The following is a 139,830-nucleotide window of genomic DNA, read 5'->3' as shown; positions in this document are numbered from 1 at the left end:
GATGGAGTCTGGTTAATTGATCTCCCTGTCAGGAACTTGTTCCTTGGTTCTAGGCTGGATCTAGAAGGACCTGGAGTCGGATTCTCAGCTCTGTCTCCGCGTTTAGACAGAGGCACACAAGTTGTGTGAAAACAATAGGAGCTGAGACCATTTGTGAGGCTGTTCTGGGTGAAAACAAAAGCCATCTGAAGGAGGGGAATCTTAGCCAGCTGGCAGGCAGGGCAAGAGAGGCCCGGCACAGCCTCCCAGCCAGGAGGAGCAGGGACCCCCTGACAGCCAAGGAGCAATGGAAGAAGGTGGCTTGTCTGCTCTGCGCTTGGGTGAACACGCTCAGTGCCGCCAAGTGAAGCCGTGCACACGTGCGCCCCGTGTGTGAGCTCAGCCCAGGAGCACATCCATGCAACGTGGAAGCTAGCGTGATCAGCACAAACGTGACAGGCAAACTGGCTGCTGGATCAAACTGTAGTGAAAGAGGAACCCCACAGCAGCTTTTTCACGCAAACCAAGCGGCAGATTTGCGAGGGGCTGAAGTCCCCTTTGACTGATTTCTGGGGAGTCCCCTTTGACTCCCCAGAAATCAACGGAAGAGTGAAAGAGGGCAAGGGGCTTTTCTTTGCCTACTTTGGTAGGGAACCACCTGCTCATCTAACGGGAACTCTGCCCACCATCAAATGTCAGCCGGTGGCCATCTAAGGGACCACTCCCGGAGGTAATTGGGGAAGGGGACACGGGGGCTGCCCACCTTCATCTCCCCAACTTTTCACTACTGCCCTTCCCCCCAGGGAAATAGCATTTCCCCCTCTTGCTCCAACGGCTGCAGCAGGATGAGAAGACGGCACTGAGAGGCAGGAAAATGCAAGTGAGGAGAAGCCAAAAGGGGCATCTTGTACTTGCTGAGAACAGATGTCTGGTGCTTTAAACAAAGGTTCCCAAGTTCAAGCAAGATCTGCCAGTGTGACACCAGGCAACCCAGTGCAGGGCCCGGCCACCCCTTCCTTAAGCAGCCCCAGCAGGTGACACCAGCAGCAGGAAGACTCCTCTGGAGCCACCAAAGCTGCCACCAAAGGTCTTGAGGCCAACTTGGTATGGAAACATCTGGCAGGGGCCACTGCCTGGCATCAGCCATTTCCTCTGCCGGAGAGTCTCTCGTGCACAGCAACCTCCTTGCCAAAACACTCCACACCTTGCCCATCGCCTCAGCCAGCGCAGCCTCCTCTGCTCAAGGCCCCCAGGAACTTCTGGAGGAACGGCTGGGCTGCTCACCCGGACCCCAAAGGCGGCTCTTTCCTGCTGCCAGGCCTCCCATGGAACCAGAGGGCCGCTGATGAGAAGTGAAGCAAAGTGGAGACGTGAAGCACTGCCCACCCCAAGCATCAGCAAGATGCCCCATCCCATCGTCCACTCCCCCATTCAGAAAAGCATTACTAGAGACTCTGGAGTGACCTCTCCCTTCTGGCCAATCTGCCTGAGGAAACGGTGGCAGAAGAGCGAGACACACGCAGCACCCAACACCAAGCTCACCATTGCCAACGAGGCCACCCAGCACCCCGGGCTCTTCTCATCACACACCCCTCCCTCCGGCACCATCCACACGTGGTAGGAAAGCTGGGAGAACAAAGCCACGACTGCGTGCAACCAGAAAGTCCACCGAAACTCTGAATCCTCCTCCAAGAGCTGCAAACAGATCCAGAGCTCCACTGCTTGCTTGGCTTTCAGTCTTTGGAAGAACAACAGGGCAACCTTCCTTCTGTTGCATCTGTCCCTACTGGTCCAGTGGGACTGTCTCTCTGTCTCTGACTGTCTCTCTGTCTCTCTGTGTGTCTCTCTCTCTCTGTGTGAGTGTGTGTCAAGCAGGGGGTTGATCAGAAGATTCAAAGTGGCCAGGAAAAGCTCCACCAGATGTGGCTGCAGTGGCATCAGAAACAGACTCCTGAGGTGGGGCTCAGAAGGAGGCCCCCAAGCCACAGGAGATCAAAATTCAAGCTCTGGAGGTGTCCTGCAGCCTCACCCAACAGTTGCAGTCGGCTACCACAACGCTGATCTCCAACCTCCAAGGTCTACCGGCTGGACTTCAAAAGAAACTGGGTCTCGTCCGCCAGAACGTCGACCAGCTCCGTAACGCCTTCATGACCGCTGGATCTTTCCAGGATCTGCCGGGATCCATCCTAGCTCAGAGTTGGGAAAAAGTCGCCAAGGCCCATCAGTTGACGGATGAGCTGATGGATAACGTGGTCCGAAATGCCCCTCTTACTTGGCTTGTAGGCCCCTTCACGGCCTTGGGCAAACCAGAGGGGGAAGAAATAGAAATGAAATAGCCTTTCAAGGATGTGGGGAGACCGTCCGTAGTACAGCTTCCCTGTCACAGACAGAGGAACTGGAGGGGAAAAGGTAAACCATTGGGAGTCACAGCTTCTGCAAGGCTTTGGGGGGTCCCCTAAGGCCCAGCACAGAAAGCCTAAGAAAGCTCCCCTGACCCAACCAAGTTGGGCTCCATCAGGGTGGCTATAATAGAGCAAGGATGAACACATGCTGCCAACATGGCAGCATGCTTCCTTTCTGAAAGAGACACGTCTTTAAGTCAACTAGACCAGGGCTCTCCAACCTTGCCAACTTTAAGACTTGTGGACTTCAACACCAGAGCTCCTGAGCCAGCGAAGCCGGTGGAGTTGAAGTCCACAAGTCTTAAAGTTGCCAAGGCTGGAGAGCCCTGACTAGACTGAGACTGTCCGGGCCTTCTCTCCCTGTGGTGGCTGGAGAAGAGGCAGTGCCCACCCTGCAGGATGCAAAAAGGTTTTCTAGGGACACAAAGACTGAAAAATCCCCCACCCTCGAGGAAGACGAGCAAAAGAAGGTCAGTCTGCGTCTGCTCCAGGCTCCTGAAGCCCTCCGCCCTGCCCTCCCACAGCAGCCTCCCTTCCGCCCTGAGCTGTCGCATCGGGATAAATAGAAGCCGCCTCCTTGTGAACCAGGCAGCACTTGATTTCCAAAGGAAAAAGCTGTTGACATGCCAGCCTAAACAGGGCAAGAAACTGTTAAAATACCCAGAAGAAGCTCCTCTTAGGTTATGCAAACAAACGCTCTTCTCAAATGCTGAAGAGCTCTTCTTTAGCAAGTCTTGATGAGGGCCATAATGTCTGCCTTTGGCCCAGGGAGGCCTTTCAGCTGGAGAGGAGGGGGGGCGCAGATGAAGGATTAAGAAGGCAGTGTTTCTCAACCTTGGTTACCTGAAGATGCCTGGACTTCAACTCCCAGAATTCTGGGAGTTGCAGTCCAGGCATCTTCAGGTGACCAAGGTTGAGAAACACTAGATTAAGAGGATGGCAGGCCTGGTCTCCCCCAACCTCATCCACTCTCCCCGCTTTCTCCCATGTGGATTTCCCATTTCCAACTGAACCTTCTTCCAAGAGCTCCCAGGGGACCGTCATGGACTCGCTGTGGGAAGAATGGCTAGAAGACCCCAGACCCAAAGCCACAGAAGGGGCATTCTACAAGGCTTTAAAACCAACAAGGCACAGAAGGGGAGGCTAAGAAGAGAGGGGGCCATTCTGCCACTACCCAAAGCCACAGATTTAATAAGCAAAAAGCAATATGCTGCTACTACCTTGAAGAGCAACATCACAGTGCCCCCCCCCCCTGCACTTCAACAGCTATATAAGTAACCTCAGATGTGGGTGTTCGCACTTGGCACACAAACAGTATTGTCAGAACTTAAATGTTCTCAGGCACCCAAGGGATGTCCCACCAGAGCCAGATTGTCCTGACTAGTTCAGAGCATCACAGAATCTAAAAGTTGGGAGGGATTGTAGGAATCATCCATTTCAGCCCACTGCAAGAATCCCCAATCACACATTTTATACGATAGACACATGGGAAGCCAAGTGAGCCCACCACTTCCTTGGGCAGCCCTGGTGGCGCAGTGGTTTGAATGCAAGATTGCAGGGTGACTCTGCTCACTGCAAGCTGTTCGATCCTGACTAGCTTAAAGCCTTCCATCCTTCCCAGGTCAGTAAATTGAGGGCCCAGATTGTTGGGGGGGGGGGGATATGCCGACTCTGTAAACCAATCTGAGAGGGCTATAAAGCACTGCAGAATGATACATACATCTTATTGCTATTGCCACCCTGCAACAGGACATATATTTGGATTCTGGTTTTATGTCGAACCAAATCCACCTCCTTGCAATTTAGCCCCACCATTTCATGCCCCACCTACTAAAGCGCCTCTGAACAACTCTACATCTGTTCGGAAACAGCTATTGTGTCACCCTAAAATATTATCTTCTTCTGACTAAATAGACCCAATCATTCCCCAACTGTTCCTGAGGTGTTTCTCCTTCCAGACCTCTTCCCAGTTTGCTCCAGTTTGTCAGAGTCCTTCTCAGGTTGCACAGCCCAAAGCTGAAATATTTGTGTGAATTCTGATTAATGAAGGACAGAGAGGAACAAAGGCTTCTCTGGATTTTGGCATTAGATGTTTCTGTTGTTGCGGCCTGGGGTTTGGGGTAGGGAGGTTGTTTTCTTTTGGTTTTGGTTGATTTTTGCTTGTTTGTTTTGCAGCTGCCTCACTACCTTGGTTCATGCTCGGTCTGAATTCCTTTCTGAATCTACTGCCACCCACGTTGGGCTCCCCCCTCCCCCAGACTCTTCTTTGATCTCCCCTACCCAAAGGCAAAAGATACCGTCTCTCTTGGAATTCATGTTGTTGCTGCTTTCTGCCCATTGTTCCAGCTTGTCAAGATCCCCCTGAAACGTGACCTCTGAGAGGTTCCTCTTAGCCTCCCCAATCTTTGTATTATTTGCAGATCGAAAAGCTGTATTTTCTAACCCTTCAGCCAAGTCAGTTCCAATATATGCAGAACGGAGCCTGCAATACTTCACATTTCTCTTCAACCTGATGAGGAGCCACCAACCTACCTTTGCTAAGTGCAGCCCAGGCATGGTCATTGTCTCCACCAGAATATCAGGGGAAACAAGTCCCTTGCTGATGCTACTTTCCTTGGTCAACTAAACTGATCCCCCTGTCATAAATGTAGATCAGGTCAGTTTGGCATGGCTTAATTCTGCCAAGCCATGCCTTTAGCATTTAGCACAGCTACATTTATTTATTTATTCATTTACCACATTTCTATACTGCCCATCACACTTCCATACCTCTGGGCACTTTACAGGCAGAACAGTAGAATGACATAAAAGCTATAGTTAAAAACAAAGCTAAAAACCAGATTACAACATTGATGAAAGGAACAACTGCAAAGTAAAAAAGGCCCAGGGGCAGAGAAAAGCTGATGACTTAATTATCTGTTCCAGGCTTCTGACCCACATGGGCATCTGGGATGCTAGTCTGCAATTACCCAGGACAGATGCTCTTCTATGGAGCACTGGAACAGCCTTCTTTCTTTCCTTTCCTTCCTTCCTTCCTTCCTTTCCTCCATCTATCCATCCATCCACCAGTATAGCCAAAAAGGCCTGTTACTTTTGCTTTTCTTTCAAGCCAAGTTTATTTTCTATCTTAGCTTTCCTGACTTCCTTCTTCCACTCTTAAAATATTAGTGTAAATATGTTTTATTTCCATTTCATTTTGTACAGTCACATGTATACTGTGCATAACCGGGGCATATAACATTGAACAATAAACACAGCCCTCCCTCTTGTCAACAATACCCCCCCAAATACAAACCCAATATACCACCTTGACCCACCATACACCCTCTTTCGCCCCCCTCCAACTTTCGTTCTTCCTTCCAACATTCCCCTCTACTTCCCTACTTCCCCTCCCCCTCTATCACTCCTCTCTCCCAATACATTCCCTCCCTTTCTTCTCCTCCTCCCTCCAATCCTCTCTCCCACCCTCTCTACCCCTCTTTCTTCTTTCCCTTTACTCCTCCCTTCAGTGTATTTCTACTGTCTATCAATATATTCAGCTTGTCCTATTTTTACACTAAAATTAAAGAGCCACAGTATACAAGTGCAATCATGTTACTTTAGAATCTAACACATACTATATTTTCCCCCCTCCCCCCTAAGACCCCACCTCCCCCCCCCGACTTCCCAGAGCCCGTACACGGTATAGCTTTTTAACAAATCTACGTTGGACTCAGCTTCTTGCTGTTACCCAAACTTTAAGCAGTTTAACTTATTCCTAATCTTAAGCATAGGCTATCTGGAATTTCTTAGTCCCATATTTGTTTTGTGTATAGTCAATCCATTTTTTCCAGTCTCGTTTATATCTCTCATTTGAGTGGTCTTTAAGATATGCTGATATTTTAGCCATCTCGGCTAAGTTTGTAACTTTCAATGTCCATTCTTGAGTTGTAGGCACGTCTTCCTTCTTCCAGTATTGCGCCACCAACAGTCTTGCTGCCGTTATTAAGTGCAGAACCAGATTGGTCTCTATCGCTGTAAAGTCAGTACATATACCTAGTAAAAATATCTGAGGAGTGAATTTTATCCTTCTTTTGAAGATATTTTGCATGATCCACCACATTTTTATCCAAAATGCCTTAACCTTTCGACATGTCCACCATATATGAAAATATGTAGCATCGAGAGAACCACATCTCCAACATTTAGGCTGTACATTCGGATACATAGAAGCCAGCTTTTTAGGATCTAAATGCCATCTATAAAACATCTTATAAAAATTTTCTCTCAAATTTTGTGCTTGTGTAAATTTCACATTTCTTACCCATATTCTTTCCCACGTGTCCAGCATTATTGGTTCTTCAATATTCTGAGCCCACTTTATCATACAGACTTTAATCAATTCCGTTTCCGAATCCATCTGTATTAGTACATTATATATCCTCTTTATATGCATTAAGCTTTGATCTCTTATTTGTTTAAACAGATTATCCTCAACTTTCCTTCTTCCACTCTTATGCTGATAGGCTTCCTTGCAGATTTTACCCGGTTCATTCCCTATGCGTTTCCAACTCTCAGCTCAGGGAAACGCTTGCTTCTTATGTATTGTAGACCATACCCAAGTTGCCTCCAGGCCAAGCCCTCCATCCCTCCTTACATACTAAGATGCAACACCACAGCCATGGATTTGCAAGGTGGGATGGGGGATGGGGGAGAGCCAGAGACTTACAGTTACTGCTAAATCTTGTGCTGCCAAACACCTTCAGAAAAGAAAATGTCTTGAAATACCTAACACCACCTCCTCCTCCTCCACTCTCTTTTTTACAGTTTCTGAGTGTTGGTTTACATCTTGTGACAGGAGCCCAGACTCCCTGCCCTGCTGCTGAAGAGTGGCAAACTAACAGAAAGTCCTTCCCACTCAAGGACGGGAAGAAAGCGGGTCAACGTAGCTGGCAGATAAGGCCCCGGAGGCCTCCAAGGTCTAGGTTGTGTTACATTTCAATGAATTTTCAGTTTACAACAACTGAGAATATGGACAAAGTGTGCAACAATTGTACATTTCTCCACTTTGTTTCACCCGTGGTAACTTCAAGATGGATTAAATTTCTGAAGTAGAGGCGATTTAGCTAGTGTAATTGGCTTGACTGGACAGAACAACTGTGTTCTTCTCTCAAACACTTCCTTGAGAAGCTCCTTCTGCTTAAGGCCTCTTCCAAAGCCAACAAAGGATCACACAAAGCCCCTTCCTAGAGCATCTGCTCAAACAAGGACATGGTTAGAAGATCAGTATCAGGCACTCTATGAGAGACATTTAACTTCTTCTTCCTAGCGTATTCCCGCAGATGCAGGGTCCGCTTTTCGGATCGTTGAACACCACTTTGCACAGTCAGCTGTGTCTCCAGGACACAGGCCCAAGACTTCCATGTCTTTGTTGATGGTATCTTGCCATCTCTATTTTGGATGCCCATGAGGTCGACGGGCATTGATTTCTAGTTGGTAGGCTATCTTGGCGATGGTGGAAAGGGCGTTGGTACTTACCTGATACGCCTCTTCTCATAGTGGGGGGAGGAGTATCCAGAATGGGTTGACCTTATCCTCTCGTGATTGGATTGAGTCAGATAAGCTCTTTGGGCAATGCCCCCTGGCACCAGGAATCCCCAGTTTTAATGACGAAGAGCTCTATCCGACTCGTTGCATCATTCACTCCAGACTCTTGATTCAGTTTTTAGCTTTTATTGTCTTCAACATCAATATTTATATAACTACATAAACAATGAACGTAACACTTAGTCGTACATAGTCAGGGAGGGACTGGATACTCTTCCCCCCACTATGAGAAGAGGCATATCAGGTAAGTACCAACGCCCTTTCTCCATAGTGAGGGGGGAGGAGTATCCAGAATGGGACGTACCAAAGCATGCATGTCCCTAGGGAGGGAGACCCCTGAGGCCCCGTGTCCCCCGCTCAGGCCTGTTGACACCCTGCGGCCGAATGAGGCTTCTGCCGAGGCAAAGGAGTCCAACTTATAGTTCCTAACAAAGGGAGAGGGGGAAGCCCACGTGGCTGCCCTGCAGATTTCGGCCAGGGATGCTTGTGTGGCCCAGGCCCTGGATGTGGCTGCACTCCGCGTGGAGTGGGCTGTGATATGATTTGGTGTCCAGCCGTAACACCACCCTGTCTTGGTGGAAGACACAGAGATCCTCCCTGGTGGACAGCCTCTCCACCGACAGAGACTGGAGATCTGCAAACCAAGGCCTCCCGGGCCAATGAGGAGCCAACAGAACCACTTCCGCCCCCTCCTGAAGGATGTTCCGTATGACCCTGGGAATGAGGGGCAAGGGAGGAAAGGCATACAAAAGACCCCTGGCCATGAGCTCCGCAGAGCGTCCGTCCCTTCCGCCCCCCCCCCTGTCCGGTACCTGGAGAAGAACCTCGGGAGCTGAGTGTTGAGGGGAGTGGCGAACAGATCGACCTCCGGGTGCCCAAAGCGCTCGGCCACCTCCTCGAATATCGCAGGCTGCAGCCTCCACTCTGAGTTGTCCACCTCAGCCCGGCTGAGCCAGTCGGCCATGGTGTTGTCCACCCCCGCTATGTGTTCTGCCCTCAAAGACCGGAGGTTCCTTTCGGCCCACTGACCCAGACGTTTGGCCTCCTTCATGAGGGCCCTTGATCTGGTCCCCCCCTGCCTGTTTATGTGGGCCTTGGTGGTGATATTGTCTGTGAGGGCTAATATGTGCTGGCCCCTGACCGAGTTCTGGAACCGTAACAGGGCCAGGCGGACCGCCCTGAGCTCCAACCAGTTTATGTTGTGAGTCCCTTCCGCCTGAGTCCACTGTTCTTGCGCCATCTGAGCCAGCAGATGGGCACCCCACCCGCTCAGACTGGCGTCCGTCGTTACCGTCAAGCAGTCTGGTGTCCAGAAGGTTTCGCCCTTCGTGATCGCTGGGGACGTCCACCAAGTCAGGGAGCGGGAGACCTCTACCGGGAGAAGTACCTTGGTCTGTGAACAGCTCATGCACCTTCGCTGGAACGGCAAGAGGAACCTGGGTGTCTATTCTGGCTCCTAGGTGAATCAGACTAGTAGAGGGGTGGAGGTGACTCTTGGCTAGGTTCACCGTAAACCCGTGGTCCCTCAGGACTGTCATGGTGACGTCTAGGTCTCGCAGGGCACCCCTAAAGGAAGATGACTGCAGAAGCAGGTCATCCAGGTAACATTGGATGCGCACCAGGACCTGTCTCAGATGCACTGCCAGCGCTGCCATTACCTTCGTGAATACCCTCGGGGCTGAAGACAGCCCGAAGGGGAGGGCCCGGTACTGATAGTGGTGTCCCATGTAGCAGAACCTGAGATACCTGCGGTGATCCTGGGCAATGGGAATGTGCAGATAGGCCTCAGTGAGGTCTATGGAAGTGAGAAAGTCTCCCTGTCTAACCCCCTCCAAGATAGAGTGCAGGGAGTGCATCTTGAACCTCCTATAACGAATGGAACGGTTCTAACCCCCTCCAAGATAGAGTGCAGGGAGTGCATCTTGAACCTCCTATAACGAATGGAACGGTTCAGGCGTTTCAGGTCAAGGATCGCTCTCCAGCCCCCAGAGGCCTTGGGGATGACAAACAGAATGGAATAGTGCCCCTGACTCTGTTGCTCTGGAGGCACCGGCTGGATCGCCCTGATCTCCAACAGGTGTTGGATGGCTTCCTGCATCAGCAACCTCTGGGTCGGGTTCTTAGAAACCGGACATATCCGGAAGAAGCTCAGGGGACTGGAAAGAAATTCGAGTGAAAGCCCATGCCTGAAGGTCTTCTGCACCCATCTGTCAGAGGAGGTGAGGTCCCAGCGGTCGTCGAAGTGCGCTAAGCACCCCCCCAATGGGGAGAACGCTGGGCCTAGCTTTAATTTTTGCAGAAGGAGCGCCCCCCTCCGCCTCCTCCGCCCCCTTGAAAGGGCCGCTTCTGCTGCCTGCCTCTCTGCTGTCTGTCTGGGTACCTTTGTCTAGCAGGGAATCCCCCCTGGTACTGCCTGCTTCTAGAGAACCCTGCCTCTGACCCCCTAAAGGAATCCTGACCCCGAAAGAAGGAACCAGAGTCCTGACCCCGGGAGTAGAAGCGTCTGGGGTATGGAGTCGTCCTGAAGCTGCCTTTCTTCTGGGCAGTGGCCAGGACCTTCCTCTTGTCCTTGTTTTCAATCAGGAACCAGTCCAGAACCGAGCCAAAGAGGGAGTCCCCTGTGAAGGGGGCCGAAGCCAGGCGCCACTTGTGACGAACCTCTGCCTGCCACTGTCGTAGCCACAGCAGCCTGCGTGATGCCACCGACAATGCGATCGCCCTGGAAGCAAATCTGGCTGCAGCCAAGGTGGCATCCGATGAGAACTGGATGGCCACTGCCAGCTTGTTGATGTCCTGATGTGACCGGGCATCTGCTATGGGGGTGCGTTGCTGTAGCTCCTGCAGCCACAGCAAGGATGATCTGATGATGAAGGAGGCTGTGGTGGATGCTTTCACAGCCCAGGCCGCTGCTTGATGACCCCTCTGCAAGGTGAGGTTCGCCTTCTTGTCCTCCGCCTTCAAGGCATCCTCTGGCTCCCCAGGCATGTTGATGGATGTATGAAGAGCCACGACTGGGGACGAAGAGGACGTGGGTAGGGAGCCTGCTCGCACCTCCCTCCAACTGACATTAACCCTCCAGCCACTTCAAACTTTTGGATCTTGCCCTTTTTGCTGGACTCCGCAGAGGAGAAGATTAAGAACACTAAGACTTCCTCTCTCATATTAGTACAATTTTTTATTCTTTTTATACAAACTTTGTACAAATTCTGCACAGCTGCGCAATTTTTAACTTGTATGGGGAGTGCATGTGTTATGTATGTGCCTGAGTGAATGATCCCACTTTTTATTAACCTTATTATCATTGTACTTTGTGTTTTTTAACTGCTACGTGGGGACTGCTTGGGTGAATGGATGTGTATGTATGAAAGGACTGGGATTACAGCCTGGTGCCTCCTCCACTGAGTGCTATTGCAGAAGTGGTAGGGGGCCCAGGCCTACCTCCAGTCCTAGAATGCTTGATATAAATGGCCTGCCGGAGAGAGCGGAGGCTACAGGAGGGGGAATGGGGTCTACGGGCACGGGGGTGGGCCGGTACATTATGGTCATGACAGGGCGGGGCAGGTACGGCAGGAACTTTAGGGCTAGCCATTACCGGGGAAGGAGGGTCCGCTACGTCACAGCGATCCCTCCTTCCGGCCCTACTAGTTCCACTCCAGAACCAGATGGCAAGAGTTGTCAGGGCCCTGGTCTCAGGCTGTTGTTGCTAAATGCCAGATCCGTGGTTCACAAAGCTCCCCTCGTCCGGAACCTAATATTAGACGAGGGGGCAGACCTGGCATGTATTACTGAAACCTGGCTGGGCCCGGAGGGAGGAGTCCCCCTCACTAAAATGTGCCCAGAAGGGTTTCAGATGCTTCATCAGCCGCGACCCCAAAGAAGGGGTGGGGGAGTGGCTATCATCATCTGAGGGTCATTAGTTCCTCGTAGGATCCCTGCTCCGGAGCTTGTCGGGTGTGAGTCCTTGTTGGTGAAGTTGGACCTTGAGGGTCAAGTGGGTCTGTTGCTAACGTACCTTCCTCCCAACAGCATTGCAACAGCCCTCCCCTCGCTCCTCGAGTCAGTAGCCGAGCTGGTGGTAGAGTTCCCCAGACTTATGGTGCTGGGGGATTTCAACCTGCCTTCGCTTGGTGGACACTCTGATGGGGCGCAGGAGTTCATGGCTTCCATGACAGCCATGGACTTGACCCAAGTAATCCAGGGTCCGACTCACTCAGCGGGGCACACGCTTGACCTCGTATTCCTCTCAGAGCAGCGGAGATGTGATCTAGATTTGAGGGGCATTAAGATCTTGCCCTTGTCATGGTCTGATCACTTCCTACTGAGGCTTGACTTTTGGAGACCAATCCCCCACTATAGGGAGAAGGAACCGATTAGGTGGTACCGCCCCAGGCGCCTGATGGACCCTATGGGATTTCAGACGGCGCTTGGAGAAATACCTGACACTCTTGTCCACAATCCGGTAGAGTCCTTAGTCGCTGCTTGGAATACAGCGGTGGCGGGGGCCCATAACCCAATTGCGCCTTTACGGCCTCTCCGAGGTAGTGGATCCAGAAGAGCTCCTTGGTTCACCGAGGAACTCCAGGAGATGAAGCGCCAAAAGAGACGCCTAGAGCGCCGCTGGAGGGCCAGTAACTCCGAGTCAGACCGAGCACTGATGAGAGCCTTTATCAGGACCTATCTCGTGGCAATACGGGCGGCGAAATGTGCGCATTTTGCCGCTCTTATTGCATCCGGACTCGCGCCAAGCCGCCTTGTTTAGAATAGCCCATTCCCTCTTGAAAGGGAGGGATGCGGATGACCCTTTACAAGGTAGAGCTGAGGAATTTGTTCAGTTTCTAACGGATAAAGTCGCTCAGATTCAGACAGATCTGGACTCCAATTGCACGGTACCAGCCGAGGTACCGGGGAAGGTGTTGAGCGAATTTTATGGAGCGAGTTTCAACTTGTTACGCCTGAGAAAGTGGACAAGGCCATGGGAGCGGTGAGTGCCTCCAGCTGTATACTGGACCCGTGTCCCTCCTGGCTTGTTTCGACCAGCAGGGAGGTGACACGTGGCTGGATCCAGACGATAGTTAACACCTCTCTCCGGGAGGGGTCCTTCCCACACCTCCTAAAGGATGCGGTGGTGAGACCCCTCCTGAAGAAACCTTCTCTGGATCCAGCCATTTTGAGTAACTATCATCCAGTCTCCAACCTCCCCTTTGTTGGAAAGGTTGTCGAGAAAGTGGTGGCCTTACAACTCCGACGGTCCTTGGATGAAACCGATTATCTGGATTCCTTTCAGTCCGGTTTCAGGCCTGGTTACAGCACGGAAACTGCTTTGGTCGCGCTGATCGATGATCTCTGGCGAGCCAGGGATAGGGGTCACTCCTCTATCCTTGTGCTTCTTGACCTCTCAGCTGCCTTCGATACCATCGACCATGGTATCCTTCTGCGACGGTTGTGGGAGGTGGGAGTGGGAGGCACCGTCCTTCGGTGGTTCTCCTCCTACCTCTCGGACAGGTCGCAGTCGGTGTTGGTCAGAGGGCAGAGGTCGACCCCTAGGCCCCTCAATTATGGGATGCCGCAGGGTTCGGTCCTGTCCCCCCTCCTATTTAACATCTACATGAAGCCGCTGGGAGAGATCATACGCTGGCACGGGATTAAATATCATCAATATGCGAACGATACACAATTGTATCTGTCCGCCCCATGCCAACTCAGTGAAGTGGTAAAGTGATGTGCCAGTGCCTGGAGGCTGTTAGGGTCTGGATGGGAACGAACAAGCTTGCGCTCAATCCCGACAAGACCGAGTGGCTATTGATGCTCCCTCCCAAAGATGGTCCAGCTATTCAATCTCTCAGCCTGGGGGGTGAAATTATACGCCCCTCAGAGAGGGTTCGCAATTTGGGAGTCCTCCTGGATCTGCAGCTGACTCTGGAACATCATTTGTCAGCTGTGACCAGGGGGGCCTTTGCCCAGGTTCGCCTGGTGCACCAAATGCGACCCTACCTGGACCGGGAGGCCCTTCGGATAGTCACTCACGCCCTCGTCACCTCAAGACTGGACTACTGTAACGCGCTCTACATGGGGCTGCCCTTGAAGAGTGTTCGAAGACTTCAGCTTGTCCAGAATGCAGCCGCGCGAGCGATTGTGGTTGCACCTCGGTACACCCATGTTACACCTATCCTCCGTGAGCTGCACTGGCTGCCCATTGGTCTCCAGACACGCTTCAAGGTGCTAGTCGTTACTTTTAAAGCCCTACATGGTATCGGACCTGGTTACTTGAGAGACCACCTCCTGCCAATCACCTCCCAAAGACCTATTAGATCCCACAGACTAGGCCTCCTCCGAATTCCATCTGCCGGCCAATGTCGGCTGGCAACTCCCCGGGGGAGGGCCTTCTCTGTGGCTGCTCCGGCCCTCTGGAATGATTCCCCCTGTTGAGATCCGGTCCCTTACCACCCTTCCGGCCTTCCGCAAAGCAACTAAGACCTGGCTGTTCCGGCAGGCCTGGGGCTGTTGAATTTTCCAGCCCCATCCGAGGTTACGACTGTTGCTGTATTTTAAATTGTTTGTCTTTTATTTTTATTTTGTACCCCCTCTCCTTCTGATTGTTAGCCGCTCTGAGTCTTCCGGGAATAGGGCGGCATACAAACCAAATAAAACCTAAACCTAAACCATCTATGGTGGGCTGTGCAAGTAGCTTAGCCAGCTCTTGGTCCACATTGAAGAACACCCTGTCTGAAGAGGAGGGTGAGGGGCCAGTTGTAGGAGATGCCCATTGGCGCCTTACCAGGTCGAGGAAGGTCTTGGGCGTAGGAACGGTGTCTGCCTCGATGGCCTGCTCATCGAAGATGTTCTCTGCTGAGAAGCCCTGGCGTTGAGGTGTGGCCTCCGCTGCTCTGTTGCCTAGCTTGACTGTTGCTTTGGCCTTGAAGAGCAGGGACTTAAACAGTGAGGGCTGGAATAACCCAGTGAATGTAGGTTTAGGAGGAGGCATGCCTTCATCCTCTGACAGCTTGATCTTGAATTTCTTCCTCCTGGGCGTCTGGGAATTCAGGAGCCCTGGGGGGTGGAGGCCTCCTGAGGCTGTGGCTGTTGGAATGCTGCTGCCATGCATTGCTGAAAAGCCTGCATCATTAACTCCTGGAAGTTGGGGGGGCCTGTGGGAGGTGTCTGGCTGGGGCTGATGCCCCCCTGAGCAGGGGGACTGCCCAAGAGGGGAAGTCCAGTAGGCAAGGCTGCGCCCACTGTAGGAATGGTAGGGGATTGCCACCCCTGAGTAGAGCCCCAAAGTCCTGAGGTATCTATAGGGATCCTTGCTGGCAGGACTGGATTCTCCACTGAGCCTCCACTGGGTAAGGAAGTGCCTGGATTTTCTCCCCCTTTGCCTGGGGTGGCCTGATGGCTGGCAGCCTTCTTGCAGAGCCTCTCTAAAGCCTTATGCCTCCTCCGCTCGTACTTAGAGGGCTTGGAGGGCTTGTGACCCCCCCCCTTTCCTCTGGGGGAAAGGTGCTTGGTTTTGCATTTAGCCTTTCCTCTCCCACCCCCCTCCTCGGGCAGTCTCTGGGGAAGCCACTGACCTGGATGCTTGCTCTTCTGCAGTCCAAGCTGCAAGCATGGACTGCAGTGGGACTGCAGTCCATGCTTGCAGCTGTCTGGGATTCTCCTTCCTGGTAGCTGCTGGGCGCCGCCATCTTGGACCACGTGGGTCCTCCCGGCTTCAAAATGGCACTGACCGGCTTGCAAAGGGGCGCGAAATTTAAAAGTGCCTGAAGAGTGGCTTGTGCTCCAGGGAGCTTGCCGCGCGCGCTCTCAGCCGGATTCTCTTCCTCCTGCCTCTTCTCCGATGCCGCTGTGGCCAGGAACGGCTTCTTCGGCTTCCTCACGATCCTCTGGCCACGTGGAGGCAGCACGGGCGCTCCAGGGCGTTTGGAAGCCCCGGTTCATCGCTCAACCCCTGAGGGGAGCAATGGAGCGCTCCAGCGACTTACAAGCCTCAGCGGATAGGGCTGCCTCCTAGAGGCTTGTGCCCGTCCTCCTGCTGCCAGGCCAAGGTCCTCACTGAGTGTCTTCAGATGTGCTCAGTGGCCAGGGCAGCGTGCCACCCCAGGGGGCTAGTGGCAGTCCCAATCCTGCAGGAGGAGGCTGTGCGCGGAGCAGGGAGGCAAAGCTCAATGGGTCCAACTGAATTTCCCTTAGATCCTAGTAAATTGCTGGAGATCCAGAATGAGCAACCTTTCACGATCGATTTGAGTCAGAAAAACTGGGGATTCCTGGTGCCAGGGGGCGTTGCCCAAAGAGCTTATCTGACTCAATCCAATCACGAGAGGATAAGGTCAACCCATTCTGGATACTCCTCCCCCCTGACTATGGAGAAGGTGCAGCTCTCTGGATGTGTCCATCTAGTGGAGCCAGCCTTCCCTCATCTTCTCTGTAATTGGTGCCACACAGATGGACACTTAACAACTTTCTAAAAAAACCCTTCTTCTCTTTTCTACAGTAAGCTCGAAGGCTGCACAATTACACACAATACCACAGAGGCAGTGCAGATGAACTAAATAAAATTAACCAGAACGATGGGCATCATGCATGTTCAACTTGGTAGGGTTCCCGCCAAACAGGTCCTCTCACAGAGACATGTCAAATGCATCCCTGGTGCTGGATGGATGCCCAGAGTCTCTCCTAGGATATTGGTGGTCACTAGACCAACCCACTCTAGTGCCATTTAGGGCACGATGTGTAAATAACCCCAGAAATATCTTCTGGAATCAACTTTTCCAAGAAGGATCAGATCCACTGTCCAAAGCTAAGTTCCACTCCCCTTCCAGTCATTTCACAAAGATACCTACCCTGCCTGTCTGATATCAACAGCTATTGGGAGGCCCAGTTCTCAACTATCAGAAAAACAAACTTGGGAGAAACCCTCATCTTCCCACTATCATGTTTCACCCAGCCAATTGCCAGTTCCATACAACAGTTCAGCATTCCCACAGCATCATCTGACTTAAATGCAAAATATTTGTGCCAGCCAAATGTCTCAGGTGATGGGAGTCAGACTGTTGCAGAGAGGACTGTTTCTCCGTGAGACCTGTCGGTTGAGGATCCTTCCAGATCCAGTTTGGTCAATGCATGCAAAGCCACCTCTGTGCCAGGAAACATTTTTCATCAGATAATGTTGACTTCTTTCTTGTGGCTTCTCCTAGACACAGAAGCTGAGATAACACTAGTTCTTAACGCCCAGAACCTTGTAAACGTTGTAAAGTTGTATATAACTTCTTTAATTGGGCAATATTTTTTATTAGCACCACTTTAAATTGTTAGTCATGTATGGTCAAACCACACGCACCCTAACCCTAACCTTTAATTTATTTATATTCCCTCTTTCTAAACCATCCCTCTCCTTCAGAGAGGAGTTACTGCTCGAATAGTTATGGACAGCTCAAAATGATGCTTTGACCGGCCCTGGTAAATGTATCGTTGTGACTCTTCCTCCTTTCAGTGTTTTTCTCCTTTATTATCCTTTTGTTTTATAGCCACCGCTAAGTAATGACACATGGGGAGGAGACAGGATAGCACATACAGTTGGTTGACATAGGAGCATGATGACAACTAATAAATATTGTTTAAAAGATTCATTTATTTCTATAAATCTCTATATTCCACCAATACTAAACACCCTTAAAATTATTCTAAGCCTATTTCCTCAATAAGGGCAGTTATTCCCAGCCCCATCCTTCCATTTGTGCCCCCAAATCCCTCTTCCCACTGACCTAGAAGGAAGGATCCTTAACTTACAACAGTTTTCTTAGTGACTGTTTAAAGTTACAGCAGCACTGTAAAAATGATCATTTTTCACACTTATGACTGTTGCATCCCCATGGCCACGTGATTTACATTTGGATGCTTGACAATTGACTCAATTTATGATGGTTGCAGTGTCCCGGGGTCATAGGATTACCTTTTGCCACCTTCTGACAAGCAAAGCACTGGGGAAGGCAGATTCACTTAACAACCGTGTTACTATGGTAATTTAACAACTGTGACTCATTTAACAACTGTGGCAAGAGAGGTTGTAAAATGGACTACCTGTATTGCAGGGATGTGCAGTCACTAGAGGCAGGGGAGGCGGGGCCTCACCAGTCTCCTGAGGGAAAGGAAAGGATTTTAAAGAATTTTTTAAAAATAATTAAAGCCAGGATAGTTGCTACCAGATTTCAAGTCACAGTGGCTTGGTGTCTGCTCTCAGTGTTAATTATAGGAGGAGGCCAGAGAACTCGGGGCCTCCTTTGCATAAGGAATTTTTCACCTTTTAAAGTTAGAAGAGTTAAAAAAGCAAAACATTTCATATGCAAAGGAGGCACTGATTCTCCCGCCTCCTGATCTGGAAGCAGCGAATCATGCCTTGCACTTGAGCGACTGTGCAATCTAGCAGCAGGAGCCTTGCTTGTAAAACGCGCCTGTGTTGGAAAAGTTCATGCTCCGAGCAAGTTCAACTCTCCAGTGTGCAAGTAAAGTTTCTTTGGTTTTTCCAACCTTTTACCATTATCTCTACGGAGAGGTTCTCAATCATTCAGATCTGCGCTTTTTCCAAAGGCGAGCGGACTTTCTGCCACCCCCCCTTTCAGACGTTTCTCTTCCCATGCAAGAGGATAGAAGAACCGAAAGCTTCATGGATGAGAAGCTTAACGTGTTCAAGGGTGGGGGGGGCAAATACCCCAAGAAAGTCAACTCGCCTTTTGGAAAAAAAAGGACCTTTGGGACCAGTTCTTCTTGGGTTAATGAGGTAGGGGGGGATGTGATTTTTGTCAGCAATAAATCTGGAGCGTTGCCCTTTTCTGTCCTGGAAACGGGTTTTCTTTCGCTTCGGCAAGATCGCTTTTTTGGCTGCTTTGGTATTTGGGTTTAAATATATGGGGTTGACAAGCGTGTTTTCGATGTTATTGCGAACGAATCCCGGCTTATTTATATTTCTATTATGAAATAAAAGGGGCAAAACACGGTTCCAGATCCCCTGACAGTGATCGGAGGCAGGGAAGACGCTCAAAAGGGCAAAAGAACGGGCGAAAGAAACCGAAAAAGCCGCCGGGGGAGTTTGATTTTCAAGCTGGAGTGATTAAATACTTCCCCGTGAAGTATACCCTGAAAGGGCTCGATGCAACTAAAAAAACCCAAACAAACCTGTCTGCAAAAGCAAATTTACAGAATGACAGGCGTCTCGCGTTTATGTCCGCCATAGCGGCAGCCTTGCAGGGCGGAAGTCACTGCGGGCCTCCTGCTTGCCTGTCTCCCCCGCGAGGTCCGAGACGGGCGGGGGCTTTGGGCCGGGAAGGGCCATGGGGGGAGGGAGGGCTCGGGCGGCTCTTCCCCTGCGGGGACCACGCAGCCCTTCCTGACTGCAGAGGCTCCGCCGCGGGCGGGCAGACAGAGCGTGGGACTCTCAACTCCAAGGCCAGCCGGGCGAAGGCCATCTTGGGGGGTGGAGGCTCCAGGCCTTGCTCCGCCCGCCTGCCCGTCCTCCGCGGCGCCTTCCCTGCTGGGCGGGCGGCGGGCAGCAGTGAGCAGGCGAGGGGAGCCCGGGCAGAGCGCCTCCCGTCTTGCGAGCTGAGCCGCTGGGTCAGGCTGGGCAATGGCGGTGGGGCTGGTGCTGGCCGGGGCACTGGCGGTGGTGGTGGCGGGGCTGGCTGTGCCCCGGGAGAGCCGGCGGGCCCTGGAGAGCCTGCTGCCCACGGCCGGAGCGCGCTTCAGCTGGATGAACCTCAGCTGCCCCACCTGCAGGCTGCTCTTCACCGCCCTGGACGCCAGCATGCAGGTCAGCTCCCCGCTCCTCCCTCCCCGGAGGCCCACAGCATTTCCCCCGGCTGGCCGAAGGGGCTTCCTGGGTGGGCGGTTTCCTGGTGGCAGCGGGGCCCTTGGGCCTGGGCTGGAGAAGGTCCCAGTGGCCTCCTGGAGGAGGAGGAGGAGGGGGCCCTCTGGCCGGTGGGGAAGGCACGGGCATTCCGCCTGTATGGTGGACATAGCGGCGGGGCTTCAGTGGGGCTTTTGGAAAGCCATGCCAGGGCTTTGCCTCACCAGCCATAAAGCTCACCGCACGACACTGCTGTATTGCCACCCTCTGATTGGTCATTACTCAGTTTTCTCAGTTTTTGCCATAATGGCTGCAACTCCTTCTATTATAACTACTGCAAATATAATCCAATATCTTGAGGAGACATCAGGCTGAGGAAGATTGTGTGCTTAGATAATTATCTAACCCCACAAGCCTCACTGAATCTGAAGATTCTGCCCTCACCTCAGCCTATTCAACCTCCACTCAGTCTGTTGCCCTCTAATCCTCCCGTCACCCTCAGCCTTCCCCACATGAAGTTGGGGAGACCCGCGCTACAGTACAACAGTCCTCATTTGGCTCAGGCCTACACGAATATCTATCACCACTTCAGATGTGGAAGCTCTAAAAGGGAGGGGGAGGAGGAGGAGGAGGAGAAGGAGAGGAAGCCTCTGCTTGTGTAGAAAGGGAAGAGTGGCTCAACTCTTGTTTGCTTTGCTCGTCTCCCCACAGAGGAACGATGTTCAAGTGGATCCATGCAGAAGAAGTAAGAAAAGGAAGCCCCAAGAGAAGAGGAAAATTACAATATCTCTGGCTACCACAAATGGAATGGAGAGAAATGGGGAGAGTTAACAGAGGGCAGAAATGAGTGAAGTTCAGTTGGACATCAGTTGTTCATGGGAACTGCCTGCCTCAGTTTCTCTGCTGGAGGCGTGACGTTTCTCCGGGAGGGGGCAATGGCAGATTCCACCCTGCATAGATGAATAGTTGTTGTTGTTCTCAGTGAGTTTTGGGCTTAACGGAACAGCTCAATAAAACCAGGGAATCCCACTTTCCTCAACTGTTCCATGTAATTCTTCTTTTCGGTTCTTAGAATTCTGGGCAAACCTCGGGAAGAAGGCTGCATTCAAACATCAAGGAAGGTTGGTGTGCTGGGGTGAGAAAAGAGGAATAGGGAAGAACGACACCTGTCTGGGTGGAGAGCTGATTTCCCCAACGTCTGCCAAAAGGAAATTGGGATTCTATTCACGGATGGAAGCAAGCAATAAATACAAACAGTGGCAGCAACTGAGACCCTGTGCTGTACAAATGGCACCAAGTTGTGAGCCCATTTAATGCCCAAAACCTCCGTATTCTAATCCACACAAATTTCTTGCGTTCCCAACTGCTGACTCAAAACCTCCATCCAAAGAGTATAGGAAAATACGATCTAAGAGAAATTAAATCTTTTGTAACAGAGATTAAACTCGGCACTTGGGCAATTCAGGTCTGTATCAAGGATTTTCCATCCAGGAACCTTGTGGAAGTTACAAACCAGGACAGAATTTTAAAAATGAAGCATATCCTGTTTCCTAGGTCTTTTCATCCTGAAGAAGCTGCAGAACCTCTTCAGGGAGAGAGGAGGGATCCCTGAAGGGCAGGAACCGGATCTCTTCCATAGCCAAAAGTCTAGCAAGATCAAGGCCACCGAAACAGCCAACAAACAGGGTGAGGTATCCAAAACCCAGCCAGACCCTTTCTTTGGGTTTTGGCAATACCGGAAGAATCCGGTGCCAACTGATGGAAAGGTATTGGTTAACTTTGCAACCCTGCTTTACTAGTGACAAAGAGAACTGTAAACTAGAACTGGAGAATGCATCTGCATTGGGATGAAAGAAATCAGCTGTCCATTAAGACTTCTGCAAGCATTAAAAAGTTAGTCTATAGTGCATATTGTCCTCCACTTACATTGACAATTGAGCCCAGAATTTCTGTACTAAGCAAGGCAAATGGAGTTTTGCCCTATTTTATAAGCTTTCTTGCCAAAGTTGTTAAGTGAATCACTGCAATTGTTAACTTAGTAACATGGTGGTTAAGTAAATCTGGCTTCCCATTGATTTTGCTTGGCAAAAGGTCGCAAAAGGGATCACATGACCCCAGGATGATGCAACCGTCATACATATGAGACAGTTGCCAAGCATCTGAATTTTGATCATGTGACCATGGGGATGTTTCAGGAGTTATAGTAGGAAAAATGATCGTAAGCAGTGGTGGGATTCAGCCACTTCGGGATAACTGGTTGTTAACTGTCTAAGCCGTTTGGTGAACTGGTTGTTGGAAGAAATCATGAGGGCAGAAAACCGGTTGTTAAATTATTTGAATCCCACCACTGGTCGTAAGTCACTTTTTTCAGTGCCATTATAACTTCAAAGGTTCACTAAATGAACTGTTTTAAATCGAGGACCACCTCTACGGGGAGAAAGACTGGACGTAGAGTGAAACTGCTTCCTAGTCACCAGCTTCAGAATTGTATTATTTCTCTCAATGGATGTCTAGGGCTGCCCATAGCAAATAGGTCGGAGGTGTCAAACTCACGGCCTGCAGGGTGGATGCATCACATGCTGGCCACGCCCACCTCCGGTTTAGCAAAGGGGACAAAAGTTGCGATACGTCACATGATGACAATGTGTTGCCGTGACTTTGACACCTCTGAAATAGGAGACTCTTCATAGAGGTCCATCAGCATCTTGCATTTAACCAGGAAGCGCACTGGCAAACAATGCAGCTCCCAAAGCAAATGTGTCACAAGGGGAGCTTGAGAAACAGCCACAACCACCCATGTCATTGCATATTGTACCAGCTGCAGCTCCAGGATGCTCTTCAAATCCAGCCCTATGTAGAACCCATTACAGTAGTCCACCTGGAAGGTGACTATGGTGTGGGTGACCATCAGCAGAGCCTCTTGGTCCAGGGAAGGGCACAATGGGGACACAATATGACGTTCTGCAAAGGTTCTGCTGGTCACAGTGGCTACTGTGCAACCACATCCAGAGCAAGGGATGGGACCAGCAAGCCCTCAACCCAAACCGGCTCATTCTTGGCAGGGGTTTCAGCAGACTCTTCCCCCTCCAGGCCCCACAGACTCCAGACACTCAGACAGAACCTCCATGGCGTCCCTCAGACAGACAGCGACAGAAAGTTGGGAATCATCAGGAAGTTGTTGACAGCTCACCCCGTGTCTTTGGATGGCCCTGCCCAGCACCCACAGGTCGAAGGCAGGTTGGGGTTGAAGACCATAAGCCTGGGAAACTCCAGTGCCCACCAAGCCAATCCAGGAGTCAACCTGGGAGGTTGTTACACAGCATTGAGGCTGGGACTATAAAATCAATTGGGATTGTTCACTCCTAACACCCAGCCTATAATAGTTTCTCACAACCACTCACCCACAATGCAGTGCCTCCAAATGTCCCCCAAGCACAGCTGCACCCCTGCCTGTCTTGGGACGTCGGTGCCACATTCAAAACACTTCTGCCCAGGTCTCCCGAAGGCCCAGTAAGGGATACCAACCAAAACCATCCAAAATCACTCAATCTGAAGGATCCCCAAATTCATTGCCACCTAGTCTACCCACAGACTCTCACAACACCCTAAAAAAACATAGCCCACTCATTCACAGCCAATGAAACAAAAGAAGTGATCAACACTAACTGAACACAATATGAACTGTGCATGAACTGTGTAGCCCACTACTGGCTGACACGTAATCAATTGTCCACTGGGACTCCTAGATCCCTCTCAGAGATGCTATTGTTGAGTCAGGTCTCACCTATTGTATATCCTGGTGCATTTGGCTTTCCTCACCTAAATGTAACCTTTTCTCACCACTGATTTTAATTTGTTGTACAGAGCCCAGTGTTCACGTCTGCCAAGATCCTTCTGGGACTTGGGCCTATCTTCCAAGATGTTAGCAATTCCCCCTTTTGATATGAAAGGCCTCCAGCTGAATGCACAGCATCCCACTACCTTGCTCTCTTCCATGGGCTTAAGGGAAGGAGGGCTATGCCAACCATGCGGACAGATGGCTCCAGGAGACAGAGAGGGTAGCTATCCTTACACCCTCACACAGGAGAAGCTCTGGTGTCATCCCACAGCAAGAGTTTCTCTTTGGGATTATTTTTGAAGATCAGGCAGAAGCTGCAATGGGACCAAGAAAAATCACGACTCACAGGGAGACCCATTATGGTAGATCACTATTTTACCCAAACCCAATTCAGAGTGGCACTGGGAGGTGTCAGAGGCTGCATGACCTCACAGAACTCTCTCCATCCTGTCCAGACCTCTAATATAGGCCAATTGCATAAGGCACCCCAAGCACTGGAAGGCAGCCTCTCCCCATCACGGCCCTTAGCTTTATGCAGACCCCAACATCAGGTCTGTCCCTGCTCCTCTCATTGGCATAAGAACCCATTGTGTGACCTATTGTGTGAAGCCCATTATATGGAGGTCTAGAGACCTGCATTCATGTTCATTCCATCTGCCCAGCCCATAATCCTCCCTCAATGCACAGCGTGGCTCACTCAATGATCTCCCAAAGAGCCAGCCTTCACCCAACACAACTAGAACCACTCAATAGAGCCACAAGTAATCCAGGAACTAAATGACAAGTGGACTAGGGAGCCCAGAACAGCTTAACAGGTTAATAGAGTCAGAAGGGACCTTGTAGGTCATCTAATCCAACCCACACCAAGCAGGAGGACCTACACCATTTCTGACAGATGGCAGTCCAGTCTCTTCTTGAAAGCCTCCAATGATGAAGCTCCACAACTTCCGAAGGCAACTTCTGTTCATGGGTTGATTGTATCACGGTCAGAAAGTTCTGCTTATTACAGTGTTCAGACATGGTTACACCGCTCTGTCCAGCAAGCTGGCCTGTTTCCACTCTCCTCTGTTTGTACAACAGCCAGATGTGTCTTATGTGCTTGTTTTTCACTGGCTGCTGGCTGCTGGCTGCTGGCTGCCAGTTGCCAGCCAGGGAGACACCTGCAATGCCATGCCTTTCCCAAACTTCAACCCTCACAGGACCATCGGGGTCCCTTGGGAGCCTGACTGATACCAGCAGCATCACAATAAACAGAGCCTAATCCTTTTCTACATGTATTGTGACATCTCACCAGTGACACACCATGCTCCAAAGGGGCAGAATTTGTATCACAATATCACGGCACCACTTTTGTCAGTTCAGTACACAAAAGACTGCCAAACCTTGTGAGATTTCAGAATGCATATAGAAATCTCAGGGGGAAAGCCCAAAACCTGATAAAAATTGAAGAAATGAAGATGGCGGAAATTGGCTGAAATCTCTCAAAAATGTACTTATGCAGGAGCTGTCAGGAAGCTTTTTCTTAAAGTTTTCTCAGAATCTGCAGCCTGAACCCCATTTTCTGTATCCTGCACTCAAAAACAGAAAGGTGGGTGACTCCCTCTATTTGGGCTTCCATTATGGATTGTTTGCTTGGGATTCCCACCTCCTTTGACCCAAGGGGTCAAACCCAGGGACCCAGGCAGCCCCTCTTGAAACTAGGATTTTATTAAAGGGCACCCAGAAGAGTCTGCGGTAGCACATCTATCTTCTCCTGCTGTGGCCCAGCTACCTGGCATATCTTTGCAGGACAGCCTTAGAAAAAGTCAGAGCACCAGAACCAAATGGGGGCCCTTTCAGCCAATGGTGGAGTCATTCATCAAACACAAGAAGTGCAAAAAAATCCCATCAAAAGGGAAGCGGATGGGAGGAAGGCCCAGGCCTAGGCGATGCGAATTCAGCCATCAACGGGCACACGAGATAAACAACACTTGGATGCTATTCAGTAGAGACAATACAAAAGTTAAAAAGGCAACACAAAGACCAGGACTCCTCCTTGCCAGCTATCAACACCAGAGAAGCAGGGATTAACCCCAGACAAACCATCAAGCAAAAGACAACAACCCAATGAAGGATCTACTAAGAAGAAGCCCGACTGGGCAAAAGGCTACACGTAAACGGGCAGCAAAGTCCGCATTCCCCGCAACGAGAACGACTCCTAGTCCGGCAACGGGGCGTCTCCAGCAAAGCGCCCGGGCGCTTCTAGGCAGCCGCAATCAGAGGCGGACTTTCCCTCCGCGGCAGCGAGGCGGGCCTGGAGCCGCAGGGAGGCGGCGGCGGAGCCTGGGAGGACGGGAGCCGCTCTCCGCACTGCGGGCCTCGGCGGGGCTCACCTTGAACTCGCGGCTGTGCTGCGGCGTGTACTGGAGAGTCCAGAGGGCGCGCACCAGCTGCGCCAGTTGCTCCGTCACCTCCCCGGAGCGGGGCTCGGGCTCGGGCCAGCGGCGCGGGGGGCCCGCGGAACTGCTCCAGCGCCAGGAAACTCGGCCAGCGGCTCCGTGTTACTCAGGCACTGCAGCACGGCGTTCATGAAGCACGTGTTCCCGTGGTTGCGCAGCCCCGACACGCCGGGCACCAGCGCCGCGCCGGCCGGGGGGCAGCAGGGGCCGTCGGGGCCCGCCGCCGGGGGCCCGCCTGATCTGGCTGCTCCTCCTCTCGCCGCGCCGGGGGTGCGGCGGCGGCTGCTCGGGGACCGGCGGGGCGGGGGCGGCGGAGGGGTTCCCGTGCTCTCCGCCCAGGTGCGAGAGCGTGGAGAGCGTCCGCAGCACGCGGCTCACCAGCCCGCCCAGCGAGGAGCCCCCCGCGCCGCGCCCGCGGAAGAGTAGAGTAGCCGCTTCCACAGCGAGCGCTTCTCTTTCTCCTTGCCCGCCGCCGGCCCGCGCCCGCCGCCCGGACGCCGGCAGCCCGGGGCCGGCGCGCCGCTAACCCGGCCCGCCATGGCGCCTCTCCCGGCGGGCGGAGGGGGAGGGGGGCAGCGCCGCAACCGGGCCGGCGGGTCAGGCGGCGGAGGGCTCCGGCGGCGGCAGGGGCGGGGCGGGGCGCGCACGGCGGGGCGTCACGCACGATGCCGGCCGCGCCATCTCGGGGCCGGGCGCCGCGCTCTTCTGCCGGGGTGTGCGCCGCCATCTTGGAGTCGGGCAGACCTTAAAGGGCCCGCGCGGCACTCGGTTCTCTCCCCCCTCCCCATCCTATGGCCGAGCCTGGCTCCTCCCCGTCGTCCTGGTGGGGGCCCGCGTGCGGCTGTGGGGGCGGGGGGAGGGCGCGAGGGGCTTTGGGGCCCCCGCCAGCCTGAGACCCTCAGTCTGCCGCAGCCAGCAGGAAGGAAGGAAGGCCGGGAACCCGGGGAGCCTCCTTGGGGGAACCCCGATTTGAATCCCCCCTCCCCTCCGGCAGCCTTGGATCCGCCTGGAGCTGCTCCGCCGCTGCCCGCCTGCCTGGAGTTGGGAAAGGTGGGGCGCCAGGCGGCCTGTGTGGACCCCTGGGAGGCAGAGCAACTCAGGCACCGCTGGGCTGCTGGAAATAGGTTCATTGCTGGGAGGGGGAGTTTGTTCACACACACACACACACACACACACACACACAGAGTGGTGGAGGACAAGCGGCCTCGGGGGTCAATGGGCTCCTTGAAGAGGGCTTCACTTCTCAAGGATGAACATTGAAGGTTCCCTCCATCTCCTGTCATCAGAGTTTCTAATCTCTGGTTTTCTTCTTGGCCCTTTCCTGGAACTCTTCAGATGATCTGAAATGCATCCCTCTGGTGCCCAGAGCCTGGCCAGCAGGGCAGCTGTTACCTTCCCTGCTCTGGACATTAAACTTCTGCTATGGCCTTAAAATTCCTTTGGCCTCTTCTGCACAGTTACTTACTTATTTAAATGTATATGCCACCCATCTCATTCTATAAGGCAAAGATGGCTGACTCGCACTCAGTTTGCAAAGGAGAGAGCTCTGATTTAATATCATTTCTTAGAAGGAAGAACACCAGGGAATACCCTACTTTCAAATGATACATACACATCCCTATGCACACAATTTAGGGCAATTTGTCTGCAGCAGGCTGGAACGTGGCATCTTTTTGAAGAAAGGGCAGTCTGCCTCTGCTCTCTGTTTTGGTTATTGTCATTGCGATCAGTATAAAAAGTTATTCTCACATTGTCTTTTCAATTGATCCTATATTGATTTCCATCTGCCAAGACCTTTTGCAAAGATGGAAATAACTTTTGCACCTCCCTGGAAGCTAACAGGCGCATCTACTGAAGGCCTTAGATAGGCACATGAAACAGTCAGCAGGATTGATCATCTGCTATCTACAAGGAAATGAATATTTTGGTCTAGCTTATTCACCAAAACTATGGTAGGAGTAAAGGCCTTGCCACTTTTGTTATATCTTTCACTCCCTCTCTTATAAGCCATTGTTTTGCCACTGGCCTTATCTGGCTGAGATCTGAGGAACGCATCCTTTCTTGTATTAATTATGCCCCTGAACAAATCAACTCTCCCTCCCTTGTTGCTAAAGTATCCAGAAATCATCCCTTGTTGAAACGTGTCTTTGCCTGTCGGAGCTGATTAATTCCTCCTTTTCCTTTTGTTGACATCCTCCATTCAGAACTTCAAAACCTACTCCAAATTAAACTAATATTAAAATAACCACTATTCAGTCTTCAACAAAGAACACATTTCACTTTTCCCATTAGATTTTTTTTTGTGGGTTTAAAGGCAGCTTGCAAGTCAACGCATACATGAATGCAGTATTCAGCCATTTAAAGAATTGCCATGACATGAACTTCAGTTCAAAACTATCATTCCTGAGTTGTTGGGGTTAGGGTTAGGGTTATATTCCTGAAGGCAGTCCAGAATTTATTCAACTAATTTTACTTTTCTTTTAGTTTTATGCATTCTGTATTATACTTACTTTTTTCTCAGATATTTGCTCCTCAAGACTCTTTTACTGAAGAAACTGGTTGCATTATTTTCTTCCACTACAGAGGCGACTGAAATGGGAACAGTTTGGGTGTGTCTCAAGTGGGCATGCCAGCCTCGCTGCCCTTCTCCATTCCGGTTCTTGGGATTCTCAACAATCCACTTTATGTTTCTATCATGGTAGCCTGCAGCCTTCTGGATGAATCACCTGGAGAAGCCACAGTGTTTCCCTAAACTTTGCATACCTTCTTCCATCTAGGTTATAGCAATAGCAATAGCACTTACTGCTTTACAGTGCTTTCCAGCCCTGCCTAAGCGTTTACGGAGTCAGTATTTTCCCCCCAACAATCTGGGTTCTCATTTTACCCCCCTTGAAGGTTGGAAGCCTGAGTCAACCCTGAGCTGGTGAGATTCGAACTGCCAAATTGCAGGCAGCCGGCAGGCAACAGAAGCAACCTGCAATACTGCATTCTAACCACTGTACCACCACGGCCCATTATGAGGAAAACACAAAGGCAAAAAAATACACTGTGTTGCCTCTTAGATTGCAGAGGAGTCTGTGCCATTGGTTGTGCATCTCTAGTTGTGCAATCAATCACTGCTGGAATAGAAAACATTTTCCTCTTTTTCTGGTTATTTTTCAAAAAGGTTCAGTCCAGTCTGCTTATTTGGAAAGGTTGTTTTAATGGTACAGGTGGTCCTCAAGTTACAGCCACAACTGAGTCCAGAATTTCTGTTGCTAAGCGAGATATTTGTTAAATGAATTTTGTCCCATTTTACGACCTTTCTTGCCACAGTTATTAAGTGAAGCACTGCAGTTGTTAGTGACAGTGCAGTTGTTAAGTGAATCTGACTTTCCCATTGTCTTTACTTGTCAGAACTTCACAAAAGGGGATCACATGAGCCCAGGATGCTGCAATGGTCATAAGTATGAATCAGTTGCCAAGTGTCCCAATTTTGATCATGTGACTACAGGGATGTTGCAGTGGTCGTAAGTGGAAAACAGTCATGTCACTTTTCAGTTCCCTTGTAAATTTGAATGATCACCACATGAACTGTTGTTAGATTGAAGATTATCTGTAGTGCTTTTTCATTTTGTTCACTTGGCAAAATCTTGGCATCTTTGGCAATAACTCTTCGAATCTTACACAGAGGCATCTGCAAGTTTTCATGTCACACATGAAAACAGACAAAAATCTTTTGCCAAAACTTGCAAACACCCATGACACCTTAAAAATTATTGGACAAATATTTGCCTTATATGCTTTTGCCTTAATGTCCAATACTATATAATGTATTATTTAATTTACACAACAAGCTGTATATTTTTCAATGTTTATTAAATATGATTCATACTTTCACTGATACTTTTTGTTTTGGGTGTTCATTAGTTAATTAAGTATAATTTTAATGTATTTAATGTATTAATTAATTATACATTAATGTATAATTTTTCCAGGGAAGTTCTCTTGAGATTTCTACTTGCCTCAGACTTTCTTCCTGTTATAAGTTCTCTGATGTTTGCCAAAGAGAAATCCTTTTTTATCCCTCTTTTAAATGCAGATGTTGCATACAGCCTAGGAACTGCCAAAGCATTTCAAATTCAGAGAAGGAATTTTTTTTATCGATACCTCAGGTGAAGCTTATTGATCTCTCTCATTCCCAATTCTATGTTTTTTATGATTCTAAAGTGAATAGAATAGAATCTGAAAGGGACCTTGGAGGTCTTCTAGTCCAGCAGGAGAATGGTATAGGTTCTCCTGTTCAAGCAGGAGAACCTATACCATTTCATATAAGTGACTCTCTAGGACTCTTCTGGACAAGATCCAGTTAAATTTGTCGTGCTCTGCCCACTTCCATGGAGGCTGAAGTAACCGGGTACCAAATATTGACTTTCTTTAATTTGTTTTAAATCTTTCTCTGAAGAAATTCGATCCCCACTTGAAAACAACCTCTTTGAATCTGTCTCAGCAATCAGATCAGTCCTCAGATAGTCATATGGCGTCTCCCTCTGCCAAACAGATGCGTTTCTTGCACCTTCTATCTTGAGCTCCTCCCGTCTCCAGCGTTGCTCTCCCATTTTCTGGATTTATGAGTCACACCTGCCCTTCCCCTCATGTTGTTCTTGTTTTCTCTTCTGCTTGAAGCCTTTCGCCATTTGCATTCTCCAGCCACCTCTGGGCTTCTCCGTGTGGTCTTCCTTCCTCCATGCCTGGCACTTTCTCTTCCGGCTACTGTGGACCTTTTTCAGGACACCTTCTAGCCACGAGGTCTTTCTGGAGCTGCCATCTCATGTCCTGAGGCTCCTTCTGACCTTCAGCCCTCTTGCTCACAGTACAAGCCATATCTGGCCTTTTATTCACTTTTCCTCCTTTTCAAAATGTTTAACATGACCATCGCTGCTCAGAGTCCGTCCTTGAAGGAGATGGGCAGTTTAGAAACATGATAAACAAACAAACAAGTACATACATTATTTTTCAGTTGTAGAAATTTCCCCATTCAATTTTTTACATCAGGTGTATACCATAGATTTTCTCCTTGAATAAGCTGTCTCCTTGAAGCATTCTGATTGCTCTATGATGGTCCAAAATTTTAGTAAATAAAACAAGAATAATAGACTATTTATAAATAACTCTGCTTTTTCTATTACTTTCTACTGTATCTTTAGAGAACTGTCTATTTTTCTTTGCTGTGTCCCACTGAATCAGCAGCTTAACTTTGCCCTTCAAGGTTTCCTACAGCCCCCAACAAGTTGATTGTTTCCTCCCAAGAACAACCTGCGAGGCTCCTGGGTCACAGGGCAGCTGGCATGTAAGCCCACCAGGTGCTGATGGCAAGAAAAGACTCACTGAAGAGAATGCCAGGAAGGGAGGGGAGAAGAAGGGGGAGAACATCAGGCAGGGAAGGGCAGAAGCAGCTTCATTCTCAGGACTCTCCCCACACACTGCTGATGCCCAACCATTGTATCTGCTGGGATGGCCGGTCCCCGCAGAGAACTCTTGAGTCCCATGGATCAGGCGGCCCTTGCCTTGGCTGAGCACACAAGGATTTAAGGTTTCAGTGGATGTAGGGAGGAAGGCCACCGTTGTTATAATGGGGTAATCCATGTTAGTAGCAGGGAAGACCCCTGAAGTGCACAATGGGTGATTGGGACAGAACATCCCTGTCTAGAGTTTGAAGGATTTCATCACTTGTGCATAACATGAGTCGCACACAATGCATTACAGTACTAGTGTCTAACAAGAATGTTTGAATATCAAGATACTACAGTATAATTCACTCTGTATTAAGTGGTGCAATGCTTATTAAGGAAATGACAGGCCTTGAAAACTGGTTTTGCCAACAAGCCTGGGAACCGAGAGTGGGATGGAGCCCATCCAGGGGCTTCTGTGACTGGTTGTTGTTACGGGGGAGGGGGGTTATCAATTTTTATTGCTTTTTATATCTTGTAAGCTGCCCAAAGTCACTGAGAGTGAGTTAGGCATCCATATACATTTTAATTCATTCATTCATTCATACATGCCAATGCAAAACAAAGCGTTTTTCCCTGGGCTGTGAGAAACACCCTTAACGGTGTTTCAAGCTTGATTTAACTTTTGAACAGTGTTCCCTCTAAGGAAGGAAGGCTTCTTGTGGAGTCTTTGGTGGTCCCTGAGCAGGGATGTTTTCTTGCAGACATTTCATTACCTGATTAGGTAACATCTTCAGTACTAGAAAGGAGTGCGGGTTGTTTCTGTTTAGCTTGCCAGTGTTGGTGGGGTGTGGCTTTCTCCTTTGTAATTCCTTGATTAGGCTGTTGTTTATTGTTCAAATTGTTTCTCTGGTGTTAATCCCTGCTTATCTGGGTGTTAGCTGCTGGAGAGGATATATTCTGGTCTTTTAATTCCTTTTTCAGGTTTTTTTTTATTGCCTCTTGAATGGTCTGTAAATATGTTATATCTGGGTGCCTTTTAATGGCTGACTTATCTGAGTATGAACCTTCCAGGAATTCCCTAGCATTTTGGACTGAGCTTAATCTAGAATGCTCACAGTTTCCCTGTAAAAACTAGAGTTTAATCTGCCCATGTGTGATGAAATTCAGTGTCCTGACTGCAACGTAATGTTCATAGATGTGCTCTGCTACTCTTCTGCTAATAGTGGCTGTTACAGTCCTTACACTGCATGTTGTAGATGACTACTGTTTCTTCTTCATGGTGTCGTTTGGTTTATTTAAGAGTTTTGAAGGGCTTCAGTTGGCTTGTATGCTACAGTGACACTGTGTGATGTTGTGCTGGGATGGTTGAGATATTTTTGATGTACGGCAGTATTATCCTTTTCATAGCTTGTGTTGGTTGTACTGTAGGGGGTTGAGTAGTCAGATCTCTTGACCACGTGGTCTGTGGTCTGGCACAGGACATCATTGTGGAAAAAAGGACAGAGCTTCACCCTAGGGCAATCCTGGAGAAACATCCTTCCTTTCCTTGGCACTCTTGATCTCCACAAAATACACATTTCAACCTCCAACACCAGGCAGGAGATTGGCTGGAAGGAAGCAAGCACAGAGCCCTCATTTCTAAGTGGCACCCTCTGCTGTTAGGAGTCTCTGAATAAACTGGAACAGGCCCAAAGGCAGAGGTTTGCTTGGTTTGGTGCATAAATTGGGCTCCTTTGATAGCAGGAAAACTGATTTGGTTCTTGGACACCTGCAGACTGAAGGATGGCAATTAAGTCCACCATACTGTATTCCCCGAAAGCCTTGTCTGTTTAAGAGGAGTGCCAAAAGACCACCCTGGGCTGGTTTTGCAGAAGCACCGAATTGTGGTGTCGGTAAGGGAGCCTATGGGTCTTTCAGTCCAAGCCTCTGTCATGGGCAGGAAAGCCATCCAGGAAAGGCAGCTGCCCGGCATCTTAAATCCTCTAGGGATGGAGAACCCATAATCTCCCATTGTCATCCAGACCTCACCTTCAAGAACTTTTATGTTTAGATGAAAGTTAGGCCGCTGCAATTTATGTGCATTATTATGGCCTGGAAAGGGGCTCTTGGCTAGCTTCCCCTTGTGCACCTGGACACCGAGATGATTTCTCCCCAGGTCCAAGTTCCTTCTTCAGACGGAAATCCCACTCTCTTCTGTCCATCCCAGCCAGCTTTCCTGGCAGCTTCCTGGAGCTCCACTCAACTGGGCTTGCCAGAGTCCCTCGCGGGGCTTCCGAAGTCCCCTTCACCTGGAGGTCATCTTGGGCTTCTCAGCCTAGTCTCCCCAAGCTGTCCTGCCGTCCCTTCGTCTCCGGGTTCGGCAGGGACACAACTCCAATCCAATACGCCTCTCCCGGCGCCCCAAGCCTCGCCGGGCACAGTTCGGGCGCGGGCCAGCGCAGGGCGAGAGGGACCGGCCTTGCCGCGCCACCCGCGCCAACAGGGGCCGCCTCAGGACCGCCGGTGCCCGGCAGGCAGCCTGGCCGGTGGGGCAGTCGCTTGGCAGGGCGGGGGTGCCGCTGGAGTCGGGAGAGGCGGGGCGCGGCGGCGGCACAGCGCGGAGAGCTCCGGCGGTTTCGGGCACGGCGTCTGGCAGGTGAGACACGGGGCCGCCGTCTCCCCCCCCCCCCCCAGTCGCCCTCGACACGCGGGGGTCATGCCGGGTGGGGGGAGAGGCTCGTCCCGGCCGTTCGCCTTGGGCTCCTTCCTCGACGGCCCGCCGGGGCTCCGACACTGCCGCCTCAGAGCGGGCTCGGCCGAGGGACAGGGAACGGCCACTGCCGCCCGCCCCCTCCTACTTGGGGCAACGTGGCGGGCTGAGCTGGGGCTTCGGCAAATCCTCCGTTGCCGCCGCCGCTTCTCCTGCCTGGTCTGCGGCCCCAGCTGCCCCGTCGGAAGAAGCCGGCAACTGGCTCCCTCGGGGCGCCTTCGGCTGCGTAGTCCTGGGCGGCGGGACCGCAACCTTTTTCCGGGCCAGAGCGCGGCCGCTCGCCGGAGGAGACGCCCGCCCAGCGTCGCTCTGGCTCGGCGCCCCGCTCCCTTAGCTGGCCGATCCTTGACGGCAGGCCGGGAGAGCAGCGCGATGGAGCCCCCGCCTGGCTCCGAGGACTGCGTCCGAAGGCCGAATCTCTCCCGGCCCTTCCTCCCCCCCGCCCGTTCCTTCCCCCCCCCCCCCAAGCCTGCGCTGAGTCTTTGGGGCAGGTGGGGCTGAGCCTCCAAGTAGCAACAGGAGGGATCTCCCTGTCCCTGGACCTCCCCTCTCCTGAAGCCGCTGGGGAAGTTCCGAAGAGGACCCGCGAGGGACGGAAGCCGGACCCACAGACCGATCAGAGGGAGAGTCTCCTCAGATAATCTTCCCTCCCTTTCTCCCCCACAGGACAGAGACCCCCCAGGTACCATGGCTCCTACAGAGAAGATCAAGGCCAAGATCAAGAAAACATTGCCCGTGACGGGCCCCCAGGCCCCCACCCTGAAGGAACTGATGCACTGGTACTGCATGAACACCAACACCCATGGCTGCCGGCGCATCGTGGTCTCCCGGGGACGTCTACGCCGCGTCCTCTGGATCATCCTGACCTTGTCGGCAGTGGGGGCTGATCCTGTGGTACTGCGCCCAGTTGGTCATCAACTACTACACAGCCTCTGTCTCTGTCACCGTGCAGTTCCAGAAGCTGCGCTTCCCAGCCGTGACCATCTGCAACATCAACCCTTACAAGTAGGTGCTGACAGTTGGCAGGGATATGCAGCAGGGGACAGAGAAGATGGCAGGGGAGGGGAGGGGGACGGGAGGGGGCCAGGGGGAGGCTCCTGCCTGCCAGCGAACCTTTCCTCCGCTCCTTCTTTTGTGCAGGTACAGTGCCATAAAGAGCACCTCGCAGAACTGGACAAGGAGACCATGTCGGTCCTGGAGTCCTTGTATAACTTCTCGGGAGCAGGAAGCAAGCCCCGGGAACGCCGTGAGGCGGGCAGGCAGCACTCCAAGAGCAGCAAGTTTCTCAGGGAGTTTTCTTCCCCTGATGAAATTGGGCAGCCTTGACGCCAAGCCCACCGTCAATGTCTCCGCTGGATACAAGCGGCGGATGAATGCCAGAATCATCTCAGGCAGCTCCAGCATAGTCAACGTTAGGAGCCCCCGGGATGTTGTGGGCTTCCAGCTGGTGGGTGCTTATTCTGGGAAAGCTGGGGTCTTTCCAGGGCTACCTTTCTGGGATTGGAATTAGTGGCGTGGCTTGTGGCAAGGGGGAGGCCCACCTCTTGGTTCTGGCATGAGCCATGCTCCCACAGAGGGCCGAGAGAGAGAGGGAGGGGGCCTCCCATGCCAAAGTGATGATGCCCACAGCTCAGCTTTGAAAAGTTTTCCCAAGTGGGGCGATCCAGCCTTCCTTCCTTCCCCAGCCTGTTGCATTTCTTGCAGTGTGACACCAGCAACAAGAGCGACTGCACCGTGTATACCTTCAGCTCAGGTGTCAATGCCATCCAGGAGTGGTACAAGCTGCACTACATGAACATCATGGCTCAGATTGATGCGGAGGAGAAGGAGAGGATGAGCTACTCAGCAGAGGAGCTGATGCTGAGCTGCTTGTTTGACGGGGACTCCTGTGATGCCAGGTCGGCTCTGGGCAAAGGGAAGGCAAGAGCAAGCACCGGGGCAGTTCCTGGTGCACCCAAGAGAGAGGGGGAGGGCATGCCGGTCTCTGACCAGCTCAGAGGGAAGAGCCAACTCACACGAGGGCTACATTGGCACTTCCAGCTTAGCCTGCAGACTGAACTCGGTTTCAGGATCTGCACTGAGCAGGCACCAGATTCAGTCCATCAACTAAGTGGCAGAAAAACTCCTGCCAGATTTGGCCCCTGTTTGTCCCTGACTCCATTAAGGTCTCTGCCTTTCAGCCTCAGCCTTATTTTCCATTTGGAAAATAAGGAAGAAGAAGAGCAACCAGTCATAAAGCTGAATTCCTGTTCTTCTCCCTTCAGCAGGCAGTAGAAACACGACGTTTCTCACACCTGTTTGGGGAACTTTTGTGTGCATAATACTCTTAATAAAATGTTTCCTATACGGCACCTCTCAGGAACTTCACTTCCTTCCACCATCCTCTCCACGGGAATTGCTACACCTTCAACAGTGGGAAAGAGGGGAAGATCCTGACCACGTCCACAGGAGGCAGCGAGAACGGTGAGAGTTGCAGGGGCTGCGGAGAAGTTGGTGCTGGGGCAAAGGAGAAGAGAGGAAGCTGGGCTCTTTGCCAGCCACCGGCCTCTTTTCTGACTTGCTTATCTGTGGTTTCATTTCGGTGTGGCTTGTGTCCTGCTGGCTTCTGTCCTTCTGGTGGCCCCTCCGACTTTCAGCCTGGAGTGGCCTTCTGGGAACTCCAAGGCTCCGCCTACTGTTTCTTTTCACCTGGCCTTTTCAGGAGCAGTTGAGGCTCTGCTTTGCAATGGGCCTCCCCTGCCCTGTAAAGCCAACCTCTCTGGCAGGACAGGTCCAGGAAACCATTGGGTTCCTGCTTCCCAGCCTCCTGCCAAAGAAGACACCGCAAGTGGAAGGCTCCAACCCCCCCCCCCCCCCAGCCTCCCTGGGGCAACGGAGAGCTGAATTTGCTCAGAATAAGCAGAGAGGAACTTCCCCAGGAGAAGGGATGATCAGCTTCTCGGAAGCAGGAGGTTGGGTAGCCCCTCTGGTAACAGGACCACTTGGGTCCCTCTTGGAGCCATCACTGGTTGACACTCTACCCACCCCTGATGTTTCGCCAAGCAAAGTTTAGCCTTTAGAGCAACTGTGGCCTATTTATTGCTGGACACCAGCCATCCTAGCAGAAGACCCAATCTCTCCTCCTCCTCCAGAGGCTTTTGAACATCAGGACTGGGACTGCTCTTGTTTGGCTATCCTTTCCACATCCAGCTGTCATCTCCTCGAATGGGTTGCCCAGCTGGCCAAGGCCGCATCCACTCAAGGCCTCCTGGGGACCCTCGTCTGCCTGGCTGATGACCATCTTGGCAGCCTGGTTCTTAGCCATGTTAATCATGTCTCTCTCCTCACCATTATCACAACCACAGCTAACTAATCCCTGATTCTTGATGCCTAGAACTTGTTGTGCGTACAAGCCCCTTTAACAGCCCTTCTTCTGAAGAGGGATGCTGAGAAAGAGAGGCTTGTGTCCAGGATCACCTCGGTTGCTGTCTCGGAGTGGCCCTTGAGGCTTCTTGGGATTTCTGGTCCTTTACGCCCACATCCTGCTCTGCTGCCGCCTCCTGCAGTTACCTGGCCTATTTTTCATCTGGCGTCTTTCATTCTAAGCTGCATCCAGTTCCAACTCTGAGCCATCTGAGGCCCTGTGCAGATGCTCCATTTAGTTTATGAAACTTCCAGGCGCCTCTCCAGTCTCGGATGCCCGGGTGCCCAGCATCCAGCAGTTCTGATGGGCTTTTGTGCCAGGAGCTCTTTCTGCTTCTTCCGTTGGTCTTTTTCTTCAGGAACTGACATTCAGGTTTCCAGTCTTAAGTCCTTCGACTCCTCCTCCCACTCCTCATCTCTTCCTTTTAGCATTGGCAAACAAAGTCCAGGGTCTTCTGCAGAGTTCTGTAAACTGCCTTGCGTTGCCATGAGCTAATAGGCGGCAATATAAATTCAATCAATCAATCAATGGGTTCACTAGCCTGGCCCCCAAATCAATAAGTGGGACTGGAAGTACAAAACCTTGAATGATGTCTTAAGATTTCAGAGTTGATTTACTACAGGGGTTGGCAACCCACAGCTCTGGAGCTGCATGTGGCTCTTTCATCCCTCTGCTGCGGCTCCCTGTCACTCAAAATATGTGTCGCAACTTCCAAGATGCAACACCCACTGGCACATGATTTATGGAGTTTTTCAACCCTGGTAGGTTTTGTGGCTCCCGGTGGCTTTTTTTCTGTGGGAAATGGATCCAAATGGCTTTTTGAGTATTTAAGGTTGCCAATCCCTGATTAGTAGATCCCATGTAAATATGTGAATTAAAATAAACACCAACATCTTTGCTATGCGTTAGCCATGTTTCTGTGACCTCCTACTCCTTTTTGTTGTTGGAAACAAAAGCCTCCTTTTCAACCTGCGATCCAATTCTTTACGCAGAATGGCGGAGCAGAAGTTCTTCCACTGATCTCCTGTCAGTGGAAGGGCTTGTTCAGGGAAGCCCAACTGAAACTATTGGTGGGAGGAAAAGCTTGTGGATACTTGGAGGGGGAAAACAGTCATTGAGTATCAAGGCGGAACTGATCCTTTCCTGGGCTCTCGCTTAGGAATTTTTTTTAGGATTTTTTTTAGGATTTTATTAAACATTTATATGCCGCCCTTTTCCCTGAGGGGACCCAGGGCGGCTTACAACAATGGAGGGAAGGGAGTGCAAGACAAGACTTAAAAAGAAAAGAAACGTGAATAAAAGAAATTAACCATAAAAACACACCATTCACTCAACATTCGGCGGGGTGAGAGTAATCCTATCCCCAGGCCTGACGGGATAGCCAGTTCTTGAGGGCTGTGCGGAAGGCCTGGACGGTGGTGAGGGTACGGATCTCCACGGGAGGTTGTTCCATAGTGTCGGAGCTGCAACTGAGAAGGCTCTCCTCCGCGTAGTCGCCAGTCGGCACTGACTGGCAGATGGAATTCGGAGGAGGCCTACTCTGTGCGATCTGATGGGACGCAGGGAGGTAATTGGCAGGAGGCGGTCTCTCAGATAGCCAGATCCACTACCATGGAGCGCTTTATAGGTGGTAAGTAAAACCTTGAAGTGCACCGACGATCGACAGGTAGCCAGCGCAGCTCACGGAGGATCGGTGTTATATGGGCGAACCGTGGTGCGCCCATGATCACTCGCGCGGCCACGTTCTGAACTAGCTGAAGTCGTCGGATGCTCTTCAAGGGCAGCCCCATGTAGAGCCACATTGCAGTATTCCAGCCAGAGATCACAAGGGCTCGAGGTGACCTGTTGTGAGAGCCTCCCGGTTCAGGTAGGGCCGCAACTGGCGCACCAGGCGAACCTGGGCAAATGCCCCCCTGGTCACAGCTGACAAGTGATGGTCGAAACTCAGCTGTGGGTCCAGGAGGACTCCCAAGTTGCGGACCCTGTCTGAGGGGTATAAATTTTGTCCCCCCAGCCTGATTGGTGGAACGCTAGCCGAATTTTGGGAGGAAAACACAACAGCCACTCGGTCTTTTCCGGGTTGAGCACCAGTTTGTTAGCTCTCATCCAGTCTTTAACAGCCTCAAGGCCTCGGTTCATCACGTCCACCGCTTCATTGAGTTGGCACGGGGCGGACAGATACAACTGCGTATCATCCGCATATTGGTGGTACTTAATCCCGTGCCTCCGAATGATCTCGCCCAGCGGTTTCATGTATATGTTAAATAGCAGGGGGGACAGAACCGAGCCCTGCGGCACCCCATAGGTTAGGGGCCTCGGGGACGATCTCTCCCTCCCACCAACACCGACTGCGACCTGTCCGAGAGGTAGGAGGAGAACCACTGTAAACACAGTGCCGCCCACCCCCACCTCCCGCAGTCGTCGCAGAAGGATACCCATGGTCGATGGTATCGAAAGCCGCTGAGAGGTCAAGGAGAACCAGGATGGACGTGTGGCCTCCATCTCTGGCTCTCCAGAGATCATCGGTCAATGCGACCAAAGCGGTTTCAGTGCTGTAACGGGCCTGAAGCCAGACTGGAAGGGGTCAAGATAGTTAGCTTCCTCCAAGGTACGCTGAAGCTGTAAGGCCACCACCTTCTCACAAACCTTCCCCGCAAAGGGGAGGTTGGAGACTGGACGATAGTTATTAAGAACTGCTGGATCCAAAGACGGTTTCTTCAGGAGGGGCCTCACCACCGCCGCCTTAAGCGCGGTGGGGAGGTGTCCCTCCCGAAGAGAGGCGGTAACAACCGCCTGGATCCAGCCTCGTGTCACCTCTCTGCTGTTGGCAGTCAGCCAAGAGGGACACGGGTCCAGTATGCAGGTGGAGGAACTCACAGCTCGCATAGCCTTGTCCACATCCCCGGAGGCAACATCCTGGAACTCAACCAGAGATGGTCTACATCCTGGAACTCAACATCCTGGAACTCAACCCAGAGAATTCCTCTCAGCATGTGGCAGAATATTGTTTCCGATCAGGAGACACACATTGTGGCCTTGTCTTGTTTTGAGATAAAGCCAGTGTCCCTTTCTCTGGAAAAGGTTTGTTGCTACCCACCCCACCCCTTCTAGAGGAGCTATTTGCAGCACAAGAGCCAGTTTGGTGCGAAAGCTGCATAGAAAGGCACCAGGCTAGAAACTGGGAGTCAGGAATTCTTCCCCTGCCTTTCTGCATCTGGGTCACTTGGGCCAGCCCCAAGTAGGAGGAAATCATTTCTGAAAAACTGGCCAGAAAACTGCAGGGACTTGTCAGGCAGCCCCTGAGAATCAGATTGAACAGAAAGCGGTGGGGGGACTCCCAGCACACATTTACCCAGAAGACTGATATTGCCTCGAAGCCTGTTCCCAACCTGCCTTCCCCCTTTGGTCCTGCTCATTCTACCTGCAGGGCCTCAGGTTGCTCCTGCTTCTCTGCCCAGGGCTGCAGGTGATCCTGTACATAGAAGAAGCCGACTACAACCCCTTCCTGGTGACCTCCACGGGAGCCAAGATTGTGATCCATGACCAGGACGAATACCCCTTCATTGAGGACATCGGCACCGAGATAGAGACGGCCACGGCCACCTCCATCGGGATGCACTTTGTGAGTGACACCGACTCGGGGTCTCTGGCCCAGGAAGCAAGATATGCTCCCCCAGTTGGGAGGCTCTTTGGGAAACAGGGCTTTTGCCCCTTCCTTGCCCTGCCCTGCTCTGCTCAAAGCTGCGTCTCCTGGGCAGGGCAGAAAGAGGCTCCCTTGCAGCAGTGGAGCACTTGGCAGAAGGGTGGTCCCCTGGTGGTCCCAAGATCCCCCTCAGGTTCCCCCAGGCATCTTCCCAACAGAGCTCCCCTTTGTCCTGCTGCAGAACCACATCCCACCGTCTCAGCCGGCCATACAGCAACTGCACGGAGGACGGAGCGGATGTTCCTGTGCAAAACCTCTACAACAAAAGCTACTCACTGCAGGTGAGTCCCTCTTGATGGCCTCTGGCCGTGGCCTTCCCTGCAGCTGCCCTTGGAATGGGACCCTTCAGAGCTAGCCCCATCCAGCAAGGGCCTGGACCATCCCTTCCCAGCTGTTCAGCAAATTGAGGCTGCCTTCCTTGGGCATCAGCCCAGCCACAACTGTGAGCCGCTTCAGCGGCTCCAAGGCCCATTGAGCATCCACACAGCAGAGCAGGCTGTGCCTTGAGCCCCTGTGGGCCCTCCCTCCCTCCCTCCCCCAGCTGCTAGGGATTATGAGGAAGAAGACCATGGTGCACATCTCCCCAGATTTCACCAGTGCTTGATTTCTCCTCTCCCACCCTCCCACCCCCGCCCTCATGCAGATCTGCCTGCATTCCTGCTTCCAGAATTCGATGGTGAAAACCTGTGGATGTGCTCAGTACGCTCAGCCCCTGCCTGCTGGAGCCGAATTCTGCAACTATAAAAAATACCCCAATTGGAGTAAGTCTCCCCAGGAGGTTAGAGGCGGACTGTGGGCATCTGCTCTTGAGCAGAGTTCTCAACCTCGGCCACTTTAAGGCACCTGGACTTCAACTTCCGGAATTCCTCAGCTGAAGCCCCCGTTTCTTAAAGCAGCTGAGGGGCCAAAGTCTGCTTTAGGGTCTCCTTTAAGGTCCCTTGAAAATGGCAGCCAGGCTCTTCCCATTTCCTGCGGCTGCCTCTGGCCTGCCCACCTCCGCTTCTCCTTCCCTGCCCAAGCTTTGAAAAGAAGGCTCTGAGATATCCCCGCCCTCTCTGAGGCGAGTCTCTTCCTGCCTTTTCTCAGGCTCACCCCAAGAGGCCTTCTCCTCCAGGGCCTAGTAGAAACTTTGGCTCCCTCCCTCTCTCCCCCCTCCATCCCGCTCCTTCCTTTTCCCTTACAGTGTACTGTTACTATAAGCTACATGAACAGTTTGTGAAAGAGCAGCTGGGCTGCCAGCAAATCTGCAGAGAAGCTTGCAAGTAAGTCCTTGCTGGAAGCCCCCCATTCAGGTCCAGGGGAGCCCCCAGGGTTATGTCCACCCAGGGCCTGTTCCAGCACTAAAGTTCCCCATCCTGTCACTTCTAGCACTGCTCGGAACCCTTAAACCCCTGGGCTTTAAGCACTGAACTGGGTGGATGAGCTCAGCAGGGAGTGTGTAAAAACTGGGGAGGGGGCTGGGACGCATTGCCCTGCATCTGGAGCCCCCTCACTCCCAGCTCCTCAGCCGCTTCCTCTCTCCGCAGATTGAAAGAGTGGACTCTCACCAACAGTCTGGCCCAGTGGCCATCCAGCGTGTCCGAGGCAAGTTCTGCTTGGCCAAGGGATGCCCACCGGGCACCACCCTTCCACACTCAGCGGCAGCTCAAGAGGCATTTGGCACCCCCAGCCCAGTTGGCTTCTAACCAGGCCAAGTGGGTGCGGGGAAGAGGAGTTTGTGCCAGAAGCACAGAGGGCACCATCATGCCAGCCTCTGGCTTCCTTCTTCAGAGGGGAAGCAACCAGTAGGAATCGGGTTGGGGCCGCTGGACATTCCGCTCCATTGCCCACCCAGGCTGGGAGTGGCCATTCTGAGGAGGCCAACCCAGCACCGCCTCTGGCTGGGAGGGTTGAGGGGGTCTTGAGAGCAGCCAAGTTTGGGGGTTGGAGAACCATTGCAAACACACCCCTCCCCCCACTAACCTTCCTTCTCTCTCTCTTCCTCCTCCTTGGAAGGAATGGATCCTCCGCGTTCTCTCTTGGGACAAAGGCCTAAATGGTCCCCAAGATGTTAAACAAGTAAGTTTCCTGCTGCCTCTCTAACGGTCAGAACCCGTTGGCCCTCATTCCTGTCCCTCTTCCTGCTCCCCAGCCCTCACTTCTTCCCTCCCTCCTCCCTCCCAGGACAGACCTGGCGAATCTAGTGGTGTTCTACAAAGATCTGATGAGAGGTCATCACCGAAAACCCAGCCAACAACGTGAGTTTCCCCTTTTGACTTAGGGGCTTTGTGTGACCCGATTCCCCCCAGAATCTGGGTCCCTTGCTGGCTGGCTGGCCAGAACCCCCCCCTCCCGGCTGGCCCTTCTTGAGAGAGGCAGGGCAGGGCATCCCATCCATCTGCTCTCCCTGCCCTCCAAGCAACAGGCGTCTCCCGGCTGCGGCCCTGGGACCACCGGCATCACCTGGCTGAGGGGAACGTCTGTCCGCCCTTCTCAGCCAGGATCTTGGCGCTCAGCCTCTTGTGAGCACAGGAGTCACCCTCGCCTCCCTCCCTCAGATTGTCCTGCTCCTGTCCAACTTTGGGGGCCAGCTGGGCTGTGGATGAGCTGCTCGGTGGTCTGTGTCATTGAGATTGTGGAGGTCTTCTTCCTGGACGCCTTCTGCATTGTCCCTGCGCCACCAGTGGCAGAAGGCCAAGCGGTGGTGGAGGGGCCACTCAAGCACGCAGGACCAAGAAGAGCCGATGGGGGGCCCCCAACCGGCCCAGAGGAAGGGTATCACAACGCCGCCTGCAGCCAGGATGACGATGACCCCCCCACCTTCAACACGGCCATGCGGCTCTCCCCACCCCAACGCCCCCACCCAACTACAACACTCTGCAGCACATCAGCCCCTTTTCGGAGCAGCTGGAGGACACCCTGGAGGTCAGGGCCCAGTGAGGCCAGCGGTCTCCATGGAAAGTCCCGGGACTTGGGGTGCCACTGGAGGCTTGAAGCCACACGCCAGCAACACAGCAATTCCCTGTGCATGAGGCTCGATCATGTGCATCCTCCCCCTTCATCTTTGCCCTGGGGGGAGGGGCTGCTGTTACCACGTATGAGGATGGCAGACAGGACACTCAGGCAAAGTGGCACCCATTCCGTGGCCTTGAACTCTGGACAGGAGCTGCCTTCTCTCTCAGTTGGGCAGCCCCACTGGTGGCCACACTGCCCCATCCTGGGAGGGGGGGGGGTGTTCCAGGAGAGCCCTGGGGAGCAGCCAAGGTGTGAGTATCTAAGGCTGGCCCATAGGCTGTGGGGAGGGGGGAGGCCAGTTGCTGATCTTAAGGCCTCTGCCTGACTGGCTATATTTTGACTGGTCCTGGAAATCTGCCCTGACCGGGTGCAGTCAGAAGGAGACTCTCCTGCCCCCCCCCCCCCGCAGCAGCCCCCAAGCAGCCCCCAAGCCCTGCGACTGTCGGAAAGATGTGGAGCGCAAGCCAGAGGGGTGTGAGGGGCCGGTCCCTGTGCAGCTGACACCCCTCAAGTGCCTCAACAGCAGCCCCTGCAGGGGTGGGCAGCTAAGGCTGCAGGCTAATAAAATTGTCCTTGACGGAGCAGTGGGTGTGGCTCTCTGATCTTCCTACAGGGAATTGGAGGGAGGGCGGGAGGATTTCACCAGCCCCTCCTGATCCAGCAGGGCCTTCCCTTCTGTCAGAGCTGCTGTAGAGTTCAGCCTTCCCAAAGGGGGGGGGGAGGGAAATGAGCACCTCACTCCAAAGGCCCTCTCCTTCCGCAGAGCAATGGGGGGGGTGTTTCTTTGGGTCCCCTTTATGGCCATGGAGACAAGCAACAATGCCCAGGCTAGGAGGGGAGGGGCCAGGCAAGAGGGAAGGACTGCCCCCTGGCCACAGCAGTTCCCTGGTCAGCTGCTTTACTGGACCACAGGAGCCCCTCATGTGGACCAGCCTTTTCTGCCTGCCCCTCCCCCACGCATCAAAGGCAGGTGCTTCCCTTCCTGTCAAAAGGGCTGAACCTCACATGAGGAATCGCTTCTCCCACGCAGACCCACAGCAGCCCCCTTGGCAAACCACAAAAACCCGGAAGGACAACACTTGCATAACATTGTAATTCCACAGAAACCACAATGATGCATTTACATCAGGACATATGATGTAAGTTCAGAGGTCATGGCCATTGCACCATCTCTCTCTCTCCCCCCCCCTCCCTCTCTTTCTCTCTCTCTCTCTCTCTCACACACACACACAGACAGACAGACAGACAGACAGACAGACCGTGCAGATGCCCCTCCCGCTCTGAAAGATCCACCCACCGGTATCCTCTTCAAGGGTCAGGTTCCACATAAATCCAGTGGATTCAGAATCCAGCTCAATGCCCTCTGGATCAAGTTGGCCAGGTGTGAGGTCCTTCCTCCGGGGTCTCTGGGTTGATCATGGTCTGCTCAATGCACCAGAGCATCGCACAGCCAAGGGAGCTGCTAAGGTGTCCGAAGCAGAAAGGAGCCAAACTTTGATGGCAACAAAGTTGGGTGTTGTGGCCCACTTGATGGCATTGGTCATGGACGGGGGAGGTGGCCTCTTGAATGAGCACCAAAAGCCATGGCTGCCCAGCTTGAAGGAGGTAATTCACCAGTGAAGGTTGTGCCCAAGCCAGGAAGAGTGGCTTCCTCTTCCAAGGCCAGGGTCCCCTTGCCAAGGGCTGAGACGGACGAGGAGGGCCTGGTGGGTCTGGCCACTCCCCAGCTGCCAGCAGCCACTTGTGGCAAAATCCCATGGGGAGCAGCCTCGTGGGCTCCCCCACCCAGGAAAGGGGCTCCCCTCTTTGCTGCCAGCCAAACATGGAGAGACTCTTCCCCACTGCAGAGAGGAAGCCCTGCCTGTGAAGAAAAGCCCAAACACCATGGAGCTTCCATCTCGCCACATTTACCCACCACATCTCTACTTCGAGAAAGGCAGCCCTTCGCACTCACTGATCCCTCCATTGCTGCCCCCCCTTAATCAAGTCTCTTCTGCAAACCAAAAGGAGGCACCCACAGAACAGACACCCCCCCCAGGTGCCACGTCCAGGTGCTGATGGGCTGGGCAAGGCACCAGCCAGCCCATGGGACATCCTTTTGGGAGAGAGAGCTGGCAGCACCAGGTGAGGGTTGGGGGGCCTTCCAGTAAATAGTATTTCAGGTGGCCACGTTTGTTTTGTCCTTCTTGGGTTTCTTGGTGTTTCTGGCTATTTTGTCTTCTTAATTTCCACCACCCCCCCTCCCCAGGGGTTGAAGGGCAGAGCTCTGCACCCAAAGATGAGGGGGAGGTGAGGCCTGAATGCGTGGGGTAGAAGAAAGAAGAAACTGATCAAGCTTTTCTGCACTAGCACTGATGATGTTATCTAATTGAGTGATGAAACATCTGCAAGAAAACAGCCAAGCTCTGAGACCACCAAAGATCCCTCTTTCTATCCCCAGTAGCAGCACATCCCCATTTCCAGCCAGAGGACAGAAAGCTCCTGGAGTGGCCTTCGCTTCCCCCGCCAGGACCTGATTTCAGGGCGGTTTCCTCCTGGACAAAGGCATGACCTGGGCCTGGCTGCCATGGCGGCCCCCGGGAGTTCCTGAGAGACAAAAGGCCCACTCCGCCCAGGACGGGAATGTGCCACAGACTCTTCCTCCTAGGCGCAACCTGCAGCCAAGGTGACCTGATTGCCCATCTCTGCAGGGGCCACCTTGAGAAATCCACAGGACGTGACTCAGTCCTGAGTGTGCTGGTCTTCTCTGCAGGGGTTGCCTTCCAAGGCTGAGAAAGGAACCCGAGTGGTGGGCCTGAGAAGGAAGGCTCTGGCCTTGGGGAGGGTAGAGGGTGCTGAAAGCAGCCCAGAGAATGAACTGGAGGCAGGAGGAGAGAAGCAAGGGCACTTTTGCATGTGACAGGATGAGGCCATCCTAGCTCACCCCAGGCCTGGCAGCAAAATCACACAAGACAATCTGAGGGGGTTTGCCAGACAGAGACCAGGAGGCAGTTCCTGGGATAGGTGATGGCCACTCTTGCCCACAAGGCCCACTTGGGCCAGAGAAAGGACAGTGCACCCTCCTCTTCCAGGGACCCAAATATCCCAACCAAAGAGTTAGGCCCATTGACAAAGCCAGACCCTGGAGGCAGAGACGGACCTTCTGAGTCCATTCAGTTGGTCCTGAAGGACTCTCGGGAAAGGAAGCCAGCTGTGCCCTCCTGGGAGATGCAGCTTCCAGTGACCCACATTTGCTGGATAGCTGGATTCCTTCTCTCCAGCCCCCCCACCCCCAAGAGCCGAGATACACCATCTGACTACCTACTGCAGGTGACATTAGGAGTTGACCCTGGCTGGATCAGTTGGGAGAAGTTCTAAGATGTTTCTCCAAGCCACTAGCATGGCTGCAGCAGGAATTTGGATGGGACAGGCAAATGAACCATCCTGACCTTGGACTGGTCTTACAGGTCATTTCGAGTGTTAAGCATAAATCATTGGTGCAACCTCTGGCTTTGCAAAGTCAACCACTTGTAGCACATCTTCATGGGACAGGAGACAGGGGACAAGAAATGCTTTCCGGGCCCTCTTCTTTTCATTGGGTATGTCTAGTCTAGTGAAAAGAAGGACTGGTGTGACATGATAACAGTGTTCCAATATTTGAGGGACTTTGAGGGAACCTTCCAATATTTGAGGGACTGCCACAAAGAAGAGGGGGGGGGGGTTCAACCTATTTTCCAAAGCACCAGAAGGCAAGACAAGAAGCAACGAGTAGAAAGTGAACAAAGAAAGAAGCAAGCTAGAACTAAGGAGAAAATTCCTGACAATGAGTAGAATCAACCAATGGAATAGAGTGCCTTCAAAATTGTGGGTGTGCCAACACTGGGGGCTTTTAAGAAGGGACTGGACAACTGTAAAAAATGGTATAGACTAGAGTATCCTGCTTCAACTAGGACTAGAACACCTCCAAGGTCCCTTCCAACTCTATTCTATTCTTCTGTTTGATGCTTCTTTCCCATAGATTTTATGCATTCACCCAAACGAAAGAGGCACCACTTCCACCACCTCTGATGTCTGCCATCCATATCAGCAAGGCTGTTTCCCATCAGTTCACTCAGGGCAGTTCAAGGGTGATGCCACATCCCTCCTTCAGCTTCCCAAGCAGCCTAGCCCTACTTCCCTCAGCCCCACAGTGGAAGGGCATCAAGCTGTGCTTGGAAGCAGAGGCTGCTCCTCTAGGCTGCTCTGAAGTTTTGCTGAGCTTTCCCCCACTTTCCCCCAGTCATGGTGAAAACCTGTCCTGGCACCCTTTTTTCTGCCATGTTCGCATGGCATTGCCTTCCCCTCTTTGGCAGCCTAAGAGAGGGGGAGCCAAGAGTAGCTCCAAGGGCAGAGCAGCTCTTCTGCTCTCCATCACCCTTTGCAGAGGTGGCAGACTTGGCCAAGCAGCAGCCAGTCAGTCAGAGAGGCCCTTCTGGATCATGCCCAACTGATGAGGAGCCTCTTCCAGCCCTCAACCATCTAGGCAGCCACCTCCCTAAATGGCGACACTCAGCCAGTAGTTGATAAACTGCTCCCTCCATGATTTGTCACAAGGCTGAAAGAGTGGAGTTACAGGCGTGGCCGCTGCCATCAGCCTTGCCTCCCCAAATAGGGACACCAATGTTTGTTGCCTCCAGAGAGGAGAGAAAAAGAGAGAGAGAGAGAGAGAGGGAGGGAGGGAGGGAGGGAGAGAGAGAGTGGGAAGAAGGAAAGGGGAGCCACGCTGACTACACTTCCTGCTGGTGACTCCACTCGCTTTGTGAGTCCTTTTCAAAGTTAGTTTTGAAATGTTTGTGCAACTCCCTTAGCTTGGGCTGGCTTTGTGGAAGGTGTGCATCAGCCTCCCTGTCCTGGAGAGTCCGCAATGAGCTGGGAAAATGAAGGAGGAGGAGGAGGAAGCTTGTCATGCACTGCCTCCAAACAGTTCAGCCTGAGCTGTAAACACAGCTGCCTGTCACTCCACCATTGTATTTGATGCAATTAAAACTTGTGTTATGGAAACATTCCTATATCGCTCTTGGTTTATTCAGACATTGTTGATCAGATTTACTGATATCATTTAAAAGCAGTTCACACGAGTAATTCTAAAATACAATACAAAATTTTGACCCCTTGTGGGGGGGGAAGAAGGGAGCAATCAGATATACCTCCAAACAAACTGCAGCGTTCCCCCATATTGTCTCAGGGTGGAAATAAAAGCAATTCTGAAAGTAGCAGTGAATTTGACCCCACTGTGGAGCCTGAGGATTAATATTAGATACATTGCAGAGATAAGTAAATAACATGGAATCAGGTGGGGTTGGGGGCCACATGCATCGAAGGGTGTTGCTTGGATACTGGGACCCCAGGCCATGCAGAGGGGGCCATTAAGGGTGCACTAACCTGTTCAGTCTGGCAAGGTTGGCACATTCCAGGTTTCATCAGTGAAAAAATGCTACCTATCAGGACCCTAGAAGTGCCCCTTCTCTGCCATAGCATCTGCCCTCTGAAATGAGGTCCCCCCTGGAAAATTTGAATGCCCCCCCTGCCCCATCATGTGGATATTTTTGTTAAATAAGGACTCTTCAGTCGGGCCTTTGGAGAAGATGACAGATGCCCCTTTCTTCCTTCCCATTCCCCTCTGGGTTTATTCATTGTTGTTCCTTTGTCTTGCTTGAGTGTGAGTGTGTGTGTGTGTGTGTGTGTGTGTGTCCTGAATGCTTGCCAGTGCATCCCCTGAGTTTCCCAGCTGGCAGGAGATGAGCAATGGGGTTGGCTTGAAAGTTGGTCTCTCGATCAGGGCTGCCACTTTGCACAGAAGAGCCTGAGCAAGCCTGGGGAAATGCTGGACTTTGCATCCTGGCATCCAACTGGGCAAGGATTAACCCTGCAGTTCTTGCCATTCATGGGGATGCTACACACTGCATGGCGTAGTGCGGTCTGCATTGTGACCGTATCTCTAAACAATTATCTGAAACCTTGAATGGCCAAGTCCAAAAACGGGTGGTGGCCAGCATCTGTGGGTTCACCTGATGGCAATTATGGTGTGTGAATGTGGAGGGAGACAGTTATAAAGCATGTAAATTGACCGATGGAAGGAAAGGAGAAACATTGTCATGTGCCTCTGAGACTAAGAGAAAGGGAAGGGTGCAATGGAGCCGAGGGTGGCTTCATTTTGTGCACTAGAAGTGATGAATGATGCAGTGAAGGATTCAAATGGCTATCCAAAGAATGACTTGGTGTCATCTAGTTCAGAGGTCTCCAAACTTGGCAACTTCAATAGTAGTGGACGTCAACTCCCATAATTCCTTAGCCAGCTTGACTGGGAGTTTAAGTCCACAAGTCTTAAAGTTGCTAAGGTTGGAGACCCCTCAACTAATTGGTGTAGCAGATGTGCTTGCCAGTGAACAAAGGAAGAATTACTGAGCAGGCCAATGATTTCACTGAGGGAGGAGGCAGAGGAGGTGAATGAAAGCGGGGGAGAATCTGATGACCGATTGCTAAGGCAGTGCTGATGGCTCAGCTGAGTGAGCTGGTGACCTGGCTGAGAGGACATCTGAGGAAGTCAGCAAGCTCCCTGAACTAGCAAGGCCGGCAGATCTGAGCCAGGCAAGGGAGGTCAACGGGAGGGACATTTTAATTGCTGACTTGTACACTTGAGTAATGCAGAGACGGGTTCTCAGATGACTTGAAAAGGATGGGCCATGTTTCCTCCTCAACTGTATCAGCTACAAGCACAAGCTGTGCTCCTGGAACAGCTGAAAGAACCAGAGACAAAACTTTTCAACAATGTCGAGAAGAGCCTGGAGCTTCCTTGATGATGCTCCTGGCCGCCTGAGTGTTTGTTCTTCTCAGGAACCAGGAAGCGAAGAGGCCTGTGTCTTAAAAAGAGGCTTGCCTGAGTGCATAACAACGATGGGAGACGGATTCTGCAGCTGATCCCACTCCTCACGGGCAGGAAAGCCCGGCTGATTCCTGCTTCTTTGGAAAATACTGACCCCATGAAATGCCTGCAGTGGTTTCCATGGCTGCTATTCCTCCAAGATAAGGTGCATGACCTTTCTGAGGGACGATCTCAAGAAACCAGAAGCGGGCAGCGCTGAAACCAGGCTGCTGGATGGGAGAGGCCCAAATCTCAGGCGTCACATGAGCTGGACACCTGGCCAAGAGGCTGCTCAGTGAGGAGGGCATGCTTGACTCAAAGGTTCAAGCGCTGGATATCAGGTGGCAATGCTGCCTCTTAGAGTCTCTCCTGTCTCTTCCAGTCCCGTCAAGGGGGAGCTTCCCCCTACACCACATTGTCCCTGTGGTACCCCCTGCCTATCCCTGCAAGGATCAGCATGTCTCCAGAAGAGCTGAGGGCTCAAAGCCCCCTCCCCAAATCCAATTACCTACACTGTAATTGTAGTGCTGCCATAATTGGACAAATATTTTTCTAGGGGAAAAAGGGGGATCCAGAATGGTTTCCTTTGAAAAAAAGCCGTCAGAGTTACACATTCCCCAGCCTAGTTTTGGAGAAGGAAGAAGGCGCAGGATACAAAGCCTATGACTAAGGAAGGCAGCTTAGCAGAGAACAGATGCTAAGAAGAACCAAGCAGTGATTGGACTCCCCAAATTAACCTAAAAGCTGATGGGCTGGGAAGCTCCCCAAGAGCCTCCTTCCCTTCTGAAGAAACAGCCCCACCTCTCCTCTAAACCTGCTCAACCTGAGACACAGGCAGTCCCAGGAAGGGAGGTGCAGCAATTGGCCAAAAAGGAAGTGAAGCTCAGCTGAAGCCACAGGCAAAGGTGGGGTTTCCTCTGCGGCCTCCCTTGGTGACATCCAAAGCTGAAATGGATCAAAGGTGCTGAGACGTGGGGAAAGGTCAGTGGCAGTGCCAGCCCTTTGCCAGACACCACACGGCTGATCCAGGCTGCACTCCTCCAGCCAGCCAGCCAAGGCTCCTGAGCTGCTGCCAGTTCAGAGAGAGCCTCAAAGCTCATCTTGCCCCGTTGCCTGTAAGGAGAACATCAGGCAGGGAAGCTCAACTACTGCCCCAGATTGACCCCAAAAGCTGAAGGGGCCTTTGGCTTCCCCAGGTGCCACCATCAAATAGCAGGAAGGATGGAAGGGAGAATCACAGAAACGGCATCGTCTTAACAGCAGGTGGAAGCCTGTCAATTTGTCATGAACTGGCAGAAGGGGGGATATGTGGGGGGCTCAGACATGCCATGCCATGCGTGGAAGGGCCGTTGGGTAGGCTGCCCGGAGCCCCGCCGCCCCGATCTCCTCCCTCTGAGAGGGCGCAGCCCAACCCGGGAGAAGCGCCCGCAGCTGCCGGCCGCCCTGCATGGGTCGGCCGGGAGCGCGGCGGAGCCCTCGGAAGGCTCCGGGGCAGGAAGGTCCCCCGCCTCCGGTCCGCTGAGACGGCGCGAAAACCAGGCGGCCCCGGGCCAGCGGGCCGGGAGCCCCTGCAGGGCCGGGCAAAGGAGGCCGGGCAGGGGCGGGAGCGCCCGGACAGCCGCGCCCTCCCGACGAAGGTGGCTGGCGCGCCTCCTCCGCCGGCCGCGCTGGCCAATTCCCGGGACGACACAAGCGCCCGGCCGAGAGCGGCGCAGCGACCGGCAGAGGCAGCAGCAGAGAAGGGCCGCCGCCGCCCGCTTTCCCGGACTAGGAAAGCCGCCGCCGCCGCCGCCCGCCCCATCGAGGAAAGCGAGGCGTCTCGGGAGAGAAGCGCGCGGCGCCGACAGGTGAGAGAGGCGTCTCTCCTCCTCCTCCTCCTCCTCCTCCTCCTCGTCCCCGGTGGGCGCCCCAGCCGCGCTCCTCCTCCGCCTCTGCCCTGCGAGCGCGGCCCGAGTCCGACGGGCGAGAGAGGGAGGAAGGTCCTCAGCCGGGCGGCATGCGGAGCTGGGCGGCTTTGCGGGGCTCCCGAGCAGGTGTCCGCTGAGGCGGCGCTCGCTCGGGCTCTGCTGCGGGGCTCTCGGGAGCGGCCAATTTCCCCCTTTTCCTGACGTCCAAGCGGCCTTTCTGGAACTGAAAGCCCGGGGGTCTTTGGCGGCCGGAGTGAGGCCGAGCAGCCGCCACCTGCCCTTGACTGGCAGCCTCTTTGCCGTCGGCGCCCGTTTCCCAGCAGCTTCGGCCCCGCTTGCTGGGCTCGGCCTCCCCGGGGCAGCTTCTCGGGGCGCCGCTTTGAAGCGGAGAGGCGGAGGCCAAAAGGCCCTTGAAGCGGTCTCCCCCGAAACCCGGTCAATGGGCTCAGGATCTCCCAGCCTCGAGGGTTCTCCTGGCCTCGGGGGGGATGGGTCTCCCCTCTCGGCCCCTCAGTTGCAGCCCTCCGGGAGCCGTTTGGGGCGAGCCCAGCCCCTCCCTGCGCCTGGCCAAACGAGCCGCAGTTCCCCGAAGCCTCTGCGTTCTGAGCAGATGCTGCTGCCGGCGCCTTCTGACTTTGGCTCCAGCCAAATTACCCCGTTTCCCACCCAGGACTCTGAGATGATCCCAGATTAATGTGACAAGTCTTGTTTTTGAGAAATCCGTGCTGATGTCTCCTGATTGCTGCCATTTGAAGGTTCTTGTGGAGAGTTTAGACTGTGATCCGTTGTCAAACTGAACTGTAATTCTCTGCGTCTTCCTTGTCCCCGTTTTGTTATTGGGATGGTTTGCAGTTGAGTTTTTAGTACAGGCCTTTAAAGAACACCCACACACCCAATTCCCGAGTTGATCCCTTTCTCCTTTATTATTGATCTCTCAGCAACATTGTTTCTCCGAATTTATTTAAATGGTTATTTTTTTCAAGTCCAAGGAGCAAACTTGGGGGGACTTACTGTAGCTCCTACAATCCCAATGTGCCGTGTCTGCTACTTGCACTTCTTCCACTCAGTCTTGTACATTGATGAGAGAGTTTTCAAGAGGGAGAAGTTGGAGGTTTCCTGGAGGGATTGCAGGTAGCAGAGTTTGTCTCCCAACAGAGGTTGGGACAATCAAAGTCCTATACTGGGACTATTTCATATCTACTTGAAGGATCATCTATTTCCTTTGGAAAGGTTTCATCCCAGGAGAAAATGTGGACTGAAAGGAATAGAAGTGCTTCGGTTAATTGTTCCTCTTACTTTAATCAAGGACTCTCAACAGCAGGACAAAGGGTGGACTTAGCATACAGTACAATTCCTCCTCCCTCTCTCAACTGCATCTTTTCTTTTGGAATAAATCTGTTATATTCAAATTAGGGGGTCATTAAATCAAGCCCCAATATTATGGATACCATATTAGCATACAAAAATTGGAACCACTACTAGATGGCAGCAAAAATCACAATGACTGCCATCTAATGGTGGTTCTGATTTTTTCATGATGATATGGTAACCATAATACGGTATTGGGGCTTGATGGGATGATGCTAGGTTTTTTGCAGGATAGCCTGGTATAATTATTCTGTCATTTGCTCCTTTCACATATCAATTTGAAAATTTTACTCTAACTTCTTATCTCACAGTCTCACAAGAAGCAGGTTCCAGCTTAAGTTCACTTCCTTTCTTTCACCCCTAAAAGTATCCTCTAACCCAAACTCTGATGTTACTTCCATAGCTGGTCCTTCTCGGTTGCCTGGGAGAAGGGGTGAGCACATTATCTGGGTCACAAATGGCTTAAACCACAAGTGGTTTAATGCCATCATCATATGTGCCCACATATTTCCCCATAGATAAAGGTGCCATCTCTCCTGCTCCAGCATATTTCAACTTTCTGATTGTGTCAACCCTATGAGTTTCCTGGAGGCTTTTCCTCTATCTCATATTCTTGTCAATTTTGTTTGAGCTGACCTCTGCTGTGGTACCACCTGATCTCTATCCAGTAACTTTTTATCTTTGGAAGCATTCAAGCATCAACAAATACAGTTGCTATTGTTTTACCTTTGTTCAAGCACCATTATAAACATGCACTGGCTGCATGCGCACACAATGCTATTTTAAGGCCAGTTCCTAATTGCTGTGTCCCACTGGGCTACATTCTACTCGTTGTGGCCCTACATTATAATTACAAGTGGAACACCTTTGCTTTCTCTTACTTTCTCCTCAGCCTCATGGGTTAAGAAAGTATATCTACCCTATCCACTTGCAATAGAATATATGTGCCAAAAAGAAAATTAGTTTGGAAAATTCTATTTAAACTCACCCACTCTGCTGTGTTTTCAGATACCTGTTTACTTCAGTGACTTCATTTTACTGGAAATTGGATGTCTTACGTACCTTCTAGAGTGTCTAAAATAGCCTCTCCTTAACAGAATAAAAGAGTTGGAAAGAACCTTGGAGGTCTTCTAGTCCAACCCCCTGCTCAGGCAGGAAGCCCTTTAGCATTACAGACAAACAGTTGTCCAATCTGTTAAAAACTTCAAATATTGGAGCACCCACAACTTCTGGAGGCAAGTCATTCCACTGATTAATTGTTCTGTCAGGAAAATCCTCCTTAGTTCTAGGTGGCTTCTCTCCTTGATTAGTTTCCCTCCATTGCTTCTTGTCAGGTGCTTTAGAAAATAGGTTGACCCTGTCTTCTTTGTGGCAGCCCCTTAGATATTGAAACACTGTTATCATGTCACCCCCTAGCCTAGTCCTTCTTTTCATTAAATTAGACATATTCAATTCCAGCAACTGTTCTTTACATGTTTTAGCCTCCAGTCCCCTATTCATCTTTGTTGCTCTTCTCTGCACTCTTTCTAGAGTGATCTTTTTTGCATCATGGGGATCAAAACTGGATGCAGGATTCCAAGTGAGATCTTACCAAGACATTATAAAGTAGCATTAACACTTCACATGATCTTGAATCTATCCCTATATTAATGCAGCCTATGATGGTGCTGGCTCATGTTTTAAGTCAGAGGTCTCCAAACTTGGCAACTTTAAGACTTGTGGACTTCAACTCCCAGAATTCTCCAGCCAGCTGACTGGAGAATTCTGGGAGTTGAAGTCCACAAGTCTTAAAGTTGCCAAGTTTGGAGACCTCTGTTTTAAGTGATCATCCACTCGGATCCTTGCTCATATGAAGCACACCCTTGGCCACAGGATATGTGCAGTCCACCAGAAAGACTCCTTTGGACACAGGGAACTGTAATGGGCAGTGAGAATAAGGTTGGGAGACTGGAGAAAGTGTTGCAGGGTCAGGCAAGAGAGATCTCCTACTTCTGGGGCAAGGAAAGGCAAGGGAGGGGAGAAGGGATTTCAGATGTGCAAGATTAATGTCAGCTACTTCAGCTTCAACCACAACAATACAGAAGCACACAATAGATACAAACTTAAAGTAAATCACTCCAAACTCGATTGCAGAAAATATGACTTCAGCAACAGAGTGGACAATGCCTGGAATGCTCCACCTGACTCTGTGGTTTCTTCCCCAAACCCCCAAAACTTTAACCTTAGACTGTCTACTGTCGACCTCACCCCATTCCTAAGAGGTCTGCAAGGGGCCTGCATAAGCGCACCCACATGCCTACCGTCCCTATCCTAATTGTTTTTTTATTCGTATCCATTTCAGGTATTCAAAATCATGTTTATACTTATATATGTTATCTAATACATGCTTGACGGAATAGATAGATTAGATAGATAGATGATAGATAGATAGATAGATAGATAGATAGATAGATAGATAGAATTAATCTCTCCATCAATCCGACAAGAAAAACCTCTGATCTTAATTGTAGGTTAATCTTTAAGATCCTCAGAATCTGTCTAAATATTTGAATCCAGAATTTTCTAGCTTTTTACACTTACACCAAACATGGTAAAATGTTCCTTTTCACATTTCCAACATGTTTGAAGTGCCTTTATATATTCTAAACAATTTCTCTAATGACATATACCAATTGTATATCCTTTTATGAACATTTTATCTTAAAATAATGTACATTTTAATCCTTTAAACCTCAATTTTCCCACTGTTCCATCTCTATATTATAATTAAAAATTTAAGACACTTTATCATATATTCCTTCACTTGTTCTTCTTTCAAAGTTCAATAAAGTTGTATATATTTTAACAATTACACGCTCATCATTTATAAGTAATTCTATTTCAAATTCGGTCTTACAATATTTAAAACCATAAATTCTGTTGTCTTCTTTAAATGTTTCTAATAATTGGAAATAAGAGACCCACTGAAAATTATATCCCTCTGCTACCAGTTCCTCTTTTGATTTTATTTTACATTTTCCTTGATAAATTCTAGTATCTCGCAATATGTTAGCTACTTGTGTTCTATCTGTTATTTCTCATTTAAAAATGCTTCTTGTGATGACCTTGATTGTATCATACCACAAACATCCCTGCCACCTAAATCTCAGATCCTGCTCTTCTAACTCCGAGTGGCTTTTGTTTCTCAGCAATATTCACTCTTTCATAGACGCCAAAGAGCAAGTTGCAAATACCATTTCCAGTCAGGTAAACCTTGTTCTGCTCTTTCCTTTGCATCTTGTAACCCCTTAGATTTCACTCGTGGTTTTCCCGCTGCCACACAAATTTAGATGTGTCCTCCTGCCACTGGTTTAAATGGTACATCAGCTGTCAAAAGAGTTATTGCCTGAAACAAACAAAAGTAATAATTCTAGGCAGGACGTTCATTTTATCACAGAAATTCTCCCCAGCAATGACAATTGTGGTTTCTCCCATCTTAACATATCTTTTTTAACTTCATTCATTCTTGTCTTAACAGTTACAGTATTTTGGAATAACATGCAATTAGTATTTTTTGTAGCGATACCCAGATCTTCTCAATCAACTCATTTTATTCATCAATTCTGCTTGAGTTCTTACTTTAATATGTTTGCTAATATTTTCATGATCTGTTTATTAATCTTGACACCTGTTTATGACCAAGTTCTTTGCCCATTAATATTTCAATTCCCTTTAAAAGATATTCTACAGACAGCACCAAGTCATTAGCAAAAGCAGTCTCTTTCTTAATCTTTATTCCCACATACCCAGTTCATTATGGAGCCGAGGTGGCGTAGTGGTTAAATGCAGCACTGCAGGCTACTTCAGCTGACTGCAGTTCTGCAGTTCAGCTGTTCAAATCTCACCGGCTCAGGGTTGACTCAGCCTTCCATCCTTCCGAGGTGAGTAAAATGAGGACCCGGATTGTTGTTGGGGGCAATATGCTGACTCTGTAAACCGCTTAGAGAGGGCTGAAAGCCCTATGAAGCGGTATATAAGTCTAACTGCTATTGCTATTTACAAACTCATTTTTGCCTTTACATAATTCAGTATTATTTCCAATTCTATTATTAACATAAATAGTTGCCATTGCATTAAGCTTAGTTTATTGATCCACCCTTATCTTCTTGGGAAATTTCTCTTCTTTCCTCTATTTTATTCAAAATAGTTTGCGTTTTCTCTTGACTCTTCTTTTTAAGTTCACTATTATATTGCATAAAATAATGTCCAATAAAAGTTTGCTCATATCCTAAACTGTTTTTAAATCAGTGCCTTTAGCTATGTTATTTTCAAAAATGTATTTACATTTTTTTTACAATATTCCACTATTGCTTCTTTCTGGGTTGAGATTATCTCTTGCTGACTGCTACCCCAGTTGCAGCGCCTTCTTCCTGTCTCCCAAGGTTGTTCTCAGGGCCCATTACAGGAAGTATAAAACTAATCAAGTATTTATTTCTACAAATATGTATGTACCACCTACTCTGTAGATTCCAGGTGCCTTAAAAACCTAACATATGAAAATGTCAAACAGCTGCCCCCCCCCCAATACTGCCTAAGTACGATTCTTCTGACCTTGCAGAGAGCTCATTTTACTGCCCACCTGAAAATTAACACCTGGTGGGCAAGCAATTCTGGAGTGAGAAGGTCATCCATTTCTCCTCACCTTCTACCTGAACCCTTGAGAATTGCAGGTGAGAACATGCCAGCAGGAAGGTGAAGTTGTGTGCCTGTTGCTCTTTTGACTTCCTCTGGCATTTGGTGGCTCCTCTGGCAGCAGAAGGGCTTCAGCTCTGGCTCCACACAACCCTTTGTGCTCTTAGGGGGTGACTTAGGGGGTGACACAGGAATCAGTTGATGGACTACCTAAGAAAAGTTCCAGACTCTTCAGTGACCCTTTCCTGAGAGATCCGTGTCACCTGACGGTCCTTGGGGCAAAGAGGGGCTCTCTGCACCACAACTATCCTGGATCTCCAGATGGAGCAGGTCAGGAAAACGGCTTCCTTTGGCGTCGTTAAACTGACTGAAGTTGGTGAAACTTACAGGAAAAGCAAAACAGCAAGAAAAAAGACACAGACTGTCTCTCTCTGTGCTTCCTCCCAGGCATTTGTAGCCAGGAGCAGTTTCATATTTGAGAGAATTGTGTTTTTTCACGTTTGCAGATAGAAAAACCTACCACACAGCATTGGCTGAGCCTTTGTGCTCTTCTTACTCACCCGTAACACCAGACCTCGCCAGCACTTCCTTCTTCCCTGAGGTTTGTGCCACCGCTCCCACAGAAAACCAGCATATACCACACCTGGCTGTCGAGAAGGATTTGTGGTTTTTAAAACTGCTGCCCTTTGTTGCGTGTGGCCCAGAAGAGCTCCAGAGTGGATCCTGCTCAGATCCGGTGGTAGAACTTCACTCATCTACACTTTGTGTGTTGTGCTTGTTGCCCAAATGACCACAAGTGGGCAACCAGCTTCTCTCTCTCTCTCTCTCTCTCTCTCTCTCTCTCTCTCTCTTCTCTCTCTCTCTCCTCTCTCTCTCTCTCTCTCAGCGAACCTTTGCTCCAAAGGACCCTCTGAGGGATGGAGGGAATCACCCTGTTTTTTAAGTCTGTCTGTACTGGGGATTAATTTAAGCAGAGTGTGACTGATGTTTATCAGCTGAAAAAAAGGACTGATGGATGGATGGACGTTCCTGGTGACCTTCCCTGCCTTCACTCTGAGAAGCCCCCAGCCAGGGGCCAGGAGCACCCACCGGAACAGCCTATCGTGGATCTCTGGCAAGCACTTGGCCCTTTTCAACGGCAGTTAGACCAGTTTTTACAGCAGGAGTCAAACTTCAAGAAGCTCAGCAGAAATCTCAAGTGGCTCAAACTATTTGCTCTTTCCAAATTGTGGATTTTGGGCATTGCGCCACCAGGCCGGCTGCCAGCCAGCCCAATTGTGCAAGAGAGACAGGATCTTGTGCTCAAGTGTGCCAAGGGGACTGGATTCCCTCACCCAGTTCCTGATTCAAACAAATCTGTTTGCCACCCAGTGAAACCATCTCCTCCCTTCTACTGACGTCCTTGGCGGTCCTTCCCCTCCCTCCCTCCCTCCCTCCCTCCCTCCCTCTCCCTCCTTCTAGTGTACAGAGGTGTTCAGGGCCCATAACGAAAGGGAGAGCTGCACTTTTATTTACTCATGGACCCCATGCCCCTGTTGGTGAATTTTCCTAGACCCCAGGTTTGTTTTCCTGTGCCAAGGGTGTCTCCCTCTTTGTGGTGCTGCTTATGCCTTTGTGGCATCTATGGTGTCCAGGGAGCCTCTCAGGTGATTTCAGGAGAACTTCAGAGCCTGCCAGGGAAAGGAAGGGCAGTCTAAAAAATATTTAAGGGAGTTCCCTGACTTTGTACCAGTTCCTTGTGAAAAGCCACAAATGAGCAGTCCTGGGGCCATTCCCAGCACTTGGAACCCTGCTCGGTGAAGGGGGGCTGGCATAAGAAGGAAGGTATGTCAGCAAAACTTTCCAATGTGGAGCCCCCTTCTTCTCCCCTCATCTCCCCCTGGATTTTCCTGACTTCTAGAGATCCAGGAAGGTGCTTCTTTTTCCATACCTCCCGGCACAGGAAATGGAAGGACACTTGGGGGGCTGCTGGGTGGCCGGGAGGGAGGCTTGCTTTGGTGCCCAGGTACAGCCAGCCAAGAGACTCCTGTGGGCAGGGGCTTTGTGCCAGCAGAGCCTTTGTGGCAACTCTGCAGAGCCTCATTTGATGCAGACAACATGGACCAAGGCTGAGGAACTTTCTCTATTACTAACTACCATTTCTTTGATTTTTTAAATTCAAACCTTTTCTTTGCTTGTATCCACTTTTTCTGCTCAAATGACAGAATCAGACACCAAGCACTTCCATTCCAATGTCAGATCTACAGGTATCTCTTGGATGTGCCTGTTTTTAATCCAGTTGGGCAGTTTTTTAAACCTGTTGGGCAGTTTCGGGGCCAGACAAGTAAACCATCACATTTGCTAAAAAAAAATAAATCCAATTCCTTTGTTCATTTCCAAAAGTTGCACTTTTGCTTCCAGTATATCTTTTAAACATCATCATAGCCCTTCTTTTCTTATTTTTCTTGCAAATTTATATTTGGACAACTTTCTATGTGTTCCAGTGTTTCTATGTGTTCCAGAATTGGATCACATTTTGTGCAAGTTGTATCAGTTCTTCATTCTAACCTAGAGTAATAGTAAAAGAAACATTTTCAAAGATGCTTGATGATAAATATTTGAAAATTCCAACATTCAAAATCTAAAATGTTCTTATCCATTTAGTTCTGGATTTGCAAAATGTTTCTGTCTTCTATCTTTCTTTATGGTTCGGAGACGAGAATCCGTCTTCCATGTTCACAGCATTAAATTATCAGAGAGAAATGTGTGCTTTGCTAGGCTTAGTTTAGGCATGTATTATTATTTTAACAGAGCATTTATAGCCAAGCCTGATGTCAAATTTGGAAATCTGCTTTTGCAACCATTAGAATCTCTGTCCTTTAAGTCTGACTGCCATAAAAGAAGAAGCATCTTTAGTGCAGCCAATGGGAAGTCAATAAAGCACTTTGCATCCATAAAATATTTGGAGCTAATTCACATGTTTGAATTAATTTCCCAGCCAGGGTTCTTTTCTGGGCTGAATCTTGATCTAAGCAAAAGGGCCAGAATTGTACAACCTACCAACTCAAAAAAACTCTGGCTGTATTTGACAGCTCTTTTTCAAATATGTGTCCAGTGTTAATCCATTGCAACTACCAGTTTGCCACATATCCAAATGGGGATTATTCCCTGGTGTGCATAGATTGCAGACCAAATACGGACCCAATATGGATGTGACCAGATGTGCATCTTCTTTGACTTTAGGTTTTGTTTTCCAGTTTTTTCTAAGTTGCAAAAAACTGCAATATCTTCTGTGCGCAATGCAGAGAAACCTTAACTAGATCCCAACAGGATCTACTGTATATACTCGAGTATAAGCCTAGTTTTTCAGCCCACTTTTTGGGCTGAAAAAAGCCGCCTCGGCTTATACTCGAGTCAGTGAAAAATTTGCCCGAAATGGAGGAGAAAAGGGGGCGGGGCCATGCCGCTGGGTGACACTCGTGAATGGCCCAGTGCCCCTGTGAGTTTCCCCTCCCTCTGTGTCAGTTTGCCGCGCAGCGCGCACCGCACCATCCCCCCTCCTCACGTTCTAATGTAATGCAGGGCTGTCTTACGATTCCCCTTCCTCCCCCTCCTGCCGCTCTGCAACGATGTCCCACCTCCTCCTTGTTATGGCAAGCAGCCACATAGCGATGTCCCACCTCCTCTGGTACAGTGATCCAATGATAGGAATCACTGTGCCGTGTGTCATAGGAGGCGGGACATCGCTCCCGCGGCTGCACGGGACATCATCATCACAGCGGGACATCAGCATCATGAGGTGAGTGAAGTATTTCATTGAATACACCGCTAGTTTACTGTTTTTCTTTGAAATAAATATTCAAAAACATTATTGGTATCTATTTTTATTTTTGAAATTTACCGGTAGCTGCTGCATTTCCCACCCTAGGCTTATACTCGAGTCAATAACTTTTCCAGTTTTTTGTGGTAAAATTAGGTGCCTCGGCTTATATTCGGGTCGGCCTATACTCGAGTATATACGGTATTTAAATTTCTACATATTTCACTTGCACCATCCACCCGCTGTTCACTCACATCCAGTGCTGTTTACTCTTCCAAAGTTGTGAAAATGCACAGAGGCCACACTTTTCTTTTTTCCAGATAAAAATTCTATTGTTGAATTGTAGAATTCCTAGCTGATCTTATTCTCAGTCTTTCTGTATTAATATCCCTATGTTTTCTAACCAGGAAAGAAAGTATGATTTGCCAAAAGGATAACAGGATTCATAAAAATGGCTAAAGCAGATTAATCGGTAAAGAAATTGTGCCTAAGGACAAATTGCTCAATAGAAATTTGTTGATAAATTGCAGGATAACAGAGTTGGAAGGGGCCTGGAAGGTCTTCTAATCCACCACCATCCCGCCACCGCTCAATACTTATCTTAGTAGAAATGATAGAAAGGGAGCACTTATTCTGCAGGCTTATTTCCCTTCCGGTCCATCAACCCTGCCTAGCAACATTCAGGAAGAGTTTCTGTAAAGAATGTAGAAGAATGTCCTGTGCATAGATGGGAGGATGAAAGGCCACAGCTCCTAGGCATGGCAATGCAGGAAGGGCTGAATACAGTTTGGCATGCAGAGGGTGGGACAAGGAGCAATTTTTCACTGATGTTCGAGATTGCCCCCTCTCCCAATCCCTGAAGGCAGAGGGAGGAGTCCCTGGGGAGGCGTCAAAAATTTCAACAGGGGGCTGAGATGGTAATTCCACTTGTTTCTTTTTTTTTAATATAAATTTTTATTTTTATTACATAGACAACACATACACATAACAATAAAAAAACAGAACAAAACAAAGAAAACAAAAAAAACATAATCACATACAGCATGTCGTTTGGTTACAGGTGTTTTAACATCCATATTCTCTTTTTTTTTTTTTTTTTTTTTTTTTGGTTTTCTTTTTTTTTTTTTGGCATTTCAACTTTTTTTTTATTTTTATTTTTCTTTAAAAAAAAAAAAAAACACAAATATGTCATCATTTGTCAATCATTAAGACATTAAAGTACAATTTTTTTTTGTTGTGTGTATCCCTCCCTCCCTCCACCCCCCCACCCCCCCTCCTCCTTCCCCCCCCCCCGACTTCCCAGAACCCGTACACGGTATGGATTTTTAACTAACACAGTCTAAAATCTATTGAGAAAAAAGAAATAAAGAAATTAATGACATTCTAGATTGACCTTAGCTTCTTCTTACTGAACTGACTTTTAACAGTTTAAATCATTTCTGATCTTAAGCATAGGCTAACTGGAATTTCTTAGTCCCGTATTTATTTTGTATATAGTCAATCCATTTTTTCCAGTCTCGTTTATATCTCTCATTTGAATGATCTTTGAGATATGCCGATATTTTAGCCATTTCAGCTAAGTTTGTTACTTTCAATGTCCATTCTTGGATTGTAGGCAAGTCTTCCTTCTTCCAATATTGCGCCACCAACAGTCTTGCTGCAGTTATCAGGTGCAGAGTCAAGTTGGTCTCTACCACTGTAAAATCAGTACATATACCTAGTAAAAATAACTGAGGACTAAACTTTATCCTTCTTTTAAAAACATTTTGCATGACCCACCATATTTTTATCCAAAATGCCTTAACCTTTTGGCAGGTCCACCATATATGATAATATGTAGCATCGAGAGAACCACACCTCCAACATTTAGGCTGTACATTCGGATACATAGAAGCCAACTTTTTAGGATCTAAATGCCATCTATAGAACATCTTGTAAAAATTTTCTCTCAGATTTTGAGCTTGTGTAAATTTCACATTTCTTACCCAGATTCTTTCCCATGTATCCAACATTATTGGTTCCTCAATATTTTGAGCCCATTTTATCATACAATCTTTAACTAATTCTGTTTCCGAATCCATCTGTATTAATACATTATATATCCTCTTTATATGCATTAAGCTTTGATCTCTTATTTGTTTAAACAGATTATCCTCAACTTGAATAAAACCAATTTTTTGATCTATTTTCCACCTAGCCTGTAATTGCCCATACTGGAACCATGTTTGAACTACCTTCTCCTCTTTTAATACCTCTAAACATTTTAATTGTAATACCCCCCTTTCCGAGGTAAGAAGCTGTCTGTAAGTAATTCTGTCCTGTCTTTGTGCTGTATTCATATTTTCAATTGCGTGTCTAGGAATTGCCCACATGGGTATCTTGTCATTTAATTTATATTGATATTTCTTCCAGACCCGCAATAAAGCATTTCTTAAAATATGACTTTTAAAGGTCTTATCCAATTTTTTGTTGAATAACAGGTAAGCATGCCAACCAAATACCAGATCGTGTCCCTCAATGTTCAATATTCTATCATTGGTTAAATGAATCCAATCACTAATTGCAGATAATGCCACTGCATCATAATATAGTTTTAAATTAGGTAGTTTCAATCCTCCTCTCTCACGTACATCTTGCATTATTTTCATCTTTACCCTCGGCTTCTTTCCTGCCCACACAAATTTGTTGATACCCTTCTGCCATTCTAAAAGGTTCGCATCTTTTTTAAGTATAGGTAACATTTGGAAGAGAAATAAAAATTTTGGTAAAATGTTCATTTTCACTGCCGCTATCCTACCCAGCAAAGATAAGTGCAATTTCTCCCATTTTTTCATCTCTGTCTGTATGCTATGCCAAAGTGGTTCATAATTATGCTTATATAATTTCCCATTTGAAGTTAAAATGTTAACTCCAAGATATTTGACTTTTTTAACTACCTCACATCCTAGCATCACTCCTAATTCTTCCTTTTGTTTAATATTCATATTTATAGCTAATATTTTGGTTTTTCCTAAGTTTATTTTAAAGCCCGACACTTGACCATATTGATTAATCATATTCATTAAAACCATACTGGATTCCTGCGGTTGTTCCAATATTATGACCAAATCATCCGCAAAAGCGCGGACTCTATATTCTTGCTGCCTAATCTTGATCCCTTTTAAACCATCCAAGCCCCGTATTTTATTCAACAATACTTCCAAAGTTATAATAAACAATAATGGGGACAAAGGACAGCCCTGTCTTGTACCTTTTCCAATTTGAAAAGAGTCTGTTAGACTTCCATTGACTATGATTTGTGCTGTTTGCTGTTGGTATATTGCTTTAATTGACTGTAAAAAATTATCTCCTATCTGCATTTTTTGCAGTATCTTCAACAGAAATTGCCAATTAACTCGATCAAAGGCCTTCTCAGCATCCAAAAATATAAACGCAGCAGGGATCTGGTTGTTCTTTCCCAAATATTCTAATGCATTAATAATTAATCTAACATTACTTTTCATCTGTCTCCCTTGTATAAAACCTGTTTGGTCCGTATGTATCAATTGTTGAATGACCAACATTAACCTATTTGCTAATATTTTAGTAAAAATTTTATAATCTACATTCAGTAATGAAATGGGTCTATAATTTTTGGGTTGAGTAGTATCTTGATCTTCTTTGGGTATCAAAGATATAAACGCTGTCTTCCAAGATGGAGGGACTTTACCTTCCGTTTGAATCATATTAAATAATTCTCTAAGAGGTTCTACCATTTCTAACTGTAAGTTTTTGTAGTAAACCGCTGTCAAGCCATCTGTACCTGGTGCTTTCCCTGGCTTTAATTGCTTAATTACCTGCAGGATTTCCCCCGAGGTTATTGGTTGATTCAATTTTTGCCTGTGTTCTTCTCTAACTGAAGGTATTTTCTCCTTGTCTAAATATTTGTCTATGTCTAAACCATTAATTTTATCCCCTTTATACAGTTCTGTAAAAAATTCCCAGAAAGCCTTTTGAATCTCTTCCTGTTGGAACACCTCCTTCCCTCTGTAAATCAGTTTAGATATATTTCGAGTTTTCCTTTTTTTCCTAATCTGATAAGCTAACCATCTGCCAGGTTTGTTTGCATTACAAAAAGTATTGTGTTTTGCATATAATAAATTAGTAGCTACCTGGTCAGAGATCAACATGTCAAATTGAGATTTTAATATGTTAATAGCTTCCTTAACCTTTGTATCGTCTGGTTTCCTTGTTAACTCCAGCTCTTTTCTCTTAATTTCCTCTTCCAGTTCTGTTCGTTTTAACCCTTGCTTATTTCTATGTGTTTTATTTATATTCATCAAAACTCCTCTCATATACGCTTTGCTTGCATCCCATACAAATTCCATAGATGTACCCTTATTCATATTCAAAACAAAATATTCAGATAGTAATTTTTTACAATCATTAATATAGTTTTCATATCTAAATAAATTTTCATTCAGTCTCCAAAACCTTCTTGCCTGCACTACCCTTCCCAACTCCATCCAAACTGGGTTATGGTCCGAAAGGACTCTAGCTGCAATCTTTGTTTTCTTGACCCTAGAAAGCAAATCATTAGTGATTAGAATAAAATCAATCCTTGAAAGGGATTGATGCCTGTCCGAGAAGAAAGTGAAGTCATATTCCTCTGCATTTCTTTCTCGCCAGATATCTCTCAATTCAAAATCATCCATAATGTCAAAGAAAGATTTGGGTAACTTTGCTCGCATCTTGGTATTTAAGCGAGAAATCTTCTTATCTCTCTTAGTGTCTATCACTCCATTCCAGTCACCCAATAGTATACAGGAACTATAGTCCCACTGTACTAATTTAGCATGAAGATTTCTATAGAATCTATCTTGCTGTTGATTGGGAGCATAAATTCCCAAAAGTAATGTCTTTTTCCCTTCTAAGATTAAGTCTAAAGCAATATATCTTCCGAAGGGATCTGCTTCTATTAATTCAGCTTTCATATCTTTTCTTAAGTATACAACTATACCATTCTTCTTTTCCATAGCAGAAGCTGCAAAATGTTGACCAAGTTTTGAGTTGATCAGATATTTTTGATCAGTTGACTTAATATGAGTTTCTTGCAAACAAATTACATCGTTCTTAAACTGTTTAAGATAATGAAATATTTTCTTCCTCTTCTGTGGAGAGTTCAGTCCGTTGACATTCCATGTTAAGATCTTAGTTGTCATCTTTGGTTGGTTGAAGCATTTTTAGAGCTTCCTGCATGGCCTGTTTGACCTTAGGTCTAGCTCCTCCCACTGCTTCCAGATTTGTTGTTGTAGTTCCTTGATCGATGGCCGGTGATTGTTGACGCTGTTGCTTCTTAGCTTGTTTCTCCATACGTCTAGTAGTCATGCGGCTAGGTCTTGGTTCCATAGCACCTTGCACTTCTAGAGAAGAGAGATGCTCCATCTTGTCTGGTGGTTGTATAGTTTGCTGTCTATCCTGTCCTTCTTGTGGTCTTTCTCTAGGTCCAGATGGTGCAGGGTGTCCGGCCTTCAATATATTATAATAAAAATCTCGGGCTTTCCATACAGAGTTGAGGCGGTACCTTTGCTTATCAAATGTAAATATGATGCCGAATGGTGCATCCCATCTATACTGTATCTGACGATTTCTGAGTTCTTCGACCAAAAAAGCGTAATCTCTTCTGGCTCTTAACATTTGAGGTGGTATCTCTTTCAAAACAGCCAGGTCTTTACCGCCAATTTGAAGCTTAGTGTTATAAGACGCTTGCAGTACCATATTTCTGAACTCTCTTGTAGTAAAATATATAACGATGTCTCGAGGAAGCTGCTTCTGCTTTGCCAGCCAGGAGTTAACGCGGTAAGCTTTGTCAATTTGCCAGCCTTGGTTGGTCCCTGGTCTTCCCATCAGGCGGTCAAAAGCTTCCGATAGGATCTGTTTCAGGTTCTCCTGTTTCTCCTCACGCAGCCCCCTTACTCTTAATGCGAACTCCATTTGTCGGTACTGTATCATAATAATTTCTTTTTCAGCATTTTCCACTTTTTGTTCCACCACCTCTGTTTTCAATGTCAAGTTAGCATTGGCATCATTAAGAACCTCTAGAGTATCTTCCACTCCAGAAATATGTTCTGTTAATACAGTTACAAGACTCAGCATGTCATCTCTAATTTTATCAACCTTAGCCTCAAATTTCTCATACAACTCCTGTTTAAGTCCTTTTATTTCACTTTTAATTTCACTTTTAATTTCTTCTTTCATTTCTTTTATTTCCTCTTTTCTCTCCTCTCTATTATCTCTAAATTTATCTTCCATTTTAATTGTCTGTGCATTAAGAGCCTCGCTTAGATTACTCAGAAAAAATTCTTTCGTTAACACATCCCCAGCAGGGGGCGTAGGAGGCGGAGGCTGCAGCTTTGTGCCAGGCACTGAGGATGTGCCCCTGGAAGTAGAGGGTGACGACTTCAAGTTAATATTTGGTTTTGAGGCCATTTCAAAATTTGTCTGCCTGCAGTTAATAAAACTCTATTGCCAAATATGCAGCTTTAAGTAAGGAGGCTTTTATTTTGAAGTTTAAGGCTTGGCAAAAATTTCAGTGAGTAAACATTGTAACAAGACCGTTCAACAGATTCATCACCATTTAACTTCCAAATAAGCAAAGTTAATGAAGGAGTAAAATTCTTCTATTGTGAAACCAAAACATGTGATAAGCTATCTCTTTTGTTTTGAATTCTTTTCAAGAATTCTTTTCAATTCTTTTGAAGTCTTGTGAGAATTAGCAAAAAGTGTTCGTTATTACCGGAGAAACCAGCCTGCTCGGCGCCATTTTAAAAGCCTCTGAGTAAATAATTTTTCGGAGGAGAAAAAGAGAAGAAGCTAAAATGTTGATAAGCAATTATTGTCCTCGCAGTAAACGGATTCTGCTCGTGATAAGATTAAATCAAACAAAACTTAGAGCAGAGTGGGAGAGACCTACTTTGTCCTGCACAAGGCAGTTTGAAATTCCCAGCACGGACAGCCGTTCTGCCATGGGCTAGCCCCCCTTTCCTTGCAAGCACAAAAGCTGCAAAAATCGAAGAGCATTTGCCAGCAAAACAGTTTCTTCTTTCCCTCTTGCCTGAAGGATAAGAAAACCTGATAAGACGTCAGATGGAAGATCCTCTAAACAGGTACGTAGCCAGGAATTCGGAGGCAGCTGATTTTTTGCTGCCTTCACCAGTAGGCTCCTCCCAGGAAGTCTCCATATTCTCGAATAACATTTACCATCTCAGATTTTTCATCTAGTATAACTAAATACCTCACTTTCATTGTACAATATATGTTCAATTACAATTAGTATTATTTTTTTCCAGTAAATCATAATTCCCTTACATTCTTGATTGTCTATTTGATAACAGTATACCTTTATATAATCCTCATGTGATAGAAAAAAAATTTTTTTTACCAACCATTTATATTTGTATATCACTATTTTCAATTATGCATAATTCCACCAATCAACTATCAGGTATGCTTATGTTCATTATTATCCTTGTACATCATACATTCAAACAGAAATCTTATTCCTTCATTTTTCAACAAAATATTCTAAATAGTCACTACATATATATATCAATTTTCAATTATTTCCTTATTAAAATTATTTATCAACAAGATATCATTGTAAAATGTTCTTAACATTATACATTATATCACCAATCCTCTATCAAGTATACATAAATCATTATTATCCTTATCCTTTTTAAAGCAAAAAATTCTAGAGTATTCAATTCATAGATATGTTTTTCATTGTATCGTTGTTAATTTATTTCACAGCATGATTGTGTTATCATTTAACTCCTTCAGTTAAAGCATGAGTAAAACATTTTTCATTTCCAGGTTTTTCCCCCAGCCACTGATAAAACAAGTCCCATATCTTATAAAATTGCTCGTCCTCTTGTTCTCTAATTTCAAGTGTCAATTTACTCATTTCAGCACAGTCCATTATTTTTCGAATAACTTCTTCCTGTTTTGGTATTGTTTCATTTTTCCATTTTTTTGCAAATACGATTCTGGCTGCTGTTAACACATTTACAATCAGATATTTTAAGTCTTTGTTATAAATTTCTGGTATGATCCCCAATAAAAAGACCTCTGGTTTAAAGTCTATTTGTTTGTGTGTCATTTTCTCCAACCACATGTGGATTTTAGTCCAGTATCTTTTAGCTTCAATGCAAGTCCACCACATAATTCCACTTGTTTCTTATCTGCATTGACAAATACTGAATTTGTTCATTTGTTACTGCCATTTCTGTAGCCCTCAATTTTTAATAGTCCCCATTCCATATCTGTGCCTTTGATGCATTTCCTATGAAAATAACTTTACATTCAAAAAAATAGATAAACTTAATTCTCTTCTTCTTTGGGGGCCCTCTGACTGCCTGTCTGTATTCCCCCCCACAAAAAACCCAGGTCTTTCTTTCCTCCCTTTTTGAAGATAGGGCAGCCTTTGCAACCCTGATACAGATAGTCCTCGACTTACGACCACAATTGAGGTTCAAATTTCTGTTTTTAAGCAAAACAGCTGTTAAGTGAGCTTTGCTGTGTTTTACGACCTTTCTTGCCACATTTGTTAAGTGAATCACTGCAGTTGTTATGTTAGTTACACAGTTGTTAAATGAATCTGTCTTCTCCATGGACTTTGTTTGCTAGAAGGTGGCAAAAGGGAAACGCCTGGCCCCAGCGCCCTGCAAGCTTCCTCCACACATGCCGGTTGCCCAGTGTCTGAGTTTTGATAGGTGACCCGAGCGAGGCTGCAATGGTCGTAAGGGTGAAAAACCAGCATAAGGCGCTTTTTTTCTGTGCAACTTTAACTTCAAACTGTCACTAAATGAATGATTGTAGATGGATGGATGGATGGATGGATGGATGGATGGATAGGAGAAATAGTAGAATAACTTTGAATGTACACTAATCAGCATACATGAAAGTGAAATTTCATTGCACAAAGCTCTCCAAGGGTCACCAGGCTAAAAGGGCCTTTGGCATTAAAGCCCTCCGCCCAGGCTCTCCCCAAAGTCCCATTCTACTCCTCTGATTCCTCTCATGATCCTCCTCTGGACCAGCCCCACTTTCTCCTTTCTTCTCCTTTGTGGGTTGGGGGACCCAGGCCTGGATTCCACGGTGGGGCTGACTAATGCAGAAGATGCCAGGCATCTTGGTGAAGAGGAGACTGAACAGGGAGCTACCTTCATTTACCTGGAAGGGAGTCATTACATGGGAAAGTGCAAGGAATAATGAATTGAAGTTACATGAAGCCAAATTCCTTTGAATGGGTCATAAATAAAGACTTCAGAGAAGAGCAACAAAAAATGAATAGGAGCTTAGAAGCTAAATCATACAAAGAAGAATTGCAGAAACTGGGTGTAGGTATAATCTAGTGAAAAGAAGGATGAGGGGTGACACGATAACAGCCTTCCAATTCTTGAAAGGCTGCCACGAGGAAGAGGGGGGCAATTTATTTACCAAAGCATCTGAAGGCAGGACAGGAAATGTGGAATCTAACCAAGGAGAGAAGCAACCTAGAAATAAGGAGAAACTTCCCAACAGTGAGAACAATTAGCCAGTTGAACCGCTTGCCTTCGGACGTTGTGGGACTCCATCACTGGAGGCTTTCAAGAAGAGACTGGATAGCCACTTGTCTGAAATGGTCTAGGGTCTCCTGCAAGGCCGGGGGGGTGGACTAGATGACCTCCAAGGTCATTTCCAGCTCTGATACTGTTAAATAAATTTAGATGAACCCTCTCCAGGGAGATGGTGGGCATCTCCTCACCCGGGGCAGAAGCCAGACAGACACCTGTCTGGGATGTGCTCACTTGCAGCAGCAGCAACCTAAATGGCTCCTTTCATCAGTGATTTGTAAGCTACACTTTTATTGATGTGGTTTAAAATTACATACACATTTTTAAATTTATTAGATTATTCCACTGTCTACCAAAACCTCCTGGTAATTTATAATAAAAGCATAAGAAGCCATTATGCTAGAACAATTGCAATCTCTCATAGCGAAATTCCTGTTGAAAAAGATAAGCTCTGAAGGTCAACTGCACAGGGGCACATTCCGAAGTGGGGCAGAAAACTCAGCCTGAGTCACCTGCAGGAAGTCCAGGCAAAGTTCAGGAGGACCAGGACGGGAAGGGGTCCTCCTCCTCCAAGCCCTCTGGAGCTCTCAAAAGCATCACCAGCCCTTTGTCTCTTGTCTGAAACAGTTTGAGGGGCCAATGTGGTTTCTGCACAGGCCGACCGACTGAGGCTTCTGGACTAGACACAAACACTCTCAAGTAGAACCAGTTAGAACAATCTCACACAAAGCTTTTAGCAGCAGATTCTCCATTTTAAAGCCACTTTCTTCCAAGAAAGGAGACATATCAACAGAGTCTATTAGGAAGAGTCATGATCTCAAAACTGGAAAAGCAGAGAAAGGCCCACACCTTGAAGGACATCTACAGAGCTGGTTTTTCCAAGAGAAAGACAGATTTCCATGATCCCAATATTTATTAGGAGACACATTTCCCTCTAGGAAATTCCAGGCTTTTCTTGTGGAAATTTTCTCCTTCAGAAGACAGAAAATGTGAGGGAATCCTCAATCTTGGACCTGATTAGGCAACAAAGAGAAGATAGAAGATACTTGGGGAAAAAGGAGTAGCAGGAACCCTGGAGGAAAAGGTCACTTCCTGTAATAGTCCTGATCTGAAGCAAAACTGAACCTCTATCTTGACCCATTCCAGTCCGGCTTCAGGCCTGGCTACAGCACAGAAACCGCTTTGGTCGCATTGACCGATGACCTCTGGAGAGCCAGGGACGGAGGCTTCGCCTCCATCCTGGTTCTCCTTGACCTCTCAGCGGCTTTCGATACCATCGACCATGGTATCCTTCTGCGACGACTGCGGGAGGTGGGGGTGGGAGGCACTGTTTTGCAGTGGTTCTCCTCTTACCTCTCGGACAGGTCGCAGTCGGTGTTAGTTGGAGGGCAGAGATCGACCCCTAGGCCCCTAACATATGGGGTGCCGCAGGGTTCGGTCTTGTCCCCCCTACTTTTCAACATCTACATGAAACCGCTGGACTCAGTTGTATCTGTCCGCCCCGTGCCAACTCAATGAAGCGGTGGATGTGATGAACCAGGGACTTGAAGCTGTTAGGGACTGGATGAGGGCTAACAAACTCGTGCTCAACCCAGATAAGACCGAGTGGCTGTTGTGTTTCCCTCCCACCAATCCGGCAAGTATTCCACCTCTCAGGCTGGGGGGTCAAACATTATAACCCTCAGACAGGGTCCACAACTTGGGAGTCCTCCTGGACCCACAGCTGACTTTCGAACACCATTTGTCAGCTGTGACCAGGGGGGCATTTGCCCAGGTTCGCCTGGTGCACCAGTTGCGCCCCTACCTGACCCGGGAGGCTCTCACAACAGTCACTCGTGCCCTTGTGACCTCTAGGCTGGAGTACTGCAATGTGCTCTACATGGGGCTGCCCTTGAAGAGTATTCGGCGACTTCAGCTAGTCCAGAATGCGGCCGCGCAAGCGATTGTGGGTGCACCTCGCTTCACCCACATAACACCTATCCTCCGCGAGCTGCACTGGCTACCTGTCGATCTCCGGGTGCGCTTCAAGGTGCTACTTGTCACTCATAAAGCCCTACATGGTAGTGGATCTGGGTACTTGAGAGACCGCCTACTGCCAATTACCTCCACGCGACCTATTAGATCTCATCGATTAGGCCTCCTCCGAGTTCCATCTGCCGGTCAATGCCGACTGGCAACTACGCGGAGGAGAGCCTTCTCGGTGGCAGCTCCGACCCTATGGAACGATCTCCCCGTGGAGATTCGTACCCTCACCACTCTCCAGACCTTCCGCACAGCCCTCAGAATCTGGCTATCCCGTCAGGCCTGGGGCTAAGACTGTAACCCGCCCGAATGGTATGAATGTTGTGTTTTTAATTATGTATTGTCTTATATGTTAAAAGTTTGTCTCCCCCTCCCCCTTGGGTTGTGAGCCGCCCTGAGTCCCCCCAGGGAAAAGGGCGGCATATAAATAAACTTCTACAATCTACAATCTACAATCTACAATCTTTCTTGGGCTTCACCCAGGCTGATCTGAACAAACTCTGAGCAGTGAGCAAACACGGACAACAAAAGGAGCCAAGCAGAAGGAGAGTTTCTCCACCAGAATGTATTAATAGCACAATCGCAAATAATTCCAAAGAGAAAACAAGGAAGAATACTAGTCAATGTGGCTGCAGAAGAGATTAACAAACATTTTAAGGCAACAAAGAAATGAATACACCAGCTTTTCCTGGAAGGTGACAAAAGGGTTAGCAGGTAACTAAGCACAGGCTGGAACTCCTATACTGCTGCCTCCACTTCGTTCCTGGGTCTGGGACAACTCACCACCCCCAACTTGCCGTGGAACAAATTGTTGGGGGACAATTCAACACTGTATTAATAATTTCCTTCAGTTACTTTTATAATTGGTGACTACATTTTCATCAAAATTATTATAAATCTTGTATTTCTGGATTGACTTTATTTTATTATCATTGGCCACCATTCTGTCAAAATTAATGTAACTTTTGTATTAGTTGAATTGTCCGGTGGTGAGTTGTCCCCTTGCATTCCTGAAAGCCCAGCCGAATCTTTCTCTATCATTTCTGAGAATAAATGAAGTCCTTGACTTACAGAGACCCCACACGGCTCCACGGTCTGCTTCTGTCACTCCCCTCTGGGAGGCGACTTCGAGGTATCTCTAGCAGGAGAAACAGATTCTGGAAGGGCTTTGTTCCCTCTGCCATCCCTCTCGTTTCTCTCGCCATGTACATGTATCTGTCTGGACTAGGCAATGTTGTTTCTCTGTGTCACATAATATATGTGGGTATATGCATAATTTTTTATTTATTTATTTTGTCATGTTTATGTAGCGTATATTGGAGGTGGTGGGGAGGGGAAACTTTCAGCGGGACAGGCAGCTGGTGGGGTTCCCTTCAACCTCTGGGGCTTTATGTGGAAGCCCTTAATTTTACAGCTCACATGACATGACCTCCTGCATAGGCTGTGGATTTAAAATCTTTTCCTCAGGATGCAAAACAGTCTCTGGGACTCAGCCTGGTTGGTCCTACTAGGGAGGTTTGAGTGCAGATCTCGGGTTCCAGGCCTGCCCTTTCCGCCTTTGAAGAATCCACATCCCCAACAAACGGCCACCAGGGAGCCTCTTCTAGCCTGTCTGCCTCTGGCCACGGTGGGCTTCCTTCTTTCCTCCAAGGCATCCTCTTTGGGGCAGAGTCCTCCTGCTTCTCAGTGGGGAATCTCCCCGCAGGACTGAGGGACTCGGACACACCTGTCCTGGCCTTTCTGACCTGGAGATGAGCAAGGCCGGCCTTTAGGCTCCACCTTAACTTCGCTCAACAGAACGAAAGGTATTTTGAAGACCAAAGAAGTAGAAAAGCACCTGCATCCAATCCTGCTGGACCCTCATCCTTCGGCCCCAGAAATGATCTCCCTTTTCTCCCTCTGACTTGCTTCTTCCAGACATTCCCTGAGTCCGGCCCTTGCAGGGCGTTGCTGCTTTAGGTCAGTGTTAAACCTGGGGAGGGGGTCATGGTGAAGGAGCTGCCTGGGAACCTCCTGGACTACACCTCCCATACGCTTCTGCAGAGATGCATCCTGGCTTCTCCCAGAAGCTGCCACAAACGAGCCTGTGCCCTGCTCTCGTGGCCAGGAGGGCATCTGCTCTGAGGCAGGCGAGAGCAATAAGCTGCTCAAAGGGCCTTTGAGGACCACAGCCAACCCAGAGATCCATCTGAGGGGCCTCTGGTTCTTGGGGGGCCTGAAATTCTCAAAATGCTCATTGTTCTTCACCAGTTCTTTTGGGTGGCTGGGATGCAACCCTGGCATGGCTGGGTCTCTTCAAATGTGCATTTCTCCAGCCTTTCTTAATCTCCACACAGCTTTTCAGCATTGAGGCAGCTTCTGCTGATCTTTGCTGGAATCTTTTGATGTCTTCCATGTACTTTCTGCTGGAGTTGTTTGCGATTGAGGGATTCTAAGAAGACTCCTTGGCAGGATCTCCCAGCCTTTTCTCCTCAACCATCTCAAGTCACTGGAACTGACCTGCTTGGCATCCTAATTTCCTTTTATGCAATCTGCATACAAGCCTGGCTCTCCTCCTCCTCTTCATATCATGAACTCCAGAATACCTTTCTCCCAAAGTATCAGTCACCTTCTTTCCTTTTCCCAGTTCTTCCCTGTTGCTAAAGATTAGACGCAGCAGAACCCTCTGTTCCTTCTTCCGCCTTCTGACAAATGGAGCTGTCATCAAAAGAGGTTAGGAATCCATTGGCAAGAAGCCCTGGAAGGCTACAGCTTACTCAGGAGGAGAGAAACGAGGGGAAACGTTGTAGTGTATGTAAAGGAGAAGATACACTTGTACAGAAATTCACAAATCAGAGCATGATGACGGTTGTGTGTAACAACAAAAGGAAGGAGAAGTGTACTTGACATTGTTGTAGGACCTTATTGTAAACTACCTGGCCAGGTAGAGCATTTGGGCGAGGCTGCTCCATGTCATTTATTTAACATGTGGCAAATACATGCACTTCTAGTGGTTCAAATGTTAATGTCCAGTCCACCCAACCATTCAAGGACAGGGTGGTGTAATCAGACATTGGGCCGGCCTAAGCTCTTGATGGACATTTGGACACAAGGTGGTGGATATTTTGTTGAGGAGCACCACACACACTGAGGGGTAGAGACAAGACCCCACTTAAACAATGAGTCCTGGCAGACACCACACTGGATGCGGATCCTGTTCAGAGTTGACAAAGCTGGCAAGGAAGATCAAAACCTGGCACATTCTGTGTGGGGTCATCTATGTCACTGCCTGTGTCTCAGCATCCAGCAGCCCATTTGGCTTTCCACTGTGTGTTGACTTCAAAATTGTTGGGCAGCTATTGAACGAGTGCCAGGGGGGACTTCCTGGATTTAAGCCTGCCAATTGATAGATGAAGAAGATCAGTGTGCACAGGAAGAAGTGGGTTTCTCATAATTTTATTGTATTCCTTCACTCCTGTCCCATGTCAAATGACCAGACTTTCAAAGAGGCACAAGTAATTATGGGTGGGGGGAGAGGGAGTTCATCCATCTCAATATATGTTGGGAACCTAACTCTGCCAAGTGTGCCGTCAAGTTCCGGTGATGCCCATGATGCCATATTTTTCCTCCAGGGTTAATGTTCCAGGTTCTCCCTGTCTGCTCCCCTATTCAGGGCTCTGATCTAGTAACATCTAAGATTGTGAGAGACACAACCACTGCCGCTGCCACCACTGCCACCCGCCTACCTGCCTCTGGCTCCTCTGGGCTTCTTATTCTTGAGCTGCCGCTTATTCCAACCAATGAGAGATTGGGCATTTTTCCTTATTCCATTTATGTCACAGACTTTTTCTATTGCTTTGCAGAAGCTTCTGCAATGACCCTGAAGAAGTACTTCGTGAAGGCTCTCCATCGCCTCCAGAAGGGCCCTGGATACACCTACCAGGAGCTGCTGGTCTGGTACTGCGACAACACCAACACCCATGGGCCCAAGCGCATCATTTGTGAGGGCCCGAAGAAGAAGCTGATCTGGTTCTTCCTGACTCTGCTGTTCGCTTCACTGGTGTTCTGGCAGTGGGGCATCCTCATCAAAACCTATCTGTCCTACAACGTTACAGCTTCTCTGGCCATTGGCTTCAAGACCATGACCTTCCCCGCTGTTACCATCTGCAATGCAAGTCCTTTCCGGTGGGTTCCCTCTGCGGGGATCCAGACTGGTATCGGTGTGTCTGTGTGTGTGTGTCTGTGTGTGTGTGTGTGTACAACCTGGCATTTATCAACTGTACCTGATATTCCTGTTAAAATTTTATGGGATTCCACCCAGGCTGCCTGTAAGGTTAAGCCAGGGATTTTGACTTGAGGACATGAACACTCACAGCCCACTCTCCCCATTTCCTTCTGTAAAAACCTGGTTCGGCCCAAAGAACCCAAATTGCAGGGCAGTTGGTACCCATGGTAAGAACCAGGCTCTTGATTGACCTTGACCCAGCAGAGAAGGTATTGGGCAGGAGATGCTGACAGGTTAGCTTGCAGATGCTGGGGAAGTGAGGAAGCAAGAAAGATGACATCTTAGGATTTCGACACAGCCCTTGCTTTGGCTTCCTACCTGGCCCAGTGCCGAGTTATTGATTGGTTGCACAGGATCCTGTCTGCCTTTTCCACTTGTGATGACTAAACCTGGTGGGAACTTTCTTTGGCTCATCTCTCAGGTATTCTAAGGTGAAGCCCTTCCTGAAGGATTTGGATGAGCTCATTGAGGCAGCCCTTGAAAGGATCCTGCAGCCTCTTCAGGAAAATGCATCAGCCACCCCTGCAGCAAATCTAAGCGAGAAGCTCAACTTGCAGCTCTGGAACCAGATGCCCCTGGTCTTGATTGATGAGAGTGACGCAGCTCATCCAGTCATCCATGACATCCTTGGGAACGGCTCTCTTGCTCTTGGAGGGCACCACAACTACTCCTCTTTTGGCAACCCGGAAGCCAGGAGGTACAAGCTGGCTCTGAAACTGGTAAGCAGGGGAAGAGGAGGATGCCCCAACCCCAGATGAGGAACTCATCCCCTGCTCCTAGGCATGCCAATGTCTCCCCGGCAGATGGTGCAGCACCTCTGAGCTTCTGACTAGGACTCTTGGACAATTCACCACAACCAACTCAACATTTCTCAATGGCCATCTTGCAATGGCCAACTTACCATGGCCGTCTCACTGTGGACAACTTGCTGTGGGACAGCTCAACTCAGAAAATTCCATGTGGCATAACTCAAAAATGGAAATTATATCAAAGAAACAGTGGCGGGTAACAGTGGCAGATTATTTCCTTGAGTTATACATGTTGAGCTGTCCCATGGCAAATTGGCTGTGTTGAAATGGCCATGGTGAGGTGGGCACGGTGAATTGTCCCACTCCACCCAACTAGACATTTCTCTGGCAGTTCTGCTGGTAACTGGGCCAAATGGTGGGTCCATCAGATCACTTGCTCAGCTGGAAAGAGCTCTTTATTTCTGGGCCAGCCCACCAGCAAGGTGTTATGTACCTGAAAAGGCCAAGGTCTCCTCAGAGCGGCTCGCCTTCCCTTCCAAACACATTCTCCCTTCCCTCCCGGTTGCCTCCTCAGTGCACACACCTCACCCCCCACTGCTTCTACCGGAAGTTCACCAGCGCAGCCCAGGCGATGGCCGAGTGGTACGTCCTGCAGTCTACCAGCATCCTGTCCAAAGTGCCATTGAGCAAAAGGATCGAGATGGGCTACCAGGCAGAGGACATGATCTTGGCCTGTCTGTATGGAGCTGAGCCTTGCAACCACAGGTACGTGCGCAGGGGAATTCACTGAGCATTTGACCTAGTTCCTTCTTTAAGTGCAGAGCCTTCTACGGCTCTTCATGCTCTGTGTGAATCCACCTGCTGCGGCCTGCAGAACAAACCAGGATATAAAAGTCAGCCTTGGGTAAACCAAGGAAAAGGCAGAGATCTACTGCCCGAGCTTCCCATAAAGGACTCCACAAGCGAATTTGTAGCTGCCTATTTGCAGACTCTGAACTGAGGGTTGAGTGAAAGATGCAGCAGGAAGTGAGGGCACTTGGCTACCATATGTGGTGACAACCACAAGCCACAGTGTGTGTGTGTGTGTGTGTGTGTGTGTGTGTGTGGTCTGCAGAGACGCTCCCTTTGGTGACGCAAGCTGTGCTCCCAGTCTGGGTGGGGGGGGGATGTCCAAGGAGGGATGAGGGTGCTGCCTTCTTGGCCTTTGGGCTAAGAGCGCCTTGCCTGCTCTTCCTCCACTTCCTGCTGCCTTAATTCCCTTTCCAGCCCAGTCCGGTCTCGGAGGGTGGATTTTCCTCGGAGAAAGAAGATCCGGGGTACTGAAATAAGACTTTGCAAAAGCTTCAGTCCCAGATCTGGAGAAGCTTAAAGCCAAAACCAACGAGGCAGAGAAGGGGGCGGGGGGCTCCCCCAGGGCAGACAAGGCTTTGGGTGCTCACCCCCATGGATGGTCCCGGCCAAGAGGCTTGTGCTTTGGGTAGCCAGAAATCTTTGGGGTGAGCAGACATCCATCCCTTGGCAGGTTCCCTGTGAAGGTTTGGCTGAGGTGGGCCTGAGGAAGCCCCAGCGAGGCTGAGCCGGACGGGCTTCTCTGGTGCGAAGGCTGCTGGGGGTCCCGCTGCCCCTTCCCTGGCCGCCTCCTGGCCGTCCGCTGCAGAACCTCTCTGGGTCTTGTCTGCAACTCTGTGGCCCTCTTGTCCCCCGACTCGGCTCAGAGGGCAGCTGCCTGTCCTTTTGGCCATGGCCTTGCCAGGAGTGATCAATCAATCAATCAATGGATCCATCAATCATTTTAACTCCTGTTCAAAAAGAGGCAGCAAGCCAAATTCCCTCCACGTCTCACCAGGCAGCCGTTGGCCACAAGCCCCTTGTTTTGCTTTGTCCTCCGTCCATAGTTTGCTGATCCCCAACAGCTGCCATCCTGGACTACATATCCCCATAGGTCACCCCAGGACCCAGGGCAGCGTTGCCTTCTTTGCCTCCCGGAAATGCCAGGAGCCTCGTCAGCTGCTTGAAGGTTTCTGGCCCAAAAGGCTCTTTGGCTTAGACCCGGCTGGCCCCAATTGTTTCTGAAAACAAGCCTTGGGCAATAGGAGAGTATATTCATTTTATCAGGGAATTCATTGGAGTTATATCCTCCTTCCCCTTCTCATCATAGCACCAACCCTGTGAGGTAGGCCGGGCAGTTGCAGGGAAAGAGGACGTGTAAGAGGGGTGCTCCGGATGCCCCCTTTCTTCTGGGTGTCAAACCCAGGCCCTGGTCAATGAGCCCAGAGGCCTCACAGGGACCACTTGCAAGGGTCAGTTAATGTCTGGCTCCTCCGGGGTCTTTCATGGCTCAGGGCCTCCTCCGAAGGCTGGAGGCCTGGGACTCTCAGGGGGTTGGCAGCTTCTTTCAAGAGATTTGCTGGCTGGCTGCTTTTGGGTGAAGCCAGGAGCCCCTTCATGTTCGTACTTTAGGCCTCTTGGGTTGTGTGAACCTGGCCAGTGCATGAATAACCTTCCCTGGGAAATCAAATCAGGAGGAGACACTTGGCTTGATCTGAATTTTCTGACTTCTCAGGGCAGCTCAGGGCTTGGGGGAGGGTTTCCCTGGAAGACCCCAAGGGCAGCGCCAGGGAGAGGATTTACTGCCCCCCCTCAAGTTTGGCAAGGGCCAGTCCAGCCAGTTTGAGGAACCCTCCCCCAACCCTCCCCATAAGAATAATCTCTTTGCTGCTTGGCTTCCGCAGAAACTTTACCCACCTCTACCACCCGGATCACGGCAACTGCTACGTCTTCAACTGGGGGGTGGAGAAGCAGCCCCTCGTCTCCTCCAATCCGGGGGCAGAGTTTGGTGGGTACACATGGGAGGGGGTCTCAAGGCCTGGCTGGACTCCAGCTGGAAGTGGGGGAGGGCTCTGTAGAGCTGGTGGGGACTCCATGCCTCTCCCCCCACTTCAAAGTAGATTTGGTGCCAAGAAAGGGAGAAAGGGCTTTGGGGTCCTGCACTGCAGCTGTGGTGTTTCATCAGTACCGTTTGTGGGTCTAGAGACAGGGGGAAACCATCCTTAGGCTGGCATTGCTGTTCCAGGCTGAATTTGTGTGGGTGTCAATGCCAAGCCCCCTTACCAAGGCTGGGCACGGCTAGCCCAAAGCAAACTGGAGTAGGGAGACCCACAGAAGGACTCTGTTGTGAGCTCAGAGGCCCCGGCCAGGCCCTTCAGCCAAGCTTGTGGCCTGCCCTTCTCCAGGGTGTGGCCGAGTGATAAGACGCTCAGCCCTTTGGGGCAGAGGCACCTGGCTGCCAAGATGACACCCCCAACAAAGAGAGTGAAGACAGGCTGGGCCCCTTTCCTTCCCGGGACCCCCGGCCTCTGGCTGATGCCTGTGGGGCTTCATCTCTGCAGGGCTGAAGCTGATCCTGGATATCAGCCAGAAGGACTACATCCCCTTCCTCACTACCACGGCTGGCGCCCGGCTGATGCTGCACGAGCAGCGCAGCTTCCCTTTCCTGAAGGACCAGGGCATCTACGCCATGTCAGGGACCGAGACCTCCATCGGCGTCCTGGTGGTAGGTGGGCCCCTCTGAGCTGACCCCCTGGAGAGAACTGGGACCCAGCCAGGAGTGGGAAGGGAATCCGGGGGTCTCCTGCATCGGGGGGTTGCTTTCCCCTTTTGCCGGGGGTTCCCAAGAGGACTGCGACCCCTGCGTGCCTTCCACTCCCCTTTCTTCCCAGGATGAACTGGAGCGGATGGGCTCTCCCTACAGTGACTGCACCGTCAACGGATCCGACGTTCCCGTGAGGAACCTCTACGAGGACTACACTGCTTCCCAGGTGATGGGTTCTTCCCTGGTTTTCTGGAAGGGGCCCCCTTTCATGTCACTGGGGGACTCGGCAGTATGGCCAGAGCAGGAGCACTGGGGCATATTGATCTGGCTTGGGGTACGAAGGGAGGGTCCCTGGCTGACAGCCCCCTTGCCTGGTCTTTGTGGCCAGAGTCCTGTGGCCTTGCAAGGGTGGGCACCTGGGCCATTAATGCCCTTTTCCCATCGAGAGAAGGGGCAGCTGGGGGAGGGGCTCTCCTCCTGGACTGGCTGCCTTCAATGACCGGCCCTCTGTCTGGTAGGACTTGAGCTGGGGGTCCTGAAGGGGCAGGAGACTCGCTCCCCTCTGAACCTGGAAACCTGAGCAGCTTCCCCATCTGTGAAGCTGAGTTCTGGGTGTGGTCTCTGCTGCCTCAACTGCTTCTGAAGCCTCCTTGGAAAATGCAGCAATGGGTGGGACTCACGGGGTCCATCTGCTGGACATGGCACAGCGGCATCCCCAGCCCTGAGAAGCAGCTTCGTCCCCTGGCCGCTGCTTGGGCACATGGTCTTTGGGAGGACCTGTCCTGGCTCCTCCTGATGGGTCCTGGGCTTTCAGATGCTGCAGAGGGGGGGGCATGGAGACGTGGCTCGCCCCATGTGCTCCCCAATTCCTGCAAGCCCTGTGTGGTGAGGAGGAGGTGAGCCACCTGGAGACGGATGCTCAGGAGCTGAGCTGGAGGGAGAGGTGCTGGACGAGGCCTCTGCCAGGCCAAGCAAGGCGTGGGGAATCCGGGGTGCCTCTGGGTGTGATTCTGTTGGGGGGAGCTTTGGCTCCCCTTAGAGGGCCAAGGCTTCCCTCCCTGCTCTGCTCGCTTTGCCCCAGACCCATCGTCCTGCTCCGTGGGCAGAAGGGCCGGGTGAGCTTTCTGAGCGAGCCCTTCACCCACCCCGGCCAGGTGCAGAGCAGCTGCAGCCTCTTGAAAGCTGAGCCCTCCTGAGTCTTCTGGGCAAGACAGGGGAGCCCAGGGAGGCTGGGGGCTGCTCAGAAGGAACGGAGCTGCCCTGGTTCTGGAGGGGGGGAGCCCCACCCAAAATGGGGAAGAAGGGGGAAAAAGGGCCTCCGGTTTCAGAATCTGCCGAGGAGGTTTCCAAAGTCCTCAGGGCCGCCTTGTCCTTGAGAGGGAAGGAGGGTGCTTCCTGGTCTCTGGGTGGCCCAGATAAGCCTCTCATTGCACAAACACCTTCGCTTTAGAATCCTTTGTGCTTCTCTTAGAAAGAGCTGCCATGCGGGAACACTTTGCACTGGCATCCTCCCTCCTCCGTGGGTGGGGCCCTTTTCTAGCCTCTTGAAAATGGAGAGGGGGGGGAACCGGCTGGCCACGTGCAGCGGCCCTTGGCCTGATTCCTGCAAGAGGCCAGCTCAGACCTCTGGAAGGAGCCACCCTTTGCAGCTGGGGCACAGTTAGTTAGTTTAGTTTATAGTTTAATAACATTTATATGCCATCCAATCCCGTAGGACTCCGGGCGGCTAACAGTACTAAAATAATCAAAAAAGAAAAAAAAGTAAGATACAAGAAAGAGAGATAGATATAAAATACAACACATCATGCACTCCATTCTGAAAGGGGCTGGACCGTATTTGGGGTCAACAGCCCCAGGCCTGCCGGAACAGCCAGGTTTTAATGGCTTTGTGGAAGGCCGAGAGAGTGGGAAGGGTCCGGATCTCTACGGGTAGATCATTCCACAGGGCCAGGGCAGCTACAGAGAAAGACCTCCCCCGAGTAGTCGCCAACTGGCATTGCCCGGTCGACGGTACCCGGAGGAGGCCCAGCCTGTGGGATCTTATGGGTCGTTGGGAGGTATGTGGCAGGAGGCGGTCCCACAGATATCCAGGTCCCAAGCCATGTAGGGCTTTAAAGGTAACGACCAGCCCCCTGAAGCATGTTCGGAGACCGATGGGAAGCCAGTGCAGCTTGCAGAGGATAGGTGTAACATGGGTGTACCTAGGTACACCCGATATCGCTCGCGCGGCCACATTCTGGACCAACTGTAGTCTCCAAACACTCTTCAGGGGCAGCCCCAAGTAAAGCGCATTGCAGTAATTAAGCCTAGAGGTGACGAGAGCATGAGTGACCATTTGAAGTGCCTCCCGGTCCAGGTAGGGCCGCAACTGGTGCACCAGGTGAACCTGGGCAAAAGCCCCCCTGGTCACAGCCGACAGGTAGTATTCTAATGTCAGCTGAGAATCCAGGTGGACACTCAAGTTGTGGACCCTCTCTGAGGGGTGAAGAGTTTCTCCCTCCAGGCTAAGCGATGGAATATCTGGTCCATTCTTGGGGGGCAACATCAATAGCCACTCGGTCTTGTCGGGATTGGGTGCCAGCTTGTTTACTCCCATTCAGACCCTGACGCCTCCAGGCACTGGCACATCACTTCTACCGCTTCGCTGAGTTGGCACGGAGCGGACAGATACAGCTGGGTATCGTCCGTATATTGGTGGTATTTGATCCCGTGCCGACAAATGATCTCAGCCAGTGGCTTCATGTAGAGGTTAAATAAGAGGGGGGACAGGACCGAGCCCTGAGGCACCCCATACTTTAGGGGCCTAGGGGTCGACCTCTGCCCTCCAACCAACACCGACTGCGACCTATCTGAGAGGTAAGAGGAGAATCACCGTAGAACGGTGCCTCCCATTCCCACCTCTCCCAGTCGTCACAGAAGGATACCATGGTCGATGGTATCAAAGGCCGCTGAGAGGTCAAGAAGCACCAGGATAGAGGGATGACCTCTATCCCTGGCTCGCCAGAGATCATCAGTCAGCGCGACCAAAGCAGTTTCGGTGGAGTAACCAGGCCTGAAACCCGACTGAAAGGGAACCAGATAATCTGCTTCATGCAAGGTCCATTCGCAGCTGAAAGGCCACCACATTCTCAACAATCTTCCCAACAAAAGGGAGGTTGGAGACTGGACGATAATTTTTAAGAATAGCTGGATCCAGAGAAGGCTTCTTAAGGAGGGGTCTTACCACCGCGTCCTTTAGGGGCAGCGGGAAAGATCCCTCCTGAAGAGAGGTATTAACAATCCTCTGGAGCCAGCCTCATGTAACCTCCCTGCTGGTCGAAACCAGCCAGGAGGGACACGGGTCCAGTAGACAGGTGGAGGCACTCACAGCTCCCATGGCCTTGTCCACTTCCTCAGCAAGGAGGGCAAAGGCTTTTGGGGGAAGAGAGGGTCTTTTGTCTCCGGGCTCCCCTCCTCTGCCCTGCCCCATGCGAAGAGCCCTGGGGAGGGTTGGGGGGGAGCCCAGTTCAAAAGGTCTAGGGAGAGCCGCTAAGATGGGTTCTCTGCTGTTTCCTCTTGGTAGGCCAAGGAGATGGGGGCCTGTGCCAACTGCACCCACCCTGGCAGCAAGATGGCCCCCTTCCAAAGCCAGTACAAAACTATGTACTCCATCCAGGTGAGCAAAGCTGCTGCCCCTCCCCCAAGCAATGAGCCCCCCCCTGGGTGCCAGTCGGAGGGGGGGGGCTGAGATGGTCACTTTTCCAAGAGCTGCCTCTGTGGGGGCCTCTTGGTGGAATTTGGCTAAGAACCAGCAAGGGGGAGGTGGTAGCGCCCAGTGGCTGGAGCTGAGGTCTGCTCTTGGGGAGCACACAGCCAGTGAGACCCTGTCCTCTTCCAGGCCTGCCTGCGCTCCTGCTTCCAAGCCAAGATGATGAAAATCTGCCAGTGTGCCCACTATTCCTACCCACTGCCCAAAGGAGCCCATTACTGCAACAACGAGGATTATCCCGACTGGGGTGAGGAAATGGAGGGAACGGCCCAACAGGGGTGACTCCGGAGCTGCCCCCCAGCTGTAGAAACCCCACAAGACAACGGAGCCCTTCAGAGGTTCCCAGCCTGGCTTGGGGAGGGAAAGGGGGATCTGAAAGCGCAGCTAATGCCAGCTGAAGCCCCTTCCTAGACGCCCAGGTGTGCTGCTCCCAACAGAAGGAGACAAGTGCCCCTTAATCCTTAGATGAAACTTGGGTTCGAGGCATTTCTCCTTCAGAATTAAAGGTAACATGGAAGCTCAGATTAACAGCCTTGTGCCAAGATGGCTCTTTCCCTCCCCACAGCCTACTGCTACTCCATCCTGCGCATGAGCCAGGAGCATCGGCAGATGTGCATCCAATCTTGCAAGGAGACCTGCAAGTAAGGGTGTATGAGTGGTCAAGGAGAGCCAGGGGGGGTGAGAGGAGCCAAGGGAAAAGCCTGACCTCTCGTCTCTTCCCCCAGCAACACCCAGTACAAGATGACCATCTCCATGGCAGACTGGCCCTCCGAAGCCTCAGAGGTAAGTCCTACCTGCAGCCAGCTCCTCACCTGCCTCTCCAAGGGCGGACAAGGAGGCTGGGCAGCCATTTGACACTTCTCTGAGTTGGGGGTGGGCTCAGCAACACCTTCGGGGACCCTGTTCAATCGTTTAAATTCTAAAAGCCCCGTGGAAGTAAAAAGGGTATTTAAGCAGAAAAGTCCCACTCCTGGGTCCCTGTGAGAGCATCTCCCACCTGCCGTGACCTGCTTGTGACCTTTGCTTCCCTCTTGCTAGGACTGGATTTTCCATATTTTATCTTACGAAAGAGACACGTCAACCAAAGTCACTCTGGACAGGTGCGTATCTGCAGGTTTCCCTCCTTGAGGCCAATGCGGCAGGAAGCCTCGGTCGCAGCTCCTGGGCAGAGAGAAAGGCCGGGAGGGGCAGCCTCCCCACAGGAGGGGCGGGGGGGAAAGAAGTTGACCAAATAGCCTTGAATCACCACCATCGCTCGGCCTGCCCTGAGTGTAGGAAGGGAAGGGAAAGGTCCCTTGGAAGGCCGAGAGGGGCTTCTGTCCTGGGTCAGCCAGGAGAGTGGGCCTAGCCGGTTCTGCTTCCTTGCCCATCACAACTGTCCACATCTTTGTGCCTCTGCGCAGGAGCCCCAGTCCTGCAGCAGTAACCAAACGCCTTTCCCCTTTTGTCAAAAACACTCTGTGCATGTCTTTGTCCGACCCTCCCTCTTCCCCCAAACTTTCCTAAAACCCATTTTGTCACAGCTCTCGCCTTCTGGTTCAGAACATTGCACCTGTCCCTGTGAAGTTCCGCCTGTTTGTTCCAGCTTGTTGCCCTGGCTGTGCCTGTCCCCTCTGAGCTTTGAGGGTGGGGTGCCCGGCAGGGGCAGCGGAAAGCCCACCAGAGCCTCCCCACTTGGCTTCTGAGACTTCAGCAGCCCAGCCTGACCTTTCAACCTGCCGGCTGGATATGACTGGCCCCCCTGCAGTGAGAGGAGGAGACCAGGCGCAGACATAGGCCTGGACCTCGGGGGGGGGCGCTTCAGTAGAGTATCTGAGGATGGTCTCCTCCAAAAAGGGATGAAGTGGAGACTAGACGACAATGCTGTGTGACCTACTCACATTGGGCTGAATTGTCACATCCCAAGAGTCCTCTGATCTGGACAGACGTTTGGAAGGCCACAGGGTTCTTTGCCATTCAGTGCTTTGATCAAGGGATCAAGGGACGAAGGGAGTGGAGGAGATACTTTAAAAATGTGCAGAAGACAAGCTGAGAGAGGTGGTCAACTTTGAAGGAGAAGACTCAGAAATTGAAAGACCAAAAGGGGCTGAAGGTCAGGGATGGATCAGCCTAGTATCTATGTCAGCGATCCCCAATCTTCCCACCTTGGTGGCCTAGCCCGGCACTGAGGGTGGGGCGTATAAATGGAGCTTTGCGCAGGAGCACAAGTGCCTCCACTTTAGCACCTCCACTCATGTGAATGGAACTTCGCACATGAGCGCTTGCCCCTCGCTTGCATGGCCCAGTTTCCAACAGGGTTGGGGGGCCCTGATCTCTATGGTCAAGACTGACTGGATGGGACATCATGTAAAGTTCTGCAACTGTTTAGGAAAAAAGGAAAGGCGAATATCGGATGGGAGAGAGCCGGTAAGCCACATGAAAGCCTCAGGTTGTCATTCTCCCACCATCCTGGTTAAAGGTGCTAGAAAGGCAAATACTGTTTGCATCACCAGGATAGCAGAGTCTAGATCATGGGAAGCCATGGGCTCACTCTGTGTGTCTTGATCAGGCTCTGTGGGTGTGGCATCCTGAGGGCAAGATAGGACACTGCTCTTCAGAAACCCAAGGCAGGAGGGAGTGGACCTCCTCTCCATTGCCTTGCGTGATGGAACCAGAGCCACATGGGAAGGAGGCTAAGGCTAGGATGTCAGAAGGATCCTGATTGTATGAGCTCTCAGCCAATGGAGCAGGTCCATGCACGAAGTAGCCAGTTCCTTGCTGAAGGGCCAGCTAGAGATCGGATGGTCCTCTGTCTGGGATGCTGGAGCAGACCTTGCGCTCAGGTCCTTTGAGATACCTTCCAAATGTTGTGTGGAGAAAGAAGAAGGAGGTCTTGTCTCACACTTGGAGGATCCTGAATGTTCCTTTTGTCCGTCACAGGAATGGAATCATCAAGCTCAGCATCTACTTCCAGGAGTACAACTACCGCACCATCTCAGAGTCTGCAGCAACAACGGTAAGTGGCCCCTTGGAGATGGCAAGAGGCCTGGTCCTCGGTCCACTTCCTCCTTCCCCAGAGGTCCCTGAGAAGGCTTGTCCCCCCAGAGGAGGCCGAGTTCATGGATAAGCAGGGGTAGGCAACACAAGGGAAAGTGCTTCCTCAGATGTGGAATGTCGTGTGGGAGGAGGGTGTGCGCTCTGCTCATGCTTAGCAGCAAGCCCTGCTTTGCATGTGGCAGGAACAATATCACCATCTGGGAAAACTGGGAGAGGCCAACTGGAGGCACTGGGGCGACTGGCTTGCTTGGCAAGCCACAAGGAAACTCCAGGCTCAAAGCTGCTTGCAACCAAGGAGAAAGAGTCCATTTTCAGTACCTGAAGTCTGGCTTTGGCTTCAGGAGCTGGATTGGTGAGTGATCCTCACCTCCATGTTGGCCTCATGTGGGACCATGAAAGCTCCAGCCCCCCCTCTGGCCAGGAGAGTTTGGCCAAGCCGCAAGGTCGATCCCTGCATCTCTGCTCCAGGGACGCCTGAGCCCGCCTGCCCTCACCTCAGCCTCTCTCCCCACGGCAGATTGTCTGGCTCCTCTCCAGCCTGGGTGGGCAGTTCGGCTTCTGGATGGGTGGCTCCGTCTTGTGCCTCATCGAGTTCGGGGAGATCCTGATTGACTTCGTCTGGATCAGCGTCCTGAAACTGATCTCCTGGGGCAAGGGGCTGAAATGGAAGCCGGCCCCCAGGCCCCCAGATGCCCTCCCGTCCGTCTGCCAGAAAGTGGAGGCCTACACCAACCTGGGCTTCTGCGGGGAGGAGGAGAAGGAGGCAGCAGCGGCTGAGGACCCGGGAGATGGGCCCCCAGATGCTCCAGGGGCTGGCTCTGAGCCGGGCACTCCACCCCCCAAGTATGATTCGCTCCGTGTGCTCCCTTTGGATCTGCTGGAGCCAGAGAGCGACGAGGAAGACGCTCCTGGAGTGGACACGAAGAGCAAGTGAGGCCAGGAAGGCAAGTTCCTCCCTGCTCCCCCAAGCACCTGCAGGGCATCCTTCCCCTCCCTCTTGGGCAGCACAGCCATCCTCTCAACATCACAGAAACTTGGGGTGCAGCTGGATTGCCCTCATCAGATGCTCAATGCATTTCTTTCTGGGCATAAATCTGGCAGGTCAAGAGGTTGGTGTAAACACTCTGAAGGAGGGGGGGGGCTTGCAGCCAATCATGGGAAGTGCTTGATAGTGGTGGTAGATCTTAACATGGACAGGGCGCCTGGGGAGGGGCGAGCAGCCGGGGCAAGGCCTTCTATAAGAACAGAGCCCTCCTTGGCCCTGCCTGAGCCGGCTCTGCTGCTGCTGATGATTCAGGGCAGAGGTGCCTGGCAGGCGGGCAGCTCCCCGGAGGGGCCAACGTCCCATCAGGATCTTCATTGGAGCTGATCAAAAGGCTGATCTGTACCAAGAAGAAAATAAGTTTAAGATGAAAAATATGGAAAGGGAATAAATAATACGGCTAAAACTGGAAACAGAGATAGGATGTAAAATGGATTATGTACGTATATGAGAGGATGCGAAAGAAGCCGGACAATCATAAAATATGTAAAACTTTGCAATAAAAAATAAAAATCCTGGGGGGGGGGGGAGGAGGCTGATCTGGGAGAGGAAGGGAGCCACTGCCAAGAAATGGGCTGTTATAAAAGTTACACAGCTTCGTCACAGAATAAATCCAGTTGGGTGAAAACCACGCTCCCTTTGTCACCCTTCTGCCTCTCCTTGCCCCCACTTTCCTCATTTGGGGCCCGCCAAACTCTTCTCCTGGCAGGGGGTGGGGAGAAAGGGGTCGGCTGTTTTTTAGAGAGTCAGTTTGATGCTTGTGGGCAGGAGTCGTGGTGGGAAGCTGGGGTGTGTGGTTGTCGCTGGCCAGCTTGGTGCCCATCAGCCTAGGCCGAATTCCTGCCAGAAACCACCCCAAGTGCCCTCAAAGGGAATGCCAGCCTCTTCACCCTTGCCAACAGGCAAGGCAGAGGCACATGGCAGAAGAAGTTACCCAACCGAGACGTCCCAGAGTGGACAATGTGCAAAAAAGGTAGTCAAGGGATCCACCCCCAGGCAGCGCACAGAGGGGGAGAAGCGTCCCTAGTTGGGGGTGCAGAGCCAGAGCAGGGAAAGGAGCAGAGCCTTGGGCAGGGCTTGCTCTCCCCCCACCAAAGGATTAGGGTCCTACAGGGTCCCCGTCCCCCCCCGGTCGCCTCCAGGAGCAGGTGGGAAACACGCTGCACGGTTGAAGTTGGGTTTGCTGTTTGCTGTAGAAGGGGGCCCTGAGCTCAGCAACTTCCAGGTGGGGGGAAGGGCGGCAGCTTCCTGGTCCCTCAGAAGGGGAATCTTCCTAAAAGTGAGAACGGTCACACAGTGGAGAGGCTGGCCTTCAGAGGTTGTGGGGGCTCCATCACTGGAGGCTTCCAAGAAGAGACTGGACAGCCACCTGAAATGGAATAGGGTCTCCTGCTTGAGCAGGGTGGACTAGAAGACCTCCAAGGTCCCTTCTAGCTCTATTCTGTTCATTTTGATCTCTGGCCACTGCAATTTTCAGAACAATGCTGTTTGATGATGGTGTGTGGGCGGGGGAGAGAAATTGCCTCTTGAAATGCTGCACATTTGTGTTCTCCTCCTGAGTGAGTGTGCAGGCAAAAATGCTGCCTTTCCAGTCCTTGCAGCTCAGGCACACTCAGGCACACACGTTTGAAGCAGTGTGCACATGCCCACAGCACAACCCTTGGGATGCTGCACCGCTGCTGCTCACCACGTTCTGGGCTGAGGGGCACCGCGTGGCTTGCACAGGCGGCTGCCCCATCGGTAGGTCCTAGAGACCAAGTGTTGCTGTGGGGCCAGAAATCTGCCATGTTGCTCTTACATTTTGTGGAAAGCAGGACTCTTCTGCTGTGTGGAAGGCAAAATCACCTGGCTTTCACCTTTCCAAAAGCACATTGGCACAGAACTACCAAGAACGCTTCGGAGGAAGTGGAGGGAAAGGCCTGGTTTGACTGGGGAAGTGAAATGAGGGGATGCCCACCCTCTTAGCAGACTGGCACTTGGCACGGAGTTTGGTAAAGGCTGGAACAGTGGTTAATGCAGTGTGCAGATGAGGGCACTGCCTGCCAGCCACCAACACCCCAACCAACAACTAAAGCCATACACAATACCTCACACAGAACAGCCCAAAGACCTTCCCCCAGGATGGGCTCCAGCACAACTGGAAGCTTGGAAGACGAAACCTCTGGTCCAGAGTGGATCCTGCATTTCCTCTTGCTGGGCGAGAAGGGGCAGCCCTTTGCCCTTGCCCTCCAGTCCCAGGGGTGGCCCAGGGAGAGGCTTGGCAGCTGCTCTGCCCCGAGTGCCAAGGCTTTGAAAGAGCCATCTTGCCTGCAGCTGTGCTGTCACCTTCTGATGCCAGATGTCCTACCTGATGAGGACAGGACAAGTGGGAACAGGAAGGCCCAGTCAAACACCCCCCTCCCCCCCCCAGACAGAAGAGTCACAAGAATCACCCCAGGCACCTGTGGCCCAGAGCTCCTCCTCTCTGTCACGTCTGCCCCACAGAGGTTTCCCCGGGGAAGATGGGGGGAGGGGGCTTCTGTGCATTGCCTTGAGCTCCTGAGGAAATGTAAGGGAGTAAAGTTACCTGTAGTAAAGAAGTAAGATTCCTGAAGTGAGAAACGTAAGGAGAAGACTAAGGGGCATCGTCTACAAAAGGGGGGGGGGGGGCTTGCAGAGAAACTGCTTTGGGAAGCCAGAGGGTCTTGGACTGGCCGATGCAGAGAAGTCACAGAGGTTGGGGGTGGGGGGAGCAGTTTCCATCCCACCCCCAGCATCCGCCCCCAGGGCCACTGGCAGCTCGTGTGGAAGCCTGGCTGGCCTGGAGCTTCCCTTCCTGGGTGAAAGGATAGAGAAGCCAGGAGAGGCTGCAGGGATGAGGCTCTGCAAGGGGAGGGGGCATCTTGGACAACCGCAAACTGCCCCGCCTGAGCTGTGAGGAAGCTTGTAAAGCAAGTGAAGCTGTTCTGGGCAGTCATATCCAGCTCAGGCAGCTTCTCCTGCAGTGCTGGGGCCCCTCCTTCCGGAGCAAGAGGCTTTGGCTCACAAGCTGCCCTTTGGGGAACAATGCAGGGTCTGCAGCCTGGGTCAGCTCCCTCCCCTAGGAGAGCAGCAGCCCTTCCCATGGCTGCTTGGGGGACCCCATGAACAATGCCAGGCTCAGCCTTGAAGGAGTGAAGGAGGAGCCCCAGGGGGACTTGGGGAGGAAACATCCGTTCTTTTCTTGGCTCTGAGCCCAGAAGCTCCCCCCTTCCCAAAGCTGCCTCAGGTCAGGCTCAGTCCTTTCCCCCAAATGGCCTCTTCTGGCCACGGGGGGGGGGGGGGGAGGCTCCCAGGTGACCCTTCCTCAGTTTGTGGCTAGGCCTGGGCTGGCCGCTGCCTTCACCCCCTTGCAGATGAGCAGCCAGGAAGGCAGAGGCCGACTTTCCAGTGTGTCCCGGATTCAGCCAAGGCAAGAGGTAATTAGGGCTTTGGAGAACCCAGAGCTGCACCCCCGGCAAAGCTGGATTGCTCCGGAGGAAAGGAGGAAGGAAGGAAGGTGCACAACAGCTTGGCTGTACAGAGTTCACTCAGCCTCCCGACCAGTTCCTGGAAGCACCTGGAGGCCACGCAGGCTCTCCACCCTTGAGCAAGGGGCCCTTCTCTGGGCCCCTGGAGACCCTGTGCTCTGAGGCCAGCCAGCCCCCAGGGAAAAGGAGCAGCAGAGGAGCAACGGTCCACCCTTCCCCACCACCATTCTTCTTAGTGCCACCCTTCTTAGCCAGCCCGGACAACTTCTGTGGGGCCCTGGCTGAAGCCCAATTCTGAAGCTGCCCCAGTCAAAATCCTCCCTCCCGTCCTCAGAGCTGATTGCAGAAGGAGGGCCAGGCTGGCTGCAAACGCCCTTGTTGACCAGCTATCAGGAAGAGACACCTTTTCAAAAGAGATTTATTGAGTTTTCTCTGGCCTCCTTCCTCTCTCCCAAGGGAGAACTCCACCATGGGGGGGGGGGGCAGGAGGAGCGCCAGGCACACCCCGGGGCCCTTGGAGTGTCCTTGGTCAGGTGTGGCAACGAGGGCCCCTCAACAGCTCAATAATCCAGGGCCCTCATGGCGGCAATTTTGCTAGCCAGGCGGCGGGGGAAATTTCTGGCCACCTGCTTGTAATCTTCAGGCTTGGTCTTCAGGAGGTTTCCTGTGCTCTGCAAGGCCTTGGAAGGCTGGAGGCCCAAAGCGTCCATCACGTTGGTTAAGTAATCTGCAAGAGAGACGAGCAGCATTTTGGCTCCCAAATGACCAAGAGAGGGGGCGTTCCCAGGACAATGGCCAGAGCCCCACCCCCTCCGGCAGATGACCGAGGGACTGTATGGGAAGCCCCAGGGGAAGAGGCAGAAGGTGCTGGCAGTCCTTACCTTGAAAGGGCAGGGGGGGTGGGCTTACAATAAGGCTCTTAAGCAGTCGAAGGGAAGCCTGTGCCCCCTTTATAAAATCGACCTCTTGGATTTGAGATCCAGGGAGGCAGACTGGATGGAAAGAGGCCCCTGACCCTGGGGCCCGTGAGCCCGTCAGCTGCCTCTCCACTGGAGAGTCTTGGCCTAACGGCAAGGATGCTGGGATCTGGATTCTGAGCAAGGTGGCCCTCAGTGCCCCGCCCACAAGCAGGACCTAACCTGGGTATCTCCCCCCAAACATCCTCCTTCCTCACCAATATCCGTGGCCAGCTGCTTGGCAGAGTGTGGGGTGAGCTCAGGGATCTGCAGGACGACCTCGCAGTACGTCTGCATGGTGGCTCTGGCAAGAGAGCCCAGCCAATAGTCCGCCATGTTGTCCAGCTCGGGGACCTCGTCACCTGGGAGAAAGAGGAGTACAAATGAAGCAGCTTCTTCCTTCTGAGAGAGGAATTGGGGCGCTGCCCACAGGGGCCCTCCTGCGGCTGCCTCTCTGGGCCAAGGCCTCTTCCTGGCCCCAGGGCCCTTTCCCACCTGGCTCTGGAGGGAAGGGCAGCTTCCCAGCGTGCAGGGCGAGTTCCAGCGCTGCGTCTTCCTGGGTCACAAAGGGCTCCAGGTGAAGCGGGAGGGACATGATGTATTGGCCGATCTAAGAGGAAGGGAGGGAGAAGAGCAATGGGTCAGGCAGCCCCAGCCTTTCCCGGCTCTGAACACCTGCTGATTCCACTTCTCCAGGTGGGACCAGCGCATTCCTCTCGGGGGGGGAGGGGCCGAGCCCTGCTGCGGTCTCTGGGTCACCACAGGTCCCCGAGATCTCCCCGCTCCCCTGGGGGACTCCAACCTCCCAGAATGGCCCTCAGGAGCCTCCATCCATGGAGGCCAGCCCTCGAAGGCTTCTCTGCTCTGCTTCCCCAAAGGAATCCATCTGCACTCACAAGGGACTCAGACCGAACCCCTGAGGGGCCACATCTCAGGAACCAAGGAAGTCCCCACCCCTTCCAGGCTGCCCAGTTCTGCAATCGCCCTTTTCTCAGTGCCGAGGAACAACTGCCGGACGGAGAACAGCCTCATCTGAGGATAGCTGGAGACCCAGCAGCCCCTGCCTTTCCTGGGGGAGCCCTCCACCTACGTTGCTGATGTACTCCAGAGGCGTCAAGCTGAAGTTGGGCAGGTCATCGGTCAGGATCTCGCCCGCACTGCTTGCGCTCCAGCTCTAGGTGAAGGACGAGCAGAAAGGAAGAGCTCGACTTGTCACACAGAGCGATCTTCCCTCTTCCTTCTCCCCAGTCCTCGCTCAAAGACTCTGTGGAGGCCCCCCTGGCTCCTCACCTCCATCTTGGCCACCAAGAGGAGCTGCTGCTTGATGCGAAGGAAAACCGAGTCGAAGGCCAGCTGGTGGGCAAGCTGGTTAAGGCGGGTGAAGGCAGAACGTGAGGCTGAGAGCAGATTGTGGCTTGTCCCCTTCTCCTGCGGTGGGGAAGGAGAGGGCAGTCAGGCCAGGCTCCTCTGGCTCCCCTGCAATACCCCAATGAGTCCTCCCCCTCCACAGCAGCTGCGAACCCCCACACACACACACCACATCAACAAGGGGCCTTCCCTCCTAATGGCCGGGGGGAGGGGCTTGAAGTATCCCCAGCAGCCCTGAGAATGAGAGAGAGGCCAGGGCGATTGGTGTATCCTCAGGCAACGGCTCTCACTGCCATGCTCCTGGCTTGCCCATGGTCCTGGGCTGCTTCTCCCCTGAAGGGACCCCAGGAGGAGCCAACTGGAGAGCCATCAAGCCTTTTCATTTCCACAGGAACCTAACTGGGAGCCTGGAGGAGGGGAATAAAGCTTGGGCCTCTTCTGGAGGAAGCCACCGTTCTCCCGCAGGATCAGGCCTCCTCTTCAGAGGCTCAGCTGGGTCTCTGGGCAGGAGCCTTTGCCTGAGATGCTGCCTGCAAACTGCCTCGGGATACCACATGTTGGAGAAGGCGGCCAGGCACATGGTTCTCCTGAGGCTTCAGCCGTGTGGTGGGCTCAGCAGGGGAAGAGAGGGCATCCTCAGCAGGAGGACCCAGAATTTGGCTGTGGCACCACTCTCCCGAAGCCCGATGCCTGCATTTGGAATTCCTGAGCCGTCCATTTTGCAAGCCTGCCCACTACTTCTACCACCCTTATGGTGCCCAGCCTGTGTTTAGAAAAAGAGGCAGGGAGGGTCTGCCAGGGTCCCTGCGAAAGGCAGTGCCCACTGTGGGAAAGCGGGAAGCTTCCATCCTGCCACTTCCAGCTCCACGCCCATCTGAGGCACTAGCTGCCAGCTGAGCAAGGGTGGCATGGATCTGTCTCCCTGGCAAATGCTCAGAGGGTTGAGAGCCTCTTGCTGACAGCAGCCAGAGGAGGAGGAGGAGGAGGAGGAGGAAGAGGGGGGGTGTCCCTGTAACCAGGGTGCAATTACTTCCAACTCACCATGCCCTGATGCAATTCTCCCCACCCACCCACCTCCTCCAAGGCTGCGTGACAAACCAAACTGGCAGAGGCTGAGGAGTCTGTCTGGGAAGAGAAGCGCCCCCTCCCCGCCTCCTTTGCTGGGAAAAGCAAGCAAAGTGGCAGGAAGATTGAAGGGCCCAGGGAAAGCAAACACTCGCAGGGAGGGACTGTCGTCACCCGAGGCCCCTGCCAGAGGCACACTCAGAAAGCTGGTTTTGGGGTGGGGTGGGGGTCAGCAGAGGGCTCAGCCCAAGGTTGCTCCGCTGCCAACTGCTCCACGCCCACCTTGAGCGTGTAGAGGGTCTCCAGCAGGGCAGCGTACTCTGCCGGGCTCTCCTGCTGCAGGTAGCAGTACTCCTGCCAGGGGTTCTTGATGTGGCTCTGCTTCTCCGGGCTGCGTTCTTGGAAGCCGCTCAGGCTGCAGGGATGGTAGGACTCCGAGAGGAACTTCCCTGCCCTGGAGAGGATCCTGCAACCGGCACGGGCGGCAGACAAAAGGCTCTGAGCACCGAGGGCGCCCCGGAGCCCCCACCCTCAAGGCTTCAGGGGCGGGGTGGGGGAGGAACTGGGAAGGAGGGCCAGGTGCTGGTGGGGGAATGGGCCCTGCCCCCCCCTCCCTGAAGAGCAGCCCAGCGAGCCCACCTGTTGGCCAGTTGCTGCTCCAGGTCTCCACACTGTCGCAGGAGTTCCCCACAGGTGGCGATTATCCTGCAGGGAAAGTGATGCTGGTGGAACTGCTGCCCCAAAGGCCCCCTCCTGCGCGACAGCACTGGGGCAGCATAGGCAGGGGGGGGCTCTCCTGCAGTGAGAAGCCACAGGCTGGGATGGAAAGGGCCCAGGAGGGACTACCCTCTAGGGAGAATCTCAGGATTCCTCCAATTCAGGCAGTCCTCAACATACAGCTGTTCATTTAATGACAGGTCAGAATTATGAAAGGCTGCTCTACAACCTCCAAACACTTCAGGCCATTGCAAAACTCTGCGCTGCCACACACACACACACACACACACACACCACTCCATGAGAAATGAGAGGTGAGGAATGCAGCTCCCCTCCCTACCGGGAGGAGCAGAACCCATCGCCTCCTGCAAGCAGCACTTTCGGCCAGCCAGGAGTTGAGAGGAAGCCAAACTCCAAGCAGCTGGACCAGTGGTGGGTTGCAGGTGGTGCCTGCCCGGAGCATTGGGTATCATTCCGGTATGGTGCTCCGGAGGGCCCACCCGCACGCCCGAGCTCCTTATCTGTAGTTGAGCTCTTCAGCACTTCCGCGCAAACATGTGGAGCACATGGCGCCTGTGTGACGCTCCGCCAAGCACCTGGAGCATCGCGGAGGCTCACGGACTCGTCGGAAGAGATAAGGACGCATGTGCATGCGCATGCACTGCACATGTTCATGTGGTGGATGCCGGGCCCCATTGCAACCCCACCGGTTGCCACAGGATCTGGAACCCATCCCTGAGCAGGAGGTGCACGGGGTGTCTCGAGGGGGAAGCGAAGGGGGGGGGGCTGAGAGGTCTGGCACAGGGAACACGCCTAAGGTGTACCTGGGGCCCTGAGACATTCCACTCTCCTTACCTGGGTCTCCATTGCTTTAATGACCCACGAGACCACTAAATGACCACACCTGGGAGTGCCAGGACTGTGGTCATTGAGACAAGCAGCCATTTGGGTATCTCATTTAACGACCACTTGGCTCAACGACTGAAAGTCAAATCCTAATTGTAGTCATAATTCAAGGACTCCCTGTACATAGAGGAAAGCCTGGGCCTTTGTCTGCTCACTTTCTTGAGGGATCCATGATTGTTTGTGCTGAGCCCTCTCCAGAAAGGCCTCCCTCCCTCCCCCTTTGCCCTTTGCAGGAGGTCTTTCTCTCACCGAACTGCATTCTGGAAAGCCGTCCAGTCTTCCTGGAAGTGGGAATCCGAAGGGAGGTCATCCAGCCGGCATTTCTTCCTGATTGACTGCAGGGCGTTACTGAAGTCTGAGGCGTACCTAAGGAAGGGTCAGAGATCAGAGCCGGCTGGGCCCCTGTGGCTGGATGCTGCCGTGCCAGCCCTCGGCTGCCCAGTTGGGAAGGGAAGATCCAAGGGGACAGAGCCATTCCTTCCCACCTCCCTTCTGCATTAGTAGACCCCTGAGGACCTGGGAGGGTGGGGAAGGGGAAGCAGACAGTGCTGGTCATTTCCTCCTGGGGCCACAGGGAGCAAAAGGAGCTCCATGGGGCACCAGAGCCCCACCCCTCTCCCAGCCTCTTCTTTCTGGAGCAAAATCCTCCGCTCGCAATCCTCCCGGGTGGGGGGGCTGAGAGTCTTCTTCATGGCCCAAGACTTACTTGCTGAAAAGGGCTTGCAGGGCCCCAAGGAGTCCACTCACGCCCAGCCCGTCGGTCAGTGTGAGGCAGTTGTCCACTGCCGCCAAGGCCAAGCCAAAGAGCTTGTTCACCGAATGGCTCAACTCCTGGACACAGTCCATCACTTCCCCATGTTCCTGCCAGGACACAAGATCACAGCTCACAGTCTCCACTCTGGTGCAGCAGGGCAGCCAGTATGAATGGGGTGGGATTGGGAGCAAGGCAGCCATTTCCACTTGGAGTGGGCCCTTCGGGAGCTTGGGGCCACCAGCAAAGGCCTCTGAAAGGCCCCCTCTAACTGCCCGCTGGTGGTCAGAGCACCTCCCGCCTGGCTGGAGCACTGAGGATGCTTTCAAAGCCCGGACTGTTCCGAGGTTTCACAGGGGGTGGGGGCATTCTGCTAAACAGGCCCAATTTCTATGGGGAGATCTGGGGTTTCAAGACCCCCGAGACTCTTTTGCAGCTCCTGTTGCTGAGAGCACTAGGTGTCAATGCCAGAAGTGAGTTTTTGAGATGGAAAAACCCTTCCTAAAGCAAATGCCTTTCAGAGGGTTAAAAAGAGATACCCCCGAGAGGACGAAATAAGAAATCCTGATGCCCCCCACATGGGGAACTCCGTCCAGCTTGTCAATCACCTTCCTCTCAGAACAAGGGCAGCACCCAGCCAGCTGTCTGAAGCTGGGGTGGGGGAGGAGGCAGATTTTCTTTGGACTCCCTAAATTTAAATTTTCTTTAGAAATAGAAGAAAAGTTTCCCTCTCCATGCCCCCAAGTTTCTGAGCCGGTTCCAGGCCCACCCTCCAGAAAGAGACAGGCCTCCCCTTCCCTCTCAGGGCATCCCAGGAAACCCCCCAGGCCCAGCTCAGCTCGGGGGCTTTTGCCAGGAACAAACCCCTCCAGCCTGGGGGACAGTCCTGCCTCAGCCAGACTTTCTTTCCTTTGCCGTGTATTTTAACCTGCAAAGGCCCCTCGCTGTCAGTGCTCGTTCTCCTTCAAGCCCACCTGCAGAAAAAGAGTTCCCATCCTGTGGAACCAACAATTAAGCCAATGAATGACGGTTTTCACAAGCCTGGAAAAAAAAAGCTAAAGGGGAACCGAGCGCAGCAGCCCCCTGGGAAGAGGCTCCCCCATCCAGCAAGGCTCAGGGAGAGGCTGCTCTGCTGCGGAATCTGCCCTTTCAGAGGGATTCTGACTTCTAGCCATCACGTCGGGTGTCACAAAACCGGATTGTCGATCAACAACTGTGCGTGACTGCAGGATTCCTTGGGGCAGCAGAGAAAGGGTCTCACCAGAGGGACAGCACTCATCTGGATGAGGAGGTTCTCTTCCTCCAGGGCCCGGTACTGCAGCTGGAAGGGCTTGTAAGGGCTGAAGGAGGCCTCCACCAGTTCTGCCACCTTCACCAGGTTGCACTCCCCTGGAAGCACAAGAGCAGCCTCACAGCAGGAGGACCACCGGGGGGGGGGTGTCCCCACATGGCCCGGATCTCCCCGGTTATTTTTATACTGAAATTAAATCAGGGGCAAGAGGCAAGAAGTTAAAAGAGCCATAAAATTCTCCACACTGACAACGGTGCAGGCAAACTCTCCTGCAAACCCAGAAGGTGCCTCTCTGCTCCCCAAACTCTCTGAGGATCCTTCCCCAGACTCGGAAGGAAGGAAGGAAGGAAGGAAGGAAGGAAGGAAGGAAGGAAGGAAGGAAGGAAGGAAGGAAGGAAGGAAGGGCAAAGCAGGGCAGGGGCCGCTAAGTGTCTCCTTTTTTAAAATAAAGGGCACTTACTAAAGGACACAAAGAAAGTGCTTTAAGTGTTTACTCTGGAAAAAGTGTATTTTAGAGTTAAATCCTTCCACCCCTCTGTAAATTTACTGCTGTGTTGCTTTTTATTTAAGTAGCAGAGATGGAGAGAACTTGAGACATTACCCCTCCCTCCCTATACAGTGACTCTGTCTCCTCCAGGAAAGGCCTGCAGGCAGCCTGGGAGGCTCACATATCTGATGGGGGGGGGCTTCATTCCATCTCATAGCCAAGGGAGCGGCTCTCAACCAAGTGGGGCATTTCCCACCTGCCCTCTGTGGCCGTGAGAAGAGGGGCAGCGCAGAGGAATCGCCCGAGGCCTCCTGGATGGCTGGGTGGGAAGGAGAGCCTCCGCACCTTTACAGAAATCAAAAGTGCTAGGGAGTATTTACTCACAATAGAATGCAAATTGTTCTGCTTTGGCAAACACATTAAACACTGTGTCAATACTGCTCACTCAACTCAAACAAAGTTTGGTACAAGTATTATGTAACAACTGCAATAAAGACCGTCAACGCAATACTAACAAATTGTGTTCCTATAAAACTCCCCTGTCCTGGAAAAAGGACAAAAGCAAAACCACGCAACCATCTGGGCAGGGTATCTGAGCGCCAAAGACTTACCCAGGCTGGGCAGCATCACGGCCTCCAGCCCGTGGGCGAAGTAGACGGTGGTGCCATAAAGCCCCAGGAGTTGGCTCATCTTGCTCTCGGGACTGCAGCGGTCCATGGCAGCCATGAGGCAGGCGGGCAGGGAGGGCGTCAGCGCACCCAGCACCTGGAGCAGCAGGACGGTCACCACCTGGTGGGGGTTCTGGAAAACCTGTGGGAGGAAGGGAGGGAGGGAGGACCAGGCAGGAGGCTTGGCTGAGCCCCAGAACTCAGGCCACAGCGAGAGTGAAAGGCTGGGAAAAGGTGGGCACTGTCCGAGCCACCAACTGCGGCCAGCAAACTCGCGAGGGGCTTCTAGAACTGGGCGCCAGTCTCTTTTTTTTACTTTTATGCGGCTTTGGGATATGATCTGAATATATAAAATAACTTCATATAAGTTCACACAGCTTCTAGTCTGCCTATTTATTCAGCTGACCCTTGGCTGGAAAAACTGCCAGCATCTTCTCCTGCAGGCCGGCTCCCAGCCACACCAGAAGCGATGCTGGCTCTCTGAGCTGCCACAGGCTGAGGTGAATCCCACCTCAGGTCTGGCAGAGGAAGAGGCCCATCGCTCTGCCCCAGGCGCTGATAGGAAGAGGGTTGCAGGGGATGACAGCACTGCTGGACGGGCTTGCTCTCCGGCCCTTAGAGAGCCAGCAAACCCCAGGCCAAGCCATTAAGCCCACCAGCATGATTTTTCTGCCCCTCTCCTCCACTTGAGGAGTGAGCAAGGAGGGTCCTCCAGGCCATGGGCTCCACGCAGGGCAGAGGGATGGCTCAGGAAGCCTTGCAAGGCAAGGAGGAAGGAGCTTCTCTCAAAGGAAACTAAATGGATTAGTCAGCAACACCAAATTATACCAAAAAGAGCCTCTAGCATCCCTCATGTATTCTCCTGGTCAGTCAAGATTGGCTCCTATAGCAGCCTTCAATTAAAATCTACTCAGAGGACCTGCCAGGTAGAGAAGGAGGAGGAGCCACTGGGGCTGCACCCCTTTTCCTCTTGTGCATTTTCAGGCACAACTAATTCCTTAATTACACTGTTGGAAAATGAAATCAAATCAAATCCTGAAACCTCTCTTGGAACTACGGGAAGGCTCCTGCCTACCTTCTCGCAACTCACTTCCTGCCAAAAGGGGATCCCCTTAAAGAACCCTGGCCCAAGTCTTTTCTGCTCCTTCTCTGAATGATGACTCCACTGCAGCTAATAGGCCAGGGCCCAAGTCTCTAGTTCAGGGGTCTTCAACCTTGGCAACTTTAAGACTTGTGGACTTAAAGTTGTCCCAGAATTCCTCAGCCAACTTGGTTTAAGTCCAAAAGCCTTAAAGTTTCCAAGGTTGAGACCCCTGCCCTAGTTCACAAAGATAGGGGTAAAAGATGGGGCTTGCAGACAGCAAACCAAATTCCACAATAGAGGGAAGCAATCAGTGTCATCCTTATCATGAGGTCCTCTCTGTTTGTTGATGTGTATTTCAGACAGTAATCTTCAAAACTATAAAGATGGACACCCAATCTGAGATAACAGGAATTGCTTTAATAGAGCTTGGATTATTTGTTGCATTTTGATTCTGATTCTAACATTGCTCTAATTAAGGTTAAAAGAAAACAAAACAGGCACATGGGCATTTGGGCTCTGTATGGGGAGAAAGCCAGGCGTGGGGCTGCTGGTGCCTCAATTGTTTTGGTTGCAGGAAGAGAGAGACCCGGGGACATTTTAGGGAAGATTTTACATCAGATCATTTCAAGGAGGGATCTAGTGAGGGAGGCTTAAAAGCAATTGCCTCTTGATCCCACCTGTGCAGCACTGAAAACAGTAATGAAAAACGCTTTTGCAATTCTGGGACTTTTCCTGATTGACTGCAAAGGTGCATCTGAATCACAGAAATTTAAGGTGTTTATTGCAGACTTTGGACCTTGTAAAATTCCATGAACTAGGCAAGCTGATTTTACCATAAAAAGCTCGTTAAGCCCATGCTTCAGGGCGACTTGTCAGCAAGAAAGATAATAAAAATTGATAAGCCCTCTGTACGTTTCCACACTGATCCCAGAATATCCTCATTCTGAAGCTACTAATTCCTTTTTTGAAATGAGCAAATTTTGAAATGAAGCTTCAGGGCAGAAAAGAAAAGGAGGAGGCAAAAGGAGAAAATGCAGTAGGTGTGTCAAGAAACCAACAGACTACTCAGAGCCTTACCCAATTTCAAAAATTCCATTTTTAATGTCAATGTTTCTTTCATCATTAATCTTTAAAGTACGTAATGAACTTGTGAGCCCTACAGGATAGATGGACAGGAAACTGACGCTACAGAACAACTAGAGCTATCCTTTTTGGGGTAACAGAATCTTGCAAGCCTCCTCTCTGCCTTATGCCCCCATTGAGCCTGTGGGGGAGGGGGGGAGCCAGCCTGAGCCTCTTCCTCAGATCCCTCCTTAGCTCAATGCAGCTTCTTCTGCACCTGCAACCTTTAAGATGTGTGGACTTCCATGGCTGGGGATTCTGGGAATGGAAGTCCACACATCTCCAAGTTGCTGAGGTTAAGAGGAACCTTCTGCCAACCTAGCATTTCGAAAGCACATAAAAATGCAAATAGAAAAATAGGGACCACCTTTGGTGGGAACAGCACTCCGTGTGCCTTTGGCGTTTAGCCACATGACCATGGAAATGCCTTTGGATAGTGCTGGCTCTCCAGCTTTGAAACAGAGATGAACACCACCCCCTAGAGTTGGGAACGACTAGCACAGATGTACAAGGGGAACCTTTACTTTTAACGCCCTAATGGTTTTGGGGTGCCTTCTGCAAGGCTCCCTTCAGCACCACATCAAACTCCCCTGGCATTTCTATTTAGCCATATTCCTGTGCAAATCCCCGATAAGAAATCTGAACAATCATTATGTCCCATCTAGCATTTTTACAGTGCTTCCGTCTTTCCCATGATTGATGAAGAATGCTACTAGAGGCAGAGCAGTTGCAGCCAATTTCACCCCGTAGGGCTGAACTTGGTTAATGGTCTCTAAATATGGGTTTAGATTATATTAGGAAAAAACCAGAATGAGTTGTCTCAAAGGTGCTTTTTCATCAGGCAACTGGACTTTCTTGTTTTTCTTTGAAGGCATTTCACTTCTCACCCAAGAAGCTTCTTCAGCTCTGAATGGGTGGTAGGGAATGGAAGGATTTATATTCCTTGTAGACAGTCTGTCGTTTGTATTCTCTTTAGAGAGTCCTTGAGACCACTTGGAGGTCTATCAGTGTCCTCGGGGCCACTTGATGGTGCAAATGGGTGAGGAGCCTTCTTGGAACTGCTAAATGACTGTGTTGTAGACTGGACATATCCCGCCCTCTCTGTTGAGGGAGAGCTGTTAACTTTGGACAGAGATGATCTCTTTGACCCCTCTTTCTATCTCCAGTCTGCAACATAGTCCTTACAGCAGTTCCAAGAGCAGTTCCCTGAGGACGCATAAACCTCCAAGTGGCCTCAATGACCCTCTAAAAGGATGCAAACGGCCAGCTGTCTAGAAGGAATATAAATCCTTCCCTTCCTCATCATCCAGTCAGAGCTGAAGAAATTTCTTGAATGAGAAGCAAAATGTCCTCAAAGAAAAAGAAGGAAGCCCAGTTGCCTCTTGAAAAAGCACCTTTGGGACCACCATGACCTGGTTGACTGAGAATCTCCACAGACAGAATGAGCTGTCAGTGTTAGAGAAGCAGAGGTGGTAAGAGAGAGAAGTGGGTGATCACCGATGAGTTTCCCCACATACAGAAGCACTTCCTGCAGAAGATTCAGATGAGCAGCAGTCTGCCTCTCAGAAAACAACCCTCCTTTGGGGGATCCTTTTGATGTGGGGTGGCTGGGGGGGGGAGAGGAGCTCTGGCAGAGGAAAGACCTGAAGATGGCCAGATCTCAAACCAGCAGGGGGGCTCTGTTCGAGGGATCCCAGGCCTCTTAATGAGGGGTGAGCTTCATTTAAATCCTGCACTAAAGAATTTCTCTTTCCTTGTTGGGAGGAGCTGCCCATTCGTGGCTTTATTCACAGTTGAGGCTGCCTTGTTGGCCACAAGGAGGCCAAGAAGGGTTCTTGGGGAAGAGCCCAGGGGCAGCTCAGTCTGTCAAGGGAGCAAGATCAGCCCAAGATGGCAGGCAAGCTCCTTCCAGGCCTCCCCAGAGATAAGCATCAGTTCTCCCCTTCACGGGTGAAAGCCTCAGGACCTAATCAACCAAACTGCCGGCTGCTTCCCCAAACTCCAGCAAACCAGTTTGCTAGCAGGGAGCCCAGTTCCTTTCTGCTGCTGGGGGTGGGGGAGGCAACCGATCCCGTCTGGGACAGGCCAGGGACACACAGCTCCTCTGCCACTAGGGTTAGATCTGGTGTCTGCCCACCAGTTCTGGTCAGACGCACACACAAACACTGCAGAAAAGGCACCAGAGTGAAGGGCAGAGACACAGGAACGCTCCACTCCAACACGGGACTCAAGCAAGATTAAAGCAAGGCATCGGGCCATTGGCAGTAAGTTGCCAAAGGTTCAACTGAGCCTTTCCAAGTCATTCAGGGATCCAGAGGGATTCCCACCTGCGATCTTGGACAAGAAATCATGACGGGACCTCACAACTGTCCTAGTTCAAGGCCCTGAGGAGGCAGAATCTTTGGCATCTCAAAGAACAGCGGAGTTCTTACAGCGGAAGTTTTTACAGATCAAACACTGCCAATAATAATCTATTAATTTAATGAGACTTCAGCTCTGGGCAGAAACCTGCCTACAACTACATACCAGGTGATGATTAGGTGGAGATCTAATTCTGTATCGCACTACAAGTTCATGCAACCACAGATCGGTGGCATCTATTTGGGGAACGGGGAGCATAAGGCAAGCGGTTTGCCAATAATTAGTTTAGGTGCAGCCCTTTTTATGTAAAGAGACGTAAACGGTTTAATCTTCCAAGGAAAGTTCCCGAGGCACTAAATCCAGTTGAGCTACAATGGTTGTTAAGGAAGCCCTCGGGCTGCTAGGGGCACAACATCAGGTGAGGCCAGAATCTGGAGCTTTGATGGTCCTGGTCAGGTTGACTGAGCAATCTGGCCACATTTCAAGGAGATGGAGGAAGAGATAGCGCTGCAGGGATGCCGGAGGAGGGAAGCAGCACCCACTGGCCTCCTTTGCCTGAGCAGGGAAGAGGCTGGACTCCTCCTGAGCACCAGCATAGGAGGCTCCAGACCCCCCCAGACCTCTCCCCTCCCCAGCACAGCCGTACCTGTGTGGCCCATTGCAGCTGCGAGTGCCATGTCCCCAGCAGCACTTCGTAGAGCTCTGCCAACTGCCGATCCAGGAGGAGGTCGGACTGGCACAGATCCTGCCACGCTGCCATTAGCTGCACCTGGGAGCAAGGAAGAGGGTCAGGATCATGGCCAGGGTAAAGCCATTGAGGGCAGCAGTGAGAGGATGTTGGTTCTTGCCAAGAAGAATAGAAAACGATGGGGGGGGGGGGACAGGACTGGCAGAAACTGACCCCACCGTCTGATGGGCTCCAGACCTGTCATTTAACTCATTTAACTCCCTGGGGGGCCAAGTCACAGGGCTGCCATAAGGAATGGAAGAGAGGAGGGGCTGATAAACCACGTCCAACAACAACATCTACGTTACAACCTCTGTCCTCGTGACTGACACACAAACCCCTGGAGATTAAGGAGCATCCTCAGAGCCATCTGTGAACACATCACAACAGCTCTTGGGCACCCATGGATTCCTGAAGCCAACAGCTGCATGGAGCAGCTCCTGGGACTTCTCATGCAGGCTCCCCCCCCTCCACGGCCAATGAGGAAGAGTGAAGAGGGCCGGGCTGGGTTGGGCCGCAGGGGACCAGCGTTCTGCCCGGAACACGCCTCTCACCTGGCCAGGAGTCTTGCTTAAATTATAAAAACGGGCAAAGGCCCAAAGTGCCTGAAAAGGAAGGAGGGGGAGAGGAGGAGGAGGAGGAAGAAGGGAGGTTTCTCAATCTGCTTCTTTCCAAACCTCCACAGTTTTAGGGCTTAAAAGGAAGAGGTGCTCAATTGACTCCCTTCCCATTTGCACCAGCCACTCCCACACTGGCCTGGAAGGACCCCTGGTGGCTCTCAGCAGAACTGAGCAGGAGAGCCAGAGAGCTGGGCTTGGGGGGGTCTGTCTCAAGGGCAGACTTCCTGAGCAGGCCTTTCAAACTGCACTGAATGCTGCTCATCTTTGGGGTGGGGTGGGGACACATGGAAAAAAACACCTACCTGCACCCACATTCGCTGGCACAAAGGACCCCAGCACCCCGTTCTCCTGTGTGGTGGGAAGTGGTGGACGAGACCAACCCTTTCCCCTTGAAGGTGTCACGATCGTAACCAGCCAGGGGCAGTTTCAGAAACTGTGCCCACGTTTCTCTCCCATGGGGGGGAGGGGGGGCTGAATAAAAACAGGCAACCTGCTTCAGCGCCGTGAGGACCCCCAATACCTTGTGGCACTTGTAGTAGTAAGCCAGCAGCTGGGGCATCCGGTCAATTTCCATGAAAACTTTCACAAAGAGCTGGGCCTGATCTAAAAGGATAGATGTCCTCCATTAGCCTGGCTTGGCCCAAAGGAGGCTCAGCCTCTGTTTGCCTCCACCCGCCCAAGTGCGGAGGCCATTCTACCCACTTCCCTGTCCCCAGAAGCACCCCTCCCCCAGGATGGGGATTTAGCCCTGGATGTTCATAGGGAGGGAGGGCATTTTGTGGGGGGCATCTGAACAAAGGAGAGCTTGCTGAGGGGGAGGGGAAAGCAAGCGCTGCTCTACCTGCCACCTTTACGTTCCCCCTCCAACCTCATTTCTTCTGCCCACAGCCCCTGGGAGTCAGAGGTCTGCCAGGAGATGCTCTTCTGTTTGGTGGGGAGAATAATAAAATGCAACTAAATGAATGAATGGGTCCCACAAATAGGGCTCCACGTTGGGACGTGGTCCAAGCGCATGAGAGACGCTGTGTGGCCTGCCATTTGCAATCCTGGCAAACCCCTAATGGAGGGCGAGGAGAGAGCGCCAGGCGCCATGCAGGGGCAGCCACAACCAGTGCTTGGCACAAGGCTGCCCCCTCCTGGTAACCCAGTGGCACAATTCCCAGAAAGGACGGAGCTTCAGCCCTTGCCCCGCAAGAAACACAAGAAAGGACACATCCATACCCCACAGCAGGCCTGGAAATACTTATAAGAAACAGACCTTCAAAAGATACAGAACCCCTTGAAGATGTGTAAGATCTCCCCAAAGGCCTCTCTCCAGCCTCCAACCGTCCAACTCTGCTGGTGGTTCTCGTTCCGTTTCTCCTTCAGAGGCTCTAAAGACCAGGTCAACATCCCATGCCCTAAAAGGGCCACCCTCCACCACAGGCAGTGCCCATGGGGGAGCTTCACTGGCCTCTTCAGCAACTGAAAGCTATGACCAAATCCCCTCGGGTGACAGGAGAAAAACAGAGCCCAGATTTGGGGGTCCCTTGTAACTTCAAATGGTTGCTAAGCAACTGGTCAAAGGTCAAGGCCCACCTGTACTGCCCAATTCTCCAGGTAAGAGAGCAAAATCTCCCCTCTTATTTCCTTGACCTGGTGAGCGATGTTGCCTTGAGTCAACAGTCTGCATCATGAGACCAAATTCCTCACCATGTTATTAGAGGGGTTAGAGGTTGAACTGTTCTGTCCACCTCATTGAGTGCAAGAAGACACCCTTGACTGCCAATGTTCAGACATGCCCGTCGAGGCCTGGCTCGGGTGCAGCTTTCTCCAGAAACCTTACACACAGGAGCCCCCTTCCTTTGGACAAAGGCTTGCTAAACCCGCAACTTGCTCTCCATGGGGCCCTTTCAGCTAGGCTGGCTTAAGCCTTGGAGTCCCAGTGATTTGGGTTCAGCCCAGAGTCCACATTATTTTGTGATGACACATTTGAACCTCATCTGAACTCTCCTCTACACCTGAGCAACAATCCTGTGGCCTGGCAAGCACCTTCTGTGCAGTTGTGGGCTGGATCTGCAGGGAAAGGCCACAAGGCCTCTCTGCTTTCTAGCCCCCTCCATCCCCTGACCCTCGTATGACATCCCAACCGGCCCTCTTACCAACGGACTGGGTGCTGAAGGCAGAGACGATCTGGGGGCTAGCCAAGGCTTCCAGGCGGTTCTTGAGTGCCTCCAGGTGCACGCACTTCTCTGAGTAGTCCGGCGTGTCCACCAAGACAGCCAGGCTGCTCTGCATGCTGGCCAGCTTGTTAGAGATGAGAGACACATCCTGGCACAGAGAGTGTGGGAGGCCAGCTGGTTAGACTTGGAGCGAGACCCTTCCTCCTCCCTTCCCCAACCATGCCGGGATCTCTTTCCTCCTCTTTCCCCTTCTCTGTTGTTTTATGGGCCTCAGAATCAGGGGCAGCCAAAGAATAAATAAATAAAAATACAATCATTTAAAAGTAACAACTCAGAAGTTAAGTTAGAAACTCTGAGGACATAAATTGAAATAATGTGCCAACCATCTTGTAGTCACAATTCCCAGCCAAATAAGATGACCCTTTAGTATAGGTAGTCCTTGACATATGACCACAATTGACATGACCCAAAATTTCTATTGCTAAGTGAGACAATGGTTGTGAATTTTGCTCCATACTATGACCTTTCTTGCTATAGTTAAGTGAATCACTGCAGTTGTTAAATGAATCTATCTTCCCCATTGACTTTGCTTTTTAGAAGGTTTGACCCCGAGACACTGCAATTATCATAAATATGAGTCAGTTACCAAGGGTCTGAATTTGATAATGTGACCATGGGGGTGCTGCAGAAGTTGTGAGAAAACAGTCAAAAGTCATTTTTTTCAAGGTCATTGTAACTTTGAACGGTCACTAAATGAACTGTTGTAAGTCGAGGAATGGAATATATACAGTATTAGTTTTATTTTAAGTTTATTTTGAATCCATCAAAATAAAACTCTAATGGTGACATGGAACATTTGACGGAGGAGGAAAAACAACTTTCCTATTTCTGCTTCATGTTTTCTTAAAATGTTCAATAAAAACAATTTTAAAAAGTAAAGCAGAAAACTCCATGGTGAGAGGAAGACTTTAATTTAGAAATCAAAGAAAAAAAAGAAATCAATATATTTTCATGTTAAGAAAAAGGCCAAAACATAAAGAATCAATGCAGGTCCTAAACCTCTCCCTGTTTTTTGTTACCTTTATTCTCTTTAGAGGTCTTGTTTTTTGGCTGTTTTGATTGATTGATTTGTTGTTCTTGTTGTTCTTTTAACTGTTTGCGCCTCCTAGAGTCACATACAATGTAGGAGACAGGCCTCAATTCAAGCAAGCGAACCCCTTCCCAAGCACCACCAGTGAAGAATTCCAAAAGGCCACAGATTGCGGAGGAAACCAAGACGGGGCTCGGAGCAGGCCGTGTGTATGTGTGTGTATGTGTATTGCAATAGCCAATGATCAAAGCACAAGTCCGTCCCTTCCAGCTTCTTGTTCATTTGGGGGCACTTTCCAAAAGGCAGAAGCAGCAATTCCCCAGCTACTTTTGGGGAACTGCCTTCCCGGCTGCATTTTGGACAATACTGTAGGAACTCCCCTAACCCTTAGTCAGCCCACCTGGCTAGGCAGAGAAACAAGTCCCCAAAGAGGCCAACACCCTCAGAGGTGGACCGGCCTCTATTGCTCCTGGGGAAGCCGGAGAAAGGCCAGGACCTCTGATCATCAGGGGGGGGGGGGAGTGGGGAGTGACTCCTTTCACTTTCTCCTTTTTGTATTGTCATCCACCAAGAGAAGCCCCACGGTGAGATAAATAAATAATAGAGTGGCTGATGCCTATGGGAGTACAGAGGGCAAGAGGAAGGTCATCGGGAGGGGGGGGGAGAGATCTACCCATCCACCTGCAACTTTTCTTGCCAGCTCCCCATTGACTTTCTGCGGAGGTGGCAGGAGGTTGCAAATGGCAACGTGTGTACTGTGGATGCTGCAACTTGTTGACAAGCACACAACCTGCGCCCACATGACCCACAGAGGTGCTAGGATGGCTGCAATCAAGGACCAGTTTTAACCACATCATTCAGCACTGTCATAACTTCAAATGACTGCAAAAGAATGGTCATTAGTCAAGGAGTACCTTATATTGCATGGGGCCAAACTCCCAGGCTGCAAACCCACTCCAGGCCATGGCATGTTGGGGAACCTGGCCATGCGCGGCCCGCTGCTTGTGTGGCCGGTTCCCCTCTCTCCCCCAGCCAGGCCTTTAAGCCGCAAAGGCTGGGGACCACTTTTATATTCTATTTCTGATTTCTGAACCCATCACAGTTAATAATAGTTCCAGCTTCATATGATGGAATAAATGCGTTATTTCCCAAGGCAGAAATAAAACAACAGGGAAGAGGATTCAGGCTAGACCACAGAAGGAACTTTCTGAGTTTCTGCAGCCCGTGGACAAGACCTAGTGCACTCTCTTTTGTTGGAGGTTTTGAACAGAAATGAGATGATCAGCTGTCAGAGATACGCTAGTGGATGCCAGACTAAACAAATGGTTGAATTAGATAACTCTAAGATCCCTTACAACACTAGGTTTCTATCAAATTATCACAAATTAGCTGGTTTGCCTGATCTCTCAGCAGGTCTTCAGCCATTCAATCTGTTTACAGGATATTGTTGTGACATTGAAATACCTGTGTTTTAAACGTCTCTTCAATGTCTGCACTGAGAGTGCTCCACTTGTCTGCTTCCTGGAGTGAATCAACAGCCAGCTGCATTCGGGATTTCACATGATCGAGTTTGACTAAGACCTGAAACCAGGAGAAGAGAATCTCTGTAGCTCAGGGTTGACCTGAGGAATCCTTGTTGCTCTCTGAGCTGGGTTGTTCACTGGCAGATGTTTCATTACCTGACTAGTTGCCAGTTACCTAACATCACAGGTGCCAGGAGTGTGGGTTTTGCTCCCTGTTTCTAAGATCTGAAAACATAGCGTCCATATTACAGGAACTGATTTCCAGGCTCCTCTGCTTTGGACAGGTAGAAAAGCCCACTTTGAAAGACTGTAAAAATTTTGGTCATCACAGCCTAAAATGACATCAACAAAACTGAAACTCAGAGACCGGCTACCTGGATGGTGCAACGACAGTGATTCTCAATCTTGGCAACCTTTAAGCTACGTGGACTTCAACTCCTAGAATCCCCATAGCTGTCTGGAGGATTCCGGGAGTTGAAGTCCACCCATCTTCATGCTGCCAAGGTTGAGAAACACTGGTGGAGGGACTAAAAACAAAATCCTCCGAGTGGGGTCAAGAGGAAGTGGGAATATTTAGCCTGCAGGAGAGAATAACGGTCTTCAGACAGTTAAAGGGTAATGGAGTCTTCTCTAGAGACAGGACCAAAATCAAGGGAATGCAGATTCAGCTTAGACATGAAATGAGCTGCTTTAGAAGTGCTGTGTTCTGCCTCACTGGAGGCTTTGGACAAGCCAGAAAAGTCATTTGCCAGAAATGCTTTAGCAAGTCCTACAATGAGCCCAATACTAGAAGATTTCCAAGGCCCCTTCCTGGTGCAGGATTTTATGTAGCTTAAACCAGCTATTTCCTTTCAAATGAAAAACAGAAATAAATAACTAGGCTTAACAGTTAACTGCTAGGATAACTTGCAGTGTACCAATGTAAGAGTTAAATTCATTGTCAATTAATTATTTCAGTATCATTGTAAAACATTCATAGTGCTGCTTGACTTAAATATCAATTTTTATCGGTTGTATCATTTTTTCAGGAATGACTAATTTTTATCCCATTCCGCCACAGATGTCCAGGAAGACAACCCATCAGCATGGAGAAGTACCTGCAGGACTGTGCGGTGTCTCCTCCAGCTTCTTAATATCTTCTTTCACTAGGACCATCTGCTCCTTCAGAAATGCTGCCTCCTGCTTCAAGGATTCACTTCCCGCAGAAACTCTGGGCATGCTCTGGAGAGCTTGGTGGCTCGTCTCTGCAGGAACTGACAAGCAGGAGATCAACTCTCCCAGAAGACAAGAGACAGAGGCTGCATCTCTGCATTCAAACTAGCAATAAAATCATTATTACAGATTATAAAAATATTCATAATTATTAAAATTTCACTCTCTTCTCACTTTTTTGTAAATGTTTTTCCTTTAATACAAACGTTTCATCATTCATTAATCAGTGTGTCATCTGAGTACAATTTTTTGTGTCATAATAGTTACCACCAAATTATTTATATATCTCTATTCTTATTTTAACATTACAAGCGCAACATATCTCCTGTTATAACATTTCTCTTCCTAAATTATTTAATTTTACATTTTTTGTCCATATTCATTTTCTAACCAATATAAAATAACCCCCATATATTATAAGATTCTTCCTTTCCTTTAATTGCTAGTGTTAAACTACTCATTTCTGCACATTCTAATATTTTCTTAATCACGTTTTCATCTGTAGGGATTTCTTCAGCTTTCTAATTTTGTGCCAATACAATTCTGGCCACAGTTATAACTCTCTTCTCACTTTCACTATGTGTCAAAAATGAGAATAGAAATATTGCTTTTACATTTCAAATTTGTGTTCCTCATTTCAGATATCTCAACATTTCTTGTAAAAGAGCGGAGAAAACCATCTTAAAAATTAGAAGTGGGAAAATCCTGCCAAAAGAGGAAAAATAAGCTTGGGCTGTCTTTTTTTAAAGGCAGCCTCACAAATATTTATATATTAATATAAAATTTTAAATGCATGATATCTATAATTTATAATATCTATATTAACTGCTGTACCACATAATATGCCTTGATTAAACTGTGTAATGTTGGTAGGGCAACATTAGCAAACAGCTTCATATCATTGCAGATAGAAACATCTGCAGGGCAAAAATAAACTGAGCTGTATACAGCTGCCCAAAGCAGCTGCTTCTACTGCACAGACCAGGGTGGTCCTTGAAACTTCCAAAGCAAATTCCCCTCAACGACAGCAGCATCACCTTCCACCGCATTGTTGACCTCCTGGATAAAAAGCTGCAACTTCATCACCAGGGTAGCTGCGTGGGCATCTACTTTGCCAGGGGCCTCCTGCTGCACAGCCCGAAAGGCCCCATTCACCCAGGCCTTGACCTCAAAGTCATCGGCCAGGAACTTGGAGAAATCCATGGTGGCTGCTACACCTTCACCCTCGCCTGGGGCTGATCAGCAACTGTGGTACCTGATGATACACAGGAAACAGACAGGAGGCAGAAGTCATAGGTCAGCAAATGCTGTCTGCGGAACATCTTAAATTTAAAAAAAGGAATATAAGAGGGTAGCATTACTGTGCATGCCATTTGTCTGAGGACCTCTGCCCTGGATAGAGGATTGAATTAGGAGACACATTCAAAAATCAGAATCCTAGGATTCTATGAATTTGGCAAGCAACGATCATCTGTGAAGTCCTTGGTATTCTCAGAGCTTGGCTGTTCTCTTGTGGCAGTCTCATTACCCAACTAGGCAACATCATCAGTACTGATGAATGTGAAGTTTGCTCCCTGTTTATGTATTTATCCTTTTATTACTTTTATAAGTAACTCAAAGTGGCAAACTATATCCAACACAGTTTCCTCCTATTTCCATAATGGGTTGAGCTGAGACAGAGTGAGTGGTCCCAAATCACCCAGCACTTTCATGCCTACGGCTGGACTAGAACCAAGCCCCCCATGATAAAAGGCAGGCAGCCTATTGTCCCCAGATGCTGGTTGTTTCAAACTATATTACATGGACTGTTATGTAAACTGAATGGGGCATTCGCTGGCTGGGGAATTCTGGGAGTGAAATCCAGACATCTTCAAGTGGCCAAGGTTGAGAAACACTGCTCTAGATGTTATGCCTCAAAGGATTACTTACAGGATTTGAAACTGGGAGTATTCACTAAAGTGAAACTAGATACAACATTCTGGAATGTGTACAAATGAGGCAATGAAATATTTTTATTTTATTTTAATGAAGAAATCTGAATCTCTCTTAAGTGAGAAAGCCACTTCGGAGTAATGGTTAAAAGTGCCAACCAGGCTAGAAATCAGGAGACCCTGAGTTCTAGTCCCATCCTAGAGACAAAGCCAGCTGGGTGGTCCTGGCCAGTGACTCACAAGGAGGCAGACAAAGCGCTTCCAAAAAAGCATCACAAAGAAAACCGTAAGGACCAGTCCAGGCAGCCACCAGGACCAAGGCTGATGCAATGGCACCAAAACAAACACAGTCCACATTTCAGAGATTATGGGGAGGATACAGATTACAATGGCAGACCAGAAAGAACTTGGTTTAATGCGACCTAAGGTTTATAGGATGCACTCGTTTGGTGTCATGGTCAAAGCATGTGGCCAGAAACTGGGAGATGGAATGCCTTATAGTCCTGACGGGAAGCTGGCTGGGTGGCCTTGGGCCAGTCACTTCCCCTCAGCTCCAAGAAGTGGGCAACGGCAAATCACTCCCCCTAAAACCTTGCCCAAGTGACCTGCAGGGACTGATCCAAGCCAAAACTGACTTGAAGGCACCCATTTAGACAACTGATTTTTTTGCAGCGCTGATAGCACGGAATTCTGGGAATTGAAGTCCACAAGTCTTAAAGTGGCCGAGTTTAGAGACCGCAGAGAAGAGCAAGGGGTCTCCACGGGACGAGTGGAAGAGGGTCGGACTTCAATTCCCAGAATTCCCCAGCGCTGAAGCCCCCCCTCCCCCACCTGCCACGCTCAGAAAAGGAGCGAGAAAACTCAGCCCGCCGGGCCGCTGCCTGCGTCCGGGCCTTACGAGGAGCCGCATGCGGGCGTCCCTGCAGAATTGACTGCGGGGGAGACAAGCGAGGCCCCCGAAGCAAGAGGGACGCCCGCCGCCATAAGGAGATTTAGGCAAGGAAACCAGCCAAGCCCGGGAACGAGGCTCGGGCTCGGCCCCATCGCGGGGCGGGGAGTTCAGGAGCAGTCGGGCGGGGGGGCGCGCCCCTCACCTGCTGGCCCCCTCGGCGGGACGCCCCAACTCACCTGCGCGCCTGCGCGCTGGACGTCCGCGCCCCCACGGGTCCAAGGCGTTCGGCCACCATCTTAGTGACGGGCCTGCGGCTTCACGCCTCCAGGATTTCCGGGAAGTCCACTCCCTTCGCTGATTGGCTGGCGACTGACATTCGCACCCCAGAACTGGGCAGGCGGTCCGCCAACTCCTCCGCACCGGCGAGGAGGCGGGCACTCTCCTCCTTGCCCCGCTTGTCTTGGAGAAGGCGCAGCAGTCGCAAATGCAGCCGGGGCAGTCGCTTCCCGCGCTGTGCCTGCAGGCCCAGGCGAATCCCTCCAGGCAGTTGCCCGTTTCCCCTCCGCCGCTCAACGCCCACTTGCTCCTGGGCCACTGCAGCGCCTCGCCCTGTCCGGGCACTTTCGAATGAGAAAGGCGCGCACTGGGAATCCCGCATTGCCTTGTCTCCAAGCGCAGGGAGGCGAGGGGGAGAAGGGGGCTGTGCAAGAGCTGCCAGGCCACAGAGGAGGGTGCACAAACCAGAGTAGCCCGGCTGGGACTTCCCTAAATGTTTATTCCGGAATGCTGCTTCAGTCCCAGGGCGAAGGAGCCGGTCCCAGCAGAGGAGGGTGGCTGGAGTCCTTTTGGGTCAGAGGCTCCAGCAGCACCCAGCCCAAGTTGCCAGGAAGAGACGACATGCTGCCCAGGATCGGGCGGACCCCTTACTGTCTCTGATCACTCTTTTACCTATTCCAGGGAAAGATCCAGGCAGAAGAACACCGGCTGCCCCTCCAGCCAGCCCCCAAGGTTTGAATGCACCTTAGGCACCTGCTAGAAATAGGCCTCTTGCTTGCACCACTCGCCTTTCACTTGTTAAACGTCTGCAAATATTGTGTGAGCCAGTCTCTTCAGAATCCAGGACAGCCTGGAACGTGCTGGATCTTTAAACGGCCCTGCCTGCCCCAAAAAAGCTTCCAAATTGCTTTACAAGAGAGAACTTTAGCCTGAGTATTCCAGCAAGCTCTATTTTATTTTTAGAAGACATAGTCCTTGCTTAGTGGACCAAAACCTATGACAGAACTCCCCAGAGATACTTATAACCCATTTCTAAGTTCCAATGGCTACAATCCCTATATAATCAATGGCTCATATTTACAGCTGTTTGCAGCATTGCAACTCCCATTTCATGTTTTTAACTAATTTACTTCTGGTTTCTGGCAAAACAAACACTTGGGTATAATAGATTCACTTGTCCACTGCATCTGCTTAATGACCATTACTAAAAAAAAAAGTCATAAAATTGGGCATGATCATGTGGTGACCTTAACAAGCACCATAACTTATAACTGTAATCCAGTCATAAAGTGAGGAATACCTGTATATAGCAGAAGCAGCTCTGCATTTGCTGAGCCGCCAAAAAACTCCAGTTGTGGCCCTGGGTGGCAGGTTAGCCAAGCCCCACACACTTCCTGCAGCAAGCAGAGTCATGCCACACAGTCACAATGTGAAAGTCTTTTATTGATTAAAGTCAAGAGTTCGGGACCCAATCTCACCTTGCACAGGTGAGGAAGGAAGGAGGAAACACTTCAGTGCAGTTCAGTTGCAGAAAGAAATTTTTGGTGGCAAGGACCTCACCAGCTGGAAGCTCCCTGCCCCTAGAAAACACAGAGATCAGGGAGAAGGAAGGATCCAGTCTGGTAAGTCAAATGTTCTTGGCAAAGGCAAGCCTAAAGTGCTGAGTTTGGATTTTCATCTGGATTAGGAAAATTTAGCTTAACTAAAGTAAGAGGGTGATTCTAATTTCCTAACTCCCATATCATTTTTCAGATCTTGATCCGTTTCCCCAGAGCTACAAAATGGAGGAATGCCGCATCGGATGTTAGGACTCACTCATATCTAATTTCAACAGGTCCTTTAGATCAGCTAATATTTTTTCCCTTTTCTATTAAATTTGAACCCAGCATTCATCAACATCAGACTATGCTGCTATAAAACCAGAGAATGTCTCTGTGTGTTGCCCCCAAGCATGGAGGTATTTTCCCAAGCTCCACCATGCTCGAAGTCCTTCCTTTGCCCCTTTCCCTCATGGAGCAGGTTGGCTGCATAGAACCCCCTGGATGCGAACGCTGGTCTCCTTGGGCCCCAACAGGATCATCATCTCAGCAACGCTGGGCCCGTCCTGAAATGGAAGTGGCGGTTAACACATAGGGCAGGGCAGGGCAAGGCAGTTCTCCTCAGCCAAACTCAGAACAGGGGAGACTTGCCTGCAGGCCACTAAGGGAGAAGCGGAGGAGCTTCATCATGCTGCTGTACTTGGTGCCACTTATCTGCTTGTGCAGCTGCCTCAGTTGCTGGCCAAGTTCTTCAGGTCTCTGAGTCACTGGCCCTTCTAGCAGCCTTCAGGAGGAAGAGGAGGAGGAGGAGACGACACAGTCAAACCAGAGCAGGCTGAGGACTGAACCAGAAGAGAAGCTGGCCCAGCTGGTCAACCACATTCCTGAGAACCTGACCTTTCAATGGAGAGGACCTCCATGGGGCTCTTTTCAGAAAGCCTTGGATCAATAGCAGAAATGCTTGCTGATGGATCCCATCTGACGCTTTGAATGACCTAAATCTGAATCTGGCATCTGCAGCACTCTGGAGACCATTTGCACTGGCACAAACTCAAGCTGCTTGCTTATCTGCCACTTTCTGGCAGTTAGTGAAACTTTCATCCATGACAATAATCACCAGAGAGATGTCATCACAACAGTCTGATTTCTTTCACATGGTTGTGGTATTCAAATGGGAGCAACCAATAAAATTTACCCCGCAGGGAAATGCTCATTTTCACGTGGGGATGTTTATGAAAAAGGCAAGTAGGAATTTCTCCCCCCAAACAGAGCAAGATTGCCCCACCAAGACAAGCTAGCCAGTTTTACCTGAGGACCCCCCTTCCTATTGGTCTGCCCCAGTGGAGAGAGGTCTGCAGCTCTCCGAAGACACGAGGGCGGATCCACAAGAAAGCATAGCTGGGGGACACCAAGTCCTTCAGGCGGCTAATGTGGCCCTAAGGATAGGAGGAGTTCTGAGAAGCAGAGCCCAGGAGGGGGGGGAGAGCCCCTGCCACCACCTTCTCCCCCGGCCATATGCCTGTTCCCTGGGCAGTGTCCTTCAGCTGGTGCTCAGCTCAACTTGCCACAGAAAGCTAATCCTGACAGCACAACAGGCATCACAGCCGGGCCCGACTTGCTATTCAGGAAGGATTAAAACAGCCATTTTATCCAAACAGCCCTTAGCTACGTACAGGATCAGCATGCAGCCTCCCTCCCTCCACCCCAGACTTCACATCTATGGGGCCACTGCAGGCACCCAGAGACTCCTCTGAGAACAAACTGCTTCCGGACTTACCCTTCTCAGCAGAGCACCTGCTCAATGTAGCCCTTTTCAAGGACCTCCCTCTCTGGAAGCTGCTGGCCATAGACTTCCTCCACAGCGGCCCGGACCTCTCCGCACAAGCTTCTGCCGTAGCCCTCCTCGTCTCCAATCTGCTGGGCAGGTGACCCTAAGCAAAAGAACGTACTGAATGCAGGCAACAGGCATCACGGGCCTCTTCACGGAATGAAGCGACAACAACCATTCACATGAACACATGCCACCAACATGGCCCACCACTCCAAACATCCACCCCAGCACAGCCCTCTTGTAATGCAGAGCCCATCCATCGGTTCTTGTCCTGCCTTCGGGTACTTTGGAGATTAGGGAGATCCCCTCTTTTTGTAAGCTGCCCCTCAAACTGCCCAATTTGGCCCAGTCATTTTCTGGATATGCTGACATCTTGGGAAGGTTTGGGGGAACGAAACTGTGATTCCACCATTACCTTAGTCAATTCACGCAGGAGGGGAAACAAATCACAAGGGGAGCAGAAAATACTGAAGAGGAGCTAGAGGGCAACGATGCCTGCCTGCCCCTTCATTTTCCTCTACCTGTTGAATTCTGGCAGTTTCTTCAAATCCAGGAGGGCGAGTGCCTTTCGATCCTGCTCAGATCAAACTCATCAATCAAGCTCCTTTAGTGTTCGTCCTATTCTATTTTCTGCAACACAATCAAGAAGCTGCTGGCTTCTCCTCATACATATCTGATTTCTATAATCCCCCCTTGTGGCCTTTGTGGGACTGATGGTCAGCAGGTAGACTCCCAGATGGAGCCAGGTAACTACTTATGAGGAGCGGCAGTAGCTGAGAAGGGGCCAAGGGCAGGCAAGGAAGGGAGATGCAAAGTGCTTGCAGAGTGAATGGGATAATATACCAGCTCTTGTGACAGTCCGTGCCACAGTTAAAAAGGAAGACACAAATGGTTCTGAAAATACAGACGTTCACCTTCCTTCCCCTGTATGAGGCGACTACATTACCTGCAAACCCTGAGCCAGAATGTGTCATGAGATCCAGGAGGGTGGCTGGCAAATAGCCATCTTGCGCAAACTCCTCCACAAAAACATGCCCTTGTCTCTTGGAGAGTTTGCTGCCATCTTCGTTCAGGAGCAGTGGAAGGTGCCCAAAATGAGGCGGCTCCCAGCCAAAGGCCCTGTAGAGGAGGAGGTGTTTGGAAGTGGAGGTGAGCCATTCAACTCCACGCAGAACGTGGCTGATCTCCATTAGGTGATCGTCCACCACATTGGCCAGGTGATAGGTTGGAAAGCCATCGCTCTTCAGAATCACTGGATCACCTTCCACACTGGCTACTTCATGCCTGCTCCACCCATGGATTAGATCGCAAAAAGGGTCCGTCTGCTCTTCCAGGCGAAAACGCACCACATAGTCAACACCTTGAGATATCTTCTCAGCAACCTCCTTGGGGTTTAGGTGACGACACCTGTTGTCATACCTATAGAGGGGGAAAAACTAGAGGGTATCAACTCTGCAAAACTAAAGTTACTCCTGTTTGTTTAAGTTAGCCTCCTCTTCCAACCACAGGTAAAAAGGGGGTCCCTGCAGATTTTACTCCGCTAGTCATTGCCGACTTTAGGGGACAGTGTTCATCTCTGTTTCACCAACCACAGGAGAAAGCAAGAATTTAAGAATTTGATGCTGAAGTTTAGACTCACTACATCAACTGTTCTCACCGTGGAGTTTGCTGACTGCGCAGTGCTTCTTTCTTTAATAATTCCAGGCGCTGGGGAGTGCAGAAACAGCAGTAGGCAGCCCCTTTCTCAAGAAGCAGGTCTGTGTATTTCTTATATAGGTCACATCGTAGGGATTGTTGGTAAGGGGCAGTAGGGCCTCCCCGGCGAGGGCTCTCATCCGGTGGCAGGCCTGCAGGCAGGCAACAACTATGACCAAGACAAAGTGACGACCGAAACCACAATCCAGCTCAATCCATGTGCCTCTTCACCCTCAATGTAAGCTACAGAAGTGCTGCAGTTGGAGGCACAGCCACTGGTATGCTAAAAGTTCCCACATTTCATTCTCAGGAGGCTGAGGGGCTAAAGGTTGATCACACGCCTAAGGTCTCTACGCAAAGAATTACAGAGACCCTGGAAGAAGCAGCCACAAGTAAGACTTCAAGGAAGGCTACAAGCATCCCGCAGGAATTTTCCCAACACAGGCTGATCAGGAGCAGGAAGGACAGCTCTCTGTACTCCAGAGATCACTGCATAGTGTTCAAATATGCACCAACAGGCTTTAGGAAGCTGCAGAGTTCCTATTGCTGATATGGGGGTTAAACCTCCAATAGGACTAGAAACAGGGGCTGGAGGGACCATTACTGCAGGGAGGTTACTGAGCCAAGAACAGAATCCACATTCTCTACACTGGCAGAACCTCTACCTCTAATATCTGCAAAGTAGATCTGGATCAGGGACAGTCCCTTTGCAGCCACGTGTAACCCCTTCCCCCCAACATTTCTCAAGCCCCTAGAGATGAAGGCGGGCAACACACTGGCAGAAAAATATTGCCAAAATGATAGCGAAAGACAAGGCTTTTAAAAGGGACCAAAATAAATAAATTTATTTATTTATTTATTTGTCTTGTATGCCGCCCACTCCCGGAGGACTCCGGGCGGCTCACAAAAGACAAGGGAAAGGGGGGAATGAGACAAAGACAACATATTAAAAACAAAACCAACATTCACAATTTCTGTGGAGGTAGATGCTTCTCAGCTCCCTCCAGCCTGCTGGAACAGCCAGGACTTGGTGGCTTTGCGGAAGGCCGGGAGGGTAGTAAGGATCCGGATCTCAACAGGGAGCTCATTCCAGAGGGCCGGAGCTGCAACAGAGAAGGCCCTCCCCCGGGGAGTTGCCAGCTGACATTGGCTGGCAGATGGAATCCGGAGGAGACCCAACCTGTGCGATCTAATTGGTCTGAGAGAGGTAATCGGCAGGAGGCAGTCTCTCAGGTACCCAGGTCCGATGCCATGTAGGGCTTTATAGGTAGCGACCAGCACCTTGAAGCAGATTCGGAGACTGATAGGTAGCCAGTGCAGCTCGCGGAGGATAGGTGTAACGTGGGTGTACCTTGGTGCACCCACAATCGCTCGCACGGCTGCATTCTGGACTAATTGGAGTCTTCGAACACTCTTCAAGGGCAGCCCCATGTAGAGCGCATTACAATAATCCAGTCTTGAGGTCACAAGGGCGTGACTGACTGTCTGAAGGGCCTCCCGATCCAGGTAGGGTCGCAATTGGTGCACCAGGCGAACCTGGGCAAAGGTCCCCCTGGTCACAGCCGACAGATGGTGTTCTAGAGTCAGCTGTGGGTCCAGGAGGACTCCCAAATTGCGAACCCTCTCTGAGGGGCGTATAATTTCACCCCCCAGCCTGAGAGATGGAACAGTTGGACAATCTTTGGGAGGGAACATCAGAAGCCACTCGATCAAAATAAATAAATCCCCACCCCAGGCACACCTGATCCCTTTCAACAGGCTCTGGCCCTTACCTGCCCACTCCAATGCATCTTCTATGCTTTGAGAGGCTGCTGATACCACACGGCTTTGATCAGTGTCTTCCAGTCGAAGGATAAAACTGCCTCGGTGTTTTCGGGCAAAAATATAGTTGTACAGAGCAGTCCGGAGCCCCCCCAAATGTAGAAACCCTGTTCATAGTAGACAGAGAGCTCAGAGGAAATGGGCAGATCAGCACAATGACCCCTGTGAGGGGAAGCTGAGCAGGCAGAGTGTGGGTGAGAGAAAGCACAGCTCAGATTCCAAGGAAAGCACCCTCTTTCTGAAATCCCAGGGGAAGCCACCTTGGCCCTGGGGTCTGAAAGGAACCTGCACTGAGGGAGGCCAAGCCCCTCCACCCTTATGCACGGATTATGCATCCTGGGGGCTGGGGAAGGTTTTTTAAAGGGAGGAAATGAGGCTCTCTTGGGAGCTTTTGGGAAAAGGTGGGAAGAGAATAACTGGCCCAGGTGCACAGCCTCCAATTATAAAGGGCAGGTGGGAGAGGTCCAGCGGCCTGGGCTGCTCTGTCCCTTTAAGAGCGCCTCAGCCAGCCCAGGGGCTATAAAAGCTGGCGGCGGCAGAGGAGAAGCAGCAGTGGGTGGGTTCACTTGTGCACCTGAAAGATCCTGAAGGGGCCGAAAGTAAAACGGAAGGGTTCCTGCCCTACAAAAGCGGGGCTTCCGGAGGAAGCTGGTGGGGACGACAGGAGTTGCAGGAGGAGGCCTGGGGAAGAGGGGGACGCTCAACAGTGAGTGACAGCCTTGGGAGACCGGGGGGGGGGGGCTGCCTCCGCCGGGTGTGGGAGCTCCAGGGGAAAGAGCCCCGGCGGGGGGAGCGGAGTCCAGGGAGGCGATAAGCGAGCTGCTCTTTGAGGGGGGAGGCCAGGACGGAGAACTCGGGAGAAAACGGGGCCTCCGGGGCAACGGAGCCCTCCTGCAAAACACACACGACCCCTTCTCCCAGGGAGGCCCTCCCTGCGTGCAGCCTGAGACCGCCCCCCAAGGAAGGGCCCACCGCAGGCCATGCCCAGAGCCCCCTCCTCCTCCCGGGAGACTCACCGGTGGGGCTGGGCGCAAACCTCACCCGGACGGCACGCGCCGCCCCGCCCGCCGCCATCAGTGGAAGCCCCGCCCCCAAGCGGGCCCTAGCCTATCGGCGACGAAGGAAGGGCAAACTGCCCCGGGTTGCTTCCTCCACGCTTCCGCTCTCCCCTCCCCCGCGCCCAGTCAGTGGAACTCGCGGCCTCCCCAAGCGCAGGAGCGGGAATTCCCCGAGGCGGACTCCGGCCAGGGCGGCGCGGCGGACCAAGACGCGGGACGCCTCGAAAGTCTTGCGTGCCCCTGCTGCCCAGGCGGCTGGCAGCTTGAGACTCCGCCCCCGCAGCCGGTGGGCGGGATCCTCCGCCGGGGCCCGCCCCTCGGCCGGAAGGCGCGTCCACGGTGGCCGCCGAGGGCCAATCGCGGCGCCCTTCCCGACTCGCCCCGCGGCCGGGCTGTACACAATCATCATGGCCGCCACCTCCGCCTCCCCCGGTGCGCGTGAGAGAGAGAGGGGGGGGGGGAGAGAAAGACAAGGAGAGCCGCTGCTTTGTCCCGGCGGCGCGCGAGGCGGGGGTCCAGGGCGGATGGGGGCTGCGGTCATGGCGCCTCGGCGGAGGCCGCCCGTCCCCGTGCCCGGCGGCGCCGTCGAGGGGAACCTCCGGCCTGCAGGGGCTTTGTGCGAGTCCCGGCCGTGCAGCGCCTTGCCCGGCTGCGGGGGGGGGGGGTGGGCCGCGCAGGAAGCCCCGGGAGGAGCCCTTGGGGCGCGGGCGAGGCCGGGGATCGCAGGTGCCGCCTGGCTCGCGGTTCTATCGCCGTTTGTCTTGCCTTTTCGCAGACTCGGAGGAAGCCTGCATGGACGCGGAAGTGCGGAACCCGCCCGTGGGCTGCCGAGGCGAAGAGGAGAACGGCTCGCTGGCTGCCGCGAAGGCCTCGGAGGCCGACGAGCCCGACAGCGAGACCCCCGACCTGGAGGCTTCGGTGAGCAACGGGGGCGAAGCCGAGATGGAAAAGGAGCTCGTGGAGCTGAAGATTATCTGGAACAAGAACAAGTACGACCTCAAGTTCCCCCTGGACAGCACAGGAGCAGACCTGAAGCTGAAGATCCACTCGCTGACAGGTGAGATGCGGCCTCTTGTCCCCTGGAGAAGTAGCTCGGCCTGAGACCTGGGGTTAAGCCTCCCTCTTGGTTTCCCCTCTGGTAGGCCTCCCACCCGCCATGCAAAAGGTCATGTTTAAAGGACTGCTCCCAGAGGAAAAAACCTTGCGAGAAATTAAAGTCATCAGTGGAGCCAAAATCATGGTGGTGGGCTCGACCATCAATGACGTCTTGGCAGTCAACACACCAAAAGATGCAGCTCAGCAGGAAGTGAAGTCCGAAGAAGCCAAGAAGGAGTCCCTCTGCAGACAAAAGGTCAGTCGGAGCCAGCAGCTGGGTTTGAACCGGCTTTTAACTTCCCAGAAAAGGTAAACTCTTTTGAACCTTGGGTCTGTTGGAAGAAGAACGCTTTATATTTTGTTACAATAAAGCTTTGTGCTTTGATGTTGTTTTTCATTAACGCTCCAATTTTAAGATGGGTGGAAGCAATCCTAACAGCCAATTCATTTCCTGCCAGCATTTTCCTGGACACGGCACTCTAACTTTAACTTGTAAAGAATCCCCAGATTGGCAAATCTAATTCAGTAATGCTTTTTGGTCACCAAATGTGCTGCTTCTTATTTAATTGCCCAGTTGGCATGAGATGTTTTCAGTCAGTAGTTCTGACATTTAGTAGACTCTGAACTGGGGATATTTTGAGGGGGATAGCTCATGCTTTTATGCCTCATCCTTTATAGGTAGATGGTGCTGGGTGATTCGTCCACCATATTCCAAAAGGGTAGGGCAACAAGTCTTTTCTGAAATTCTGCCAGTTAATGTTGCCAGCGATGAGCAAAACAGCCTGTTTCCCAGATAAAGCATTTTCTTGTAATCCTATCTTTTCCCCCTTGCTGTTATTTTTTGCCATCTCACTGACTTGTTTACAGGTGATATACAAGGTTTCATTTTTTAACTATTAAGCAATTGAGCACACGCAGGCAGATTATTTTAAACTTTTCAAAGCCTTTGGTTGGTTCACCAGAAGTTATTTATAGCTGCTCTACTTACTTTTGTTGGCTCCTGTTATTGCCTTGGATTTTTGTCAGTGCTGACACTGCTAATATTTCCCATGATTTATCACCTCTTGGTATTACCACCTTCCCACTTGCTGTTCTTGTCACTGAGTTTAGCCGTTCTTACCGCCACCATTCAATGGCTGGTTTTAGTTTCTTTCGGCAAATCCAACCACCTTGATCCTACAATGATAGAACTCTGTAGCTGCAGTAAACCAGAGTGCATTTAGACGGATGTTCCAGATGTTTTGATCTCCATTCAGAGATTCTGCGAGCACCTGCATCAAGATTGTTGTGCAGTGCAACAAGTTACAAAATTTTGAGAATGGAGGTTACAGCTTGGCTTGCAGTCTCCAGCTCTGTGAGCACATAGTGAGGTATGCATTGGCTAAAGTAAGAACTCATTCCTTCCACTCATCCTTCAATTTTAAAAGTTACCTGTCCCATCTAGATTTTTTGTGTAACTTCAGCCAGATTGTTTGTTGGGAAAATGTGAATTCTGCTCCCTAAAGAAGAAATGCTGATACAATAAGAACACTTTGGTGTCTTTTAATTAGCATCTGTTTGCAGCTTATTATTTGTAGGGTGCTATTTTCTGAGTGAAGGTTGTGCATCTCAAGACTTTTTAGATTTCTCATTAATATGCTGGCAAGTAAGCAAAGCGGAAATCTGGCAAGACTTCTGTCGTTCTTTGGTTAATTTATATTTCTGCTTTACAGCAACATAGGAAAGTCTTGGATAAAGGGAAGCCTGAAGATGTCATGCCTTCTGTCAAGGGCGTCCAGGTAAGAAACAAGAGTTGAAGGTCCAGAAATTGTTCTTATTGATAGACGCTGTAAAGAAAATATTGTGTTTTTCCTTGTACTGTAAGTTGCTTTGTTCATAGACAACTTGTGTCTCAACCTCTCTAGGAGCGTCTGCCAACTGTTCCTTTATCGGGAATGTACAACAAGTCAGGTGGAAAAGTACGGCTAACCTTTAAACTTGAACAAGATCAGCTCTGGATTGGCACTAAAGGTGCGTGCCCAAGTTGTGTGATTGTTCAAATCTGAAAGTTTAGCTTTGTGTGATAACAGTACTTTGTGATTTCTGGGTTATTGTGTCTGAGCTGGTGAGATTAACTAAATCCTATTCACCTGTGAATTAAGCCAATATAAGTTGCTCCATTTTGATTTGTGAGCAATGCCTGAAGGTTAAAGAGCCAAAACATTTATGACAGGAGGATCTTTAGCTGCCCTTCAACTGGATGTTTTTAGGGCAAAAGTTTCCAGTTCTGAAAAACAGGAGAGCAGCCTTAAGACAGGATGGAGCTCTCTGACCCTGCTGTGTGCCACTTGAACCCGTAGCATCAGTCGGTTGAAATGCAAGGGAAAGGCTTGGCAAGCTAAACAAGATGTAATTGTGAAGCTTCTTCCACAAAATATGGAATTTATGGGGCAGTTTTTCACTCTTGATATTTCACTGTAAACAACATACAGAAGAGTCCAGAAGTATTGTTTTACTTATATTTTTTAAACTTTTTGGTGCTGTTAAGCATTACTGCTCTTGCTGATCGTTTTTTAAGAGCAAATACTGTTAATTTTAAATGCTTCTGAAATAATTATGCAAGCTTAATTCTGGTTTGGTAGCATATATTCTACAATACAGGTAGTCCTCAACAAGACCACAATTAAATTAGAAAAAGGTTTTTTTAAGGATTTGAATCAATTGGTTTCGAAATTTGTTTGGCAGGGAAGAAAAACTCAAAACTATGCAAAACACTAAGGAAAAAGGAGGATTTGGCATACCAGATTGGGAACTTTATTATACTGTGGCCACCCTAACATTGTTAAAAGAATGGATAATGTTGAGAAATAAAAGATTGCTCAAATTGGAAGGTCATGACCTCCAAGCAGGATGGCATGCCTTCCTTTGGTATGAAAAAGGATCTGCTCACAAATATTTCAATAAGACACTACATCAGACAGTCCCTGTTAATATGGAACAAAATTAAACACGACCACTATACCAAAGCACCCATTTGGCTATCTACAATGGAAGCATACATACACCCAAATTTAATTAATATGGAAAATATAGTTACATATAAAGAGTTATTGAACAGACAGGGGGAGATTAAAACTAGATTAGAATTGGCATCACAAAGGGTACAAGTAGAATGGTGGTCCTATTTACAGATACAATCAAGGTTTGCACAGCATAGGAAGAAGGAAGGTATTGCTAAAGATTACACAATATTAGATAAACTTTTGATAGAGACAGAAAACAAGTTGATCAAAGTGTCTAGATTTTTGTTGGAACACAAATTAGAGGAGGAACATGTCAAAGAATCTATGGTCGCCTGGGCGAAAAGTTTCGGTTATAATGTGGAATTGGCTGAGTGGGAAAAACTTTGGATACTTAATCGGAAACTAACATTGGCTACGGCATATAAAGAAAATCTTTATAAGATGTTCTACAGATGGCATCTCCCTCCAGCACGGCTCTCCAAAATGTTTAAAAATCTGGCCCCAAATTGTTGGAAATGTAAAAAAACACCAGGCACTTTTTATCATATGTGGTGGATGTGCAGTGAGGCAAAAAAAAAACTGGAAAATGATTCAATCATGGTTAGAACGAATGGTGGGAGACTAAATTTTGTTTAAACCACAAATTTTTCTCCTAGGCATAATACCTGAGGGGTTTAAGAAAGATACACTTTATCTAATTATACATGTACTAACTGCAGTATGCATAACTTATGCGCAGTATTGGAAAAAAGAAAATACACCATCAGAGCTAGATGTAATCAGAAAAGTATTGGCCTGTGCGGAAGCAGATAGGCTCACTCTTGAACTTAAAAATAAAGGAGAATCAGAATATTTTGAAGTCTGGAACAGATTTTATGATTGGTATAAGACAAGGTGACAAGACTGGAACAAACTGTATATATTGTGATTGGACAGAAGGATAGACGATGCACTAAGTAGGCTAATAGTTAATAGTTGAGACTAGTATATAACGTGAATGTATGGTCACTTCGACTTTGTGGTACTGCATTGTTTTAAATGTAAAAATAATAAATATATATATAAGACCACAATTGAGCCCAAAATTTATATTAAGTGAGACAGTTGTTAAGTGAATTTTTCACCATTTTACAACCTTTCTTGCCACAGTTGCTAAGTGAATCACTGCAGTAGTTTAAGTTAGTAACTTGGTGGTTAAATGAATCTGGCTTCCCCATTGACTTTGCTTGGCAAAAGGGGATCACATGACCTCAGCACACTGCAACCATTTTCCCTAAATGAATTGTTGTAATTTGAGGACTTTATATATTTAAGAATCTGTTAGCAGCGCCTTCTTGAATTGAGTTGAATTTAAATTGTAGCAAATAAATAAGTGTCTCATAATGGGATCAATGGGCACAGAATGCTTTGCTCCACTAAGTACAAAATATTTGTACTTTTTTCATATTACAAAAGCAACTCAAATCTTTTTTGTGTGGTATAGTTTTGGGTTTTTTTTGTTAATGTTACATTGAGCATAATTCAGTAATTTTGTGTGCTTACTGACACTCCTTTTGAGGCTATCTCTTTGCTTTAAATAAGTGGAGAATGCTTTGCTCCAATAAATGCACAATTTGATAACTTTGTTATCTATTGTTTGTTTAGACTAGAGCAGCAACCTTAAACACTTAAAGAGCCACAAAGGTCCTAACCGGAAGCCCCCTGTTCAATTCTGGAGCTGACTGGAAGTTTGGTTCCTCCACCATAGAGTTTCCACTTAGCGCCACATCCTTTTTTGTCTGCTGACCAGAAGTTTTGAGTTTTATTTTCATTTGTATGCCGCCCTTTTCCCTGAAGAGACTCAGGGCGGCTCACGACTCAAGGGAAGGGGGATACAGACAGTTAACAACAACACAAAAACAATACATAATTAAAACACAACAATCATACCATTCGAGATAGGGGCAACGATTCTTTAGCCCCAGGCCTGTCGGAACAGCCAGGTTTTAAGGGCTATGCGGAAGGCCTGGAGGGTGGTGAGGGTGCGAATCTCCACGGGGAGTTCGTTCCAGAGGGTCGGAGCAGCCACAGAGAAGGCTCTCCTCTGGGTAGTCGCCAGTCGACACTGGCCGGCGGATGGAATTCGGAGGAGGCCTGCTCTGTGCGATCTAATCGGTCTGGTGGAGGTAATTGGCAGCAGGCGGTCTCTCAAGTACCCAGGTCCAATACCATGAAGGGCTTTATAAGTAACGACTAGCGCCTTGAAGCGTATCCGGAGACCAATAGGCAGCCAGTGCAGCTCGCGGAGGATAGGTGTTACGTGGGTGAACCGAGGTGCACCCACAATTGCTCGCGCGGCTGCATTCTGGACAAGCTGAAGTCGCCGAATACTCTTCAAGGGCTGCCCCATGTAGAGCACGTTGCAGTAATCCAGTCTGGAGGTCACAAGGGCGCGAGTGACTGTTGTGAGAGCCTCCCGGTTCAGGTAGGGACGCAACTGGTGCACCAGGCGAACCTGGGCAAATGCCCCCCTGGTCACAGCTGACAAGTGGTGTTCAAAAGTCAGCTGTGGGTCCAGGAGGACTCCCAAATTGTGAACCCTGTCTGAGGGGCGTACTGTTTGACCCCCCAGCCTGAGAGATGGAACACTTGGCCAATTAGTAGGAGGGAAGCACAGCAGCCACTCGGTCTTATCTGGATTGAGTACAAGCTTGTTAACCCCCATCCAGTCCCTAACAGCCTTGAGGCCCTGGCACATCACGTCAATCGCTTCATTGAGTTGGCACGGGGCGGACAGATACAGCTGCGTATCGTCCGCATACTGGTGGTATTTTATCCCGTGCCGTCGAATGATCTCACCCAGCGGTTTCATGTAGATATTAAATAGGAGGGGGGACAGGACCGAACCCTGCGGAACCCCACACGTCAGGGGCCTAGGGGTCGATCTCTGCCCTCCGACCAACACCGACTGCGACCTGTCCGAGAGGTAAGAGGAGAACCACCGTAGAACAGTGCCTCCCACCTCCCGCAGTCGCCGCAGAAGGATACCATGGTCGATGGTATCGAAAGCCGCTGAGAGGTCAAGGAGCACTAGGACGGAGGCATGACCTCCATCCCTGGCTCTCCAGAGATCATCGATCAATGCGACCAAAGCGGTTTCCTTGCTGTAGCCAGGCCTAAATCCCGACTGGAAGGGATCCAGATAATCGGTTTCCTCCAATGACCGCTGGAGCTGAAAGGCTACCACCTTCTCAACAACCTTCCCCACGAAGGGGAGGTTGGAGACTGGACGATAGTTGTTTAGGACGGCTGGATCCAAAGATGGCTTCTTCAGAAGAGGTCTCACCACCGCCGTCTTAAGAGTGGGGGGAAAGATCCCCTCCCGAAGTCCACTTCCCCCACTATAGAGTCGTCTCCTAGCGCTGCATCCTTTTAGCGACCAGCGACAGGGAGCCACAACAGAGGGATGAAAGAGCCACATGCGGCTCCAGAGCCATGGGTTGCTGACTAGAGCTAAACAGTTGCTAATTTGGGTTCTTGCTGAATTCTGAGCCTGGTTGTTCCTACATCCATTTCTGTTAACCAATGTAGATAACATCCTCAGTACAAGGGAGAGTGAAGATTGCGGGTGGATTATTTGAAGAGTATTTCATGCTTAACATTCCTTTGTTCAGTGACTCATCCCTGAAGTTCTGGACATTGCAGTATGCTGTGATGGTCATGTGAACAAACTCCAGCTCACCTAGGACCACACGTTTGGCCCAGCCTTCTTTAACTGGTGTCATCAGCTGCCCCACCACACCACACACGGCATCTCTTCTGTGCCCGCCAAGGCCTCTTTTCACCAGGCTTCTTTAGCACCAGCATGGCTGGGCCTCCTTTTACCTGCCAGGCTTCTTTTTCCAAAAGACAGCTCTGAGCAGGGTGCCAACGGAGGTCCTGCCCAGGCAGGGTGTGAGAGAAGCCCCGGCTGCACCAGTACAAAAGAAGGAGCCAATCGGTACATAGTGGTGTGCAGTATAGCCAGGCGAGGTGGCATGTAGGGCTGGGCAGCTGGTGGCAATGAGAAGGCAGGTGGCCAAAAGGGCAGAGATAGCAATAGCACTTAAACTTATATGCCACTCTATAGTGCTTTGCAGCACACTCTGAGTGGTTTACAATGCCAGCACATTGCACCCAGCAATCTGGGTCCTCATTTTACCAATCTTGGAAGGATGGAAGTTTGAGTCAACTTTGAGCTGGTCAGGATTGAACCCCAGACTGAGATCAGAGTTTACCTGCTATCTACGTTCTAGCCAGTGCACCACCATGGTGGGGTAGCTCAAGAGGAGGCAGTCCCTTGTCATACCAAGGCTCAAAGCTGAGAAGAGACCAAACCAGTAATGGCTTGGATCAGGGTGTGCCTAACAACCTGTGGGATTTGTTAACTGAGGGCTACCTCTAGTATCTTATCTTGACAATCTTAGTTGGGGATGTTCTGCTGTCAAGGAAGAAATCACTGAGCAAGGCCAATTGGTAAACACCGACCTTCCATGCGCTGAAGATGTTACCTAACCTGGTGATAAATGTTGGGGAAAATTACTAAGACCAGAATATGTAAAGCTTGACGTAGATACTAGTTACTATTGGAGTTGATCCTTATCCAGCCATAGGCCACGTGTCCAGTAAGACAAGAGGGAGGAAAAGATTTAATGATGGTATTTTACTTTGTCCTTTGAAGATAAGCTTGGTGGCTGGGAGTGGAGAATATGGGGATATATGGAGCATCAGTTATCCAAACGTTTCCTATTTTCCATGTAGAAAGAACAGAAAGTTACCCATGGGCTCCATCAAGAACGTGGTGAGCGAACCCATTGAAGGGCATGAAGATTATCATATGATGGTAAGTGGTTTCGGCTGAGAATCAATGCTTTCCCATGGGGAAAGGCAGTCTGCTTTAGGGGCTCCAGCAGAGTTTATGCATGGAGGCAGCAGCTCTTTATATCAGGGATGGCTTGGTCCCTCAACAAGCCAGGACATTAACAACTTTAAAATGTTTAAGTAAAGCTAGTTGGGTCTTTTCTGCTTCTTTGCAACAATCATTCTTGGCAGTTAGCTCTCGCCTTCAGTTTCACTCTTCCCCCATCTGCAGTCATCCCAAGTCCCAGATCATCCGACCTTCAGGTGACTTGGTCTCCAGCTGCTGCTGCTGAATGCCAGATCAGCCTGTGCTGGGCCTCTGTCGTCTATTATTGTGTTGCTTTGAATGTTTCACCAAGGCCTGGAGGAGCACAGAAGAGGCTTTGGGTTAGCAGCAGCCTCATGCCAAGGCTGGGGCAGGGGTGGAGTATGTGGATGGATTCCAGAGGAATTGTGACCCCCCCCAAAATCCAATATGAGACCTTCCTATCAGTCAGGATTGTTGCTCTGGTCTTGGCTGCCTACTACTCTGCACCTTCCCTGCACAAGGCTGGGCTGCTGCTGGAGACTCCTGAACCTTGGAGACCGAGTGATTTGCCTCCACTCAGTGCAGAATCTGAAGTGCCCCAGGAATTCACGGCTAGTGTGATAACCATGAATGGAACTCGGATCACGAAGCACCCGGCACACCATGGTGGACACACCCTGCATCTTCCTTTCTTTTTTTGTCTTGTGGGAGTTGCAACTTGATCTGCTGAAGGAAGCCAATGCAATGTCTGCTCTTGGTGGTGGTTGTGGTTGTCTGGAAGGTTTTTGAATTGTCAGGTGCCGGATGCATCCAGTTTATACCTTGACTGTGTGGGGGGAGTTTTCTGAGGGGCACTTCGACCACAGCCTGATTCCTCACTTGAAATGAAGTTAACAAAAGACAGGATTGCATCCTCTTATATGCCTGTCTTAGGGCTCCCTTGGCTTTCTGAAGAGGCCCAGAAAATGAGCAGCAGCAGGACACCGAGGCTGTTGCTGAGGAGAGACGAGGACCAAACCAGACTGGCTCCATTGTGGCAATAGGAGTAGGAGAACTTGATTTTTTCCCCTGCTCCTCTTGTGTCCGCCGAGTGCTGTTTAGCAGCCTGGCTGAGAGAGAGCTGAACTTTCTCTGGGAGGAGGATGTCGGAGCCATTCCTTGTGGGCCACTGTGAGCATCCTGATAGGCAGCTGAAGGGTAAAATTCCTCAGATCTGCTCCAAACTGGACTCCAGCCAGGCAGGTTCTTTTGGACGGGCCCTTTATCTGGGAAGAGTTTTGTTCCTTGAGCCTTGAGGAAGAGTTTCCCAGAGTTGTTAGGGCAGTTGCCTGTGTGACAGATCCATGTCCCTCTTGCCTGGCAAGGCCATCAGAAAGAAATGGGTTGCTGTAGAGGCTTCTTCCTTGAGGGAAGGGGTAGGGTGTCCCCCCCCCCCCGCTTAAGAAGTCATCAGTGGATACAGAGATGGTGGACAATTTCCACCTACTCTCCCACTTCCTCTTTTGAGGAGAGTGTGTGGAGAAGATGGTTGAGCTGAAGTTCCAGAGAATCCTGGAAGAAGAAGATTGCCTGGAATCTTTTCAGCATTGACTGCAAGTGTGGAAGATCTCCGGCAGAGCCAGGGGAGAGGCAGTGCGACTCTTCCGGACGTCTGAGCAGCCTTGATTGTGACGGCTTTCTGGACCGACTTCGGAGCTTGGGAGGGGCCCTGTTCTGCAGTGGCTTTTCTTCTGTCTCCTAGGTCGGTGCTTGGAAGCTGTAGAAGCGAGAGAGCAAAGCTTAAGCCGCCTCAGAGATCGGTGTCCTCCCCTCTCTTATTTAAGATCTGCATGGGATTGCTGGGAAAGATCATCTAAAGGCAAAGGTTGAGTGTCCAAACTACGCTGATGAATCCCAGTTATCCCCCCTGACCTCCTGGCCGCCCAGGGGCAGAGTCGCAGGGGCTGGAGGCTGTGATGGGCTTTGAGTTGGAAGATCAGGTGTGTCTGAGAAAGTGTCAGATTTTGTTCTCAAGGGGGCGGTGCTTCCCCAGCGCACAAATGACGCAAAATTGGGGTTTGGGGGTTCCTCTTGGACTTGAAAGAAGAGCAGTGGCAGCTGTAGCCAGATTTTGCCCAGATCCATCTTATTGTTGTCATTCATAACATAAGTCACCTCCTATTTGGACCACAATCGAGACCAGAATCTTTGGTATTGAGAGATGAAGTCATTAATGAGATATCATCTGACTGCTTCAGTGGTGGGTTCCAGATCCTGTTCCAACCAGTATGGTTGGAACGGGCCCAGCAGCATCCACATGGACACGTGCACAGTATGCGCGCGCGTCTTAGTGCCTCCGTGACGCTCCAGCTGCTCGGCGGAGTGTCGTGCAGGCACTGTACGTGCCGTGTGAATGTGCAGAAGTGCCAAAGACTTAAAAGATCGGTAAGGAGCTCAGGCGGGTAGGCCCTCCAGAGCACCATACCAGAACGGTATCCGGTGCTCCGGGCAGGCTCCGGTACACCCATACCAGGTCGTACCGCCTGAAACCCACCCCTGGACTGCTTCAGTCAACAAGCACAATGTAAAACGATTCCCCGGGACGTTAGGTGGAAGAAGCAAAGGAGCTGCCTGTCGCAGGGGCTCTGGAGGGCTAGGTTCCTCTGCCAAGCAGCCCTTTTGCTCTCGGGAGGCTGGCTGAAGAAGTCTTGGCCTCACGGGGCATTTGCAGACAGATCCCAGAGACAAGTGGGCTCCCTCTGGCATTCCCTGCTGCAGATGCTCTATGCCAAAATCCTGCTTCAGGCAGCCCCCCCCCTCCCCTCCCCTGGGGAACCAGCAAACTGGCATCAGCTTGCAATCTTCCCTCTTGGCTTCCACAGTGAATATCTGGGAAAGCCAGTTGTGAAGAGTGGAACTGGCAATCACACAACCAAAAGGCACTTGGCAAACCAAAGTGAGAAAGAAGAGGTTGCCAAGTGCCCAGAATCACCGCAGTCACAGGACCGTAACTTCAGGCTCATAAATCCCTTCATTCGGTGGCATCATAATTTCAAATGGTTGCTGAGCAAATAGTGGTTAAACAGGTCTGCCTGTTCTGAAGTTGCTCTAGAGGAAGACTGCTTGGTGCTCCCAATTGATCCGGAAGGCAGCTGCACAGGGACGGATTGCAAGGGTACTCTTCTCGATCTCTGGACTCCTCATTTGCAAAGCCCTGCCTTGGATCTGGACACTTTCTGGGGCTCTCTACTTGTCTGCCTGTCCTATCAGAGTGGGCAGGGTGGGTGTGGTTGGGTCCCATCTACAGAACAACAGCATTTTGGGCGGCTTCTCTGTGCTGCTGCTCCTGCCCCAAAGAATAGCTCCCTCCCTGGGGCTGAGCTGTTTCCCACTCTGTTGACCTTCAGGAAAGCTTTAAAAGTGGCTTTTTGAAGCAACCACCCTATATATATAGGCAGTAGTTTGTTCCTGTATTTCTAGCCGGGTTTTCCATGCTGCTTTTAACCCCTCGTATCCTGCTTTGAGTTCCTTCAGTTAGGTGGCCCTATAAATCAAAGAAATGAATCCATTTATAGAAAACAATTACCCGATTCTAGGTCTCTTGGCATTATTAACATCCTCCTTTGTGCCTTTTCTGCCATCCCTCCCTGCTGTTCTATGGAAGAGCAGAACACGAACTTCACCTCAGGGGGCTTTTTATCCCATCAGCCCCCCTCCCCCAGCAGGGCTGATGGGTAGTCTTGCATCTGGGGGAATCGGAGCCCTGCAATTACCGCTTCCTCTCCATTGCACCTCAGTGGTAACTACTTGGGTCCAAACTCTGGTTTGTTAAGGTAGCTAGATTGCAAGCCAGCTTCAGCCTGTGGATGCAGTCCCGGTTTGAAGAGCAATCTCGGTTCCCTAATTGGCCAGTTCAAACGAAGCAGCAGCACCTGTGGCCTGGAAGAATTGGCAACCAGACTGCGGGATCCATGGGGAGTAGAAAGCTGCTTCCTCAGGGCTCCTTGAAGGGCAGCTATGGGGCAGCTGAAAGTCCGCCAGCCTTTGAGTGGGAAAGGGGGGGGGCTCAAACTTCCGGGGGGGGGGGACTAGAACTGAGACTGTTGCTTTACTGCTCTAATGTTTGGCTTATATCGTTGGACTCCAGGTAAGAGTTTCTGACATAAAACCCTTGATTCTAAAACTGTTTGTAAATACAGATCTCCCCTGTGAGGGGCCTGACACTGACTTCCTTTGAAGGAAGTGATGGTGACTCATGGGTTTTCCTTCCTCCTCCTCCTCCCTCCCTTAGGCTTTCCAGTTGGGTCCCACAGAAGCATCTTACTACTGGGTGTACTGGGTGCCCACTCAGTACGTGGATGCAATCAAGGACACGGTGCTAGGGAAGTGGCAGTACTTTTGAAGGCACGCTCACCTCTGGCATGGAGACGGACTGGGATCTTAAGGACACTGCTGGAAGAGGCCCGGATGGGTGAGGCTCCTAGGACTTCTTGATCCACGCCATCTCAGAGAGGCCTGGGAGAACGCCAGAGGTGGGGATCTCTCGCCATTAGTTCATTTTTAACTTAAAGCAGTGCAGCAGCAGCAGCATCAAGGGCTCTGGTTCTGCGGCAGCTTCAACCGTATTTAAAAAAAAAGCAAATACAAATGGAAATCAATAAATCTTAATTTACAAACCACTGTGTGTAAATACACTTCAACTCTGCAGCTCTTCAGATTTCGACAAAAAACCAAAACAATAGATCACTGTGGATTTTCTACGTGGCTTGGACAAGAGGCGGATACTTTCATAATTCTTCATATATAAATACCGTTGCTTGGGCTTGTAATTGGGCCTTGGAGAAATAGGTTTTACTCCTCTCTTCTCTTGGAACGTTAATGAAAACTTCAACCATACGTAAACTTGGGGGCGTGGGGTTCATAAGCCATTCTCTTCCTTGTCCTTAGGCTTTTGTGACCTTTCTGGTATAGGTAGGGTACAGTTTCCACTCTGGAACAAAAGAGGGTCAGCTCTTTTTGTGGCAAATCGTTTCATATCTGTCATTGGGTGGGAGGGAGAGGTTATGTGGGAAATGTGCCATCAAACCGACATGTTGCTTAGTTGGGTGTGTTTTCCCATGCTTCCCCTCCCTCACTGCTGTTGCCATAACTGGGGGGGGGGGGGCTAGTTGCCTTAAGAC

The 139,830-nt window shown here is 50.5% G+C and overlaps 5 protein-coding genes across 6 annotated transcripts; 3 read left to right on the top strand and 2 right to left on the bottom strand.

Moving 5' to 3' along the window:
* The first annotated feature begins 34,085 nt into the window (after positions 1 to 34,085).
* SCNN1G (sodium channel epithelial 1 subunit gamma) lies at positions 34,086 to 44,375 on the top strand. Its single transcript, XM_032230286.1, is given in 20 exon segments — positions 34,086 to 34,140; positions 34,921 to 35,133; positions 35,135 to 35,259; positions 35,395 to 35,701; positions 35,959 to 36,152; positions 36,614 to 36,717; positions 41,116 to 41,278; positions 41,542 to 41,641; positions 42,004 to 42,121; positions 42,544 to 42,622; positions 42,887 to 42,944; positions 43,356 to 43,394; positions 43,396 to 43,418; positions 43,524 to 43,568; positions 43,570 to 43,597; positions 43,898 to 43,928; positions 43,931 to 44,010; positions 44,012 to 44,107; positions 44,110 to 44,188; positions 44,191 to 44,375. Coding segments are annotated over 19 exon segments (1,950 nt in total). The 5' UTR covers positions 34,086 to 34,140; positions 34,921 to 34,941; the 3' UTR covers positions 44,280 to 44,375.
* Positions 44,376 to 78,450: 34,075 nt separating this feature from the next.
* SCNN1B (sodium channel epithelial 1 subunit beta) lies at positions 78,451 to 91,459 on the top strand. Its single transcript, XM_032230942.1, has 13 exons — positions 78,451 to 78,761; positions 79,283 to 79,580; positions 80,185 to 80,375; positions 82,343 to 82,446; positions 83,000 to 83,163; positions 83,330 to 83,428; positions 86,834 to 86,857; positions 87,080 to 87,197; positions 87,516 to 87,591; positions 87,676 to 87,733; positions 87,989 to 88,050; positions 89,870 to 89,945; positions 90,504 to 91,459. The coding sequence occupies exons 1-13, from the start codon at positions 78,451 to 78,453 to the stop codon at positions 90,918 to 90,920; spliced, it is 1,998 nt and encodes a 665-aa protein (XP_032086833.1). The 3' UTR covers positions 90,921 to 91,459.
* Positions 91,460 to 94,917: 3,458 nt separating this feature from the next.
* Positions 94,918 to 117,848, bottom strand: COG7 (component of oligomeric golgi complex 7). Its single transcript, XM_032230566.1, has 18 exons — positions 117,686 to 117,848; positions 115,664 to 115,881; positions 114,521 to 114,658; positions 113,356 to 113,495; positions 110,781 to 110,949; positions 109,160 to 109,242; positions 107,939 to 108,061; positions 102,669 to 102,867; positions 101,541 to 101,668; positions 100,235 to 100,389; positions 99,778 to 99,894; positions 98,545 to 98,610; positions 98,188 to 98,371; positions 96,763 to 96,900; positions 96,563 to 96,646; positions 95,968 to 96,082; positions 95,691 to 95,834; positions 94,918 to 95,243 (listed from the first exon to the last, which is right to left on the bottom strand). The coding sequence occupies exons 2-18, from the start codon at positions 115,827 to 115,829 to the stop codon at positions 95,077 to 95,079; spliced, it is 2,316 nt and encodes a 771-aa protein (XP_032086457.1). The 5' UTR covers positions 115,830 to 115,881; positions 117,686 to 117,848; the 3' UTR covers positions 94,918 to 95,076.
* A 1,302-nt stretch (positions 117,849 to 119,150) lies between these two features.
* EARS2 (glutamyl-tRNA synthetase 2, mitochondrial) lies at positions 119,151 to 125,915 on the bottom strand. Its single transcript, XM_032231044.1, is given in 11 exon segments — positions 119,151 to 119,829; positions 119,915 to 120,047; positions 120,572 to 120,699; positions 121,049 to 121,220; positions 121,616 to 121,655; positions 121,658 to 121,694; positions 121,696 to 121,724; positions 122,041 to 122,513; positions 122,752 to 122,941; positions 124,562 to 124,717; positions 125,627 to 125,915. Coding segments are annotated over 11 exon segments (1,512 nt in total). The 5' UTR covers positions 125,685 to 125,915; the 3' UTR covers positions 119,151 to 119,733.
* A 74-nt stretch (positions 125,916 to 125,989) lies between these two features.
* On the top strand, positions 125,990 to 139,365 carry UBFD1 (ubiquitin family domain containing 1). Of its 2 annotated transcripts, XM_032230386.1 has the most exons (8): positions 125,990 to 126,100; positions 126,444 to 126,725; positions 126,811 to 127,019; positions 128,476 to 128,541; positions 128,668 to 128,773; positions 134,237 to 134,246; positions 134,554 to 134,626; positions 138,942 to 139,365. In XM_032230386.1, the coding sequence occupies exons 1-8, from the start codon at positions 126,076 to 126,078 to the stop codon at positions 139,050 to 139,052; spliced, it is 882 nt and encodes a 293-aa protein (XP_032086277.1). In that variant the 5' UTR covers positions 125,990 to 126,075; the 3' UTR covers positions 139,053 to 139,365. The 2 variants fall into 2 exon arrangements, with proteins under 2 accessions (XP_032086277.1, XP_032086276.1); XM_032230385.1 differs by lacking the exon at positions 134,237 to 134,246 and having other exon boundaries at positions 134,545 to 134,626.
* The last annotated feature ends 465 nt before the right edge of the window (positions 139,366 to 139,830 follow it).

This window comes from Thamnophis elegans, chromosome 14 (assembly GCF_009769535.1).
Source record: "Thamnophis elegans isolate rThaEle1 chromosome 14, rThaEle1.pri, whole genome shotgun sequence".
NCBI lineage: Eukaryota > Metazoa > Chordata > Lepidosauria > Squamata > Colubridae > Thamnophis > Thamnophis elegans.
This window is presented reverse-complemented; position numbering and strand designations above follow the sequence as displayed.

Excerpts from the sequence above, each read along its gene's own strand:
- SCNN1B (XM_032230942.1), top strand. The coding sequence starts at position 78,451 with ATGACCCTGAAGAAGTACTTCGTGAAGGCTCTCCATCGCCTCCAGAAG. Across the intron at positions 83,429-86,833 it reads AGGACTACACTGCTTCCCAG|TACAAAACTATGTACTCCAT; the intron begins GTGATGGGTTCT and ends TTCCAAAGCCAG. Across the intron at positions 87,198-87,515 it reads CGAGGATTATCCCGACTGGG|CCTACTGCTACTCCATCCTG; the intron begins GTGAGGAAATGG and ends CCCTCCCCACAG.
- COG7 (XM_032230566.1), bottom strand. The coding sequence starts at position 115,829 with ATGGATTTCTCCAAGTTCCTGGCCGATGACTTTGAGGTCAAGGCCTGG. Across the intron at positions 98,611-99,777 it reads GCTTTCCAGAATGCAGTTCG|GATAATCGCCACCTGTGGGG; the intron begins GTGAGAGAAAGA and ends CTTTCCCTGCAG. Across the intron at positions 96,083-96,562 it reads CTCTGGAGTACATCAGCAAC|ATCGGCCAATACATCATGTC; the intron begins GTAGGTGGAGGG and ends CCTTCCTCTTAG.
- UBFD1 (XM_032230386.1), top strand. The coding sequence starts at position 126,076 with ATGGCCGCCACCTCCGCCTCCCCCG. Across the intron at positions 126,726-126,810 it reads GAAGATCCACTCGCTGACAG|GCCTCCCACCCGCCATGCAA; the intron begins GTGAGATGCGGC and ends CCCCTCTGGTAG. Across the intron at positions 128,542-128,667 it reads CTTCTGTCAAGGGCGTCCAG|GAGCGTCTGCCAACTGTTCC; the intron begins GTAAGAAACAAG and ends CAACCTCTCTAG.